Below are 144179 nucleotides of genomic sequence, written 5' to 3'. Positions count from 1 at the left end.
GAACAGAATTCAGCAATACATTAAAAAGATCATACACCACAATCAAGTGGGATTCATTCCTGGTATGCAAGGTTGTTTCAATATCTGCAAATCAATTAATGTGATACACCACATTAACAAAATGAAAAATAAAAATCACATGATCATATAAATAGATGCAGAAAAAGCATTTGATAAAATCCAACAGCCATTTATGATAAAAACCCTTAAGAAAGTGGGAATAGAGGGATCATATCTCAACATAATAAAGGCCATATATGACAAACCCACAGATAACATCATACTCAATGGGGAAAATCATTCCCCCTAAGATCAGGAACAAGGCAAGGTTGCCCACTTTCTCCACTTCTATTCAACATAGTGCTGGAAGTTCTAGCCACAGCAATCAGACAAGCAAAAGAAATAAAAGGCATCCAAATCGGTAAGCAGGAAATAAAATTGTCATTATATGCAGATGACATGATACTATATATAGAGAACCCTAAAGACCCCACCAAGAAGCTATTAGAGCTGATAGATGAATTTAGTAAAGTAGCAGGATACAAAATTAATATCCAGAAATCAGTTGCATTTTTATACACCAATAATAAAACATCAGAAGGAGAAATTAAAAAAACAATCCCATTTACAATTGCTCCAAAGACTATAAAATACCTGGGAATAAATTTAACCAAAGAAGTAAAAGATCTGTATTCAGAAAATTATAAGACACTGAAGAAAGGAATGAAAGAAGATATAAATAGATGGAAACACATATCATGTTCATGGATAGGAAGAATTAATATAGTTAAAATGTCCATACTGCCTAAGGCAATATACATATTCAACGCAATTCCTATCTAACTACCAACGACGTTTTTCACAGAAATAGAGCATATAATCCTAAAATTTATATGGGACCATAAAAGACCCCGAATAGCCAAGGCAATCTTGAGAAATAAGAACAAAGTGGGAGGTATAACAATACCTGACTTCAAATTATACTACAAGGCTACAGTAATCAACACAGCATGGTACTGGCATAAAAACAGACACATAGATCAATGGAACAGAATAGAGAGTCCAGAAATAAATCCATGCCTATATGGCCATTTAATCTACGACAATGGAAGCAAGAATGTACGATGGGGTAAAGAAAGTCTATTCAATAAATGGTGCTGGGAAACCTGGACAGACACACGCAAAAAAAATGAAGCTGGACCACCTCCTTACACCATATACAAAAATAAATTCAAAATGGCTTAAAGACTTAAATGTAAGATCTGAAACCATAAAATACCTAGAAGAAAATATAGGAAGAAACTTCACAGACATTACCTGGAGTAAGATTTTTACTGATATATCCCCTCGTGCGAGGGAAGTAAGAGAAAAAACAAACATGTGGGATTATATCAAACTAAAAAGTTTTTTCACAGCAAAGGAAACCATCAATAAAACAAAAAGGGATCCTACTGAATGTAAAAAGATATTTGCCAATGATATATCTGATAAGGGATTACTATCACAAATCTATAAAAAACTCACTCAACTCCAAAAAAACAAACGACCCAATTAAAAAATGGGCAGAGGACTTGAAGAGACATTTTTCTAAAAAGGACATATAGATGGCAGACATATGAAGAAATGCTCAACCTCACTAACCATCAGAGAAATGCAAATAAAAACCACAATGAGATACCACCTCACCCCAGTCAAAATGGCTATCATCAATAAATCAACAAACAACAAGTGCTGGCACGGATGTGGAGAAAAGGGAACGCTTGTGCCCTGTTGGTGGGATTGCAGATTGGTGCAGCCACTGTGGAAAACAGTATGGAGGTATCTCAAAAATCTGAAAATGGAACTACCCTATGATCCAGTAATTCCACTCCTAGGTATCTATCCGGAGAAATCCAAAACTCCAATTCAAAAATCTTTATGCACTCCTATGTTTATAGCAGCACTATACACAATAGCTAAGACATGGAAACAACTGAAATACCCATCGGTAGACGACTGGATTAAGAAACTGTGGTACATTTATACAATGGAGTATTACGCAGCCATAAAGAAGAAAGAAATCTTACCATTTGCAACAACATGGATGGACCTAGAGAACATTATGTTAAGTGAAATAAGTCAGACAGAGAAAGATAAGTACCATATGATCTCACTTATATGCGGAAGCTAAAGAAAAGAGTAAGTGAATGAACTAATCAGAAACAGTTTTGGAGACAAAGAGGAAAAACTGAGGGTTGCTGGATGAGCGGGGGGGGTTGGGGGTAAGGGGGAAGGTGAGGGGGTTAGAAAACAATCAGTAACCACAAGATGGCCACGGGGTTTTGAAAATTAATCTGGGGAACGTAATTTAGTGGTTACCAGAGGGTAAGGGGGGTGGGGGGTGGGAGATGAGGGTAAGGGGGATCAAATATATGGTGATGGAAGGAGAACTGACTCTGGATGGTAAACACACAGTGTAATTTATAGATGATGTAATACAGAATTGTACATCTGAAACCTATGTAATATTACTAACAATTGTCACCCCAATAAATTTAAAAAAAAATCTATTTGAAGAAATAATGACTTAAAACTTCCTTAACCTGGCAAAGGGAATAGACATACAAGCCCAGGAAGTGCAGAGTGTCCCAAACTAGATGAACCAAAGAGGAATATACCAAAACACATCATAATTAAAATGCCAAAGTTTAAAGACAAAGAGAGAACCTTAAAAGTAATAAGTGAAAAGCAGTTAGTTACCTACAAAGGAGTTCCCATAAGACTGTCAGCTGATTTCTCAACAGAAACTTTTCAGGCAAGAAGGGAGTGGCAGGAAATATTCAAAGTGATGAAAAGCAAGGACCTACAACCAAGATTACTCTACCCAGCAAAGATACCACTTAGAATCAAAGGACAGGTAAAGTGCTGCCTGGACAAGAAAAAGCTAAAGGAGTTCATCACCAACAAACCAGTATTACAAGGAATGTTAAATCTTCCTTAAGATAAGAAAAAAAAATGTTTTTAATGAATAATAAAATGGCAATATCTACATATCTATCACAATTACTTTAAAGCTAAATGGATTAAGTGCTCCAATTAAAGACATAGGATGGCTGAATGGATAAGAAAACAAGACCCTTACATATACTGCCTAGAAGAGACTCACTTCAGATCGAAAGGCACACATAGACTGAAACTAAAGGGATTGGAAAAATATATTTCATGAAAATGGAAATAACAAAAAAATGCTGGGGTAGTAATACTTATGAGACATACCAGACAAAATAGACTTTAATACAGAGGCTATAACAAGAGACAAAGAAGGACCCAGTAATCCCACTTCTGGGTATTTATCTGAAGAAATCCAAAACTCTACTTCAAGGGGACAAATGCATCCACATGTTCATTGCAGCATTGTTTACAGTGGCCAAGATGTGGAGGCAGCCTGGGTGTCTGCTGATGGATGAATGGATAAAGAGGAGGTGGTACATACATATATACAATGGAATATTGCTCAGCCTTGGAAGGGAATGGGTTCTTGCCATCTGCAGCAGCATGGATGGACCTGGAGGGTATCAGGCTGAGTGAAGTACGTCAGACAGAGAAAAATAGATGCAACGTGATTTCGCTCATACATATGTGGAATCTAAAGAACAAAATAAGCAAACAAAACAGAAACAAACTCATAGATACAGAGAACATTCTGATGGTTGCCAGATGGGAGGGGGGGATGAGGGTTGGGTGAAAAAGTGGAAGTGATTAAAAAGTACAAATTAGTAGTTACAAAATAGTCATGGGGATGTAAAATTAAGCATAGGAAATATAGTCAATAATATGGTAATAGCTATGTGTAGTGCCAGGTGGGTATTAGACTAGCTAGGAGGATCACTGCATAAATTATACAAATGCCTAACCACTATGCTATACACCTGAAGTTAACATAATATTGATGTCAACTGTAATTGAAAAATTTTAAAAATGGGGGAAGGTGAAAGGGAATAAGAGGTTCAAATTTCCAAGTATAAAACAAATAAGTCATGGGGAAATAATGTACAGCATAGGGAATATAGTCAATAATATTGTGATAGCACAGTACAGTGTCAGATAGTTGCTGGGCTTATCATGGTGATCACTTCTTTAGGTACATAAACATTGAATAACTATAGTGTACACCTGAAACTAATATAATATTATATGTTAGCTATATTTTAACAAAAAATCTTAAAACTAAAAAAAATTACATAATTTTTCCAGCTGTCAATAGCATACATTTATTAAAACACACTTCCTTCTTTAGTATCATAATCAACATTTAAGTCTAAGCCTGTTTTGCATTCAACATCTAAAGAGACCTGGGGGTCATTCTTGGCCATCAGCAGCTATACAAAGCATCCACAGTGGCATACTGCTATCCACAACCAGGACCTGTGACCTTGACCTCTATGATAACTTTAAAATCGACAGTGTAAGTTCAAGATCCCTGGAAGATCCTAGGAGTGCATGCATTTTGTAGGTAACCTGGAAGTTTCTTCTTTCCTTCATGGGATTCCACATTGTGGAAATTAGATGACTCCTCATGAAAGTCAAACCAGAAGTTTTGATGAATGGTCAATTACTCTAACTTTTTTGCATTTTGAAAATGCTGAGATCTATTTCAAGAGGTTTGGCCATTGCCACTGCCTTCAATTCCATTGCATGGCATGTGCAAACCATCTTCTGAATTTTCATTTCAATGCAATGTCATTGTGTAATCTTCCTGAAGATATTAAGTAATAATTAAGAATTTAACTTTAAGTTAAAATTCAGTCACATTAAGTGTCATCTAAGCAAATAAGTCAGTGAAATGTACATCTGATAAGCAGGTGTATCGGGCCAAGTTCTCATATATATAGCGGCCAAGACACTCTTGACAAAGCTTGTCCACAGCCTAGCTGGCAAGTTTCTTTGACTGGATTAAAAGACACAGCCCAGGGGTTGGCAAACTAGGGCTGAATGCCTGCTTCTGTACTGCCTAGGAGTCAAGAATGGTTTTTATACTCATAAATGGTTGGGGGAAAGTTAGCAGAATAATACCTGAAGAACCAAGTCTTTGGGTGGCAAGATGGCTCAGCTGGTTAGAGTGCGAGCTCTTAACAATAGGGTTGCTGGTTCGATTCCCACATGGGCCAGTGAGCCGTGCCATCCACAATTAGATTGAAGACAACAAACTGCCACTGAGCTTCCGGAGGGGCGGCCATATGGCTCAGTTGGTTAGAGCGCAAGCCAAGAACAAAGTTGCTGGTTCAATTCCCACATGGAATGGTGAGCTGTGCCGCCTGCAACTAAAGATTGAAAATGGTGATTCCGGTTCAATTCCCACATGGAATGGTGAGCTGTGCCGCCTGCAACTAAAGATTGAAAATGGTGATTGGAGCCGAGCTGCGCCCTCCACACTAGAATGAAGGACAATGACTTGGAGCTGATGGACCCTGGAGAAACACACTCTTCCCTAATATTCCCCAATAAAATTAAAAAAGAAAAAAGAACGAAGTCTTAATCTCGGGTGAGTCTGACTCCCAAGTCCATGTTCCTAACTGGTAGGCTGCCTAACCTCCTAAGTCATGGGTATTTTAACATAGGGTCAGACAGCCCAAGGCCCATAGTCAGTGTGGTAGTCAGGAGCCACGCTATTCCTCATCAAAGATCTGTTTATACACCACATCACTTCCCTATAAAAACCTACACTGCCAGTTCTGAGATTTTTAGATAGAGTGTTACTTTTTCCTGTGATGTTTCCCTTCGGAAAGTCAGATGATATTGAATATCCTTTCACAATCAAAATTGCATGATTCTAAGGAAATGTATAGGAACTCAGAATTTTAACACCAAAGGGTATCCCCTTCATAATAAAAGAAGAACAGACCAAGTGAGACTCCACAATTTGCTCAGCGTTGGTGAATGTATTTAAAAAGGTCCCCAATAGGCCAAACAAGCAAAAAAGGAAAAGCCAGGAACTCTGGGAGGTACCCAAGTGTATCCATGAAAGTGTCATGGGCTCCTGCTGTGGCCAATAAACTCCTGGAGTGTGACCCCAGAAGAAGGCAGCAGCAGGGTAGCCATGCCCTGGTTTAACCCCAAAGGATGATGCTTTGCTTCCCATCCCCTCCAACTGGTTGATGCTGGGTGGCAGCTTGTCACATGGAAGAGGCTTAGCTGCCCAGGGTTATCACTTCCTTCTCCCCACACAAGTGGTGTGTCTACAAATGGTTCCACCTACAACTTGCAAGGAACCCTGGACTACACATTCTGGAATGAGTCGCCAAACCTGGAGTGAGCATTTCTTTCTCAGCACTCTGGTAGATGACGGAATAATGGCAACAACATGAAATGCACTAAGTCAGGATGGAAGAGATGACACAATTCAACAGTGACAGATTTCGTCATAATTGCAACTCAAAAATAAAACAAGACTCTGCTCCCAGAGTGTCTCAGGCTCCAGATTACTGAGGTGACTGCTTTGCAAAGAGAAGTTGATTCAAGCCACAGAAAGAGCACACACCACCCCAGCAAGGCTTTGCAGCTGGGGGCGGCGATGCCACGTCACACTTGGTTATGGTATGAGGATCAACATCTGAAGTATTTTGATCTGACCCTTTTTCTCTCCAGGCAGAGACTTTTGAGGGATCACAGAAGAGGAAGAAAGAACAGAAGGATGAATGAGTTCTAGCCCAAACTCTTTCCCGTTTCTTTCCACCTCCTTCGACTGCTGAGTAGATCAGTCTATTTTCTCCAGCAACAAGTCTACAATTGCGTTTGGGTAAATAAATATGGACGAAGCCACTGCAGAAAAGATACCTTGAGCTTCTAGAAAAAGAATACGCTGTTTGAACTTGTTTCCAGCAGTAAACCTGCAGGAGAGAAACATGCCACATGCAACCTTCCCACGCCTTAATGACCACGTGCTGCAATGCTGCTTGGCCAGCTTAAGGCCCAAAGCAGACCCACTAAACCCTGGCTACATGTTAGCTTAACCAGGGGAGCTCTTAATAAATTCTGATGTCTGAGCTCACCAGACAATTAAATCAGAATCTCAGGGGTAAGGCCTGAGCTTCGGTTATTTTTACAGAACCTTCCCCTCCCTGACCGACCCCGCCCCCACAATCACCACCTTGGATGTGCACACAGGTTTGAGAGCCATTGGCATAAAGGCTAGGAAGGAGAGGCCATAGCAAACTGGAGTGCCCACAGCAGCTACTATAACGTTCAGACACAAAATACATATTAGCATCCCCAAGCCACAGACCCCAACCTATGAAATCATGTTCCTGGGGGACAGCTGATTCCCTGTTGCTTTCCTCTGGACTCACCCCTTGAGGCTGCTCCAATAGTAGCTGTGCAGTGTTACACTAGGCATCTGTTGCTTTTGGAAACAAACCTTTCCCTGTTTCTTTGGGGGTGGTCCTACTAGGACCTTCCATCAAGGTCCCACCTCCTAACTAAGGGAGAGGCAGATGACACAAACTAAACTAATCTAGCCCTCTCTCCCAGAAATCTGATGCGGGTGGAGTAACACAGGAGCAGAAAATGGTTGGCGCAGAGTTATGCTGGTATCAGCCCATGAATAACTAAAAGTACTAGAGTTGCCCTGCCCCCTAAGACCTGGATATTCCTGCAAATCTGTGAGCTACCCCAGGATCCAACAAGTCCTTTGCCTAAATTAGTCAGAATTACTTTCTAACGCTTGCAATCAAAGAACTATAACTGATGTTTTCATTGATTAGAGTAGGTCAGGTTATACCATCACAGTCCATTGGAGTTCTGCTCTGTGTTATCCCCTCACGAGGCAGGCCCTAGACTGATGAAACAACCATCCCTGGAATGTTGCCAGGTATTTTGACTGAGGGAAAAGAGCATCTTGAAGGGTCTCACACTGTCCACTAAATGTTCTGGCACTGGGTGGCACATGCCAATGCTCACAGCTCATTGACCAGAACTAACCAGAATTCCCATGGCTCCACCCAACTGTTAAGTGCAACCCTGCAGTGCAATCAGGTTTGACCTACGTATCCGCGGATTTCGTATCTGTGGATTTCATATCTGCAGATTCAACCAACTGAGGATCAAAAATATTTGGGGGGATAAAAGTCCCAGATAGTTCCAAAATGGAAAACTTGAATTTGACACATGCCAAGCACTATGACGAATCCACGTGAATAAAGAGATATATAAATATACTCTGCTGTAGCCTATATGGAAACGTAGGTTTTATGCAAATATTACACCATTTTATATAAGAGACTTGAGTATCCTCAGAGATTGGTATCCATGGGGGTCCTGGAACCAATCCCCAGCATATACTGAGGGCTGACTGTACTTGACAAACATTACTAATGGTCTTCAGCTACATCTCCAACATTCAAATATACTGAAGACAATCACTCTGTTATACAAGTAGTTTCAGTAAGTTTTTGTGGGCCAGCTTGAAAACCTGACCACTATTCACAACAGTGACTCTATAACAAAATATGAGCCAAGTTCCAAGTAGCCAAATTACAAAGTAAGGTGGAATGCAATCTGTTCGTAAGTTGGGCTTATTAAAAATTTTAATAATTTTGGAAACATGGCCTCAGAATTTTACAGGCTGGATTGAATTAGTCAACCATAGCCATGATAACCATGGCTGGCTACATAATTCCAGGGGCCTGATCATGGGTCCCCTTGTTCAGAAAGCAAGAAAAAAGTGCTGTTAAAGGGGACTAAAATATAAAGCTTTTTCCTTTCTTCCATGGGCGTTTTTATTTGCTATTTAATATTGTTCTCAGTAAAGAAAAAGTAAACTTTAACGTATTAGCATAAATTTTATGTTTATATTGTGTAATGCCATTTTTAAATACAAATATAAGAGCATTTTATAAAATTCCTATTTCAAAGTTGATACAGCATACATAGTTCATTCTTAATAGAACTGTGGATATGCTGCACAAAACTAACTCACCTAATTTTATTTCACTTCTTAATACAAAGGGGAATACCAGCCTTCTACCTTCAGCTTACTGACAAGTGGGGGAGGACTGAAAGGAAAGGAACGATGGGTTGCTCTATCTTCCTCTTTCCTTCAACACCATTATTTTCAGTGCACATGGTCAGCTAACACAGAAAAGTAACAGGAGTAAGAAAGGATATGATAGAGTTCCTTGCTTCGTTTGTGTTTCTTGACTTTTTTTGTGTGTTTAAAGCAAGTTCTGATTCAAACAAAAAGTATGGCCTCACAGGTTGTTAGGGCTTCTGGGTCTTCAAGCATAACATGCTTACTTTGTATCTGCATTGAGTCTCACTGAGCTTCCATGCACTGTGGCACCACCAGAATTCTGGGCTCCTGGGGCATAGCAAACATTACATGTAAATGGAGTGGTGACTAATGTCCCTGGACACTCACATTGCATGGATCTCTCTCACATACATTCCCCATTGTTCCACTGGATTTCACTTACAAAGCAGAAGCTCAAAGAAAAAATTATTAAGAATTTTGAGATAATGACAGCAGAGCATTAAAGCAAGCACAGGACCCTGCTGAGCACACCCATGAAGCTGGTCTTGATGACAATCATATCCCCCTGCCCTTAACTCTGCCACTGTAGTCTCATATTTAGTAGCAACTCTGAGTGACACTGACTATATAAAGAGGTATGAAATAGGCTTGAGTGATAGCGCCTGCCATTATTCATTCATTCCACAAATATTTATTGAGTACCTACTATGTGCCAGGCACTGTGTCAGGTGCAGGAGATAAAACAATAAAACAAAAAGCCCGAGCCTCAAGAAGCTTACTTTATAGCAGGAGAGAGATAATAATCAAAATGTGTAAAGAAGATAAATAGTGTGTTAGATAGTAGTAAGTACTAAGGAAGAAAAAATAAACCAGAGAAGGGCTGGATTGGTGGTGCAGTTTTGGTGTTAATATTTAACATTTTATAGACATTTACTGCAATAGTTAAAAGTAGAGACAATATCGAAGGAGAAAGCTAATGAGGCAATGGCAAGTGCTGGTAGTTGGAGAACGGAAAGCTTTCCCCTAGAGCGGACCCTAGTTGTGATCATGCTGAATGCCTCCACCCCCGCCCACTCCCATGCAGAGTGCCTGCACAGAGAGCTTCCTGCCCCTTCCAGACACAGGGTCCATTCTGTGTAATATGACATGAGATTCATTAAAAGAGTTTCCCATGAATGTAAGGACTGAACAGATTATGAGTTCTTGTCGTCCCAGAAGAGTTCAGTAGCATACACTTAAATCTGCTTTTCAGTCAAATCTTTCACATTCATGGTTAAATGAGCCAGTTGATTAGGCACCATAACTTAAGCCAAAGTGTGTGTGTGTGGTGGGGGAGTTCCCCAGTCCTAAAAATCAGATGTCCAATTTGCCTAAGTGAGAGAGGGTGAGGTGTCTTCCACCAATTCTGCCAGTTGAATGCAGACCAATAGCGGTTTCTCAAGAGCACTGTATTTGCCAGTCTATCTTTTCAACTCTCCAGAAACCATTCAATTTATCTTCCAAGAGAATTGTTTCTAATAGCTGATCACTTTAAAAAATGAGGTTATAGAACATTTCTTGACAAATATAATACTTGGCAATGGACATTAAGATGGAAAAGTTTAGAAAAAATAAAAATTTCCTCTTTATCCCTTGTGTGTAGGCTTTTCTCCCTTTTTAGTAAATCAATAGACAAAGATTATCAAGAGGCTCTCTAGGACTTTGCTCTTGAGTCATTTTCACATCCCATGTTCAAATTCCACTTCTATTAATTTTTAAGATGTCTGGTTGTTTGTGAAGAAGAAATTCTATTACAAGTTCTGTAAAAGTGTGGTAACCTTACAAAGAAGAAAGCATCGAATATGCTAACTATCCAGACACAAGGCCACATATTGTACCATTGTTACCTTGTCCCCTCTTTAATTAACGCAGAGCTTCATTTGAAAGTTAATGCTTAGCCAAATCTTCCTGCTCAGTTTCCCAAGCTTGTCCTTTCCCCGTCAGGTTGGCTAGAGGAGTGGCACTGGGGCAGCCCCTTTGAGGAAACAATAACTGGAGATTGGGGCGCTGCCAAACCTGGGTTTAGTCTGAGCTCATAAAGAATGAGGACAGCTGGGGGACACCACTACTCATTCACTGCTCCCACCCGGAGCTCAGTCTGAATGGCTTCTGGTGTTATTTTTTGGTAGATTCTGTCCATGTCCTTTCACTGTAAACACTGGCATTTTTGAATCTCTTTTTCTCCCACCCCATTGTCGGGTCAGGCTGTATTTCTACATTTCCAGGCCCTTAAAGAACTTCATGAAGTAGAAGAGACAAGAAAAGGGACCATTAGGCAGGATACACTGGCTCTACTATGCTTACTAGTCCACCCAATTCCAAGAAGCTCCTGCATCTTGAATAGATAATGAAAGTTTAATGCACAGCTGGGCCCCATTGACCTGCTGCTACCTTATCTTAAAAAGCTGGATAAAGGCAGTCCTTAGGAAGGCTCTGGGAACACAGGGACCACCACTCTAAGGAATTTACGTTTGCAAGTATCATTGTTAAAAAAAAATAAAAAGCCAATGTATGTTCATTGATGGTAACAAAGTACCACTCTGAGGCCAGATATTGATGGTGGGGGAGGTTTGCGAGGTGGGGAGAAGGAGGCATATGTGAACTTTCTACTTTCCACAGTATTTCTGTGAATGTAAAACACTTTAAAAACTAAAGACTAGGGGCGGCCAATTAGCTCAGTTGGTTAGAGCACGGTGCTCTTAACAACAAGCTTGCAGGTTGGATCCCCACGTGGACCACTATGAGCTGTGCCCTCCACAACTAGATTGAAACAGCTACTTGACTTGGAGCTGAGGGGTCCTGGAAAAACACACTTAAATAAAAATTTTTAAAAAAATAATAAAAATAAAAAATAAAGATTATTAAAGACTAAAAAAATAAAAAACTATGAGGAGAGCTCCCTATTAAAAACAGTTTTCACAACTCAAACATTGCTGTATTCACATAACTGTGGGGATGAAATGAAATGAAAACTAACAATAAAAATATTCTTGAGCCCTGCTCCTAACGCTGAGGTTGCGGATTCGATTCTCACATGGGCCAGTGAGCTGCGCCCTCTACAACTAAGATTGTGAACAACAGCTGTCCCTGGAGCTGGACTGCTGTGAGCAGCCGGAGGTTGGTGTGAGCCGCGTTGCGCTACTGTGTGCTGCCACGAGCAGCCTGTGGCCAGTGTGAGTGGCCGGCAGCCAGCATGAGCAGCCGTGGGCTGCTGACTGCTGCTGTGGACTGCTGGAAGCGGCCGACCCACTACTGGCGAAGCACAAGGCTCATAATACCAGCATGGGCTAGGGAGCTGTGTCCTACACAACTAAACTGAGAAACAACGGTTTGAACCAGAGTTGGGGGGAGGGGAAGGCAGAAGAAAGGGAAAAATATTCTTTATCCTTAGGCAGCTATTTGCATGTATAATTTAAAATATAAGCATATTTTTAAAATGAAAATCTTAGTAGTTACCATTACTTAAACATTTGCTGTACCCTGAGCTAAGCACTTTAATTATCTCATGGATTTCTTAAATCCATGAGAACAGGAAAATGCTATTATTATTTCTATTTCACAGAAGAAGAAACTAGCTTAAGCAGGTTAAGAATATTGTGTCTAGTCACACAGCCAATAAATGACGGGCTGGGAAATTAGCATTAACTGAAGAGAGGATAAATTAAAAGAGAGGAAGTCATCCAATATTTTTTTGCCTAAAAAGAAACAAAATAAACATACACAAATTTTTTTTAAAAAAGAATGTTTACCTGTAATGGGTAAACAAGCTGTGGTTGACAAGCTTGGAGGAGGGGAGACATAAGAGAGTAACTGGAGGGACATAGAAAGCGGATATCATTTTCTAAGCAAGACACAGCTAGTGGGGGGAGGGCTAAAAGAATTATTCATGGTTGGGGAGAGAATGGAGAAATAAAGTAAATGAGGGCAAGGGAGGACATAAGAGAAGAGAGAAAGAAGTGTGTTAATGGGTGGTACAATTTTATTTGTGACTTTCATATTAGAATTAATTGGTTTCAATAAAATGATAGTTTACAGTGGCATCAAATGCAAATATGATTTTAAATTACTTAAATTCAATTACATAATTAAATTAGAAACCTTTAAAGAGTTTTTAGTTTTTGTTTAGTTTAGCTGCTCCTGCCTGCCCTCCCTCTGAGCTTAAGCTACTATCCCTACCCTACCGTCAATCCCACGGGCTCTCATGGCATAAGCATCTCACTGCTCAGTGCTTAAAAATATGTGTTTGGGGTACATCATGGCCTACATGCAAGCCAGTGTCTTCATTTGATGCTTAAATGAAGAAACAGTCACCTGTCCCAATGCTGGAGGAAACACAAGCTGTGTTCATCTTAATGAGAGACTATATGCGGGTCTCTTCCTAAAGGATTTTCAGAAGGAGCCTTAACTCGGCTGGATTTTCTCCCCATGTGCTATTCTAGAAGGTAACCCCTATGTGTCAATGGATTCAACTGGCAGCTGTCTTTCTATTCCCCACCCAGCTGTGCCCAAACACTAGAACCATCCACAACTGTGAGATGAGCCAGTAGCAGAATCTATACCCAGTATCAACGAGTCCTCCTGTTCCCTGTTCTCTTCACTGAAACATTCATTTTAAAGGACACATCTTCATTTTAGCATTGTTTATCAAAATTACACCAGTGCCTCAATTATCCCAATTAGCAAATGCCACCAAGTAACCTGAGAAGGAGGAAATTTGGGTCCTCAGCAGGCCTCTGTCTCACTGCCCCTGCAAGACCTCAGGCAAGACACATGCCTGGGTCTCAGATTCCTCATCTGAGGACAGGTAGAGTGGGTCAGATGACCTACAGCCCATCCAGCTACAAACTTCTTTCGCCTCACAGTAAGCGAAAGTTAGAGTTAAAACCAACTCTAAATCTCAAATTCTGACCAGTGTATGAACCTTGGATATTCTACCCAAGACTGACCACTCATACTCACACATAAGGACATATCCAATTACACACATACACACATGTACTCAGCCTCTACCCCATATGTCATATGCAGGCTAAGGAAGTTGTATCACACATAGACTAAGAAAAATAGTCTCCATTACTGGACTAGATTCCTTGAGAACATCTTAGGACAAACTCATGAGAAGGTCAGCAAAATAATCTGTCCATTACCTGTATTATGACTCAACTTCCCAATATGTATACACTCCTGTTGTAATTATTACAAAAGAACAAAAGTAATAAAAAAGTGATGAGCTAATATTTAATTGTTGAGCCATCACAGAGAAACGCAGAATGAATTTAGAATGTTTACACAACCAAAGGGTCAAAAACACTGAAAATGTCACATCCAATAATGACTGGGTGAATTCATCAATCCTTGTAGCAATTCAGAGCCCCAAGTCCTACCTTGGGCCCTACTCAGGGTTTTATTTCAGTTACCTTTTATTTCTCTAGTCTCTCCTCATGTTTCTGAATTACTTATCCCTGAGATTCTTAATTAAAGAAGTCGAGGGATGAATAACTTTATAAATCAAGAATAACCGTTTCTCATCTAAGGATTGTCAGATGATGAGGTCACTTGCAGCATTAATGAATGTGTATGTATTTGGTTTCTAGATTAAATCACAAGACATTTATTACAGTTGATAATCATTTATAAAAAGGAAGGATAACAGTTACTACATCTCTTTGTTCATATCATGTCCTAAAAAAGCAAAATGTACAAAAAGAAGATCTATTGTTTAGTCTCTGTTAGTATTTAGATGTTCCTGTTGGGAGGTGGGGATCAATGCAGCAAGGTGAGAATCTCAATGTTCTAAAGTCTCTCTCTCATCTCATCTCATTCAGCCCACTCTCCTCACTGGCATCACATAAGTGATTGTGGCATATCCCTGCTTGTAAACACTTGAGCAGGTGCCTCAAGGCCCCACACAGTCAGGCCCCACCTGACACTCAGTCACTCTTCCACAAACACTATGTCCCAGCCACCCTGAACTACTTAGTCATTGGTCTGTGGTGTCATGAAACTCATAGCTTCTGACTATGCCCCTCCCTCTGTGGAAAAAGTGCAAGGAAGACTGCCTCCTTCCAGAAAGACTTGAGCCCTTCCCCTCCAATCTACTTGGGGACTTCTAGATTCGTTCTTTGGAACCCTTGCACCAAACAATCTCTCCAAGCACCATATTCCTATTATTTCTGGCCAATGACCAAAATTCAAGCCTGTCTGGTCAGCTCTTTCCATATATTCTAACCCCCAAAGAACTCTGAGCTTCCTTGCCATTGACCAAACTCCTACTGCTCCCTTCTCTCCATAGCCTTTACCTGAGCCCTCTAGAACTTCATTCCATGGTAAAATACCTCATCCACAATCATGTCACTAATGGGTCCTTTCCTCTATCTCCTCAGGTAAATGAATCCTGGCCCTTCCCTGCAAGGACACTGCTTCGCCCCTGTAATCTCCACTAAGGAGATGCCTCTCACTCAACCTCATCCCACTTACTGTACCCAGGAGTTGAGAGGAAACCCTAATGTCAGTTCCAGATAACAATTCCTCTACCCATTCAGGCAGATGCTAAACTAACCTTTATACTTCACTTTGTCAATGTCAAATGCCAACCTCTAGTCATTCCTCCTCCTCATTCAGGGAGCTGTTGGCACTTTGGTCAATCTGCCTTTCCACCCCAAGCCCTGCAGTTATCCTGGGTAGCTTCAAGATCTTTGTTCTTTGATCTCAAAAAAGTTTCCCCTCAATGTCACTTAAGCCACCCTTCCATTGGCCACCTCCTGGACCTTGCCATCACCCAGAATTGCTCCACCTATAAAAAATTAAATCCAACAGCCTAGTCTGATTCCAAGGTACGTTTCAATCCAATTACTATCACCCCATCTGTATTTTATTTCCACAAGACCTTCAGTATCTTGACTCCTCTGCTTTCTTCTTCTCTGTCAACCCCTTCCTGTTTTGATTTCCTTCCTTATCAAACTCAGATTCATGACACATCACGTTAATCACTGCCTTACAAATATCCTCACCTCCACTGTCAAGTTCATTGTCTTTCCATTGCAATCAGCTGGCAAAATTCCCCAAATCTGGATAGCTCCTGCCCTACTCCCTTATTCCCCTAACCCCGCGTCTAAACCCAGGCTTCAAAGGGAACCTTCAGAAATGCCCCTTCACTCCATGGTTAGGCCACTAAAAGTTCATGGTCTTCAACTGCAATGGTCTCCTCCAGGGCGGTCCAGCAATCTTTCTAGGTTCTCAGTCTCTATGACAGCCAATTCAAATTTTTTTCATTCCTCAAAGCTCCTACGACACCACTTGTCCCCACCCTCTGCCCCTTTCAAAGAATAGCTTACCTCTGACTTCATAAGAAAAATCATCAGACGGAAGCTGGTCAAACCACCTACAAACTTATGTGCATCTACACCCTGGCTTGCCTCCTCCCTCCAGGCACAATGGAAGTCACAATGGAAGTGTTTCTGCCTTCTAGGCTCAAATATCCATCAGTTACCCTTTACCTCAACCCCTCCCTCTTCTGGCTTCTTCCTGCCAGCATTTAAACAGGTTCAATTGGCTCCCATGCTATAAAAAAACAGAACTCTCACCTCCAAGCCGCTCTCTGGCAAGTACCTTTCTTTCCTAGCCAAACAGATGCAAGGATTATTCACATTTGCATTTCCTATGCCCTCTCCCTCCCTCCACACCACAATCGAACTTTGGACCCAAGCACTCCATGAAAGAGCTCTGAGCCAATTGATCCATGACCCCCTTATTGACTCCAACAGACACTTCTGGTGTTGCCACTTTTTTAAAAACTAAATTTTATTGGGGAATATTGGGGGACAGTGTGTTTCTCCAGGGCCCATCAGCTCCAAGTCATTGTCCTTCAATCTAGTTGTGGGTGGTGCAGCTCAGCTCCAAGTCCAGTCGCCATTTTCAATCTTTAGTTGCAGGGCGTGCAGCCCATCATCCCATGGAGGGAATTGAACTGGCAACCTTGTTGTTGAGAGCTCGTGCTCTAAACAACTGAGCCATACGGCCGCCCCTCCGGAAGTTCAGCAGTAGCTCATTGTCTTCAATCTAGTTGTGGAGGGGGCAGCTCACTGGGCCATGTGGGAATCGAACCAGCAATCCTGTTGCTCAGAGCTCGCATTCTAACCAACTGAGCCATCTGGCCTCCCCTGGTGTTGCCCCTTTTGACTGCTCACTCTCTCATCCATAAAATATTCTCCTCTCTTGGCTTCAGGAACACTCTAATTTCCCTCCCCAATCTCCTTTCGAGGACATCTTTTGCCTTTCCCTTAAATGTCAGTATTCTTGAGTGCCTCTGTTGGAATCTTCCCACTCTGCCTTGATAATCTCATGGACTCTGCTTGGATATTTCTGGCACTTAATTTATTTTTCTACATAAAATGCCAAATCATTTGCTTTGCAATTTCTTTTCACAAGGCAATTATGTAATCTCTGTATTTAATTTTTGAACTAGAGAATTATTTTGACACAGATATAGGTATAAAATATTGCCAAAAGAACAAAATGAAACTTGCTCCTGATTAAATGTTTATAGCATTTTTACAATGAGATAGCTCCAAATCATGGTAGCCACAATGCTTTGAACAGTTATATAGTGTGTCAAAGCATGGGTGAGAACTTTGTGGATTTTCACTGAACCTACCCAACAATTCTGCAAAATAAGGATTATGGACCCCAACTAAAGAAACTGGGACTGAGAGAGATTGTATATAACCCATATAACCCACAGTGCCATGATGCTAATCAGTGCTGGAATATAATCCTGGTTCTGAAGGAAACTAAAGCCCATCTCTTTCCCACTTACATACTGGCATTTCTATTCCCATCCAGTCCAACGACAGGCTTCTTAACAATGTTAACAGAGAATATTTGTTATTTATGACATGTAAATAATATACAACATTATAATCAACAGCTAAAACACCAGATATTTTTCCTAGAATCAACTTTATGGATGACATTCCCTCAAAGAGATGATACCATACCTGTGCCATATATTTTTTTATTATTATAAAATTTCCTTTATTGAAATGCACTATATTCAGATTTTGTTTATAAAGCTTTCTCGTAAGAAAATCCTATTAAAAAGTCAGTTCTCAACGTTCTTTTTTGCTGTTGGAAACAATAACAATACCAAGCTTTAAAGCTCCTATTTTTTAAACTCTGATCACCATAATCTTCTATGAAAAACTTCTAAGATCTTGAATTTTTCTTCAGCCATTGAGCCTACAATGGAATACTGACAAAAACTTTAGTAGTTGCTGGGAAAAAATTGTATTTCTCTCTTCCATATCGCTATAATGTGCATATTTTTTGACGTTGCCAGTTGATCACAGTCCTGGCCTCTGCTGACTTAAAAACCAGCCACAAGCTTCAAAAGAGGCAACTTTGGGTTTTTTTACTTCATAGGAAGCATAGTAGTGAGTCCTCTAAATTTAGATAAACAGATTCAAATTGTTCCCAGAGAAAAGTTAGTAGAAGAGCTTTTCCTCCTGAGAGGAATATACCAATTAGAAGTCTGCTGAAAGCTTAGTATTCTTAAACTGGTTTGAGAAAGGATTTGAGTAACTAAGTAAGAGAGTAAGAAAAAGGTTGGATGAGTTGAGAAAACATTCTTCACATTTGCTAGAGCAGATTCTGTCATTTCCAAAGCTCACTTTGAAAAGGAAAAACCTGCTGAACCTTCTTTTGCATATATGTGAAAATCAAGAAAAGGCCCTTCTTTTGCATATATGTGAAAATCAAGAAAAGGCCCTTGCTCAGCAAAGGCAGAGCACAGAATGGTGAAGTGGCACAGATGCCTTTTCAAAGGGAAATCCCTGCCGTGGGCTTCCCCTTCTGGCACTTGGCAGTGCAAACCACCATCCCGTTAAACAGGAACAGGTGGCCTGGCATTCCTTGGCACACTTGCACTAGATGAATTAAATCATCGACAAACAGCAGCACTTCATTTAAGCTTTCAAGAGTTGCTTAAAGAGAATAATGTATGTATGCAGACTCAGAAGGCATTTATCTTTCTCCTCAGGGAGCATGCTCAAGTGGGCACTTTTATCACATTCAATTCAACAAGCAATTATTGAGTGCCTACCATATGTCAGGCATTGTGCCAGGTGCTGAGGATAAAAGGATGAACAAGGCAGTCCCTAGCCCCATATGGGTCCCAAACTAGCCTAAGAAACAGGCACCGATAAAGAAACTGTGAGACAACAGGAGCAGGTAGGACTAGTGGATGAATTACAGTTCTGTGGGAGGTGGGTTGTGGAGAAAGCAAGGGGTGAAGAGTACTGGGAAAGATGCTCAGAAGTGGTCACATTTGAACTGGGTTTTCTCCAAACTTCCAGAGTGAGGAAGCAAATCCCAATCTTTCAAAGTTCATTGTTCTAAGAGAACTCACAAAGACTTGGAAAGAGCTACATTCTTTAAATACATAAAGTCCTAATTAGTGGCTGTCTTCCAAAGCCAAACAGGGTGGCTGGGCAACAGAGTTCAAAGCCTTTCATCTGATGACAGACTAGGACACAGAATGACTTCAAATGAGAATAAACTCTGGCTGCGCTACATTTTGCTAGCACCCCAATTATCACCATTGGGGGCATGACTAATTCATTCCCTCCTAAGTCTTTTTCTCTTTGTCATCACAAAGCAAGATAAATCTTTCTTGAGTAGTCCTGTCATGCAGGGTGTCATGCAGGGTCTCAGCTCCCACTCCCCACATAAGAACGCAGGATATGGTGAGGCCAAAAAGGAACACCCACCGAGCCATAGATAGGGGAGTCATACCACTATCTTCTCGCTGGCGGCCAGGCGAGACACACGAAGTAGAATCCACACGATCCGCAATCTGCCGTCCGCTTTTCTGCCTGCCAATCAACTAACCAACCAATGCAGTCACGGCAGTTACATCAGCAGCCAATTGGCCAACCGGCTACAGTCAACGGCAAACAACCACCCAAGCCAGCACCCTCCCACGTGAGGCCGAGAGCCTGGAAGCTGTTCTCTGGGACTCTGTGCCCACAAGTTCTCAAAGGGAAATATTAACAAATTCATTAATTAAAAGATGCAAACACAGATGAAAAAAGGGCTACATACTAAACCTGACAAGCTCAGGGGAGGCCAGCATGGTGGGCCCTACAAACTCAGAGACTGAAATTAACCTCATAGGATGGTCTGAACATAAAAATTCTTAACTAAAAGTGGGTCATGAAGAGTAGTCACATCCTTGGCCTGTAGTTTCCTTGACAAAGGTCTGTCTTTACCTTAAGTGAGCCTGTTTATCGCCTTTTTGCTTCTAAGATAACATACCTTTGAAATGTCAAAGTAATCTCCTTCTCCAGACACCTCAGGGCACAACTTCCCATCAGAGCAGGAGACCACAGAACCCCTCATTGTTATCTTGTTCCATGAATGCCATCTGTGGGGACAGAGTCCCTGAGAGCAGTTTCCAGGCTCTCGGCCTCACATGGAAAGGTGCTGGCTCGGGTAGTAGACGGCCATTAGCTGTAACTAGTTGGCCATCAGCTGTGGCCAGTTAGCCACTGGCCACTAATATAACTGCTGTGGCTACGCTAGGGGGTGGGTTGGTTGGCAGAGAAGCAGAAGGCAGATTGTGGCTACCAAGTGAGGTTAGCAAGTGTGGATGGCGGATTGTAGATCGTGTGGATCCTACTTCGTGTGTCTCGCCCGGCTGCCAGCGAGACTGGGATGCAGGAAGAACCCCTGTTGAGGTATTGGCGGATGTTTGCTTTTGTGTCTCGACCAGCTGCCATCGAGAATATAGTGGTATAACTCCCCTATCTATTGCTCTGTTGTTGTTCCTTTTTGGCCTCACCATATCCTACGTTCTTATGTGGGTAGCGGGACCAGAATCCCCGCATGACACCATTTCTATGTGCTGTAATTAGCTGTTAGCTATCCTGTACCCACCAATGTAAAAGAAGTATGTCTCTCCATTTTATTTTTTATCCAATCCCAGAGATTTCTCCTCTTTGCGTTCTCCCGCCCCCTTAGTATATCACCCATGGATTTCATGTAACCTTCTTTGTCTCCTCCTTTGATTCTAATGTATAAAATAAGCTGCAAAACTGTCATTCTCTGGAGCATTTTCTCAATCCAATGAGATTTTGCTTCCCAGCAATTGTCATCAGTTTGGCTCAAATAAACTCATTAAAATTCTCTATAGGTTTAGATGTTTCTTACACTGACAAATGTAAACTTGAGTTTGAAAACATATCATTCTGTTTGAATTAAGTAAGTGAGCCAGTTCCTGAATCCAAGTCAAATACAGAGGGTGCCAAAAAAATGTATACACATTTTAAGAAAGGAAAAAACTATTAATATATACCAACAACAAAAGATGAATACAAGTCACATTTGACTTCTTCAATTACAAGAGGTGCTCAAAGTGGTTACCATCAGCGTCCAGACACTTCTGATTACGGCAAACTACTGCTTGAGCAATGTTGATCAAAGTTTTAACATCTCTTAAAATGTGTATAGTTTCATTTTTTTGGCACACCTGGTATTTCCTAGTAGGGCCTAGCTTCATCTAGGACTAGAGGATAATTTTATTTTTAAGTAGTTACTTAGACAAATGTTCAAATTTCAGAATGGAATTATAATCTAATAGTTGATTCTAGTGTAATACAATAGGCTAAATTTCTATCTTGAGCTTAATTTTCATTCATTCCAGCATTTATGAAGCATCCACTATGTACACAGTAGGGATGGAAACTGAGCTTTCCTCACCACTTTCAGTCCTCCCTCCACTCTCACACCTTACTTCATTTTCATCACAGCACTTACATACACCTGGTATTGTATTACAATATACTAGAACATGAACTCCATGAGGGCAGGCACTTCAGACAGCTGTGATCACTGCTATAGTAATCCCAGAGTGTCTGGTGGAAAGTACTTGCTCAGTGAGATACTTGTTCATTCACTCAGGTGAACGAAGCAGCAAGGCATAGGACCGAGTAGTTGGCAAAGTTACAGAACAGCTACATCATTTCCCTATGAAAAAAGTTTATGGGTGGAAGGTGCAATGCAGGGTCCCAGCTCCCGCTCCCCACACAAGAATGCAGGATAAGGTGAGGCCAAAAAGGAATACCAACGGAGCCATGGATAGGGGCTTCATACCACTATATTCTCGCTGGCTACTGGATTGGAGATAAAGGAAGCAGTAGCCACACATCCGTAATCTGCTGTCCACTTCTCTGCCAACCAACCAATCTACCAGCATAGCCATGGCAGTTATATTAGTGGCTAATGGCTAACTGGTTACAGCTGATGGCCATCTGATTACAGCTGATGGCCATCTACTAACCGAGCCAGCACCTTTCCACATGAGGCCGAGAGCCTAGAAACTGCTCTCCTGGCTCTGTCCCCACAAAGGCAAGGGTTGGAAGGAAGGGATGTGCCTTCAAGCTAGTTTGCATAGCAAGCACATTGTTTCTGCTTAGATTATGTGCTGATTTGGAGTGATTTGGTGAGAACATTACCGAACTAAGGTCCAGCTGCTTATTGCTTGTAAGCCAAAAATCAAGAGACAAGGTTGGTGGAAAGAAAAGTAGGTTTATTCAAAATGCCAGCATTCTGAGAGGACAGTGGACTCCTATCACAAAGGCAAACCTCTCCATTCTTACAATGGTCCGGTTTTCTAGGTAGGTACACAAGAAGAAACAGAACAAAGGAAAGGGGGAGTTAGTGTAGGGATGGAGTCCCAGAGAGCAGTTTCCAGGCTCTCGGCCTCACGTGGAAAGGTGCTGGCTCAGTTATTAGATGGCCATCAGCTATCTGATGGTATCAATGGTAACTAGTTGGCCATTGGCTACTATTGTTTTGTATATAACTGCCGTGGCTAAGCTAGCAAGTGCAGTAGCAAGCATGGATTGCAGATGGTGCAGATCATGTGGATCCTACTTCCTGTGTCTCGCCCGCCCCCAGCAAGATTGTGGTGCAGGAAGACCCCTTGTTGGGATATTGGCAGATGTTTGCTTCTTGTGTCTCACCGGACCCCATCAAGAATATAGTGGTATGAACCCCCTACCTGTGGCTCCATTAGTGTTCCTTTTCGGCCTCACCATATCCTGCATTCACCTGTCGGGAGAGGGAGCTGAAACGCTGCATGACACTTGGCACAGTGAGCAGGCTATCGTGCCAGCCAAAGCTCTCCAAAGGGTGGTGGAGCAATTTCTGTGCATGAACATGCAGTCTCGGAAGCTCATGAGGAGCTGCACCGGGAGCAGGAAATGTGATCTGCCTGGGAGAAACATGACCTCTCGAGCCTCCCGATGGCACACCACCCTATTGGCCATAGCAGTCTGTAATGCAGGGTCTCAACTCCCGCTCCCAGCAGGTGAATGCAGGCTATGGTGAGGCCGAAAAGAACACCAATGGAGCCACAGGTAAGGGGTTCATACCACTACATTCTCAATGGCGGCCCATCGAGACACAAAAAGCAAACATCTGCCAATACCCCAACAAGGGGTCTTCCAGCACCACAGTCTCGCTCACAGCCAGGCAAGACAGAGGAAGTAGGATCCACATGATCTGCACAATCCACAATACCTGTTTGCTAGCATACCCACAGCAGTTATATAAAAAACAATAGTAGCAAATGGCCAACTAGTTACAGCAGTAGGGCAACTGGTTACAGCTGATAGCCATCTAATAACTGAGCCAGCACCTTTCCACGTGAGGCCAAGAGCCTGGAAACTGCTCTCTGGGACTCGTCCCTAAACTCCACCCCTCCAGGGTCTCCCCTCACAATCTAGCGACAAGCATCTTCTGTGAGGGGCCCTCTGCCAGGAACCTAAAAGTGGATACAATATCCACAAGTCATAATAGTAACAATTGCTGCACCAAACCACCACCATCCACACTCAGTACCTCAAGCAGGGGTGGGTTTGATTCACCCAGCCCACAAGAAAAAGTTTCAGTGCAGTCCAAGTAATGTGCCAGGGGGTGTCCCTTGATGCCCACCTGTACAGCTATTGCCACCTGGAGTGGCAACCCAAGAGCTAAACTAATGAGCTAAACTAATGGGCTAAACTAATGGGCTAAACCCAAGAGCTAAACTAGTTCAATGCCAGTCTGACAAGATGACTGATTCACCACATAAGTAAAAGTGTGGGCCCAATCCACTATCGTATTAATCCATAGGCACCTAGGGGCAGAAAGAAATAAGAAAATTTCCCTGTGTGTTTCCCTGAAAATAAGACCTAGCCAGACAATCAGCTCTAGTGCGTCTTTTGGAGCAAAAATAATATAAGACACGGTTTTATTTTATATTATGTTAGATAAGACCCAGTCTTACAGTAAAATGAGACCGGGTCATTTATTAATTTTTGTCCAAAAGATGCATTAGAGCTGATGGTCCAGATAGGTCTTATTTTCGGGGGAACATGGTAGTAGTCATAGGAACCAACAATGGCAAAGCCCTTCCACCTGGGAGGATACATTCTAGCTTTATGTCCTGGGAAAGGAGGGTCGCTGCCACCAGCACCTTTCCCTGTTTGTGGTACCAGACCTTTATGGCAGTGCTTGGGGGCCTTTGCATGGTTTCAACATGTAACAGAACAGGGGACCCCATAATAGGCCATAGCGAGAGAACAAATGTTACCCGCAAAATTGTCCTGGCATCGGGACCTCCATATACCACAGTCATTTGCAGTGGCCACTCGGCCACTACCCTTGGCATCACTTGCAAATCATGTATCAAACTAGCCCCCCATGGGGACATCAGACCCAACCACCTACAGTGGGGGCTTTTGACCTGCCAGGGCCAAGTCCATTGCTGCCGTTCCTCTGCTTTCAAGCATGTGGGTGTTGGCAGCAAAACATTTCCATTTCTGCCGTAGCCTGGCTTTAACAGAGTCTCACTGGTGGTAAATTGTAATTGAATGGGAGCAGCCTTTCAATGCAGCAGAGCTTCTACTGGTGCAGGCCCTCCCTTCCGTGATCTCTCATTCAGGATTCTCAGGACGTCCCACAGACATGAGGCCCAGTCGCGCATCGTGGGAGGGTGTTTTGACACCAGAGGACTTACTTCAAAAGGCCGTTGTAGTGTTCAATCATGCCAGCTGCATGTGGATTGTACGGGGTATGAAACAACCATTGTACATCCATCCTGGCAGCCCAGGGCTGCTCTTCTTGCCCCGTAAAATGAGTACCCCTGTCACTTTCAATGACTTGGGGGCGCCCACAGAGGGCGCACAGCTGTGTAAGAACGACTTCTGTATGTCGCTAATCCGCAAAAAGACACGACCAAGCAAACATCAACCCCATAGCAGTGTCCACTGCTGTAAATGCTACACAGCATTGTGGGCCTTAGGCAGGTTTCCAGAGTAATCCACTTGCCAGCAAGTGAGGGGCACCCTCCCTCGCGTAATCTGCTGTGTCTCCCAGAAGAGCTTCCGCTGTTAGGGGATGTCCTTTGCACAGACAGCACAGTTATAGCAGGCATCTGCTATCTCCTGCCATTTCAAAGGCAGACCCCAGCGTCTGCTGCATGGTTCGGCTTCCAGCGTGCTGCAATTTCCTCTGCAGCCAATGGGCCACATCAGTGGCAGGAGCCCGTTCTAACCATCGGACCCATGCTAGGGCATCTGCTTCATCATTACCTGGGGACACTAAGGGGGAGTGACCTGTGACATGCATTAGGGTCACCTCCTTTCCCTGCCCTAGGTCCCAGAGGTCCTGCCACATGGCCTGCCCCCACAGTGGACAGTGTCCTACCAACCAGTTTTGGTGTTTATACTTGGGGAGCCACAATGCTAGGCCCCAAAACACCGCCCAGCTGTCAGGACAAATAATCAGCAGCCTAGGCTCGTGACTGATTATCATCCACACAGCCCATAGCTCAGCCCACTGGCTACTCTGGCCTGTCCCAGTATCAAACCAAATGTCTGTTTTGAGCTGCACACCAATAGCCGTCCAAACAGCTGCAGCTCCCCAGCTAGAGCCATCAGTATACCAGGCATCTTCAGGTACTGGGGGTTGTCCTTTGTAGGGTGAGGGCTCCAAGTCCTCCCCACTAGGTGGATCATTTGGCATGGCCTGGGCTACAAGCTCCACAGGCCCCAGGACCTGTTGTAGCTCTGTGCTCAAAGGGCTTGAACTGAGGATGTGATGTTGCTCCAAGTAGGCACTCCACTTGGCGAGGGTGGTGGTCTGTGCCACCCCCATTTTGGGTCCCTGGGATCACGTACACACCCATCACTGGACGGGATAGGTTGTGTGAACCAACAACCGTGCAGTTCCTGTGATGGCTTCTGTGGCCACTAGGGCTGCGTACACAGCAGCAGGTTGTTTTTCTATTAGAGAGTAGTGGACATCTGCTCTTTTCCCCAATTAGGACCAAAATCCCACTGGCGACCGGAGACACTCCTGCCATTGCCAGAGGCCCCATCCGTACCCCTCTTGGGTTACATGAACAACAAGTTCAAACGGGCGACCAGGGTCTACTACTTATAGAGCGTGTGCTTGCTACGTTGCCCGCTTTGTGGCAACAAAACCTTGCTCTATAGCCTCTGTCCAATCCCATGAGGCCCCCATTTTTACCATGGAACACAAGAGCCTTGCTATCTGTGCTAAATGGGGTACAAACACCCACCAATACCCCAGCCAACCCAAATACGTCTGCAGTTGGGAGACCTAGGTCGGCCAGGGAAATGCTTGTATCTCATCAATAACAGATTTAGGTATGACCTTTGTCTTACCTGACCACCCAACACCCAAAAACTTGACAGATAAGCCAGGGCCTTGGACCTTTCCCTCGTTCACTGCCCAGCCTCGTGACTTCAGGTGGCAGAGAAGAGAGGGAGCTGCTTGCTCTAAATCTGAAAAAGAATCACATGTTAGTAAAACATCATCAACATAGTGAAACAAGGCCACAGAGGACAGGTGATCCCACGGTGCCAGGTCCTGGGCTACGAGCCCATGGCAGATAGTGGGGCTGTGCAAGTATCCTTGTGGAAGGATTTGAAAAGTTCATTGCCGCCCATCCCAAGTAAAAGCAAACTGCTCTTGACACTCAGGTGCAGTGTCAATGGAGAAAAAGCCATTTGCCAAGTCCACTATATAGTGATACGTTCCCAGGAGGACAGTCAGACGATCCATCAAATCATGAATTGAAGGCACTGTAGCGTGCAAAGGTGGCGTCACCTTATTTAACTCCCTATAGTCCACAGTCATTCATTAGGTCCCATCTGGCTTCTTGAAAGACCATACTGGGGAATTAAAGGGACTATGCATCGGCCTCACAATATGTGCCTTCTCCAATTCCAAAATTGTATGACCAATCTCTTCCTGCCCTCCTGGCAGGAGGTACTGTCGCACTGTAATCACGCGCTGGGGCACGGCAACCCTTGAGGAGGGTGGTGAGCATGCCCGTGTATCACCACTTTCACCACCTGGTTCCGAAGGCAGAACTCTCCGACCGTCGACTGTTGTCTGTAAACTGAGGCCATGCAGCACATCCACCCCTAGAATATATACCAGGATGGGGGGGACATACACCATGTAGGTACAGGGGGAAGCCTTCCTATACCCAGTGGTAAGGAAACAGCTTTTACCATCACAGTCTTTCCCCTGTAGCCATCAATGCAGATTGCTGGTCCAGGGAAGAGTTCTGGGTTCCCATAAATAAGATTGCAGTCTGCGCCAGTGTCAACTAGGGCCAAAACCCTCTGCACATTAGAAGGGGACCAATGTATGGACAGTTCCACGTGGGGCCTCCAGTCCCTTGTGATCCCCTCCAACTGGGTACCTTGCCCCCGCCCTCTCCCCAATCTAACTGGAAGGAGCCGGCCTCAGGCGGTCCCATGAAGTTCTAGAGGGACACGAGTCGCACTTTCCGGACTTCCCCTTGGGGCTTTGCTGGAATTGCTATTTCAGATGCAACTGTTTCCAAAGCTCCAACAAGATTGCATTGGGTTGTTGGTCTATTTTTTCCTGATCAAGCCCTGCTGCCGCGAGATCATACCACGTATGCATGCGCGTTACTTTCTGAGGCCTGTGACCTTGCCCCCTTGCCTATGATTTGGGCTTCCTGGTCTTGGCTTCTTGGATCTCACATCTTAATTTCCCCCGCCAGCTTTCAACATCCCCCAGGGTGGCCATGGCGGTGGTAACTTCATGGATCCGCCGTCCCACGTATGGCACAAGAATGGCAACCAAGAATCCAAAAGCACTTGCAGGGGCAGTATCCAAAAATCAGATCTCTCATGCTGGTTGTAAAACGCTCGTCATCCGGCCCCTGCATATTAGGGTTGAACATAGCATGTCTCATACCCATTTCACGGATGATTTGAGCAAGTTCAGCATAAGATTGCCATTTACTCACAGTTTCTGGCAGCTCACCAGCCACTCCCCACACCGTGCACACTGCAGCGTTGAACCACTCCATTAGAATGTGGTTGCCCTGGCCAATCTATGGCAGTTCTGCAACAGCTGTCGCAGGGACAGATGCCCCGTCATGGAGGCTATCTTTTCCATTTCACTTGGGGAGAAGAGAATGCTGTCTGCCCCCACATCCCATAAACGCAGCAGCCAAGCTAGGAGTGCCTCTCCAGGGCACTGTTGGCACTGCCTCCCCAGCTCCCGCAACTCAGTGGGAGTGTAAGGGGTATAGGTTGTCAACTCAGTCACTGCCGGGTTGATGGTAGCAATGCCCTCGTGGCACAAAGGTTGCTCATGCTTTACCTTTTGCTGCACAATGGGCTGGGCGTAGGGGTGGGGAGCTACATCGCTTCCACTCGCGTCATCTGCCTCTGCCTCAGAGTCTCCACCGTGGAGTTCCTTCTCTAACTGGCAGACGGAGCTTCCAGCACCTCCCCCTGGGACTGCAGGTCCTGTACGTGGGCTGTTTCAGTAAGCGCTTCCTCCGAGTTATGATGCAACACGGTGAGGAACATCCAGCCCACATGGCGGCTGCGCTTCTCACCTTCTCTGGCAACTGCTCAGTTAAAACTTGCAGGGCCCTTTCTATGCTGGCTGAAGAGCAGTCCAAATCTTCCCACCCCTCCACGGGGATCTAACTACTGAGAACAGTGGCTACCAAGCACCACACACTGTGTGGGGGCCACATGTCCTCCTGCCCAGAGTCAGACATCGTTCTTACCTGTCCAGAACCCTGCTCACTGTGCCAGGTGTCCAAGTGGGTGGAGGCCCCGGTGTAGGGTGTCCATGACTCTGGGAGCCTACGGCAGCAGTGGACTACCAAAAAGCAGGCGACGCCTGCTATGGCCAATAGGGTGGTGTGCCATTCGGAGACTCAAGAGGATCACAAATTCACTGAGGGGTCATGTTTCTCCCAGGCAGATCACATTTCCTGCTCCTGGCACAGCTCCTCGCAAGCTTCCTGAGACTGAGTGTCCATGTGCAAAAACTGCTCCACCGCCCTTTGGGGGCTTTGGCCAGCACCATACCCTGCTCACTGCACCAAATGTCATGCAGGGTCTCAGGTCCCACTCCTGACAGGTGAACGCAGGATATGGTGAGGCCCAAAATGAATACCAACAGAGCCACAGGTAGGGGGTTCATACCACTATATTCTCGATGGCGGCCGGTCGAGACACAAGAAGCAAATATCCGCCAATACCCCAACAAGGGATCTTCCTGCACCACAATCACGCTGGTGGCTGGGCGAGACACAGGAAATAGGATCCACATGATCTGCAATCCACGCTTGCTAACCGCAATTTGCACTTGCTAGCGTAGCCACGGCAGTTATATACAAAACAATAGTGGCTAATGGCCAACTGGTTACAGTTGACGGCCTTCTAATAACTGAGCCAGCACCTTTCCACGTGAGGCGGAGAGCCTGGAAACTGCTCTCTGGGACTCCGTCCCTACACAGAGCTTTTACCTTCAGAAGTCACATTTGATAGGGTGAACAGACATGACAAACCTGGTGGATGCAAACATACATAAAGTGTTAGCGAAGCCGAAGAAAATCAACAACAAAATGAGGAAGACAGATGAGGACATACGAGCTGAGGCTTACTCTAAGAGTGGGAATTTGCCAGTGTTCCCCATTTGCAAAAATCTTCAGTAGTTCCCTCAAACACACATAAGACTTCCCCAACTTTATATAGCCTCTTTACGGTGGATGTAAGAGCAGGAATTCTGAACCAGACTGCCTGAGTTCACATCCGGGCCTGCCACTTACTGCATGTGTGACCTACCTTGTTATCCCTACAAGTTACGCATAATATTTATACCTCCCTCACAGGTTTAACATGAGAATTGACTTAATAAATGTACTTAGGTCAGGGCCTATCATGCAGAGTAACATCAAAACAAATGTTGTAATTATTTTTATTATTGTTACTAACGGAATAACTATCACTGTTGTTATTGTTATGAACAGAATAGCATGCCTAAGGTTGAAATAAATTACCAATTATGATTTAAAGGCAATTCTAGTTTCCACCCTAGGCAGTAAGGTCAACTGGGCACATACCAGATGAGGGACCATACCAGACAGAAGGCCAATTTTAGCAGTTCAGCTAAATCTTGCCCCTAACACACACAGCACAGCTTTTAATATAAAGGGAAATCTAATTGAATTATTCACACATATACACCATGAGTTCAGATAATAGACATTACATAGAAGGGAGGCTCCCAATGGAAGTAAGGAATTATATGAATTTATAACATTCAGCCTAGACTCTACAACTTGCTTTGGTTGGAATTTAGATAAGTTGGTGTCTTAGTAACTGACCAAGTGAAAGCTACTTTTAACATTTTGTCATTGATTCTGTCTGCTTTTAAGTCCTTAAAAGCTACTACTAAATAGCCTAAATCACAGAAGCTATTTCTAAACCATTAGATGTAAAAATGTCAAATTATCACTGTAAGCTTAATGACGTTACCATTAAAGTTTCACTATTATGAAAAAGAAATTACAGGAAACTACTAAAAATGTTATAAGTCATTTGCTTATGTTTACACATCAAGCATGTTTTTTAGTTTTATTCATGCAAAGCAACGAGAAAAATTTTCAGTTTTATTAGCACAGGTTTCAGCTTCTATGCCCAGAGATTTAGATAAAAATATCCCCAAGAAATGCTTTTAAAATATAAAAGGTTATAACATTAGGAGTCATTACACCCCAAAATCTGCTTTACTGTACCAATTTAAAAGTAAACTGGTTTTCAAAAGAAACAGGTATTCAAAAAATATAATCTCTTTTAAACCCATTGTCTTTACTCTAGCAGTTTGCTCTACTTTTTCTGTTTCTTGATGACACATTACTGTGTGATTATTTAATTAGCAATAGTTCCTTTGTACGTGTGAATATCAAAGTTTCTGTTTACATATCTTATTTTTCTGAAATATAATTTGCCATATTGGCTCAAACAAATGTAGATAATAGTGGTCACTTATTTTTCATATACAGAAATAAATTTTAAAATTTCTGGAGAAGTGTGTACTTCAAACCCATTACTTTTGACTTCTTTTACTAAAACTCTCTTAAAATCCAATAAATTCCGTTCATGAATTCCTCATTCATATTGAGGTTCTATGTCTTCTTCCTCAAGTTTACTCTATGTTAGGGTCACACCGCTGTTAAAACAAGTTGATTTATGATTTATTTATAAGTTAAGCTAAGTCTAAAAATAACTTTACACTTTTGTTTTTCAATCATCATTAAATAAGAACTGGAAACCATTTGGGTTATCTTGGGCCACTTAGAACTTGGGTGCTATGGCCAATGTTAACTGACTTGATTGAGAGCAGTGGTTTTCAAACCCCTGGGGTCTTAGCAAGGTGGAGTGAGGACAAGCAAGAGTCTGGCCTGGTTCTTGGCTCTCCAACCCTCCCTTCAGCCAGAGCAGCTCAGAGCTCTAGCTTTCTCTCTTATTTGTACATGACACCAGGTGAGTTTGTTTTAAAAAAAACATTCCCCTGCTTGCTTGCTTGCTTGCTTGCTTGCTGTCTCTGCCTCCATCCCAATTTCGTTTTCTATAAATTAGTATCATGTGCATAACCCTTCCCTTCTTCATCTAAACAACTCAGTCCTAAAACGATTAAGTGGGCTAGAGAACGATAGGAGTCTGTGCAGAAGAGTGGCCTGGTGTGGAGTTTCAGAGCCAGAGGTCGGGGGTGGGGGGAGACATTGTGGGGGAAGCTAGCCAGCCTGGTGCAGTGAGTCAGGGCCCAAAGAGGGCAATGTGTCCAAATGGGGCAGCGGCCTGGCATGGGTAGTCGGAGCCCGAGCAGAGTGAGGAGAGGACATCCTCCCATGTGGGCAGCTCAGAGTACAGTTCTAAATCCCAAGCACAGTGAGGAGGGCTCCCACACATGGGTAAAGCTTGGGGCCTGGTGTCAAAGCTCAAGCAGGATAAGGAGGTTGCTCAGGTACAGGAGTAACCCTGTGAGGAGAGTCAGAAACCAAGCAGTCAAGTGTCTTTGTGTGTGGGTGGTCCAGTGTGGGATGTCAGAGGTGGGCAAGATGAGGAAAGCATCCTCACAGAGGAGGTCCACTGCTGAATGCTGGATCCCAAATGAGGCATGGAGGGTAGGGTATCCATGTACGAGGGCAGCCCAGAATGAGGTGCTGGAGACCAAACAGGATGAGAACAATATACCCACAGGGAAGGCACAGCATGGAGTGTTGATGCCTAAGTGGGGTAAGGAGGGTACCATGATAGGAGCAGCCTGGTATGAAGTGTCAAAGCCTGAGTGGGGTGAGGGGGTATCCACGTGGGAGAGAGGCAGCAGTGGTGATAAGAGGTAGGTTGCATACAGGAAACTGATCAAATAATTTAAACATTAAAGCTAATGAGACCTAATCTTTCACTGTCAGAGAAGAAAGGAAGCCTATAGTGTTGTTAGAATTGAAGGTATGAGTATGAAGTCATGGATTTCAATAGAAATAGGTGTAGAAGTTTGGATACAAATGTGTGTATGCATTTATGTACATACATATGTTCCCTAGATGTGTCTCGTGAAAGGGCCCAGGAGTAGTACTTTCCCCAAAGCAACAAGCACACCTAGTGCCCATATCTTTGCTTCTAAGTACCACCCTCCACTAAAAGAAACCAGGGTTCTTTGGAGAAATAGCCAATTCCTGCGTTGGGGAAGGGAGAGTTCAAAGTAAGTCTAGAACACCCTTTGTAGCAAAGAAGTCAAGGAGGACTCAAACAATGAAAATCTGTCAGTAGGCCGGAAGCCAGCTTACCACTGGCCAAACTAGGGAAAATTTAAGCATCAAAATAACTATGAAAATAACAAGTGATAAAGTACGGTCTCCCTGGGATAGCAGCAACAGCATCACCTGGAAACTTGTTAGAAATATGAATTCTCAGGTCCCACCCCAAAACTACAGGATCAGGAACTCTGGAGATGAGGCCCAGCAGTCCAAGTTTTAACAAGTCTTCCAAGAGATTCTCATGCACACTTAAGTTTGAGAACCACTGCGCTAGGAAACCAAAATTCCATAAAAGAGACAAGTAAAATAAAAGTTTGATAGAAATAAGATGTCTACATAGTCTCCAAAATACCACCTCACAAAATATTGTAAAGAGAAAAAAGAGTAACTTTACAGTGAGAAAGTCTGGGATACACCACCTTAATCAACTGATCAACGTGAACATAAATAACGGTACAAACTGAAATTGAGCATCACCTGACAAGATGTGATAAGAAAACATCCTAACTTCTCTGATACTCCTGTTACATTGATGTATACCCTGAATTTAATAATGCGGTAACATCAGACAAATCCCTACTGAGAGTCATTTGACAAAATCCCATTCTGTAACATTTTATCTTTAAAAATATCAAGGTCATGAAAATCAAGGAATGAATGAGTTGCTGTTCCAATTCATTCTTTCCAACAGTAGCAAACACATTAGAAGCACTCAATAAATATTTATGGAATAAAAAGTTTGCCTTAAGTAGCTCTGGAATTTTTTCTTCAAGTTATTATTAGAATGTTCCTATAAGAAAGCGTGATATACATAAAAAATCTAAACTTACAATTTTACCCTATTACTTTTACAACAGTTGATCTTAAGTCAGAATAGTTTATCTTGAGTCATTCTGACAGTAATTGAAATATAAAACCAAGTTATATTAAAGCAGCTTCCAATAACAGTAAACCATGTCTTTAGCATATGGAAGAATGTTTGTTTTCTGAACATGCCTGCAGTGCAACCAAAAGTATAGTTTTACCCTACTGATTTGAAAGAAATGGCTGATGCGAACACATTGATGTTTTACTTGACTGGAAATCTTGCTAATGAGTTATCTAATTTATTAGAAAATAGTTTCCAACTCAATTCTGGAGGTAATTATTAATGATATGTTCTGCATATCAATAATCAATAGTCCTCATTAGACTCAGAAAACATAAGAGTAAATCTTTGTGAGTTAGGCAATGGTTTTTCTTAGATATGACGTCAAAAGCACAAGCAACAAAAGAAAAATTGATAAACCAGACTTCCTCGAAATTACCCTTTTGTGCTTCAAACAATACCATCAAGAAAGTGAAAAGATAATTCACAGAATGGAAGAAAATACTTGTAAATAATGTATGTGATAAAGGTCTTGTATCCAGGTTATATAAAGAATTCTTACAACTCAATGAAAAAAAGAAAACCTAATTTTAAAGGGGGCATAGGATCCTAATAGACATTTCTCCAATTAGATATAAACAATAAGCTGACAGAAGCATGCAGACATAAAATCTGATTGAAGTGGTACCTACTATACTTTTTTTCATAAACTTAGATAATATCATCAAAGCTTTACAGTAATCATTTTAACTAGTGTGAATAATTAAATACAGTAACGGCTTGGATGGTAAAGACAAGATAGTGTTAGCAATATTATCAACCAACTTTCTCTACCTTTCTATTCTTGATAAATTGATAAGAATTATCAAGCCAAGCAATTCTACTGTTGCCAGTTTCTGTGTTTGCCAACTACTGAAGTTAGAGTGGACACAGAGAAATACTGTTGGTTATATGGTTTAAAGTTCTGCTTTCTACAGCTGAAATTTGGTATATGAGGTATATAGTTGTAAAAAAATTTTCCAGTACAAAGTAATTTTTAAGAAATTGTGATATATAAGGGAATGCCATTGATTTTTAAGAAATTAATTGTGATATGTAAGGGAATGCCATTGATAATAACTGCAGTAGAAACGTACCTTTAAAAAGTTTAAAACACCCACACCAACACTAAAGCCTGACATAAGATACTCAATAAATGTTGAATGAATCTAAAATGATTTAGCTTTTTTTTTTTTTAAAGATTTTATTGGGGAACAGTGTGTACTTCCAGAACTTTTTTCCAAGTCAAGTTGTTTTCCTTTCAATCTTAGTTGTGGAGGGTGCCATTCAGCTTCAAGTTGTTGTCCTTTCAGTCTTAGTTGTGGAGGGTGCAGCTCAGCTCCAGGTCCAGTTGCCATTGCTGGTTGCAGGGGGCACAGCCCACCATCCCTTGTGGGAGTCGAACCGGCAACCTTGTGGTTGAGAGGATGCGCTCCAACCAACTGAGCCATCCGGGAGGCAGCTCAGCTTAAGGTGCCGGTTCAATCTTAGTTGCAGGGGGCGGAGCCCACCATCCCTTGCAGGACTCAAGGAATTGAACTGGCAACCTTGTGGTTGAGAGCCCACTGGCCCATGTGGGAATTGAACCAGCAGCCTTCGGAGTTCGGAGCATGGAGCTCTAACTGCCTGAGCCACCGGGCCGGCCCTAAAATGATTTAGCTTTTAAAGAAACTTTAAAATACTATCAATAAACTAAACAAATTTCATGTATTTTCATTCTAGACTTCACTATTAAATTTTATTTATCTTGTAAAATGTATAGCAATCTAACACATGTGAACATGTAGATAACTGCTAACATATTGTTTAAAGCTACACCATGTATTTGAGAACAAAATTACCATATCCGAGAGAAAGGAAACTGCAGCTAGCTCAAGTACTGGGACCTTTCAAGAATTATAAGGTATATAATTTAATAATACCGAAGAATTTCAGCATAAAAATGATAAAGATATATAAACAAATTACATTAATTATGGCCATTGTATGCACTTGACCCAAAGGCATGAATTCCTTCCTGTATAAGATGTATTCACCTTCATACTTTCCTTGGCATCTACAGAATCTTTATGCCAATAGTTACCAATTTGGTTAATGCACTAGGAATCCAGTACAGTCCATGTAAATTTCATTCAAGAGAAATGACATGAAACATCAGCACCAAAGTCATTTCAGCTTTACATATAATTAAGATTTACAAAAGCTTTAAAATTACAAGAAAAATTATGGAAGAAACCACATCTTGGATTCTATTTGCATATAAACTCCGTGAAAAGGGAATTTTTGTTCGCTGCTCTACCCTGAGGGCCTAGAACAATGCCTGGCACACAGACGGTACTCAAAGCTGTTGAATGAGGGGAAAACTGCATAACCTCTCCATTACCTTAGCAAGAGGGAAAAAAATCTTCAAGTTACAACACGCACAAAACAGAAAGTAAGTAGTAAAGTATTTTTATTGTTAAAAAAGTCAATACAGGTTGACAATGCAAATGTTATCACAGAACATTTCCCCTTGGTTCCTAAATTTGCTAAGTTTCTATGTACCAGCAAGTCTCTATTAGCACTTCTCAGGTTTCATGGTCCTTTTTAGATGTGTTCATTATATGACATATTGCTTGGACACAAAAGTCCTGATAGTAAAACAAACAAACAAAAAAAACCTGTTGTGCTTTTCTCTCACATCTCCTACATGTCTCAGATGCTTTCACAATTTAACAGTAAAGCTAGTGCCTTAACCAACCAAAGAATCTTCCAACACAAGTTACTGAATCAAACTTCTCATAACATATACAATATATCCAGATTTAAAGGTTTAAAAACAAAAGAATTTAGAATTTAAAACAATCTTTATAGACTGATTTTTTGTATTTGAAAGACTCGTTATTTGCAGCATACAAATGGAGAAAGTAGTGCAAATGCATCAAGTTTATATGATAAATAATATCAACCTAGTGGCTGCCTCAAAAACAGAGTGAAAAATTACCACTTCTCAAAAGCAATCTAGACTGACTCAGTAAAGTTCACAATTTAGAAAGATCAATTGCTACTCTATTTCCATACATTGCAAAATGAATTAGATAAACAATTGTTTTACAAAAATAGAAATATTGTTTGGGACCTTACAAAACTTTATAAAATATAACACTATATTTGTAAATCCAAGATAGTTTCACACCGAAATAGACAATATTCCCACAGATATGAAGTCTAGTCAAACTTAATTGGTCTGTCTTGACTATTCTTACATATGATTTCTTCCAAATCTCAGCTTAAGTAGATTTGTGCTCTAACACAGGGTTTTTATAACAGATTAATTTCAACAATTTTATAAAATTTTTACATTCTGGAAATAATATTACAGCAGATGAATTTATACCTACAAATGTCTTACTAAAAATAGAAACTAATGCAATGCAATTCTATATTTGATAAATTTCAAACCAAACTCTTAGAATAACCTATTAATTTGAAATTTATATTTGACAATTATAATTTGGTAACTATAAAATGTAAAAATATAATCACAAGTATTTTATGGAAAAATATTTATTCATATAGAATGAAGAACCTCTAAATTTAGTTATTTGTAGTTATCAGATGACTAGTATTTTCTAACTCTACCCCAATCATAAACACTCATTTTACCACCTCAAAGAGCCACCAGTGTATTTTTAAAACATACTATAAAGTGAGAAGGTAGGGACTTATTTCATGTAACCAGCGCTACAATAAGGCACCACTTGGTGTATGAAAAAGCCAAAAAGTACTTCCAATCATGTATTTATATTATTGGTGTCTTAATCATCAGATAGAATGGTTAGAAAAAAAGCTAATAATATTAACTAACCACATTATACTCCTTTTTCCATCATTCTTTGCTTTTAGTTTTTCCATATAACAAAACATATAATAAACAACAAGATGATACATGATCTGTTAAATAAACATCTTTTCCCAACCTTCCAAGAAAATGATGTAGAATTAAACAAGAATAAGAAACCAAAAATTTATCTGTTATACTTGTAATAGGCTATCCCCGTAGAAGAGTGGAGAGTTCGGGGGGAGAGAGGGAGTGGTGGCAGCAGTGGGGTTGGGAGGGATGATAATAGGACCTATTTTCTATAGAATATATTGAGGCACGAAAGTTAAAAGTTTCTCAGGCAAATTCATGGCTAGAGTAAAACTGAAAGAGAACTCAGAATTAATTCTACATTCCTCCCAAAACTGATTTCTCAGATAGTCACAAAATTTTTTAAAATTTTGAAATATTTTAAATATTTCAAAATATGTCCTTAGTCACTGCTATCATCATCGTCATCATCATCAGATACATCATTTAAAGGAGACTTCAATGATTGACTGTAAGAGTCCGATCTAGTAGGCTGGCATGTGGCCATGTCCCCAGTAGAAAGAAGGTCATAGCAGAAGTCACAAATCCGCACAGGCTTAGAGGACTGACTGGGAAGAAGAAATCTCTTTTCAGAGCAGGGCCCACAGACAACAAAACCACATTTGCGGCAATGGTGACGACGATTAACAGGTGTGAATTTTGCTTTCTGACAACGCATACATACAGTTGCCTCAGAATCAGGAACCCAGACAGCAGCATGGTCATTACTGGGTGTCTTCCCACTTTTGGAGAGCAAATCAGTAACACATTTATTAATGTGATTCATCCATTCTGATTTCTCAGTGGCAGTGGCAGCATAAACGGCAAACGATTTAGTTGGTGTCTTGATAAGCCATCCATTCCTTAAGTCTCCCTCATCTTTGATGGAATCAATAGTGACATTTTCCAGTGGAATAATATGTTGTTTGTTATATTTTTTCTTCTGGATGACAATATTTCCATATACAAGAATATCATTAAATAAGAAAACTGCCTTGCTTTGGGCTTTTTTCTGCACAACTTAGTCAATACTCCTTCTCCAATAAGAACCCGTCCAGGTATAGTTAAGGGTTGACCAGCTGCTCCAAAACAGTTTTTCTACTATATTTATACGTCTGGTATTTGCTTCACTATTTGCCAAGCGATCCACCATGTTTTGCTAATAGCCTTTTAAAAAAAAAAAGAAAAAGAAAATTAGAACACAAGTTGTAAATTAATATAAGAAATTAATGTAACCTAAATTTTATCTAACAAATCATTACTTTTACCCAAAAGGCAAAATTCTCCAAATTGTTTCCCTCTAAGATAACCACTAAGCATACCAAAAGGGCTAAGATTTCCCAATTTTTATAATCATCAGAAACATTTATTAACCATCTCCACATAGCACCACACCAGTTAGGTAGGTATTTATAAAAGTATAAAATTCTTACAGACATAAAGGAACAAACAATTGAACAATGACTATAAGTCATTTCTGCAAAATAATAAACCCAGTTCCATAAAATTTAATCTCAGAGGGGTTCTGAACAAGAGGGTCAAATATTATATAGACTAAGAGAAATTACTATAATTTTTCTAATAAGCTATTATATTGAGCTAAGGCCTTAATTCTCTCACATGGATTATCAGAACTGTTTCCAACAAGTCTCCTTGCCTTTGGTCTTGCCCCTCAATCAGTCTTCAGGCAATGATCTCTTAAATGCAAACTTGACAATGGCATTATTCAATATGACTCCCGTTAACCTATAAAATACAGAATCTTTAGCATGGCATTTAAGGCCTTTCATTATCTGCTTCTTGTTTATCTCCCCAGACTCATCATAGTCACTCTTCACCTCAGACTTTATGTTCTAAGAATATCCACCTACTTGTACTCCATTCATCCATGCATGTCTTCTTCCATGCTGTTGTATCCTTTACTACTTACTAGCCCCCAGCTAACTCTTACTCATCTTTCAATATTCAGGTTAGCTTACCGTATCTACTCCAGGAGCCCTTCCTTAAACCCTATAGACTAACACCTTTCTCTGTGTCCTTCATATTCTATGTACCTTCTAGCTTCAGTCCTACCAAGAACTGAAATCCGTTTCTTCCACAGGCTACAGTGGAACCTAAAAAGGCAGAAACCATCCAATATCTATCTTTGAAACTCCGGCATAGCAAAGGTGCTCAAAAATTTGACAAGAACATTTTGGCAATGTGCAAAAAACAACAACCCATATTAATCTAATCTTAAACAATCGTAGATTTAATCTCTAGACCCAATACTGACATCACTCAAGTCCAGAGTTGTCCCCTATTTCAGACCTACTAACCTAGTACTACTGTACTACAACAAGTCGTATTAAAGAGAAGAGGAGCATTTAAAGTTTAAAGACTAACAGCATAGTCCTAAATTCCAGTATTCGGCTCACAAACTGATGATACCGTAAACCCTTCTTGGTCTCCATTATTAAGGAAACAATTCTAATTATTTCTGAATTCTGTCTCACCCAATCTTGTAAGTCCTCGTGCCCTCCACAACAGTGGGTTTTGCTCTGAAAGTTGTTCCTAAGAATTAATATGATAATGCATGGCTCCAAACTGCGATGCCTTCTCTTTCTATTTAAGACAAATATGCCAGCCAATTAAAAGTCTACTATCCTATGCACAAGTGCATCATAGAAGAGGAAATAAAACAGCTAATAAACACGAAAAGAGGTGCAATGTCATTCATAATTAAAGAAATTATATTAAGACATTAGGATATTTTTTCATTTATCAGATTAACAAAAAAATTTAAATTTCCAAAGATACCATACTGAAGGTATAGGGAAACAGGCAACCCTCATACTATAGAAATATGTGTACCACTGATTTAAGTATTTAACCAAAAGAAATTTCACTCAAGTACATAAAAATATGTGCATGGATATTCAAACACAGCACTGTTATAACAGGAAAAAAAAATCGGAAAGGTCCAAAAGTCCATCAACAGGAATTGGTTGAACAATTATGATACATCCTGAATAAGATACTGGATATCTGTTAAGAATGAGTTCTAAATATAGCAATATGGGGAGATACTCAAGACATTTAGGTGTGGAAAGAACTGAACATCATTATATCATTTTTGTTTTAAATATATACAATATTTCATCAAATCTAAGATACTTTACATTTTAAGACACATCCTCATTTTATGTGCCACCAAAAAAGAAAAATGCTGCCAGTTAAATCATGGCATACCCTTTATTATATAAATCACAATTTCAGACATAAAATATAGTAAAACAATGTTCATCTTTAGACTCAATGAAATATGGTATAAATGTATAATCATAGACACTTGTAAATATGTAAGCACACGTATAGAAAATAAAATTAGAAAACTATATACCATAATACCAAAACGGGTTATTTATCTCTGGGAAGTACAATTATGGGTAATTTTTCGTACTTTATATTCAAACATTCAACAAGTGTTAATTCTGTTAGGCACTAATCTAAGTGCAGGAAAAAAATGAATGACACAGGCAAGGTCCCAGCTCTTCAAGGCTTCCATCCTAGTTGGGGGAGGGGCAAACAGAAAATAAAATCAAGAACCGAGTAGTAATTAATGTTATGATTTTTTAAAGTGATTTTTTAAAAAATCAACTGAAAGCTACTCAGATTGGATAGTTAGGGAAGGCCTTTCTTAAATGGTACTATTTTAGCTGATAAGAAAGAACTAGACATGCAGACATGAGGGGTGGGGAGAGTGAGAATACTCCAGGCAAAAAAAATAACTGCAAAGGTCCAAAGGCAGAAAAGAGGTTGGTTGGTACTTTTATAGAACTGAAAGTATCTATTCCCATCTGAATCAACTGCTGATTCTACTCATTTGGACAATTATTAATCAGCTCATATGCAATGCAAATAGGTTTCCTTATTATTGCTACTACTGGAATTAATACCACCACAAATTTGTGCAGTGCTTTTCACATGTATTATATCCTGATTTTAACTGTCTCAAATTCCTGTGAAGTAACTAAAGAAGTTTTTATTATCTCCCCAAGATGTATCTAATATTAATTGAAATGTGAGCTGAAGGAGGAACTACGGCAAAACAGCCTGGAATTAACTTTATTAACTGGGATCCCAAGCTAGGAGCTGAGCTCTTTGCAAGCATTACCATATTTCCTAATCAGGGTAGCCTTTTAATTATACACTATTAGCTCCATTTTATAGATATGTAAACAGAGACAAAGGACTTGCCCAAAGTAACTTGCCCAAAAAGAAATGGGGCTAAAATCTGATTCCTTTATGCTGATACTACTTTATTACAGTATGCTAATTATTCCCTAAGGCTTCATTGACTCCACAAGAACTAAGAAACCTATTGCTAACCTCTAAACCTTCACTGCAAACCCTAAAAATACTTAAGAAAGATAAGAGGATACAATCTTAAGTAAACAACCTGAAAGGACAGGTTTTCATGATTTAGCCAGTCTTCCGATAATGTTTCATAGTTCAAATTTTGCAATATATTAAGCCTGAATCTCTGTTCATAAATCTTTCCCCCATTTAAGAATGATTCAACGTAAGAGAAATCTGGGGCATTATTAACTGGTATTTGGCTAGAATAGCTTTCAAACTCTGACAGTGACCCACATAAGAAATATATCTCATACTGGCAAGAATGTAAGGTTGGGGGTGGGGGTACAGTGAGGGAAGGAGTGAATGGGTGGAGGTTTTCAAAAGGGAAATTAATGCACCACTTTTAGTTGGATTATTGCTTGATAACCCCAGGCAATAAACTGGTAAACTGGATTAGGGCTCTACCCTTTAAGCAGGGTCTCTGGGCCTTCTCCCAAAGCCCAAATCAAAATTTACCACCAGCACACTGAGATGCCCCAAGCAGTTAAGAATGTCAAAGACTTTTGTGAGAGTGCTAGAATACAAGATTACCAGACCTAGACAAAGATTTGCATATCTTACTCACTGAGCCACAATAAAAAGGAAGCAGAAGACAACCATAAAAGTAGTCCAATAGGAGCTGTCTGCTTTTCTGAGGAAGGAATACTAGCGAATATAGGAAGAGCTAGGAAGAAAGTTTCCCACCCTCTGGTAGCGATAACTTCTTTAGGACAGATTCCAAGAAGTAAAATTACTGGGTCAAAAGGCATGAATGTTTAAGGCTTTTGCTACCTTTTACAAAATTTCCATTCTGAAAGGTAACACCAATTTACCAAGCAGCACAATCACTGTACCTATCCCATCGTCTCAGCGAGTATTTTTCTTTAAAAATTTAGACAAACGGGATTTTTAAAATGGTATCTAATTTTATTCATATCATTCACTTCTCTTTTATTCATTGTTTATTTATTCAACAATTATATATTGAACACTTTCTACATGCCAGATATTAATCTTTTCCTCTCAGAGCTTACAGTCTAGTGGAGGAGAAAGACAGTAAGAAAGTAAACAAATAGATGATTCTGAAATGTTAAGTGCAAAGAAGGAAATCAGCAGGGTGCCAAGATGCAGGGAAAAAGTTATTTATTGAGTACACTCTGTGACTTTAAGTGAAACCAATTTTATCATAAACAAGAGTTTAGTTCCTAGGACATTAATCTCATCAACATTATAACAAAATGCACCTGCTATAGTTCAAAAAGGCCTCACGGAGGTGGTTCTACTGTTTTCCCCGACAATACGACCTAGCCGGACAATCATCCCTAATGCGTTTTTTGGAACAAGAATTAATACAAGACCCGGTCTTATTTTACTATAAGACCTATAAGACCAGTTCTTATATAAGACCCGTCCCTATATTAATTTTTGCTCCAAAAGACGCATTAGAGCTAATGGACCGGTCAGGTCTTATTTTCAAGGAAACACGGTCTATACTGGGTCTTAAAGTATGAGGAGTCAGCCAGTCATACAAAGGTAACTAACACTATGGACAAAGGTCCTAAGACAGTAAAGAATAGTACTTTCAATTTAATTGAATTTTTTATTTCATAGCTACTAGTAAGGTCAACCACTTTCTAATGTGTTTAATAGCCACTTATATTTCTAAGATCATTATTTAAGGGTTATTAATCTATATGACTGCTTTACATATAAAGGCTATTAACCATTTATTTCTTTGCTTTTCCTCCTATATTAATCTATAATTTTGTTTATGGTGTTTGACAGAGGCAGTTTTATTTCTTAACCTTATAGATATTTTCCTCTGTGATTTTCTTCCATTACTCCTAAGCTTCCCTTATCCAGATCTCAGATAAACCTATTTATTATCTGTGTCTCATGATATAAATTTCACATTTAATTCTTCTATCCATCTGAAACTTACTCTGGCATAGGTAAAAATTCCTTTTTTCTTTTCAAATATTTGCATTACAAAAGAACTAATTAACTGGCCCAGATTCATTAAGCACTATATATGACCTCAAGTTTTCTCACTTGTAAGTGGAAATAATAATAGCAATTATGCCAGGGAAAGGATTAATGAGATAATGCACATAAAGGATTAAATGAGATAATGCATATAAAATGTTCAGCAAGTAGTGAACAAGAGTAGCTCTTATTAAAAGTATTAATAGTCGAACCTAATTATTTAGCATAATAAATTGTATACATTCTAATATCTGCTTCTGGGCTGTCTAGTCTAATACATTAATCTGTTTTGTAATTCTTGTGTCAGTACCATGCACCTGGTAGAACTAGTCTAGACTATCCCCCATTACTTAACCTTTCAAAACTGTTTTACCTAAACTCTTTTTTCTCAGGAAGAAGTCTACTAAGAGCAATGGTTCTCAACCTTAGCTGAACAAGGGGAACACAGGGAAGCGTTCATCTTCATTATACCAGAAAAAATAGTCATCCCAATTTACTATCTGGGTCCAAAATACCCTTTTTATCTATTTTTATTTTAAGCCATTTTATGACTAATTTACAGAAATAATAAAGGGATAGCAAAAACAATATATCTTTAAGAGCAATCTAAATATAAAACTTTAAACATATAATTTCATATTTCTCTTGTATTGAAGTTACATATATCCAAAATAGCAGCACCCTTTGAATGCAACTAACTGCTCATAAGCTATCATGCATGAACCTGTAATACAATTAACCTTGAACAACGCAGAGGTTGGAGCACCAATCCCCTGCACAGTCAAAAATCAGCATATAACTTTTGACTCCCCAAAAGCTTAAGTTGTTGCTCAGTATCCAAGGGGGACTGGTTTCAGGACCCCCGCAGATCCCAAAATCCATGGATGCTCAAGTCCCTTACATAAAATGTCATAGATCAATGCATTTGAGGACTCCCAACCTCAGACTGAAAACAGTACAGGTTATTTATTGAAAAAAAAAAAAAATCTGTGTATAAGTGGACACAAGCAGTTTAAACCCATGTTGTTCAAGGGTCAACTGTATTTCCATTTCTGTCTTTAGGAATATTGTTTACTTATTAATTCTGAGTTTGAGAAAACTCACCTATAAAATCATCATCTGAAGACTCAGTCTATGAGATTTCACTTATAATGATTCACCACCATTAGGTTAAGTGCTGCTGTTTCTTTGCACTCATCTTCTGACGTGTCTAACAGTTTTAAAATGTCTACCTTTGCCAATTTTTTCTTTCCCATTAAAGATGGAAAATTGAAAATGAAAAAATCTAAATTCTCAAATATGTTAAATGAAAGCTTGACTAAGACTAAGAAGAATATCTCCAAATTGCTTTTTTAACTTCTTGAAGATGATGAAATGCTTTGGACAATGCAATAATATAACTGAAAAATGATGCAAGAGCGATGATTTATTTCATTATTGCATCACCATCCAGGCAATTACATCACTCTTGCATTTTCTTTTTGGTTAAATAATTCCTAAGAATGAAATAGCAAAATGCTTCAAGATATAGGAAAAGCAAGATCACTAAGATCCCACAATATATCTTAGATTTGCACATGTCCAATTAACCCATGGTAATTGCAAGTTAGAATGAGTTTTATTCTATTTTTTAAAAAATAACAAATTTCCTTTTTGTTTTGAAGATCTCTAAGAAATAATAAAAGTTATAACACATCAATTACTACAAATAATTAAAACTGCTTAAAACAGAAATTCAAAAACCAGTATTGAAACCAATGGACTCTGATAATAAATATAAAGGTTTAAGCTGATACCTAGAGTCCTCCACCAGATATTCTGATTTTATTGGTCTGGGATATGTGGTATATGGTCTGGGCACTGGAATATTTTAAAACTCCCCAGGCAATTCTAATGTGCAGCTAAGGTTTAGAACCATTTTTCAATTACAATGAATAAAGGAAAGAATAAACAAAATCCACTGAACTTTTGATGGAACTTACATTACACCTATAAATCAATTTGAAATAAATTAACACCTTTATAGTTTTGAGTGTTCCTAGTCAGGTTGACAGTGTCTCTTCTCAAGGTTTCAAATCTTTTATGGCCCAGTTAAATTTGTAGGTTTCTTCTCACAAGAGTGTTACATTTTGTAAGTAGGTTCCCAGATATTTTATACTTTTTGTTGCTATTTTGAATCTAATCTCTTTCCACATTATATTTTTAAATTAATTTGTTACTATTAATAAGAAAACTATTGACATTTCTGGTTTTTGTTTTTTTCTTCTTCACAGGACTCTATAAATTCTAACAGTTTTCCAATTTGACTTCCTTTGTTTTCTTTTCCAGCAAATAGTGTCTGGAAGTCTTAATTCATAGTTAAATATGTAACAAACACAGCAAAAGTACACCCTGCTCCCTCCCCCAAATCTCTTAACTTTCATGAAGCCAGCTTTATCTATATCAATTTTAAAAAATTAAACAATCTAAAGTGTCAAGTTATTTCCTTCACAACTGTAGACAAGAACTGCATTTGAATTGTCCATGTTCCACCCTAGTCTTTTAGTAACATCTTGTTTCTAAAGTAGTATGTTCTTCAGTGGAGTGTCTACCACCTGTTAAAAATGTAATACTAGAAGAGGGGAAAATTCTTTTTAAAAAGAGAAAGAATACTTTTTACAATTGAGAAGAGAGCCCAACTGTCACAAAATACAACGGCCCAGTTCTTCTTACTGAAAATCAATACTCCTTATCTCATCCTTGAAGGTGAGTTTAAAACAAAAAATCATCAATTAATTTCTTACATGTACCCATGACATCTGGTATCAGTGAGCTTTAGTATTCAACTGTGCATTATACTGGAAAAACTAATGAACTATGAACCACAAGAGCTGGATTCTAATCTCAACTCAGGCACTGAATAGATTTCACACAAATGACAGGAGGAGGGGAAAAAATGGAGAAGAGGAGGGGGAGGAGGAGGAGAAGCAGCAGCAGCAAGCCTTACTTGCCTACAATTAATTTTTAATCAAACTTTTTACTGTCTTAATAGGAATCAGGATTTTAAAATCTCTGTTACTGATGAATTGAGACTTCTCAGAAAATGTAAAAGGAAAGGGAGCAACAAAGTGGAGAAAGAAGAGGTAAAAACAAACAGTAACAATCAGAAGTATACCCTTCCTGGGTACCTTAAAAGTGGGGAAAGTAGAGGTAAAACCAAACATTAACAAACTATCAGAGGTACACCCTTCCTGGGTACCGTGTTTCCCCGAAAATAAGACCTAGCCTGACCATCAGCTCTAATGCGTCTTTTAGAGCAAAAATTAATATAAGACCGGTATTATATTATATTATATTATATTATATTATATTATATTATATCCAGTCTTACATTATATTAAAATAAGACCAGGTCTTATATTAATTTTTGCTCCAAAAGACACATTAGAGCTGATGGTTCGGCTAGGTCTTATTTTCGGGGAAACACAATAATTATGTATGTATTAGGGCAAATGACACCCTCTCCTAACGCATCTAAGTCAAATGAACAATCATTCTGAGTGCCTACCATATATATGCACAGGACAAGACAGCTCTTAATTTCAAAAATTCTATAGTTTAGTAAGATAATCAGGGAATTCTAGGCAAGACTTCAATAACATAGTAGGATAATGAAAAAATACTTGAAAGTTCAGCAAATTAAATTTGGAATTTTAGTAAATTTTACTTATTCCATTGATAAGAAGAGACAAAATTATTTCCTCCCCCTTTCACTAGGATTTTGGCCACTGTAGCAAATCAACCATACAACATGCGTTGTGTAGAAATTAACAGTGATAAAGGATTGCTGTTAACAAGTTCATTTCTTGGGGGGGGGGAAAGTTTTTATATTTTAAGTTCATGTAAAGCTGGACTGAGAAGAACTGAAACTTCAAATTTTGAATCACATTTAGAGAACCCATAGTAATTTTTTTAAAATCTCTCCAAAAAACCAAATGTGCCTATTACTGAAAAGTAGATTCACATGCATTATTCTAGTCTTAGACAAGAAAGGAAAAACTAACATTTACTCAACACCTACACATGTGCTAATAATAAGCACATCCATATTTTACTATTTTGTTAAATAATTTCAAATTTGTTAAGTGATCCATTTTACAAAAAAATAAATTGAGTCATGGGCTAGTTCAGCAATTTTCCCATGGTCTCACAGCTAGTTTTTGTAAAAATGCATGCATGCTCTTTCCATTATATTTTGCTACCTCAGAAATAAATATTCTAGAACCAGTTCACTCGTGGATTTTGTTATGTATTTTGGGAAAACCATTGATGAAATAAGGAAAAAAATTTAAAACATATGGTAATAATAATAAGTATAAAATATGCTCAAAATGATTCTTCAAATACTGAAGGAAATGAGAGTAAAGCTGTGATTAATTTAGGGTGTCAGTACAGGCAGTTTCAAATAGTTAGGCTTGATAGAGAAACTCACCAAGGTATTTAAGAACAACTAAGCCATAGTTGAGGATTTAAGAAAATTAATTTGGAAAACCAGAAGAGCCACATTGGGAGTTACAAAAGTCTTTCTTTAGAGAAGGGAAGAATATGGACCTCAAGTTTCAAACAAGTCCTCTCTAGTACCACACAATGCAAGATTAGTATTCTTTTTTCTTCCTCCATTCTTCTACCTCTTCCCCGCCACCCCACTCCGGTTCAAGCCGTTGTTTCTCAGTCTAGTTGTGTAGGAAACAGCTCCCTGGCCCATGCTGGTATTGTGAGCCTTGCGCTCTCCCGGCTGAGGCAGTCGGTGGGCCGCTCACGGCAGCCCACGGCAGCCCACCGCAGCCCACCGCAGCCCACCGCAGCCCACCGCAGCCCACGGCAAGCTGTTGTTCACAATCTTAGCAATAGAGGGCGCAGCTCACTGGCCCATGTGGGAATCGAACCAGTGTCCTCAGAGTTAGGAGCTTGGCGCTTGAACCACTTGGGCCACCGGGCCGGCCCAAGACTAATATTCTTTAACTACAACTATGATCAGGTAAACTCTCTATTCGAAAACCAAAGGTTTCCTGGCCAAATTAAATCCCAAATTCTTAACCTGGTATTCAATGCCCTACACAGTCCAGCCCTAGCCTGACCCAGTCTCTTTCTAGTTTTACCTCTTTCTATACTTTCTCTTTGTTATAGTCAAACCAGACTACTAGCTATTCCCCAGAATATGCTCTAGGCTTCCCACCTTGCCTCGCTGAGCTCAGAATGTCCTCCCTCCTTTGCTATTTTGAAATCCTACCAGTCCTCCAAAATGCAGTCAGTTCAATAGCCTCACAGCCAGATATTGTTTTATCTTTAAATCCTCATACAACTTCATGGCATTTACATTCTATTATGCTTTATAAAGATTTGTGTACCTGCTTATTGCCAACAGATCTGAAGGTTCCTGAAACCAGTATTATTTCCTACAACTTTGTATTCCACCTACAAAACAGCACCTACAAAAATGCTTGCATATACACGCCATCAATGTGCACTGAGCTGAAAGACCAGCAGTTAAAAGTGGCAGCTGCTTCTCCACTGCTGGAGTTTGACAAAAATCAAACACTTTATTTTTGATGTCTATACTAATTTTCACAGAAAAACAGGAACCACACCCCCCACACACACATCAACTGCTTCATTAGACACACAGATTTTAAATTTGCAAAGGTCTGGCCCATTTAACTATGGTATCTAATTATAAATCTTAAGTTTTATTAGCATGGCAGATCTTGTTTTTAAGAAAGCCTCAATCTCATGATAATATAAAAATGATTTCTTCTTCTCTAGCCAAAAAGCAAGGCTGTAAGTTATCAAATAAAAAACGATGATGTGTGCATATTTTCATTATCAACAAAATTCAGATCAAAACCATCATTTCAAAAAGTATTTGTACTGGGGTTGTACAGTGCTGACAGCTATAAGAAACCATTGTGTAACACCTGAAAAATAAAGCTGGCAAAGCTTAAATGAAATACTACTGTAGAACTGGTTATCCCATCACATCCCTAACAAATTTTCTTTAGTATTTTTCAAAGCAGTTACAATCTTCTCACTACATTCAAGGCTTTATGTTTTGTGTAAGAGAGAAAAATGAATGAACCAGACACTGGGAATTAAGACACGTATCACAAGATTTTAATACAACGCACAATGAGATAAGTACTATTATGAAAGTATTAACAAAGTGGTAAGGAAGCTAAAAAAGGAAAAGGTGAAGGGACAGCTAGGAGAATGTAGTATTTGAACACTCGAAAAAGGTTGTTAACAATAAGTGAAACTTCAAAGGCAAAAAATGGTTAAGTAAAGGCACAAAGCTCTGCAAGTAAAAATGTGTTAAGAAAAATGTCACATGTGTAGCTGCAGTTGAGGCTGTAGGGAATTATTTAGTAGAAAACCAGGGGAGAAAAAGTAAGACGAGATCTTGTTGGTTCCTAAGAGTTCTTTCTGAAGCTTTGGAAGGAGTGGCCTGATTTGATCTGAATTTTTCTAAGATAACTATAGAAACAATGAAAGATAAACTGAGAAGGGAGAGATTGAAAACAGAATACAGTTGAAAAATTATTGAAAAGATGGGGGGAAGTTGATTAGAGTCTTTATTTTGCAACAGGAAAAGAAAGAATAGGGCAGATTCAGAATTTCCATAACTAGATGTGGAAGAGTAAAACTGAAATTAAATCCCCAGGTTTCAGTTTAAGCAATATGGAAGTTAGTAAAACCAGTAATAATTTTCAATGACTTTAAAGTAGTAAACATTTATTGGCCATTTACTCTTTTACAAAGTAGGATTAAAAGATAGAAGCACTCAAAACTAACCATCTTTGTGAAGGAGAAATATTCCCAAGTTTATACAGACAAGTACATACAGAGGGTACCAAAAAAAATGTATACACATTTTAAGAAAGGAAAAAAACTGTTATTAAAATGGTAATAATCAACACATACTGATAACAAAAGATGAATACAAGTCACGTGTATCCTTTTTTTTGGCACCTCCTCCCCCCGTATAATTCATGTATTATACATTAAAGTGTGTTTCTGTCGGAAAGAGTATTACAGAAGTGACTGATAAGAAAAAAACAAAACAAGAAAAGGGTTTGGTACCCATATAGTGTTGTGGACCGAGGAATATGATAACTCAAATGTGTGGACTCAAAGTTTAAGAGAGCAGAGGAAAAACAAACCAAAAATGTATATATTTTTAATTTAAAAAAGTAAAAAAGTGACGCAGCCTAGGGCCAAAAGGTTTAGTTGGGAGGTAATTTTGACCAGGGGGAACTAGATCTAGGAACAACTGTTAAATGACTAGAAGTTCAAGCTGGGCCTTATAGCAAAAGCAGTAGGTCAGACTGTTTGGGGGAGAGGAAGAGGGAGAGTGGATGATGATATATAAACACATTCCCCAGAGAAGAAAGAGTTGAACCCAAATTGGAAGAGGCAGGAAGGACCAGGAATAAGTATAGCAGTAGAACAGAAATTTGGTAAGATGGGGAAAGGCCAAACAGCAAAGGAAAGTAAGCATCAGACTGAAGAGTTTAGATTTTATTATATAGGCAACGGGAAGACAAAGATTTTTAAATAGGAAAATATCAATTAGTACAAAGAAGCACTACACTGGAGAGACTACAGAAGAAGTAAAATTGAAGGAAAAAATAATAATCAGAAAGGTATCACAACAGTATCTATGTGAAAGGTAACGAAAGCCTAAGCCACAATAAATGACAAGAGAAATAAAAAAGGAAGATAGAAGTTAAGAGGTCACTGAGGTACAACAGATAGGATTTAGGAACCAACTGAATATGTGGATAAAAGTGAGTGTAAGATGACTTCAAAGGTTTAAGTATAAGCCATCGGTCAGATGCTAGTTTTGTTTCAGGAGGCAGAAGAAATTAGTTTGGAACATATTTCTCTTGAAGTACCTTCAGGGCATCTACAAGGCAGGCATTTGTCAGACAAACAGAAATGCCAGGATGAACAGGGAGCTCCAGGACAGAAAAAGATTTAGTGGTCATCCAAGTGGAGATGCCTATTAATGCTGTGAAAAGAGAGAGGGCAGAGGACTCAAGTTTGGGGAACACCTAGTTTAGAAAGTAGGAGGAGAAGCAAGAGAAGAAAAAGGGGAGATAAAAGAGCACAAAGCACTTTTTCAACATTGTTTCACAAGTCTCAGAGACTAAATAATCTTACTATGCCAAAAGATCACAATAAACAGTGAAATACATGGAAAAAAACTGAAAAATAATGGTAATATATAATAAAATACTTCAGAAAGCACTGTCCTTTGACCATGCAATTTTTAACCACAGAAATTTCTCCTGAGAAATAAACTATTGGGGGGAGAGCTGTATATAAAAAGTTTTCCCTCTGGCATTAATTCTAAGAGTGGAAAACAGAAGCTAAATTTCTAGCCATGGAGAGGAAAGGTTAAATATAACATGAAAAAATCAAATATCATAAGAGAAAACATTTTACCACATAGAAATTTTAAACTTCAACATCAAGGGGGAAGGAAAGCATTAAAGAAAAATATTTGCAACATACGACAAAATGTCGATATTTTAATATATAAAGGGCTCCTGCAAATCAATTAAAAAGGGGGGAATATCCCAAAAGAAAAATGGGTAAGATACAAATGGCAATTCCAAAAGAACAAATAAAAATGACTAATAAATAGAAAAATGTTGGCTCTCCATGCTAATCAAAGAAATAAAAAGTAAAACGATGTATTATTCACTTAAGATGTAGGGAAAATGGGCATTCATATTCTTTTTTTTGTTATTATTAGTTTCAGGTGTACAAAACAATGTAATAGTTAAGACATTTACACCTCTCACAAAGTGATAAAGCCCCGACTACCCATCTGACATCGTATATAGCTGTTACAATTCCATTGACTCTATTCCCTATGCTAGACTCCACATCCTAACCATATATATATATATATATATATATATATATATATATTAAATTATAGTTGACATTTAGTATTATTCAGCTTTAGGTGTAGGCACTCATATTCTTAAGAGTATACACTGGAATGTTTCTAAATGCCATTTTTGGTTATATAATAAGCACTTTAGACCATTTACATTACAATTCTATTTCCAAGAATGCATGCAAAAAGTAATTAGACCACTGTAAAAGTTGTTCACATAAAGAAGTTCACTGTAGCTTCATCTATAATGCTAAAAATCCAAAAATAACCTAAATGTTCACCAATAGAAGATTGGTTAAGTATGGCATGTCCATATAATGGATTTTTAAACAGCTTTTGAGAGAACACAGATTAATATTTAATGTGGAAAACTGTTAAATGAGGCAATATATTAAATAAAGGTTTCTAAACAGTATATATAAACACTTTTTTAGTCTGCAAAGATACACACCAGAAATTTAGTACTGGTTATATCTATGTACTAGGGTGAAGTATTTTGATACTGCTTAATTTTCTAATGATCACATAGTCTCTCATAGACTTATTTAAAAAGTTTTTTAAATAAGTAACAAAATGCAAAGAAAAATGTGTAGAAAAATATAAGTGTAATAAGCAGATACAAAGTTATAGGTACAATTAATCAAAATATGAACAAAGAATACAAAAATCATTTTGATTTTTCCCCAACTATTGTTTAAATGAAACAAATATAAAGAATTAAGCATAGTTCCCCTTATGAAAATGGAAAGAAAAAGTTGATGCAAAGAAGAAAACAGAAAATTCACATCATGAAATTATTTTAGAAGGAAGTAAGATCATCTACTGAAAGTCAAGCATTTCAAGATTGGGGTTAGCAACCTGAATTAGAGTGGAAAAGCTATTTCTATTGCTTTTCCAATAGAAAAAAGGAGTTAACTTTGGGAGAAAAGGATTAGAAAGCAACTAAGTACACAGACACAGGTAACTGAAAAACAAGTACTTAACAGTCACCAGTTGTGATTTTCAGAGGTGCTAGGCAGGAACAGAAGTAGAAAAGTAAATGGTGATATTTACAAGTTGAGAACTGACCAGTTATAAACAGCAAAGATCAAGACCACTCTATTGACTCATTAATGTAACTTACTGCGTATCATACACCAGGCACTTCAATCAACACCTTAGTAAATCCTCACAACACTGTGAGGCAAATATTTGTGTCCATTTCACAAATGAGTCCAGTGAAGCTTAGAGAAGTGAAGGGACTTGTTCAATAGTCACAAGCTAAAAAGGAGCAGAGCCAGGATTCAGGTTTGTTTTTTGGTTCAAGTCCACCCTACACGCAACTTGCTTTCTCCAGCACTCACAGCAACTACGTGAATGTCTTCTATTCTCTTCCCAGAACCTCCCAAATTGAGCACACCAGTTTGGGGTTATGGATTCACTGAAGAGAAAGACACCAGGGGTGGGGGCATAGAATTAACCCCAAATTCTATAGTATTAGGTTGGTGCAAAAGTAATTTTGCAATTATTTTTAACCTTTCCCCTTTGGCGCAGCTCAAAGTGGCCCATGCAGGGATCGAACCAGCAACTTTGGTGTTAGTAGCAAGGAGCTCTAACCAACCGAGCTAACCAGCAGCCCTATTTTTAACCTTTTAAACCACAATTACTTTGCACCAACCTAGTAATTTCATTAAAGAATTACAGAAACACCTTCACTATAGAAGTCTTGCAACTTATAAAACAGCACTCTGAAAGTGTATCTATGAAGTACATTTTATTCGGTTAAGACAACATGCACACTGCTTTTAAGCATGCAGCTGGTGTAGAAAGCTGGTTCTCAAAGATAAATTTATCCATAGAAAACAAATTTTTATATGCTTTCTATTCAGCAAGGCATTCTAAAACAAAGTTTTAAGACAATTCTGACAAAACAACTGAGATTTGCTCTATCAAAGAGCTTAAATGTATAAACTTGCCTCAGAATGTTTAGGCATTAACCCTATTTCCATCCAGCACAAAAAAATTCTATCATACTTTAAGATTATGATTATTAGATTATGATTATCTTTTTGTTGAACCATGGCTGCTTCTTTGTTGATTATACTTCAGTCCATCCTCTACTTAGAAATTTCATAAACATTCAAGTTCTGTATTCCCAGGCCAAATTTGAGTTATCAAGGTAAATTCTCAAAAACAAAAATAAAAAGAATATTTAAGTACTATGCTCACGGAAATTGCAATTTAATAAGAAATTCATAAAATATATTTACTAGGAACATGTGGACTCATCCAGTAATACATGTCCTGGACATCTGCTTTGCTCTCACCACACTGGGGATAAAGAATCAAATCAGACCCACAAAGCATGCTGTAAATGAGGTGCCATGACAGGTCAATGTAATATTTATGAGGATGCCATGGGATAAGTGAATTATTCTTTGGGATAATAGGTGTGTGGGGTTAAGGAGAAAACGGCAGAAAAGGCTTCAAAGAGTATATAAGCTTAAGTGAATATCATTTTTAAGAGGAAAAATTTCAGTACAAGAACCCTTGTTAATCAGCTCTCTAGGAAGTAAGTATTTATACCGAGCAACTAAATTAAAATAAGAAAGAGCAGTGAAGACACAGGAAACATGGTAGTCAGGAATGCGTTATGCACCCTACAAAGTTATGCTATAGGAAAAATGAGAAGGCTTCAGAGTCATAAGACCTAAGTTAAATATCAGTTTGGCTGCTAGATTTGTGAAGTTAGTTAAGTCACCTCATTTATAGATAATTCTTCATCCAGAAAAACAAATACATATAATGGCATTTACTTGACAGTGAAGCAAAACAAAAGGGAATTTTAAAAATTAGCAATCAAATTTTTTACCTATAGATTAAGAAATTCTTCAAGATACGTTTTAGGGTTTATCTTATTTGTGGTTGAGTCCTGTCAGTTAATTTAAAAGAATTCTAACGCTAAGATACCTTCATTTTTTTAAAAAAATTGCAATTCACATTCATTTATTGGGGTAAGTCAAGCTGAATCTTTTTTAATGCCTTGGTCAGTACAAGTTTTATTTTTTGAGGCGATTACATGTGCTTTCCAAATAAGTAACTTAATACCATTCACCACCTCCAGTGCTATCAGGACCAGAAGAGATTAAAAATAGAAGCCTTCGTTAATACTGAATTAATCTGAGGACCCCATAAACTACCAGAATACAGAATAAAGTGAACGCTCAAAACATGGTAGGCATGCATCTTTAAGGAACCAAATGGTGGGGGCGGGTCAAGATCACTTCACCTTGTTCTTAACAGAACAACACATGCCTTCAAGTCTCTCAGTCTACGTTCCTCTCTAAATCTTTCTTTAATGAGCCTCTTCAGTCACGTACAAGAAGGCACTTATCAATTTACATACTTTGTGAGTCCATGAATTACAGAAAAGGGCTTAGTTATCCACAACCTTAATACTATTACTTTCAGAGTACACACAAGTTGCTATCATGTACCAAGAGCACACATGTTATTCAAGCAACACGAGCAGCAAGCTGTCGGCCTTCAATAAAATTTTTAAAAGGAAAAACATATTTGGCAAAAGACCACAAAACTTTAAAAGACTCCAAATAAATAATGTGTAAGAGCCATCGCTTCTATCAGAGCAAATTCTGCGATGCCATTTTTTGCCCCAGGTCACATAAAAATATGCTGTTTAAGTTACAGCGTCCCTTAATGCCCAAGACTCCGAAAACTTTTTGAGAGAAAGATGTTGGGGCCCTAAAAAGTCCTGGCCACTACTGGGACCAGGGTCAAGCCCCGCACATTCTAACCCGACCTCGGGCTCCCTTGGCGTGTCCGCCCGGCCACCGCCCCGCGAACCAGCCACAAATTAGCGCTGACCCTTCCGGCGGCCCTCGAGAATTGGCGGCGGCGGCATCCTGCCGGGAGCGCGACCGACTCCGACAGACCGCGGGCTGGCCCCAGCACGAGGGGAGAGGCCTGGGAGCGCCCCGTTTCTCACAGACCCCAACATGGCGTCCGCCGCCGCCGCCCGCGACGACGACACCTCCCAGCGCTGCGGACGGCCTGGAGACCGCGCGGAGAAGCGCCGAAAAGTTTCGCTTCTCTTCTCCCCGCCCGCCAGGGGCCGGCGGACAACTAACTCGGGTTTCTCTTACCCGGCCGGGCGCGGGCGGCGGCGAAAATCCGACTTCTCCTCGTCCCGGGGCCCGAGCGCGGACTCTGCCCACTCCCCTGCCCCGGCCTCCCAGGGTATGTGCGACCAGCAGCCCCGGGCAGCTGGCGCGATCCGGACGTGGCGGGCGGGCAGCCGGCGCTGCCGCTCGCAGGTGACACCCCCGCCCTTCCAGTCGAACCCCACCACCGCAGCCTGGACCGGCCTTTCCCCTGCGCGCGCAGAGGCGCGCCGCCGCCCACACTCCAGGCGCGAGCGCCCGGGCACGAGCACACCCACACTGGTTGCTCCCCGCCCTTTCCTGTCAGTTCCCTCGCCCCGCCCTTGAGGCCCCGCTTGACGCGCTCTTGGGGGCGGGGCTGAGCGGAGGCCACACCCACCTAGGCAACCCGGCCTCGAATTGGTTCCTCCTCCGACTGTGGGGAGCGCAGCCCAGGATGGGTTTGGGTGAACCTGGAACGTCTTACCTCGCCTTCTGGGCTCGCGCAAGCCTTTGAAAAGGTTTGTTCTCACTACGAAGTTCTTAGGGAGACTGGAACAATGGAAGGAAGGCTGGGCCCCCCTCTCCCACCATCAAACAGCCCTCCGCAGAGAACCCAAGAACTTTCTGCAGCAGGGAAAGAAAGGCTTTGGATTTAAGTGCCCAGAGGTCCCCGGGGGCACATTTTTTTGCTGCTCCCCTTGTAGCAAGGAGATCCTGCTCGCCTACGTCTTCCATTTGCTTTCCCTAAAACTCCTAGGTTTGAAACCAAGAGAGCGGCTGCTACAACGCGTATAACCCCCACGTACTCTTCACAGCCCTTTAAGTGCGTGGCTTTATTACCTGCCTTAGAACTTTGCCCTTTGTAAAACTTCTCTGACAACGCAAAACCTCATCTAGGTACTTCACATACCTGGAAACTGCAATGATAGTATGTAAGGTTAAACCTGCCATTTTTTCTTTTTTTCATTTATACCATAGCAGTTGTTTGCTAAGCCCGTTGGTGGGTACCTGGAGAGATGCCGAAGATTTCTAAGATAGACAAGGAATTGGTGGTGGTGGTGGCAGGGGGCTTACTCACTGAAAATACAAACTGTGTAGGTGGAAATTAGATTTGGGTAAATTTATCTTCCTCATTGATGTTATTTCAGAGATATTTTACCTTTGATTACTTTTGAATTAGAGTAACCAAGCCCCACGAGAGAACAGGAGCAGATTCCAACCCGCCTTCTTGCCACCTGATCTTAGGTCTGAGATTCTAGACCCTCCAGATCTTCGGACCCCATTCTCCCTTACATCAATGTCTCAGAAATAAGCAAATCTTTTTTTTTTTTAATTAGTAATTAGAACAAAACTGGCAAGGATGAGCTTTTTTTTTAAATGAGGAAACTTAAAGAATTATGATTACACAATTCTTTACTCATGTTAGCTATAGTTGTCTCTGTAGACAAGTTACAGATGTTCCCAGGACTCTTGACTCAACCATCACCCTATCCCACCTTCTTTCATCCTCATACCTCTCTACAGGTAGAGCAACATCTATCAGTGGAAAAAAGAATGGACTTGATCATCTCAAAAATCCCTTTAAATTTTGAGATTAGGAATTGGTATTTCTCATTGGTTAAGGTCTATAGAGCATTAGACACCAAACATTTTTGGTCACTCACCCATCAGTAAAAATGTTTGCCCTCTTCCGGCTTGCTATATACTTATCTAGCTTACCCTAAAGTGGATGGACTTAGAAGTTAAAATGTACTCAAATCTTGGCTTTGCCACCAACTTTCTGTGTGCTTAGCCATATCCAGGTATTGCCTTGGTTTTTTTCATTCATAAAATGAGGTTAATAGAAGTATCTACCCAACAATGTCATTATGAACATTAAATGAGTTAATATTTATAAAGCAAAGTGTCTGGCACATGGTAAGTGCTATATAAGTGTTAAATAAAAATTATTTAAATATATAATTAATTAAATATATATAATTTATATATACACTATAATTTATATGTATAGTAGGTATATACTGGGGTGCCAAAAAATGTATACAAGTGGGACACTTTGGTCAACGTTGCTCAAGCAGTAGTTCGCCGTAATGAGAAGTGTCTGGACACTGATGGTAACCACTTTGAGCATCTCTTAATTGCAGAAGTTAAACGTGACTTGTATTCATCTCGTTATTGGTATATATTAAGTATTACAATTTTAATAGTTTTTCCTTTCTTAAAATGTGTATACTTTTTTTAGCACCCTCTGTGTATATACACATCTCTTACACTGAATATGTTAGGTACATTACAAAACACACAAAATCAGAAATAATTATTTAAAACTTGTGTGTGCGTGTGTGTGTGTTTGTGTGTGTGTGCACGCATGTGTTTTTTTTCTGCTCTCTGTATATTCTGTACCATCCCTGGGCTGTGTGGACCCCTATTTGGGGACCATTGATTTAGAGCTGTGCTGACAAATACAGTATCCACTAGCCACATGTAGTTATCTAAATTAAAAATTCAGTTCCTCAGTCACACTGACAACATTTCAAATGCCTAATAGCCAAATGACTACTAGATAGTGCAGATACAAAATATTTCCATCATTGCAGAAAGTTCTATTGGACGGCACTGACAAAGCCAAAAAAAAAAACAAAAAGGGGGGAGAGGGACGCAGGCAGTAGGAGCAACTCCTGATGCAGACCTGCGGGTACTGTGGTAACTTGTTCAAATCAAGTGATAAGATCTCTCTCTGAGCCTCATATCTCCTCTGTAAAATGAAGGTAAAAATAGGAACTACCTCATGGACGGCTGAGCAGAGGAAATGAGATAAGGTGTGTAAAGTCTCTAGCGGGGTGCAGAAAATGTAGAGGAACTTGAAAATGTTAATAAAATTTGAGTTTAAATTAACCCAATTCTAAAAGCCTGAAAGGCAAAAATCTTGTTATTGTCCTTTACTGGATAAGTTTATCAAGAATACCGATTTTGGAAAAGACAAGAATTTGGTTAACTTTTAGTTGAAAACAGAGCATGCAAGGGAAAATAGCAAATACCTGGATTTTAATTATTCCTTGATTTCTCTGTCCCCTGCACTCCCTAACCCATAGACCCTGGTCTTTTCCCAGTCATGTCTATCTCAGTGAATTGCTGTCTTGTCCTCTTTCCCATCTCCTTCATCCAATCCCTTTGTCTACAAAATCTTGTAGGATTTACCTCCGAAACACTCCTCCTCTCCTTTCTCACCTCTGTTTACACAGGATCATGTCATTCCTCTGCAGAAACGGTTTCGCAGCTCCCCACTGAGGCTGCCATATACAGTTGAACAGGTTGTAGTAAAACAACCCTATGCAAGAGTGCCTTTCACATTGGAGCATTGTAAAATTTATGTTTATTAAAATATGCTCTGGTAGATTCTTAGTGAAGTGATTTGTTCTAATAAAAGTATTTTACAATTTTCCAACAAAATGGAAATGTCTTGAAGAGTGGATGCCTTTTTCTAATTTGCCCAAAGGTGCCATATAGGGTAGGAATGTTTCTATTTCACTTGGAAACAAAATGCCAGCTCATCACCAGGACCTATAAAGACCAGCACAATCCAATCTCCGCCATCCTCTCCACCTTAAAATGATGCCAAGCTCCACCAAATTCTAGTCGTGTGGACCTTTGGTCAGTTTTAAAATATATCAAGCTCTTTTTTGCTATGTGTCCCACTGCACTGGCCACTTCTCTACCAAGACAGTCACAAGCCCACTGCTCCCTGCCCTTCAAAGAGCTGTGGCTCCTTGTCATCTTTCAGGCCTCTGTGTCCTGAGAGAGTGCCACTGTTATTCTAGATCACAGCCCTATGTATTTCCATAGTTTCCAGATCTCCCTGAAAACTGTAAGCTCCATGAGGGCAGGGAGCTTACTGTCTTGTTCTCCTTTCTATACTGAGATCCTCACAGGAGTGTGTGCCAGCTTGTCAGCATTATTGCCACCCTTTTCTATATTCTCCTCTTCACTGTGGGGAGAAAGTTTAGAACTCTATTTTCCAGAAGACTTTTCCCTGAATGGTTTCAGGTTAAATTCTGCCAGTGGAGACACATATGTGAGATTCCAAAGACAGATGAAAAGAAATTATACTCTCCAGAATAGCTTCAAACAGGCAGCTCAGATCACAAGGGACTGTTTTCTCTACACTTCTGGGAAAGTATCAGACAAACCTGAAAAAAATGAATATTCTATTTTTAAAAGGGGGATGAGGGTTATATCTTAAGAAGGGCAGTGGAAATGTTCCAGATTAAAAGAGGTGAAAGAGACATTACAGCTAAATGCAATCCCAAACCCGAGACTGGATCCTATAATGGAAGGTGAGAATGCTACAAAGGACATTATTGGGTGAATTGTCAAAGCTAGAATATAAACAGAAAATTAGGTAAAAGTGTTGTACCAAAGTTAAATTTACTGTTCTGGTTATGTAAAAGAATATCCCTATTCTTAGAATATACACACTAAAGTAATTGAGGTAAAGGACCATGATGTATATAATTCACCCTCAAATGATTCAGAAAAAAATTTCACATATAACATATAATTTAAATATAATATATAAAAGAGAGAAACCATCTACATAAATGATAAAGCAAATGGTGTAAAATGTTAGTAGTTGAATCTGGGTAAAGAGTATAACTGTAATCTTGAAATTATCCCCCCTCCCATGAAAGTTAAATATCCAGTCACAAAATAGTTCTAGACTGACAGCTACATGATTAAAAACAATACATTTTATACTTTTTTCTAAATAAAAAGTGATTTTACTCTTCTTGCAGAAGAACAAGATGCTCCCTGACTACGAGAAAACAACCTATCATACAGAGGGTGTCTTCCTAAACATTTAAATGCAGACATTTGTGGCTTTGCTGGCCACTGTGTCCTACAAACCAGTTTGGCACAATCACTTTTGCTGCAGATGTTGGTCTGCAGGAAGTCAGAACAGATACTGTATACTCTATAAAAATTCATTATCTAAAGAGAATAAACCAAGTTATAACCACATTCCTAAATTGCAGTATTGCACACTTTTTGCTTTGAAACAGGAAGGCCTCATGGAAATACAGTTCAGTGATGTTTTATCAAAGAGCCTTATAAATCCATATTCAAGTACTCACTTCTTAGAAGATCACTTAGAAAAGTTCCCAAATTAAATGACATAGAAGATTCCCTTAAAAATATTGCAAAACAGTAAAATGATCAGTAGTTGCCAGGTGTTGGAGGGCAGGGGGGATGAACAAGAAGAACACAGTAGGTATTTAGGGCAATTAAATTATTCTGTATGATACTATGTAATGGTGGATACATGTCATTTTACATTTGCTAAAACTCAGAATGTACAGCAACACAAGTGAACCCTAATGTAAGCTATGGACTTTAGGTAATATTGACATGTCAATGTAGGTTCATTGGTTGTAACAAATGTACCATTCCAGTGCAGGGTGTTCATAGTGAGGGAGGCTGTGCATGTGTGGCGGCAGGGGTATACGGGAACTCCGTACTTTCCACTCAATTTTGCCGTGAACCTAAAACTGCTCTGAAAAATAAAGTTGATTCAAAAAGGAAAGGGAAAAAATTATTGCATGTGTCTCTTGGAGAGGTTGGAATTTAAGGTTGGGGAGTTATTTGAAAAGCTTTTTGGCAGGCATTTTAATTCATTTCTTGAAAGATTATTGTAAATCGTATTTCTCATGCCACTGCTCTTTTAACCATCTGTCAAGCTATCTTACCTTAGAATCAAAAAATGACATTTAAATTTGAACAGAGAAGCTTATCCATATTTTACAAAATGAAATTTTCTTGGCAGAAATTTTATCTTAATCTTGGGAGTTTTACATATAAACCTAGTATACATCAAGAATCCTGTGAATTTGCCCAACAATGGACATATATTGATCACAATTTACCTCACTACAAACTAAGTTTATATATTTCTAACAGGAATATAATTTATTTGTCATATTGGAAACCAATGAACTAGTTTCATGCTCATCTCTGTCTTTTCAGAAACAAGGCTTAACACCCTACGCTAAAATAAATTCCAGGTAGATTTGTGAATTACATGTAAAATATGTAAACTTTTATATTAAAAAGATATATGAAACACACAACTATATTAATATTTTATCTTTGATTGGATTATCCATGACCCTTTTTCTTTTTCTTCTCTGTATTTTACCCATCTTCTATAGTAAGTATGTATTATTTTGTTTTTTTTAAAAGGCACAATCATGGGTAAGTTTTTCAATGAAGTAGAAATATTCAAGTACTCATACACAAAAGACACAATGGCTGCTTTATTCTGTAGAAAATTCCTAAATTATTTGCACAGAACCTTCCCTGCAAGCAGAGGGAAATACAACAAATGCCTTATTCCTCAACATTAACTCCTGTAAATGACAAATAAAATATTAACTTCAACAAGCAGTTATCTTAAAAGCCTACCTTGGCTCTTTTTTGTGGCGCGGAGGAGGTCAGCTGCTTCAGGATGAAGCTGACCGTCTCTTTCCCAGCCACTGGTTGCCAGAAACTCATTGAGGTGGACAATGAATGCAAACTTCATACATTTTGTGAGACACGTATGGCCACAGGAGTTGCTGCTGCTGCTCTGGGTGAAGAATGGAAGGGTTATGTGGTTCGAATCAGTGGTGGGAATGACAAGTTTTCTTCATGGTATCTTGACCATGGCCATGTCTGCCTGCTCCTGAGTAAGGGGCATTCCTGTTATAGACCAAGGAGGACTGCGTAAAGAAAGCACAAATTTGTTCGGGGTTGCATTGTGGATGCCAATCTGAGTATTCTCAACTTGGTCACTGTAAAAAAAGGGTAGAAAGATATTTCTGATCTCACTGATACTACTGTGCCTCATCGCCTAGGGCCCAAAAGAGCTAGCAGAATCCGCAAACTTTTCAGTGTCTCTAAAGAAGATGATGTCTGATAATATGTTTTGAGAAAGCCTGTAAACAAAGAAGGTAAGAATCCTAGGACCAAAGCACCCAAGATTCAGCGTCTTGTTACTCACACGCCGCGTCCTGCAGCACAAATGTTGGCATATTGCTCTGAAGAAACAGAGTACTAAGAAAAAAAGGAAGAGGCCAGAGACTATGCTCAAATTTTGGCCAAGAAAATGAAGGAGGCCAAAGAAAAATGCCAAGGAACAGATTGCTAAGAGACACAGGCTGTCTTCTCTGAGAGCTTCTACCTCTGAGCCCAGTCAAAATGAGGTTTTCTAAGAGTAACATATAAGATCTGACATTAAAAAAAAAAAGAGCTGGCCTTCTATAAAACTAGTTCAAATAAGTTTACAACCTGCAAAATGAGAACACTGGATAAAGTTTTTAAAAGTTGGTGCCAGATTAAAATTCAACAGAAATTTTAAATCCAAATATTATCAAGAGAATCTATTTTTAAAAGCAATATATTTTTCTAAAATATGGTATACAGAGGTCATTTGTAGTTTGATGTAAAGAAAAGAAATTTAAGCATGATTTAATTTAAAAATTAAAATAAAAATAAAAACATTTATAGTTTAGAGCCAGATAGACTTGAATTCATATTCTGATTCTGCAATTTGTATAGTCTTGTGTAAATGGCTTAACTGTTCTGTGCTTCAATTTTGTTACTAGTGAAATTTTTAAAATGGGAAAAATAACTCCTACTCCTAGAATTATGAAGATTAGGGATAATATAAGTAAAGCACATAGCAAATAGTAGGTGCTCAATAAACAGTGAATGTGGTGGTAATAGTTGTAGTAGTAAATGTTGTTATTGAAATTATTAATAAAATATAAATTTTTACCACTTATGTGAAAAAGCAGGAAATAGTAAATTGAAACTGGATATGCCTGATTCCAGTTCCCTGGCCAATTCTTGCAAAGATTCTTCCTCCATATTTGTGCTTTTCTAATGACTCTTTCCACACTTTAAGTTGAGAACAAATAAGAAATGTTCACAAGCAAGATAAACCCTATATAAACAAGCTGTCATTCAGCGCTACCACCCAACAGCACTCCTCACCTGATCTTCCTCTGACTCTGTATGGAGCCTTCCCTGACACCCATCCCCAGCCCAGATTACCCAAACCCACCCACATAAGTGCAGCCACTAAGACTGGTGGGCACCAGGACAGGTAGGCATGGCCAGATAGAACAAAGCACCTGGTTCTAGAAGAGGGGCAAGGTGGATGGAGCAAGAGCATCCTGGAGAAAAGGTCCAAACTTGCAAAGCAGTTGCCCTGCTCCATCTCAACTGGGCCTCAGCACATATAATCACTATTTATTGCATTATGACTCACACATTAGGAAACCTAAATTTGGAAATGAAACTGAGTGGCAAAGCAGCCAAAGCAGCCAAGAAACGGGGAACAGAGGCAAGAGACATGGACTTGCAGAGACCATAGGACTTGGTGCAGGGAACTGTTTCTAAAGCTTGGGTTAAACTCCTAAGGGTTGGAAAGGACAAGTAGATCTGAAAAACATTTAATAGCTTTTTGGTGTGACTTGAAGTTATAAAATGGCCTCTTCCCTGCCATGTACACCTTCTTAAACAAACCTTTTCTTCCCCTTCTTCTCTCCCGCTTTCTCAAAGTACTAAACTGTTTTCCTGTCATTTTTTTCCCATATCATCTCTAGCATATCTTCACCTTATTTTCTCCTAGCCTCTCCTTTCCTGCAGGAAACTCCTGATACACATTCTACTTTCCCAGAAATTGAGTATGATGCATATGTATAGAAATAAAAATATGTACATTGTGGATTTGAAGACTTGAAATCTTCCACTTTGGGATAAGTTTAGGGTGGAAAGAAAAGATAGTGTGAATTAGTCTTATTTATTTATATATCAATTCACTCATTTATTCAAAAATATCTATCGACTGCTATGAGCTAGGTATTGTTTTTAGAGTTGGGGATGGCAGAGTTGTAGGAAGACAGACAAGAACCATGTCTTCATGGAGCCTACATTCTAGCAAGAGGAGAAAACACAGATAATAAACAAAATAATTGCAGACAGTGATGAGTGCAATAAAGGAAATAAACATGGTAAATACCATGACATCACTTAGGGCTGTTTAGGGTGAGAGGTACTTTAGCCCCATAATATTTATCAATCCCACCACCACTACTAGTCTTTGAGAAGGACAATTGGCAGTCTCTCCATCTCATGTAAATTGCTATACAAATACATCTTCAAGACAAATATCCTAGCCACTAGCCCCTTCCGCTATCACATACTCTCAACCAGATAATTGACCCTAAACTACTCTCCTATAAAAGTTCTGGAGCCATCACAGGGTATTGAATGGACAGTAACTATCTATTTTAGATAGGATGGTTCATACAGCCTCTCTAAGGAGATGACAATTCAGTGGAAAACTGAGAGAGGGGACTCTTGGAAGAGCTAGGGAAAATTGTTCTAGGCCAAGGAAGCAACATGTGAAGGCCCTGAGGCAGAAATAGTCTATAGTGAACTTGGACTATAAAGATCAGTGTGGCTGAGGGAGGAGCAGTTATAACAATTTGAGTGAGGTAGGCAGAGACCAGAAGAGTTCTGGCCTGAACCAGAAGGGCTTGAATTGAAGGGTTTAAGCAGAAGCATGATTCTATTTGATCCACAGTTTCAACAAATTTAACTCAGAATGGAAAGCAAAAGTAGAAGCAGGAAGATCTCTCAGTAGGTCACTGTAGTAGCTCAGGGGAAGATGATGATAGCTGGGACCAGGGTGGCAGCTTTGGGAAGAAAGAGAAATGGGCAAGAGAGGTATATATAGAAGACAAAACAAGTAGGACTTGCTAACTGACTTCAAGAAGGCGAGAGAATGGAAGTAGTGAAGAATTCCTAGATTTAGGCTTGATCAGTAGGGATGATTGTTGCCCCATTTACTGGGATAAAGATGTCTGGGAAAAGAGCTGCTTTGAGAAAATGGGAGGAGAATCAAGAATCACTTAACATATTTAGTTGGAAATACATGTTAGTGATACCAAGTAGTGATGTCTAGAGTAAGGGGAGAGATCAGGACTGAAAATCTGAATTTGGGCATTGTCCACAGAGAGATGGGGAATGAGAGTACAGTAAGGGATGCTCTCAAGAAATTTATTAGAATAAAACCTTCCAAAACCAAGGATCTAAAGATAAATGAATATAATCTAATAAAGAAATAGTGCTTTATGAACAAAGATATTTATTACAGTATAATTTAGAATATAAATAAATGGAGAAACACTAAATGTCTATTCGGGATCAGTTGAGTATTTTGTCACAATGAAATATTATTCAATAATTAAAAATCTTGGGGATGTAAAGTCCAGTATAGGAAATATAGTCAATAATATTGCAAAAACTATGTGTAGTCCCAGGTGGGTACTAGACTTATCGGGTGGATCACTTCATAAATTATATAAATGTTTAACCACTACACTGTACACCTGCAACTAATATAAAATAATATTGAATGTTAACTATAATTGAAAAATAAATAAAAAGAAACCAAGAAAAAAAGTCTTTACTAAAACTTCTTGATAAGAAAAAGATATGTTTATATTATAATTCTAAGTGGGAAAAAACACTACAAACTTGTGTACATAGCATGATAACTATATAAAAAATATACAAAAGACAAAAAGGGAACATATGAAAGGTTAATCATAGTCATTCTTATTCTCAGTCTTTTCCATATTTTCTGCAATTCCCATTCTATTAATCAGCTTCGGCGAGGCTTATGCTAAAGTAACAAGTAGCCTCAGAATTTCAATAGCTTAACACATAAAATTTGTTTCTTGTTCACCCACAGTCTGCTATAGGTCAGGTATAGTAGATAATAAAAATGGCCACTATCAATACTTTCTCTCCCTATACTATATGCTACTCTCTGCATCAAGAATAGGAGTCTAATTCCCCTCCCTTGGAAACTGGACTGGTCTTGGTGACGTGCCTTGACCAATAAAATATGGCAGCATGATGGTTCAAGACATCCATGTCATAAGAAGCCTTTCAAGGAGCAGCCAGTCAGCTCAGTTGGTTAGAACGCATGCTCTTGACAACAAGGTTGTCAATTCAATTCCCATACAGTATGGTGGGCTGTGCCCCCTGCAACTAGATTGAAAACTGTGACTGGACTTGGAGCTGAGCTGTGCCCTCCACTACTAGACTGAAGGACAACAACTTGACTTGGAGCTGATGGGTACTGGAAAAAAACACACTGTTACCCAATAAAACTAAAAAAGAAGAAGAAGAAGCCTTTCAATTCCTCCTGGGTCTCTTGGAACACACACTCTTAGGATGCTTCCTCTTAGAGCCCAGGACCCATGCAATGAGAAGCCTAAGCCACATAGGTGCTCTGGTTAACAGCTCTAGAGCACCCAGTCAATAACAGCATCAGTTCTAGCCAGACGAGTGGAGTGAAACATTTGGACACCTAGCTCAGGTGAGTTGTTAGATGACTGCAGCTCCAGCCCACAACCAAACTGCAATAGTATGAGACACTCCAAGTGAGAACTGCACCACTGAGCCCAGTGAGCTCACACAGAACCATAGAAATAATAGTAAATTGTTATTTCAAGCCAGTAAGTTTTGAAGTGATTTGACACACAGAAATCAGTAACCAGAACTCTGACGACTCTCCAAGATAGCCGACATCTGTGCACTGACTGAGGGATCCAGGCTGCTTTACGCTTTGTGGCTCCACTGTCTCAGTACCTGGCCCCCACTATCATACTGAAGGGGAAGGTAGAGCTGAAAGTTCACGCAGGACTTTTCACTGCCTCAGCTCAGAAGAGACACATGTCATTTTTGCTCACAGCCTATTGGTCAGCACCAGGTGAGCTAGGAAGTATAGTCTCTTGTGCATCCAGGAAGGAGAAAAAAATGATGTACTGGTGAACACTGATAATGTCTACCATGGCTTTATGTTACTTTCACTTTTTAATTGTGAAATATTGAAACCACATAACCCCAGGACAGTTGGCAAGCCACCTCAGGACCATGAAGGAAGTCTGCCCTCGGATGCAGCTCATACAATAGAAGCCAGAAAAGAGAGAGGAAGAGAAACGAGACCTTAACGCCATCAAGACTTACCTATAGCCTGAACAATCTCTGGCCTTTTCAGGTGTGATGATGAATTCCCTTCATTGTTTAAGTCGATGTAAGTTGGGTTTTCTGTTGATTTCAACCAAAGACTCCTAATGCATAATACCAACACTCTGATCCAGCCACCTTGAATCACTTCCAATTCTCTAAAATACATGTGTTTTCATTTCAAAATATGCTTAAACCCAGCCCAAATATGGAGAATGATCACCATAAAAGGCATGATCTGGGACCCTGTTGTCACGACTGAAGAACAAAAATCACCATCGGCAGCATCTAGGAAAATTTTTAAAATTGAGAACATTGCAGCTGTTGAGAAATGTCAATCCTTAAGTGTTAACTTGTAGATATCTGTAATTTTAGGGCATCTAAGTTGATAATGTCCATGGGCAGCCCTCTGAGGTCCAAGCTTCTCTCAAAACTATCTGCTGAGGCTGGGCAACCTTCCAAGGTTGGGCACCCCTTGGAAGTGTAAAAACACTCATCAGCAGCCTGAGAGAGCCTGCATGGAAAGCATGTGGATAGAAAAACTCCTGTTGAGCCAAAGTTATGCTTCTAACTTCCTGATGTGGTCATATGAATGGGGAAGTGTGTGTCCCTCTGAGTATGCTCAACACAGCTCCAACCAGTGTGGCTGAGTTAACTGGAAAGGGTTTCAAAGTAACAGAGAAACATTTTCAATCAGGGGAGCCAGACTCTCCCTTTGTATTATAATTCTCTTATCTTCTCAACATGTTCAAACAGCTAGAGAAGCCTCCAAGACAAGTAATATAACAACATTTAAAAATTACCAACGGAGATCTTCCAGAAATAGTGTAGTAAATGAAACACTTGGTGTTCTCAGTCATAACAATCCATTTTTCTTGGGTCACTATTTTATTTTTCCCCTCTCTCCTTCAGCCCTCTTGGTGTTGACAAAAACTGAGGTGTTCAACATGAACTTTTTAGACTTCAGTAGCAATGATGGATGAAGTAGATCGATTAAACATAAAAAAATTTTGGAGTTGGCAATTTGGCAAAATTGGCACACCATTTGATACACTTCAAATGCAAGCCTATCTTGATATGTACTTTGCTTATTGCAAATCTCAGAGAGCATTTATATTAGCTAATTTGTAATTCAAATCTAATTTGAAACACTAGTGTCAAAGTTAGTTTTATAAATCTCCATGAACTATTAATGAAAACCACATCTGCCTTTGTTGTTGATGGTGCTATTTTATCTCAGAAAAAAAAAAAAGAATGTAACTGTTACCTGTATACACTGAATGAAAGAATGCAATTATAGAACAGTGGTAGAAAATATATACAGAAAGTAGGCAAATGACTCATAAGCACAAGCCCTGAAATAGCTCAGCATTGTATATGTGTGACAGATCTGCCAACAACTAATGTAACAGAATAATGATTCACTTGGGACTAGATTTATTTAAAGTTCCTACAAAGTACACCTACATATGTAGTACCAGAAATGCCACTGAATTTCAGCGAACATGACTATCAACGTACAGGGGGAAAAGCAAGGAAGTCAGCCACTGGTAAATTCCACAGCACCAGCTGCCCCTTCTTTAATGAGTTCCCCGCCCCCTTGCTTTATCCATCCCCTGCCTTTCTGGAGAGCACAAGTGTTCAGTGGTTACGGCCCTGGGGCCACGTCTCTGGCTGAGGCTGAGGCAGATCTCCCTGGTTCCCCTTTCTTCTCTTCTGCAGGGCTCAGGCTGCTGAGGGCCCTTCCATCTTACAAGCCAGCACCACTCATTTTCTCTCTGGCTTCACTTCTCCCCTCAGGGCTGGAGATACAGGTTTGTTTGCTTTATCTAGTCTCTGTTCCTCCCTCACATAAGCACATGTGTCCTTTCCATGCCAAGGCTTTATTGTGGATCAGCTCATGGAAGTGGGCAGGGAAAGAGCAACAAGTACGGGGGGGAGCCTCAGGGCTCAAGAAATCTTACCAGGCTCTCACTTTCCGCGTCCTGGCCGAAATCCCTGACTCTCGGAAGTCCCAGGGCCTCTGCATACTCTTGAGTTCTCTGTGCTGGATTGTATCATGAGCATGGAGCTCACCTCTCCCCTGCATTTGTTTTACCACCTATGTGACCTTGGACACGTTACTGAACCCCTTTAAGCCTCAATTTCCTCACCCATCAGGTTGTGGTGAGGTTTAAGAGACATAGTCCACTTAGCAAAGTTCTCAGTACATAGTAAGAATTAACATCAGGACTCTTGCCAACATCTGGTAGCTACAATCCAGCGCCTAAAGGGGTGATGCCTGGCACAGCAGGGGCCTCCTGGACTTTATTCCATCAGCACAGCCAGCATCGATTTCAATTGCTAAGTGCCTGTGCTATCCTGGTTGCTAAACATTTTTAATCTTAATGTTGGTTGTACTATGCGTACTGAAAGCAAAGTCATACAGAGAAGTGTGTGTATTGGGTCTTTAAAGCACAGCGGGGTGAGACAGGAATCATAAGAATAAGCATGGAGGGTTGGGAGGGTACAGAATGGCAAGTGGTGTCTTTTGTCTGTAACATGATAGGAAAACAGGATCCTAATGTCTTATGATATAACAGACAAATGAAGGGAAGATTGTTGTGTTAGTTTTCTGTGGCTGCATAACAATGCCACACACTGGGCTTAAAAACAAAAGAAATTTATTCTCTCACAATTTGGGAGGCCAGACATCTGAACTCCCTCTGAAGGTGTTGGCAGGGCCATGCTCCACTGAAAACTCTAGAAGAGAATGCTTCCTTGTCTCTTCTAATGTCTACTGGCTCCAGGCATTCATTGGCTTGTGGCAGCATAACTCCAGTCTCTGCCTCCGTCTTCACATGGTCTTGCCCCTTTGAGTCTCTGTGCCTCAAATCTCCCTCTGCTTTTCTCTTGTAAAGACATCTGTCATTGGAGTTAGGGCCCACCCTAAGTCCAAGATGATCTCATGTTGAGATCTGTAATGTAATTACATCTGAAAAGAACTTTTTTCCAAATAAGATCAAATTCACAGGTTCTAGAGGTTAAGACTTCAAGATATCTTTCGGGGGACCACTATTCTGTATCAACCCAATACAATTATACATAAAAGCAGAGGCCTTTGCACACAGAGGGCATTTAATGAATACTGTGGCTGTTACATGTCTTCATTATGCTTGATGATCTTCAGAAGACTAACTCTGCATTGAAAAGAATAATGTGGGAGGCTTGGTGTTTACCCAGAAATGTTCCTCAGCACCATTCTACTGCTCTGGCTCCAGGGTGGAACCTGTCTTTTTCAGCTTCTAGAGGCTGCCACATTCTTTAGCTCATGCCTGTCCCCTTCCCCCACCACCTCACTCCCACCTCTGCTTAAGTCATCACATCTTCCTTTCCTTTTATAAGGACCCTTATGATTACATTGACCCCACCAGATAATCATATGTGTACCTGAGGAAATGCTGCTTTAGCTGGCACAGTTTTACACCTTACCAAAGTATCACCCAGTAGAGAAAGATACCAGAATACCAATTCAGAATAAGGAAATGCCAAATGGCAATAGGAAGAATGTCATAAAAGTATCAGAAATTTAAGAATATGGACTATGCTGATTCCTGGAAAGGCTCTATTCACAACACAAAGTAGAAAGAGTATACAGAATTGTTCATACTGATTACATGTTATTTAAGGGATAATAAATTAATGAAGAGTTGGATAGAGTTCTAAGTTTTCTACAAAGTCTGTGAAGTTTATTCAAACATGCTTGTGCTTCTGGCAACAGCTTCCAGTCTCCAATCTTGAACAGAGTTGCTCAGAACTACCCAGAATGTCCTCCACTCACTACTTTTGGCTTGCCTCTTTCTGCTCCTGTCTTCACTGGGTTTCTGATCCCATTCCTCTCAGCTTCAGCTCTCTTTAACCTACCCCATTGCTACCTTGTTCAGTTGACCTGTTAAAATAAAATTCCAGAGTTCACTGGCAGTCCAAGCCAAGCTGGGAGTCTTGGCTCCCCCTTCACAGCTGTGGGTGAAAAGCTCAGACTTGCTGCCCCGGTTGCTCAGGGTCAGACAGTCAGGCAGCCCACTAGGGTCAGACAAGCCAGGCCAGCCCACCAGGGTCAGACAAGCCAGGCCAGCCCACCAGGCTTCACCTCCAAGTAGGGTATCAGAGAAAGAGATGATAATTTCTTTCCATAAACACGTTGCCTGAAAAAAGTTACAAGTTATTTACCAATCAGCATAAGAAAAACTGCTTCGGTCAGAAATTTTTCACAGCAACGGAAATCTTACAGCTGACACTAAATGTTGTGATTCGGAAAGGATATTATCCAATGGACACCTTGATGGAGAAAAACAAACAAACAAACAACCATGTCCTTCAGGAGCCTGGAAGACAACACGGTTCTGATGTATAATTATCCATTATATCAAACTATACAGTGTGGGGTCAGGGGAGGGCAGAATAGCATAACGATTTTAAAACACAGGTTCTGGATCCAGATTTTCTGGGCTCAAACCCCATCTCTGCCATTTATGGCCTGCTGCTTTTGGATAAGTCACTTAACTGCTCTTTATCTTTGTTTCTACATCTGCTCTGTCGGGATAATAATAGTACCTACCTTATTAGGTTGTTTTGAATAGTAAATGAATAAACATATAAAAAGCACTTAGAACAGTGCTGGGGATGCTGCAAGCTTTCAGTGTGCGTTAACTACTATCATTTTTACTGGAATGTGTCCAACTCTGTACATCATTGCTATTGGAAACTGCTTATATAGCCCATTTGGCTTCTTAAGCAAGTGGCACCCATGAATCGACCCTCACAGAGCAATGAAATTGTGTCTGTCGATACAGAGCTCTGCAAAAGTATCTTGGTGTTTGCTGGGTAGGAGGCTGAAACACATTCTGTCTGGTACATGGTTTGTTGGTGAGGCAAGGTGCAAACGAGACCACAGCTATAGAGTTAAATACATTCATTCATTTTATTCTATGACCCCAAACTGAAGTTTTTGCTTCTCAACCATCTCTGAGATATATCACTGGCCCTAAGGATGTCTGGTCACCATTATTAGCTATTTTTGCACTAAGGGCACTATTATTAAAGTAATTGCCACAGCTTCGTGGGCAACATATAATGGGTCATTAGGATCCCCTTCCTGAATTAATAAGAATGCATTTTACCATCATCCACACGATTGAATAAATGTACTTCAAAGAAGACAGAGAGGAAAAGAATCTCTATAAGGGCATACTGACGCACAACTTCAAATTGTTTTGAAGTGTAGCAAAATATTCCATAAAAAGAGGCAGAGATAGGCCCACCTGCATAAACTTGGATAAGTTACTTTCACTACATCAATCGAGGTTTCAATTTCCTTATCAGCAAAGTAGGGAGGGAGACAGTGAGCTAGATCAGCCTTATGGGAAGAGCAAATCCTTTCTTACATGGAATATCCAGAATCTCACATGACACATTAGAACACTATCCTAGAGGATCTGTAATGAGGAATGTCTCTTTTACTATGGCCCCAGGGCATCAGCAGCTATTCACCAGGCTCAGACAAAGGTTCCTTTCCAAGTCTCACAGAACACTACGTCCCCTCAGCCCTTCTTTATGCCCTTGGGTCTAGGTATTATGTCCGTTTAGGCTATTCCAATTTACAGACTCTAATACATTATGAATATGAATATTTATGCATAAGCTTGGAGGCAGAGAGAGGAGAGCCCCTAAGTATTCCATATTGGTTTGGAACTCATCTTAAGCCTCCATTCAATTCTTCTGGGTCCTTTATCTTGATACAACCTGGGTGATGGTCTCTGGGACATTTAATGCCCTTTCTGGATTAATCTCACTGCATTCCCTCTCAGGCATTCTGCATCCCCACCCTACCTCCAGCACCATCACTGCTCAGGAGAATTGCCTCAGTGCTACTGGATTTCCTTCTCTACAGAAAACAGTATAGTGGTTCCTCCACAGTGGCTGCACCATTTTACATTCGAAGCAGCAATGCACAAGAGTTCCACTTTCTTCACACTCACACCAACATTTGTTGTTTTCTTATTTCTTTTAATAGCCATCGTAATGAATGTGAAATGCCAGCAAATAATTTGGGTGGGAGGGCTTGCCAACACAACCTAACTAGACACCTGCTTCCCAGACTGTTTAATGCTACAGTCAGAGAGTGTCCCTCAAACCCACCTCAGGCATCTACCATCTATCTACTTCTGTTACTATCCAAGCTCTTATGTCACAGATCCAAATGACTCCACAGCATTCGCTTATTACCCTCCCAAGCTCCTCTTGCTCCTGAAAAGTAGGCTCTATCTGTCCCACACATTATGTCCTTAATGACTTCCCTGATACCTTGAAAAAAATACAATAATCTGTATTTACACTTTAAAAAAATATTTTTATATAATAGCTTTATTTAGGTATAATTCACACTATAACAATTCACCCTTTAAAGTAAAATATTTTTGAAGGCAACTTTCTGGTTCCTAGGGGGATTAAGATGGTTGCCCTAAATTTATGGTCACTTTTTGGAAGAGAAGTATTTTGTGATAGAGCAATAGAATACCATTCCCTCAGCTGGACATCTACTTACAAGCATGGCCAGCTGTTTTGGTCAGGCTCTTTTGATTGATTAAAACAAAGATTCAGGTCCTTAAAAAAGTGGCATTTATGATTAAAAAAAATCTTTGTGAACAGAAAATTGGAAGCCATTGAGAATCAAATCTACCTTTTCTCTCTTTTTCTTGGGCTATACTATCTTTGTCTCTCTGTTTCTCACAACATCATTGCTTTTCTGTGTGCATCTGTTCTACTCAAAATTTGAATTGTTCTTACTGTTCATGGCTGCAATTTGAACTCTTCTTCCTTCTTTGTAGGCATGCTTTCCTTTCCTCTCCCACTGCTAACAACTGCATTCTCTCAGAGGGAAATTCTGACTGACCCAGCTTATCTTTTCCAGCTGGGCCACATAATAAGTGCTGACCAATCAATGTAATGTTGTCCAAGGATCAGGTGCCCAGCCTGGCCCATTTTACTGTGCCATGAGTGGACTGAGGTCACATAATAAAGAAACACAGCTGTCAGGGTGATGAGAAGAGGGCCTGATGGCAACCGCACACACAGTGGGGTGAGTTACAGGATGAAAAGCCTAAGCTTAGGAAGCACAAATCATTTATAATGGGCAGTAATAATTCCCTTTAGATCCAGGGCAGACATTATCTTTATTGTACTGGACTGTAAGCATACCTACCCTTTGCTCAGCAGGGAGACACTATCTCTATCTTCCAAGGCTGTACACTATATAAACATCCTTAAATGAGGCTAAGGAAGATAATCCAGAATAAAGGGAAGTCACAATTTTTGCTTGCAAGCCATGGAAAAACACAAAAGATCCATAGAAAATTATCTCCCAACAGTAGTTACTAGCAAATTCCCTTTCTCACCTTTTTGTATAAATATCATGAGGATCATAGCATTTTATTGTGATCTGATGTTCATGAATGTGACTATCCATTCTAAATTACTTTGGGCCTGGTAGTTATAATGGACCATTGCAGCAATGCTTAAATGCAAAAGTAAGATGCCTATTGTCATTTTATTCTTATAGGGTCATAGAAAAACACCAGCCGTTGCCTGGGCCTTTCTAGGCTATACTTGGTAAGTATTGACCAGCCTCACATAAAAGTATACAGATAGGTGTCCACCTGGTTGAACCAAACTACCTAGAATGGCAGGGAAGTCTAGACCCCCAATCACAGGGGGTCTAGCACTGGGGGTTACAAATTTAAATGCCTACATTGGCCAGGCAGGTAGGTAAATGAGTGAGATAGCCAATTGTAATAATTGGAAGTAGTGAGGACCACAGCAAATAGGAGAGACCCTGCTCTATCTGAAGTTGGCAGCCACACTCAGCTCCAACTAATCATTTCCATGTGAGAATGAGGGTCACAAATTGCTTGATTTTTTTCCCCAAAAGAACTTGGAAATGGGATTTTTATGTGATATCACTCACTCCTTAAATGTTGGCAAATAATTCAAACTTAAAATAGTAAAAGTACCCAGGAAATAACCCAAATGAGCTGTGGCTGGAACTGAGAGAGCCTCATGAAAGCAAGAGCCAGCTCTAACAGACACCTGATTTCCTCCTTCAAGGGGGTAGCTAATATTTTGGTTGACCATAGTCTTAATGAGTAAACCCAATGGGTTGAGAACAAAAAGCTAGGAAATGTGAATGGGGCTCTGCTAGAATCACATTTGTGTCCTCTTGCCTAACCCTCACTTATTCTTTCCCAGGAAAGGAATTTGGGAGGAAGTTTAGAAAAAGGAATTGTGCATGTCTGGATCAGCTCACTCCTTTCCTTCTCTTTGAGATTTGTCTACCTACAAAGAACACAAGATTTGCTCTACTCCTCAATGTCTATGCCATAAGTTTTACAGCAGCTTAATCACAGGTGGGGTGGGAGAACAGAGTCCACTGGCTGTTTAGCACTACCAGAGACTATGTCAGCCCCCAAATGTTATTCAATATCAACCTTCCTCAGTAATAAAGCTGACATGTTATTCTCCATCCTACAGATTCTTGAAGTTATTTCTCAATTGTTTTCAAATTTGGCCAGGAATAAAGGTGTGGCATTTATGTATCCCTTCCAACTCAAATAGGTAATATTATTTTCATTTTACAGGTGAGAAAAGGGAGGCAATCAAGTGAGATCTCTCTGGTCCCAAACTCTCTGCTCCTAACAACACCAGTGTTATTTTTATCTTCTTATCGACCATTCCTCCTTCTTTTGGCATCAACAGCTTAATTTCACTAGGAATTTTCACTTTATATTTGATAGGGGTGAGGTTGACTCATTCCTGCTTTCAGGGATAGGATACTTCAGGGCTTTATAATCAGCACAACAGAGCCACCTGGATACCATGATTAGTTCAGAAATAAACACGTGATACAAGCTTGACAAACTAGGGTCAATTAAACTTAATCTGGTTACAATATTGGGGAGAGAAGTACTCTCTTCCCAGTGAAGTCACCAAAGGAAGGGATAAAAGCCTGGAGCTGCTGAAAGCCATCTTGCCACCATAAGGAGAGTGTGTATAGAGCCTAGAGAGAGGAATGAAATATAAAGGTGGTGTGTCAGTTATTAATTAAGTATCTCTTAGCTCCAAACTTACCCTTTATTGTCTGTTCTGCAAAAATTCAGTGGATCCTTAAATATTTTTCTTTACTAACTGTCATGATGTCACATTTTGTCAGTAGAAGGCACTGGAGAAACAGCACAAGAAAAGGGTTTTTGCTTCCTGGTTCCACTGTGTTCGTTGGGAATGCTGGCCACTTCTCCAAAGTCTAGCTCTTGCAACATCAATGGCTTCTCTAGCATCTGACTCCTTTGGTGCCAGAAGCACCTAGTGGCCAGCAGCTTACCCTGGCACTTCCCTTGGGTACACTTTCTCATGAACAGCTTTCCCCAGCATCCTAGGGGATGAATTCCCAGCAAGTTCCACTGAAATGGCCTGACAGTGCCTTGTCTGTCAATCAGTGAGACACAGCTGTTCCATCTCCAACAAAGTCTGGATCTCAACTTGGGGTGGCTGGATGGGAATGCCTGGCTCTTTCTTGGGTGCTCTATCTTGGCCCCAAGGGGAGTATTGCTCCTTATATCTGCTATTCTTGGATTCTTTAAAACTCACTTTACATCTTGCTAGCCAATCCTTCATTACTCCTATCCCTTGTTATAGTTAATAATTCTTTAGATTAACTTGCCCTGTTCAAATGATCATGTGGCTTCTTTCTTCTTGATAGGACTGTGAGTGACACAGATGGCAAGTGAGACCAGGCCCTGATATCATTGGCTGGGCCAGAAGCCACTTCTTCCTCTGGACTTTTCAGTTACATAAGCCAATACTATTTTTTTCTTTAGTTGAGCCATTTTGATTTGGGTTTCTGCTTCTGGCAGAATCTCAATTACATAAACTACAAAAGGAGAAGGAACAAGAAATGTTTACCCATAAAAAAAGTAATCTTCTTAGAAGGCAGTATGCAAACTACTTACATTTTCATGTATGAAAGAAGAATTGGAGTGTTATAGTCAATTTGAATTGTATCACCATAATATAATTTGTCATCTGATGATCAAAATAGGACCAACGGGTAAAAGTTATAGAGAGGCAAAAATTTCAGTTCATCATGACAGCATAAGGAAGAACTTTCCAGAAATTCAGTGTTTACAGGTAGAATGAACTGCGTCTTCCATTGTGAGGGTCCTGTCCCTGGTGGTGTTGGGGACAACGGGTGACGGTCACTGGTATGCTATGGAAGAGATTATTGCATTTGGTGGGAAATACAACTAAATGACCTATTAAGTTCCTCCCAAATCTAAGATTCTACTATTAGGTTTATGGACATTCCTTAGCCCAAATCCTATTAGACAGTCCCAGCTAAAAGAAAGCCAGACAAAGGAGACATTGTGCATCATGTGAGTCACTCAGGATTAGAATTTGGGGTACTGCCAAATGTTATCATCAGATGCAAAGAAAATGGACTAAGTCATCAGATAGAGGTGTTGAAATAGACTTCTTTGCCCTGCTAAGATCACGATGTATATCACGGAAAACAGGAAAGCAGTTATTGTAAATAAAATCATTCTGAAAAAAAGCATATTAAACACTTGGTTTTAATTTGACTCAGGCATATTTACCTGACTCAGAATTAGATTGCTTAAATGAGTAGGTAAACGAAAAGTGCTCCAAGATCCGGCTTTACCCAAAGTATGGAACATTAAGCTGGGAGGCAGCCAACATTGATTCTATTCCTGCTTTTTATAGTGACCTTGAGCAAGGTGGGGTGGGAAAAAGAACAAGAACTTGATTTTGCTGAGCTTCGGCTTGTCCCAGTACAAGACTCACCAAAATAATCACACCTACATCACAGAGTTTGTGAAAGTTAAACAGGAAATGCCTACAACAATAGAAAACAATGTATTTGTCTATGGACATAATAGATATTTTGAGTCAAAATCTTTTAATGCAAAGGTTTCTAGGCATAAATTATACTAAAATCTGCATTATTTAGCCAATTATTTCCCAACACCCTCTAAATTAATATAACTTCTAAAGATATCCAATCGAAAACTAGTGGGATTTTGATAGATCAAAATGGCGGCGTGAGGTGAGCCTCTGTAAACCTCCCCTGGAATTTACAACTAATCGAACAAAAACTCCACAAAAGACTTCCTGCACAGCAGACAGGCAAGACGAAGAGACCCACTACTGAATTCACTGAAAGGTGGGTGAATCTCGCGAGCGGGGGAGGAGGGAAGGGAGAAGTGCGGGGACGGAACCATGCAGGCTCAGGACGCTGACCAAGCTCAGTGCTCCGAGCTCGCTGCATCCCGGAACTACCGCAGCTGCGGGAGAGGGAAGAACTCGGACTTCTAGGGCTCCGCTTATGGCCCACAGGGCTGAGGGGGCAGCATATAACACGGCTGAACCCAACGCTCACAGCAGAGACCTCAGAGCAAAGACTGAGGGAAGAAGGCTGAAAACGGTGGTTTAAGCCCTCACTGCTGAGCAGAGAACGGAAGCCTTAGGCACTGAGACTAGCCGCTCCCTCCCTACCCTCCCAGAGCTCGCCCCACCCCCACCTGCCCGGTAATAGAAGCGGAACAGTAGCAGTGTCAGATCAAAAGAACAGAATATTTGCTATTCTGAGAACTGTGGACTGCAGACACAGATTCGCAGCCCAATTAGTTCCAGCAAACGGGACGGAGCTTGGAAGCAGGACCAGCTATGATGGTGGTCGCCGCCATTGCTCTGGGCCACCTCTCACAACGCACCCCGCCCCTGGCCCCACCTATCTGGGCGGATCCCTGCAAGAGTAAACAGAACTGCTGAAACATACAGGCTCTGAATCTGGTGCAGGAAGAGCTTTGGAACTTCAAAAGCTCTCCGCATACCCACACGGACACTGCGCCCTGTGACCCAAGCGAACTACTAACAGAGGAGAAGCCCATCTCCCAGGGAATTCCCCCTATTGTGTGAAAAGCTGGAATAGTGCAGAGAAAACATAGCACTACCGGGTGAGAGAAATAAAAGGCTGCAGTCAGAGAGAAAATAAAACATTCTACCAACAAGTACTGGAAAACAAAAGAAAGACCTCTTCCTATCAACCTGTTGCAGAGGCCACTCCTATACAAGTCTAGGAAGAGAAATAATAATAAATAAGTAATTGTCATGAATAACCAAGGCAAGAAGACAGCTCAGAAAGAAAGTGAAAAGTCTCCAGAAAAGGAACTTAAAGATATGGAAATATGTGACTTAAATAACAGAGAATTCAAGATTGCAGTTCTGAAAAAACTCAACGAGATGCAAGAAAACACAGAAAGGCAGTTTAATGAACTCAGAAACGCAATCAAAGAACAACATGAGCATTTTATGAAAGAGATTGAAATTTTTAAAAAGAACCAAATAGAATTTCTAGGGATGAAGAAACCAATAGAAGAAATTAAGAATGAAATAACGAGCTTAGGTGATAGAGTTGACCAGATGGAGGAAAGAATCTGTGACATCGAAAACAGAAACCTGGAAATTACACAGATGGAAGAAAAAAGAGACTTGAGACTTAAAAGAAATGAAAGAACTCTACAAGAACTTTCTGACTCCATCAGAAAGAGCAATATAAGAATAATTGGCATACCAGAAGAAGAAGAAAGAGAGAAGGGAACAGAGAATATATTCAAACAAATTGTTAATGAGAACTTCCCAAACTTGTGGACAGAACTGGATCCTCGAATACAAGAAGCAAATAGAACACCTAATTACCTCAATCCCAACAGGCCTTCTCCAAGGCATAGTATATTGAAGCTGTCTAGAATCAATGACAAAGAAAGAATCCTCAAGGCAGTCAGGGAAAAGAAGATGGTAACCTACAAAGGAAAGCCCATTAGATCATCATCAGATTTTTCAGCAAAAACTCTACAAGCCAGAAGGGAGTGGAACCAAATATTCAAACTATTGAAAGAAAGAAATTATGAGCCAAGAATAATGTATCCAGCAAAGATATCCTTCAGATATGAAGGAGGAATAAACACCTTTCCAGACATACAGAAGCTGAGGGAATTTTCTAATACACGACCTGCACTACAAGAAATACTAAAGGAGGCTATTCGACCACCATCAACAGGGACAATTTGTGGCAACCAAAACATAAAAAGGGGGAGAGTAAAGGCCTGAACCGGAATATGACATTGGAGAAAGTAAGCGTGCTAAAGAAAATCGAATACTCTAAATATCAAGCTTTCTTTTACTTAAACTTAAGGGTAAACCACTCAAGAAAAATCCAGAAATGAAACACATACTGTAATTAAAGAAGAATCAGAGGGAAACATCATAGAATACCACCATACAGAAATAATAGACAACAACAAAAAGGCAAAGAAGCAATGGAAATACAGCCTTACCAGAAAACTAAAGATAGAATGACAAGAAATCCTCACATATCAATAATCACCCTAAATGTAAATGGACTGAACTCACCAATAAAAAAGCACAGAGTAACAGATTGGATCAAAAAACTGAACCCAACCATATGTTGTCTCCCAGAGACACATCTCAGCTACAAGGACAAGCATAGACTCAAAGTGAAAGGGTGGAAATTGACACTCCAAGCAAATGGTACCCAGAGAAAATCAGGTGTAGCCATAATATCAGATGAAATAGACTTCAGGGTGAAAAAGATAACAAAGAGACAAAGATGGACATTTCATAATGGTAAAGGGGACTACACAACAAGAAGACATACACTCATCAATATTTATGCCCCCAATCAGGGAGCACCGAAATATACCAAGCAACTACTAACAGAACTAAGGAAGAAATTGACCAAAACACAATTATACTAGGGGATTTAAATACATCACTGACAGCTATGGATAGATCATCCAAACAGAACATAAATAACGAAATAGCAGCCCTAAATGACACATTAGATGAAATGGACACAATTGACAGATAGAGAGCACTTCATCCTAAAACATCAGACTATGCATTCTGTTCTAGTGTACATGGAACATTCTCAAGGATAGACCATATATTGGGACATAAAATCAGCCTCAGCAAATTTAAGAAGATTGAAATCATACCAAGCATATTCTCTGATCACAATGTTTTGAAATTGGATATCAACTGCAAAAAGAAAGCAGGAGAAAACACAAATACATGGAGATTAAACAACATACTTTTAAAGAACGACTGGGTTAAAGAAGAAATTAGAGGACAGATCAAAAGATACATAGAAACAAATGACAATGAAAATACATCCTACCAAAATTTTGGGGGTGCAGCAAAAGCAGTTTTAAGAGGGAAATTTATATCATTACAGGCCTATCTCAAGAAACAAGAAAAATCCCAAATAAATAACCTCATGTTACACCTTAAAGAACTAGAAAAAGAAGAACAAGTGAATCCCAAGGTCAGCAGAAGAAAGGAAATAACAAAAATCAGAGCAGAACTAAATGAAATAGAGAACAAAAGGACAACAGAAAAAAATTAATGTGACAAAGAGCTGGTTCTTTGAAAAGATTAACAAAATTGACAAACCCTTGGCTAGACTCACTAAGATAAAAAGAGAGAAGACACTGATTAACAAAATCAGAAATGAAAAAGGAGAAGTTATCACGGACACCACAGAAAAACAAAGGATCATCCAAGAGTACTATGAAGGACTATATGCCACCAAATTCAATAATCTAGAAGAAATGGACAAGTTCTTAGAGACATATAGCCTTCCAAGGCTGAACCATAAAGACCTGGAAAATCTAAACAGACCGATCACCAGTAATGAAATTGAATCAGTCATCCAAAACCTTCCCAAAAGCAAAAGTCCGGGACCAGATGGCTTCACCAGTGAATTCTACCAAACCTTCAAAGAGGATCTAATACCAATCCTGCTCAAACTCTTCCAAAAAATTGAAGAAGAGACAGTACTCCCTAACTCATTTTACGAGGCCAACATTACCCTGATACCAAAACCTGGTAAGGACAACACAAGAAAAGAAAACTACAGACCAATTTCTCTGATGAATACAGATGCAAAAATCCTAAACAAAATTCTAGCAAATCGAATACAACAATGCATTAAAAAGATCATTCATCACGACCAAGTGGGGTTCATCCCCGGGGCACAAGGATGGTTCAACATCCACAAATCCATTAATGTGATACATCACATAAACAAAATGAAGGACAAAAATCATACGATTATATCAATTGATGCAGAAAAAGCATTTAACAAGATACAACATCCATTTATGATTAAAACACTTAATAAAATAGGTATAGAAGGAAAATACCTTAACATAATAAAGGCCATATATGACAAGCCCCAAGCTAATCTCATAATTAATGGTGAAAAACTGAAGTCCTTTGCTCTACGTTCAGGAACACGACAGGGCTGTCCCCTATCACCTCTGCTTTTCAACATAGTGTTGGAAGTCCTCGCCAGAGCAATCAGGCAAGAGAAAGAAATAAAAGGCATCCACATTGTGAATGAAGAAGTTAAATTATCACTCTTTGCAGATGACATGATTCTATATATAGAAAACCCTGAAGATTCCACCAAAAAGCTATTAGAAACAATCAACGAATACAGTAAAGTTGCTGGCTACAAAATCAATGTACAAAAGTCCATTGCATTCCTATATACTAACAGTGAAATCTCAGGAAAAGAAATACAAAAAACAATTCCTTTTGCAATTGCAGGAAAAAGAATAAAATACCTAGGAATAAAGTAAACCAAGGATGTGAAGGACCTATATGCTGAAACCTATAAGACATTTTTGAAAGAAATTGAAGAAGACACAAAGAAATGGAAAGACATTCCATGCTCATCGATTGGAAGAATCAACATAGTTAAAATGGCCATATTACCCAAAGCAATATACACATTTAATGCAATCCCCATCAAAATCCCAATGGCATTTTTTAAAGAAATAGAACAAAAAATCATCAGATTTGTTTGGAACCACAAAAGACCCCAAATAGCCAAAGCAATCTTAAGAAAAAAGAACAATGCTGGAGGTATCACGCTCCCTGACTTTAGCTTGTACTACAGAGCTACAATAATCAAAACAGCATGGTATTGGCAGAAAAACAGGCACATAGACCAATGGAATAGAATTGAGAACCCAGAAATAAAACCACATAATTATGGACAGATAATTTTTGACAAAGAAGTAAAAAACATACAATGGAGGAAATACAGCCTCTTCAATAAATGGTGCTAGGGAGAATTGGATAGCCACATGCAAAAGAATGAAAATGGACTGCTATCTGTCACCATGTACCAAAATTAATACAAAATGGATCAAAACTTAAGCATAAGGCCTGACACAATAAACTTCATAGAAGAAAACATAGGTACTAAACTTATGGACCTTGGGTTCCAAGAGCGTTTTATGAATTTGACTGCAAAGGCAAGGGAAGTAAAAGCTAAAATAAACGAATGGGACTATATGAAATTTAAAAGCTTCTGCACAGCAAAAGAAACCATCGACAAAATAAAGAGGCAACCAACTGAATGGGAGAATATTTTTACAAACATTGCCTCCGATAAGGGGCTAATATCCAAAATATACAAGGAACTCATGAAACTCAACAGCAGAAAAACAAACAACCCAACTGAAAAATGGGCAGAGGACCTGAAGAGACATTTCTCCAAAGAGGACATACAAATGGCAAAAAGACATATGAAAAAATGCTCAACATCACTAATCATCAGAGAAATGCAAATAAAAACCACAATGAGATATCATCTCACCCCAGTCAGAATGGCTATCATCAACAATAGTAACAAATAGTAACAAATAGTAACAAGTGTTGGAGAGGCTGTTGAGAAAAAGGAACCCTCATACACTGTTGGTGGGAATGCAGACTGGTGCAGCCGTTATGGAAGGCAGTGTGGAGGTTCCTCAAAAAATTACAAATAGAATTACCGTATGACCCAGCAATCCCTCTCCTGGTTATCTACCCAAAAAATCTGAAAACATCTACACATAAAGACATGTGTGCTCCAATGTTCATTGCAGCTTTGTTTACGGTGACCAAGACATGGAAACAACCAAAATGTCCTTCGATAGATGAATGGATAAAGAAGTTGTGGTATATATACACAATGGAATACTATTCGGCAGTAAGAAAAGATGATATAGGAACATTTGTGACAACATGGATGGATCTTGAGAGTATAATGCTAAGCGAAATAAGTCAGACAGAAAAAGGAGAGAACCATATGATTTCACTGATATGTGGTATATAAACCAAAAACAACCAAAGAACAAGACAAACAAATGAGAAACAAGAACTCATAGACACAGACAATAGTTTAGTGGTTACCAGAGGGTAAGGGGTGTGGGGGGTGGGAGATGAGGGTAAGGGGGATCAAATCTATGGTGATGGAAGGAGAACTGACTCTGGGTGGTGAACACACAATGGGATTTATAGATGATGTAATACAGAATTGTACACCTGAAATCTATGTAATTTTACTAACAATTATCACCCCAATAAATTTAAAAAAAAATTTTTAAAAAAGGAAACTAACTAGTTCTAGCATACAGAATAAGTTGGTTTAACATATACCAAAAAAACATAGCAAGTGAAACTAAAACCTATAGAAAATCAGTAACAGTTTATTCAAAAGCATATTATATTCAGGAACTCAGAGGCAACATTACATCTGACTTTATATGTGGTAGTCCTCTAGACCAAACATTTGAGCAAATTAGATAATTTCTTTTTCACTACCAATATTTTTTTTCTTTTCTGTAAGAGGAAAAATATCCAAACGCAGCACCATCACAGTTTTTGTGGAGCAAAACTTGCTTTCAAGTGTCATCACTTGCTTTATCTTTCTACTTGCTATTGTTCTATTTGTTTTTTTTTTTTTTTTTTGTATGCAGATTGCCTTCTGAGGAGGAAATCATTTTTAAACCTAATTCTTTCGGATATCCTCATCTGAGGGACGTTTTGTGACTGCTTGTTTATTCCTTACACAGAGTGAGGGCAGGCAGGATTTGATGAGGTGCCAAGAAGGGTAAGGACTACCCTGGAATTGAGCCTTTAGAGTTTGACTTCCCTGGTGGGCTAAAATCAGTTTCTAGATTGGATAGACCCATCCATATTCAAATTCCAAAGCCTCATGTATGACTTAGGGACCATTATCTGCAGCCCAGACCAACACAGAAGAGCCTCGACACTTTCCAGCTCAAGGAAAAGGGTTTGGGAAAACACATTTGCAGATGTTCTCCTGAAGCCTGGAACAGTGAAAGGAGCATCAGAAAAAGCATTAGAGGCCACACTTCTACTCATATTTTATAGGCACTTGGATATGCTCTTTTATAGAAAATGCTTTGGAGACGAGACAGTAGAGATGGGGTTGTTAGGAATGAGTAGAACTGAACTGCAGGAGTGAGTGTGTGCCTCCAGCAAGCCCCAGTGAGAAGGTTTGGGCTCTGTAACAAGGAGTGAAGAAATGGAAAAGGTGGAACATTCAAGAGGCTGGTGTTCAGACACCATTGTTAGAAGAGCTCTCCTCTCTGTTTAGGATGGGGAAAGTACTAGGAAGTTGTCACAGTCAACCCTTTTCATGTACCATAGAAGTTTTGACCAGGCAGGGGAAGTGAGGGAGTAGAGAGGATGTGGAGGCTGGCACAATAAGCGCAGCCATTTTTGTCGGCTAGCCAGAAACCCAGGAAAACTGGTGGTGGCTGGCGATGGCTCATAAGAACAGATCTCAAGAGGAAAGCCAGTTTTCAAGTAAAACTAATCTCTGGATTTTGGTGGTGCCCCCACAACATTGGCAATGTTGTGGTATTAACAGATGAAGGGGTTTTTAGAGTTTAGGGATTCTATCCCACCTTCGCCACAGCTGTAAGCTTGGCTCTTTCCCTCTGGAGAGGCATTCCAATTTCAGGTCCCAGGTACCAAGCATCCTGGTGCCTGCCACACAGAGATCCCGATACCTCACAGAACGGCATGTTAACATCTTAACATTTGAGCCAGGGGTTTTGGCAGTGGGGCAGGGCCAAAACAGGCCTCTGCTTTGTTGCCAGAGCCTCTGAAGAAAGACTTTCCTGTTTTCCTGTTCTCAGGCTACAAGCAAAAAGTTTTCATCTCGGTACGTGTTTTAGTGTAAAAGCAACCACCACCCAGGTATTTAAGTTTATTTTGTTTTGTTTTGTTTTGTTCAATTTTTTAGTTGCAGGGGGTGCAGCCCACCATCCCATGCGGGAATACAACCGGCAACCTTGTTGTTGAGAGCTCGCGCTCTAAGGGCTCAGCTCACTGGCCCATTTGGGAATCGAAATGGCAACCCTGTTGTTCAGAGTTTGCACTCTAACCAACTGAGCCATCCACTGTCCCCTATCACCCAGGTATTTCTGCATTTAGTCTAAATATGGTCCAAACAAGAAATGGTGGAGGTAAGGACAAAAATCTTATAACTCTTCTAGGAAATAGTGTTATTCATGCCTATAAATTACTTTATGTTTTATACTCCACTATTTTACTATTTAAACAATCATACTAGAAAATTTATACAATGATGGCACACATATTTATCATGTTAAGATGGTCTCAGAAAATTGATTAAGTAATAGATTAGTTAAGTATTTTCCTTTTGTTTCTATTCTAACAAGAGTAGGTTCTCTACCAAAATAAAAAAATAAGAAGCTCTGTGACAGAATTTATCTTTTTTGTCAAACATGTTTCAACAGCTGTTAATTTCATGGAGTCACTACACTCTACAGAATTTTTCTTACTCACAAAACTTTGTGTGTAAGTATACATATGGACAATTTTAAAAGAAAAAGATATTAAAAAAGGAACATCCATGTAGCACATTATAATGCAAAATTATGCTGGCAAGACATTTAACGAAATGAGGGATACAATATTAATTTTAACAAGCAGGGCACAAAACTTTATTTATGGTATAATTTCAGTTTTAAATAAAAATGATATTGTCATGTAGGGTCTCAGCTCCCACTCCCCGCACGAGAACGCAGGATATGGTAAGGCCAAAAAGGAACACTAATGGAGCCATAGATAGGGGAGTCATACCACTATATTCTTGCTGGAGGCTGGGTTGGAGACACAGGGAGCAAATATCTGCCAGTACCCCAACAAGGGTCCTCCTGTACCCCAGTTTCGCTGGTGGCTGGGCAAGACATAGGAAGTAGGATCCACACAATGCACAACCCGATGTCCGCTTCTCTGCCTGCCAACCAACCAAACCACCAACGTAACCATGGCAGTTATATCAATGGCCAGTTGGCTAACTGGTTACAGCTGATGGCCAACCAGTCACAGCTGATGGCCATCTGATTACCTGAGCCAGCACCTTTCCAGTGAGGCCGAGAGCCTGGGAACTGCTCTCTGGGACTCTGTCCCCACACTGTGTTCAATTAAAATCACAGACAGTAAGTAGAATGGTGGTTGCCAGGGGCTGGGGTGATGGGGAGAATGTGGAGTTAGTGTTTACTGGGTACAGAGTTCCAGTTTTGAAAGATGGAAAGAGTTCCAGAGTTGGATGCTCATGATGTCTGTACAACAGTGTGAATGTACTTAATTTCACTGAACTGCACAGTTAAAAATGGTTAAAATGATCAATTTTATGTATTTTTACTACAATTTTAATTTTACTATAATTTTATATATTCAATATTAAAAGATTAGAAGAAAATACAACAAAATCCCAGGATGTTACTTCAAAGTGGTGGGATTACAGATAGTTTATTTTCTTTATACTATTTTGTATATTCCAAACTTTCTACAATAAATATTTTAATAAAAAAATAATTTTAAGCATCTAAGTTTTCTTAGATTTCTCAAATAATTAGTCTACTTTTCAACTTCCTCAAGATTTCCCAAGCACAGTGTTGGGACAGAGTCCCAGAGAGCAGTTTCCAGGCTCTCCGCCTCACGTGGAAAGGTGCTGGCTCGGGTAGTAGATGGCCATCAGCTATGGCTAGTTGACCATCAGCTGTAACAAGTTAACCAATTAGCCCCTGATGTAACTGCCGCGGCTGCATTGGTTGGTCAGTTGGTTGGTTGGCAGGCAGAGAAGTGGACAGCAGGTTGCAGGTCATGTGACTCCAGCCTCCAGTGAGACTATAGTGCCACCAGTGAGACTTTAGTGGTATGACTCCCCTACCTATGGCTCTGTGGGTGTTCCTTTTTGGCCTAGCCATATCCTGCGTTCTTGTGGGGAGCGGGACTAGAGGCCCCGCACGCCGCCCTGCACAACAAATGGCGGAGCGAGCAGGGTCTCCCGCACGACACACAGCTGGTAAGCTTTCTTCTCTCTGGGACGCAATCTAATTTTCCATTAGGATTTCATGGAATGAGGAAACCATATATCCCAAATAATCCAAGAGAGTCCAGTTTCACTCTCATACTTGTAACATCAACATTTAATTCTAAAAGTTTTGTCACTGTACCTATAAGGTTTTTCAACTTCCCCATAGGCTATTGCCCAGCTAATTTTCTCTGCATTTTCTGCCATCTCGGCTCTTAGTGAGGTAAGACGTGGTAGCAGAGAGTAATAGATGAGGTTTCCAACCTTCCACTATGTTGTAGTCTATTTCATTGTTGCAATGTCTAGTGCTCTATATATCTCTCCCCACTGTCCAGTGCTCTAGATGTCTCCCCAATTCTGAGCACTCAAGATGTAGCAATAGGCATTCATTTTTTAAAAATCTGATAAGAAAATTTTTGCGATGCAGAAGAGACTGCAAAACAGAACATCACCATTAAGGATGAACTGCATTCACCTGACACCCTTGACAAACAAGGAGCTTCCTCTTATCTTTTTAATGTTACATAACAACCACAGACAAAGGGATTCAGAACCAACTGTAGAAATCTCCCTCAAACACCTGCATATCAGTTTTTACTCCAATCCAGCACTTGACTTCAGAAAACAAAGTACTCCTTGGTAATGGATATATAGTTGGCCCAGAGATCCCTAACTAGCAACAGATGAGTCACCACTTAGGAGGAATTTCCAGAGTATTTTAGTGTTACCAGATCCTAAGTTCCCCAGTCTGTGCTTTACAACTTTAGAAGTTAGTTCTTTCAGGGGCACACCAACTTCTAAAAGCTTAATTTTCAACTCAGGAGTCAACAATATAGGCAGAAGATGGATTCTACATTATTTTAATGACTGCATAGTAGTCCTCTATTGTTGAATATTTAGGTTGCTTCCAATTTTTTTCTTTTACCAATTAATCCATTACCAATATGGAAAGTACTTTAAATTTTTCAAATTGAGATGTCTTATTTTAATTTTTTGTTATTCATTCTTAGGTTTGTTTCATTTGTAGTCACGAAATGTGGCCTAGTCTCTATTTGGAAATTTGAGGCCTAGTCCATCATATATTTTGGTAATTCCCCATGGATGCTTGAAAAGAAGAGACATTCTCTTTAAGTTCATAAAGTGCTTTTAGAAAGGACAACACAGCCAGCTAAAGATAAAAATGGACAAATGGGTTTGTTCATGGACCCAGGGGCGCTGGGACTTGCCGAGCTTACATGTCCTTCCCTCCCTGTTAGGCCTCATTTGGTAGGATTCCATCAGCTTTGCCATTGATGAACTAGTACCAGGATCCCAGCTGAGCACTGGAGGCCTCCTCCATCTCCACGTGTGCACATCTCTGCTTCTACTTCCACAACTGCAGTAACAATAGCGATAGCAGAACCAGCTCCTTCCTGTAGTTTCCCTCATAAGAAATTCTCAAAATTAGACTTGCCTGTTTTTGCTCTGTGGAGACTCCAATAATGAGCCTGATTTGGCAGTTTGGAAAAAAGTCATTGTGGACTAGGGACAGAGAAGATGATAAAGGTAAAAAGCCACAAGATGATAAGGTAAAAAGTCACCATATGATCCAATTCGGATTAGATAGTTGCAACACTTTTGCAAGATGTTTATGTGGGGACAGCGTCCCAGAGAGCAGTTTCCAGGCTCTCGGCCTCACGTGAAAAGGTGCTGGCTCGGTTATTAGATGGCCATCAGCTGTAATCAGATGGGTATCCACTGAGGGTGGGTGGCCATCAGCTGTTACCGGTTAGCCATTAGCCACTAATATAACTGCCATGGCTACTCTAGCAAGGGGGGGTTGGTTGGTTGGTTGGCAGAGAAGCAGATGGCAGATGGAGGATCAGGTATGGCTCCTGCTTCCTGTGTCTCCAACACAGCCACCAGTGAGAATATAGTAGTATGAACCCCCTATTTATGGCTCCGTTGGTGTTTCTTTTTAGCCTCACTACACCCTGCGTTCTTGTGCGGGGAGTCGGAACTGAGAGCCTGCATGAAAGTTTATAAGTAGTTTTTAACAAAACATATATAAATATTTACGATACAGAATGAATCCAGTCCCCACTACTTAGTAGCTACATGGTTTGAGGTGCAGTTTCCACACCCATAAAATGAGAAGATTAATGTTGACCTCGCAGCATTAGGAGGCCTAATAACAAAGAATGCTCAATAATGTTAATTCTCTTTCATCAGCTATTGTTTCTTGGTCTGGTAACTAAGGACTACTTTTCATCTCTTCATTTTGGTCACTTGGATTGTTTATAAACTCCCAGGTGATTCAGATCTGCGCATGTGGTGACTGGCCCCAGGCATTGAGCTATGATGTTTCTGGTGGCTGAAAAACAGAGCTGTTTTCCTGACCTCCTGTGAGGTCCAGTAATTCCAAGTCCTGGCTGCAGCACCCTTCCCTCTCTCATCCCAAGTTTCTGTGCCCACTGCTCCCAAATTTTCATACTCTTTGTGGGGACAGAGTCCCATAGAACAGTTTCCAGGCTCTCAACCTCACGTGGAAAGGTGCTGGTTCAGGTATTAGATGGCCATCAGCTGTGACTAGCTGGCCATCAGCTGTAACCAGTTAGCCATTAGCCACTAATATAACTACCAGGGCTATGTTAGGGAGTTGGTTGGTTGGCAGAGAAACGGACGGTGGATTGCGTGGTGGATTGCGCATTGTGTGGAGCCTGCTTGCTGTATCTCCAACCCAGCCACCAGTGAGAATATAGTGGTATGAACCCCCTATCCCTGGCTCCATTGGTGTTCCTTTTTGGCCTCACCATATCCTGTGTTCTTATGCAGGGAGTGGGAGCTGAGTCTCTGCATTACACTCTTCTAAATAAGGAACACTTGCATCCTGATTTGACTGATTATTAGAATTAAAATATTTGAAAATTGGGCCAACTATCAAAGACCCCTTAAAAGTGATTGCAAAAATCTGCTACACTTATAATGATTTGTAAGCTAAACTTAAAAACTTGAGGAGCTAGGTTTTAGGAGTTGTTATACTATATATTATATAGTATAATATAATATAATATACTATATCATATTATACTATAATACACAGAATATCCATTTTAAATTTAAAAGACTAAATAGGTTTTTTGCAGACACACAAGAAATCCTTACATTGACTATAAAGTTGGGGGGGAGAGGGGGACACAAATCACACAGAATTTGGAAGGAAAATAGGAGGGATTGAGAAGCAGTCAGCCCCAGGGGATTTACCAGCCTGGGGCTAGAGGCTGGGACAGTCTTGGTGGACTGAACTTCCATGGCCCCTGCCTGCCCTGACTCTCCACTCCCAGCTCAAAGGTTACTCACCTAGATTGTCATTAGATTGTCATTAGATAGTCTCACCTTAGATTGTCATTTAGTTAAGAGAATGAGACCACTGGGCACAGGAAGTGGTCTGGAGGGTGGAGGAGGGACTGACCCTGGTCCCTTTCCCCATTAGGATGGCCATGTCCCACCCAACCCTGACGTCTTTCCTTCCCTGGTGCCAATCTTCTGGTCCACTCCACCCTAAGTTTCTGTGTTTGTCAAAGCACCTGACTTCCTCCTCATTCATCCCAAGGCATATTATGCAAATTAAACATAGACACTTGTTTGCAAGAGGGAGGGAATCCTCTACAATAGTGAGTCAACCTCAGACATTTAGAGTCCACATAGTTTACTTTTTTCTTCTCCCCAGACTTTGTCTAATTGGATGGTGGTTGCCACCTGTCAGGTGAAAACAACTTTAGGAGAGAATTTATAGAAAGATGTGGGAAAGAAGAGGCAGGGTGACCAGAAGGAACTGAGGAGGAAGAGGAAAAGAGGTATTTCTGTAAGATCTAAAGAAGGACTTGAGAAATGAAAAACGAAGAAAATAACTTAGGCTAATTAAGTGAGGGAAGAACAATACGTAGACTCTTTGAAGGGAAGATGTGTGGCAATAATAACACTGACATTTAATGAACACTTACTATGTATTAAGAATTGTTTTAAAGACAGTGTATGTATTTTCTCATTCAAACCTCCCAACAAACCCCAAAGGATAGACATTTTATCATCCTGATTTTACTGATGAGGAAACGGAAGCATAAATGAAGTTGATTGTTCAAGGTCCTGCAGCTAGTAGCAGGCCAGATGCTAGCCCACCAAGGCCAACTAGAACCTAAGCAACACCTATCTCTGCCCCCACCTCACACTTCCCAGTTGGCTGTAGCAGGGATAAGGAGAGCTACCCAGTGAGAAGTATATAATGGGCACCATGGTTAAGAATTTAGTTAGAACAAACTCAGTAAACTCAACATATGTTTTCTATAACTCAGGTGCTTAGCAGTGTTCTCATAAAGTTGCAGACCAGCAGAGAAAATGGTTTTATTTGGATACTATTTCTGTATGTAAGGTTGAATATAGGAGACTTTATTATTTATTTTAAAAGGCTTCATGAGGTATTAAATAACCAGAGCAAAAATGATCACCATTTTGGAGTCTGGCCTGGAGGTGATCAGTGTGGAGTCAAATTATGTCAGAGGAGAACTTGGGGTTAACCACATGCTAGATAATTCCATATAAAGACACACAGGTTTGATTCAAAAGTCTTGAGTGCAATGTGAAGGTGGTAACACCAGTCCAGATATAAATGAGAACGGTATAAATGTGAAAGGTGAACATCAATGGCTACAGTTAACATATAGTTAGGCAAATTGCCCAAGAGCATGACATAATAGTAAGAAGATAGAGTTGGGCTTACTTTAAGGGCATATAACAAGGGAAGAGAAACAAATGAATTATTTCCATTTGTCTAAATGAATGCAGGGAAGAGTTTTGGGGATAGGGAGGAAGTGCATAAGAGAATAGGAGGTTTTCTGGAAAAGCTTCCAGAAGAAAATAAAGAAGATAAATTTCAGATGAGGTGAAATGTTTGGAGAATGGAACAGATGACTTTCATAATATTGAGCAATGAACAACAGCAGCAGCAAAAAATAGTAAGTGGGAGAAGAAAGCTCTTGAAGGGAAATGAGAAGACCGTTACTTAACTTTGTCTCACAACTACAAAGGAGAAAAAGGGGGGGGGAGACCACCTAGAGGAAGTAATAAGGGAAAAATGAGGTAGGATAAGAGTAAATGGTTCACTGTAGGACTTTCAAGTCTCCAAGAAAAGAGATGTTAGAGTATAGAGCTGGAGACATGAGTAGAACATGAGATAAAAGCAGAAGGGGATAAGTTAAATACAGAAGAGAAATCCAGAGCATGAACTACAGATAAAGTAAACACATTCACACAGATATTAACACTATAACACTTAAGTAGCAGGTGGGGCCATGCTACTTAAGTGGCCTAGGAATGGGAAATTCTAGAGACAGAGCTTCAGGAGGAGAGGACTCCAATATGATACACAGAGGGCCACTTCCTGTGCACAGAGAGCTAAAGTGTTCTTCCCACAGTGAATTATTTGGGAAAAGGGGGCACATTGGATAAAACCAGGTGTAACCTGAAATATTTAACAAGTAGTACCTCCCACACCAATTAGAAGAGACACCTACTAAAGTACAAGGTCCTGGAGCCCTCATGATGTGCAAGGACACAAGAGGTGGGGGAAGGCAGTCCAGGGGAAGGACTTGGAAGGGTCTGAGGTAAGGAGGACACTCAGGGTGGCAGATATTTACCCAACCAGTAGGAAAGTACAGTAAAGACCCACAATAATGTGATGAATGGATCCAATATTTAAACACAAAACATGGGCCCCACTGTTATGAAGTTAATTAAGAATAATGTTTCAATTTGTCTGGGCTTTCACCAAAACACATGAAATACAGAAGCTTATTCTGAGGCCAACTAACTACACACTGAATTGAGCAAGTGCAAATGATCCCTAGGCAATGAGCCACTCACCTAGCCCCACCCCCACTATAGGAACTCTGGCCTGCGTGGGAGAGAGGCACCCATTGCCATTGTTGCATATCTCAGGTCACTTTATGTAGGGTTTCACGGGGTTTGAGGGTGTGAGCGGCTGGTACAGCCAGACAGTAACTTCCTGGAGAATTACTACTTCTATCCACTATAAATATGCTAAAGCTCTGATGTTTAAGAAAATGGTTGAAGATATAAACTGTGGAGGGAAAAATACTATTATGAAATATGAAAAGTAAGAATATTGACAATTCCCCCTGTCTTTTTCTAAATACAGTTTATACTGAATATACACTTCTGTAAAAAGTGATACTGAAAGGAATCTTGAAAAAAGTGATTCAGCTGAAAATAACCTATAGCTGACTTATGAAGCCAAAGAAGGTCTGTTGTCCCTGAGAAGGAGTATACCTGCCACAAAGGACTCCTTGAGGTTAACAGGCTCCAAATTCATAATCTGTCTAGCAGCCATTGTTTACAGAGTCCTCTCATGCTGCATGCCAGGGAAAAGCCAAAGACTAAGCTGCCGAGCCTCTTGCACTGTGTTCCTGCTGTCTGAGCCACCTTTTATAAAGGGTTCCTGGAATCATCTTTTAACCAATGGGTGGAGACCTACCCTGTCCAATAGGAACTGCACAGTAATTTGCGTCTTTACCAACCAATCAGAACGGCTTCATAACAACCAATTAGGACATGTGATCCTGACAAATTAAGACAGTGAATTTGGACTAATCATACTGTGCAAATTTGGATTCCTCATTTGCATAGAAATGGACCAATCAGGGACTAGGATGGGCACATTCTCTATAAAGGGGCCTCCCCTTTGTCTCACTGGAGAGCACTTTAGATTTCTACGGAGGTTGTGTTTTCCCAGTTTGCAAACTGTTCATCTGAATAAAGTTTCTCCTTTTGCCACACTCCAGATAGAGGACTCCTGTTAGCATTGGACTGGTGGCAGTAAATTTTAGGTGACAGGTCATTATGTGAGAATACAGTCAAAATCTCCAATGGACACATCAAAAAAGGAAGTTACATAGGAGCCACCCCTGCAGATCCATCGTGGTAGGTTTTCAAAATATGGGAAACTGCCCATGGAGTAGGTGAGTGTTGGGAGTGGGAATAAGCAAAGTCGGGATAGAAGGGAGCAGAATCCAGCCAGGCAATGGACAATGGAAGAATATCGACTCTTGCCCAACATGGGGCCAATAAAGACTGATTCTTCCAATTCCAGTTTCCAGAAGGAATCTGGAAGGAACCTAGAGTGGGCAAGGAGCAGCCTCACATTAGGACTCCATCTAGTGGACATGCATGGCCCTCTCTAATCCTGCCAGGGGTCCAAGTTGGGCGAGTCTGCAGCAGAAGTGGGAGAAGTAGTAGCAGCTGTAGGAATCTACTGTCCTTGTAGCAACAAGGACTACAGATGGTGCTGCAGACCTTAGGGCCTGAAGTGCAGGCACCTAAGTGGAGCCCCTCTGGTGATGGTGAGCAGCTGGCCCGAGGTGCCAGGCCCCACATGGCACCTGCAAGATTAGTTACTAGGCACTGCCAAAGAGAGTTTATGAGAGTCCACCTTCCTCTCCCAATGCCCTGGGTGGAGGCTGAGGTTTCCACAGTTTGCTATGGAGAGGAAGAGCTTGAGAAACAGTGGGTTTTATTGTAATCATGTGTGTGCCACTTCCTGGCCATGAGTCAAATGTGCAAGAAAGACTGGAAGTTGTGAAATGCAACTTGGAAGACTTGTGGGCATTGCAATTCTGTGGTAACAGTGGAAGGTCTGAAAAGACAGGTGATGGGTCAACTTCATCCAGCACTTAGCAACTGTGTGTTAGAAGGAAATTAAAAGTAAAATAAAATAAAAGGACAGGGAAGGGAATTTGGATCTCTTTTTAAGGAGGCACAGAATGGTGAGAAATGTTTTTAAAATAAAAGGAGAAATGTTTTTAAGAAAAAGGGAAAGTCAAAGAAAGGTTTTAAAGAGCAAATAGATTTCTTGGCTGCACAAAGTTTAAATGGAAGGCATAATTCAAGGGAACAAAAGTAGAGAAATGAAACAGCAGCTAGAAAAATGCAAAGAATAATTTTCATAGCCAAATGATGGGATGAGAAAAAGGTCCTGATACAATTAAATGATTGAATAAATAAGAAAATGGGAGAGAATAGACAAATCTCTGATGCAGAAGGATTTCAAATGAAGATGTAGAACATAACTCTACATGAAGAGGTGGAATGTAACTCCTACTACTGAAATGTGAGTTGCTCATGGTGACATCCTTCCAAGAGCACAGAATGAAAAGAGGGGTGAGGGGAGTAACCTTACAGTGGAGACACCTGACAAAGAAGCTTCAGCCCGGTGATCAGGCTCCACATCAACAGTGGTAAGTCATATTGATATACCCTTAATATGAAATGGTGGGAATAGTACTTTACTCCTGTGATCTTCCTCCTGAAAACCCATAACCCTAATCTAATCATGAGAAAAATATCAGATAAATCTCAATGGAGGCACATTCTACAAAATACAGCACTCTTCAAAACTGTGAAAAATCACCAAAAACAAGAAAAGTCTGAGAAACTGTCATAGCCAAGAGGAGTCTAAGGAGATGTGATGACTAAATGTAATGTATCCTAGATGGGATTCTGGAAAAATAAAAAGACGTTAGGTGAAAAATCAGGAAATATCAATCAATTATGGACTTTAGTTAATAACAATGTACCATATTTTGCCTTGTATAATGCACTCCCGTGTATAATGTGCACCCATGTTTTTGGCCCAAACTTTCAGGGAAAAATATCTTTCATTTTAATTTTTTAATTCAAATTTTTATTTGTTTACATTTAAGTACTTGTTTTGTGTGTTATAAAGGAATTTTAGCATTTGTCGACTGGCCAAAATAACTCTCCAGAAAATCCACCAAAAGAGCAGTTTATTCGGGAGAAGAAAAAGAAACGAGGTCACCCAAGTAGTGTGTGAATGCACACTTCCGACCAATGCTCCAACTGGCCACACACGTGCAAAAAAGCTCCGATTCCGAGATGGCTTCTCTATTAGCATCTCTCCCCGGGAAGTGACCACAAAGTTTAACAGGAAGTCAGGACTAAAGAATTAACAAGGGGCCCAACTCTACCCATGGTCCTCCCAGCTCTATGGTTAATCATCTTAAGATGCCAGTTCACTTTTATCACATTTATTTTTAACAATTATGATACAAGAAATTTTATGTAACAAATAATTGTAAAACACAAGAACAGACACAAGGTACAAGAAATTTTATGTACCGGTAACAAATTCACAGTATTTATGCATCATAGAAGGCCAAGAACTCTTTGTTGTTGCAAGTCAGTTCAACAAAACCAACTATCGTATTCCAGGGTATTATTTTGCATATGGATATCGTTATTGATTTCTAGAGTTACACTTTTAACTCATAAGCATAAGTAAAATAATTAAAAACATTTATATATATGGAATTAGTACTACCCATGTATAATGTGCATCCTTATTTTTCCCTCACAAATTTGGGCAAAAAAGTGTGCATTATACATGGCAAAATATGGTAATTAAAAGTTATTTTTTTAAAGGTGGTTTCTGTCCCCTCCTTTCCAAAAAGAAAAAAAAAGGCTAAAACCCCTGCTTTACTTCATTTCCACAGGGACATTTGAAGACAGTTTTTTCCTGATTAATTTCAACTTAGAACATTTTCATCTAGGGTTTATATGATTAAACTGTCAAAGCTTTACATCATCATTAGTTAAAAATTAAGAGCCGCATTTGCCACAAATGGATCCCTTCGCCTCCATTTGTCACTTAATTACTTTAATCTTAATGCCTTCCATTCTTTTGAGAAAGGGCCCACAGTGGGGTTTTGGACCTGGGGTGTTGCTTGGGCGTGTGTGTGTGTGCCTAAGTGCTGGTTAAGTAGTATTCATCTGACTTTCCCCTCAGGTCACATGTTAGATGTGCGACTTTGAGCAAATTAACTAACTTTCCCTTATATGCACAATTGGAATCTAGTTCTTCACTCTGTGAATATGTACTGAAAATCTACTGTGTACTAGGCATTCTGCTAAGTCCTGGGCATACAAAGAAGCGCAAAGTGGGCTCTGTTCCCACGAAGCTTATGGTCTGTGTCATGTGGAGTCTCAGCTCCCATTCCCCACACCAGAATGCAGGATACGGTGAAGCCAAAAAGGAACACCAACAAAGCCACAGATAGAAGAATCATACCACTATAATCTCGCTGGCAGCTGGGATGGAGACATAGGAAGCAGGAGCCACACGATCCGCAGTCTGCCATCTGCTTCTCTGCCAACCAACGAACCCTTTGCTAACTGCAATCCAGCTTGCTAACTCAGCCCCAGCAGTTATCAGTTGCCAATGGCTAACTGGCCACAGGTGATGGCCAACTAGTTACAGCTGATGGCATCTACTACCTGAGCCAAGAGTCTGGAAACTGCTCTCTGGGACTCTGTCCCTACAGTCTGCAATAGTTAATATTAATTAATTAATCAAATTGTTTCATAAACAAAAGCAAAATAATTGGGACACACACTACCAAGGAACAAGGGAGTGTGTGTGCTGCCCTGAGGTCTGGGAAGTTGCCCAGGGGAAAGTGGTGCTCTGCAGTGATCAAAGGATGGGAAGAAAAGGCCTGCCAGGTGGAGGGAAGACACATGAGGCCCTGTGCCCAGGGAAACATGGTGAGCAAGGTGGCCTGGTGAAATGCAGGGTCTCTGCTCCCGCTCCCCACATAAGAATGCAGGATATGGTGAGGCCAAAAAGGAACACCAACGGAGACATAGATAGGGGCGTCATACCACTATATTCCTGCTGGCTGGGTTGGAGACACAGGAAACAGGAACCACACAATCCGCAATCTGCTGCCCGCTTCTGTGCCAACCGACCTCCTTGCCAGCGTAGCCACGGCAGTTATATTAGTGGCTAATGGCTAACCGGTTACAGCTGATGGCCAATTAGTCACAGCAGATGGCCATCTGATTACAGGTGATGGCCATCTAATAACCAAGCCAGCACCTTTCCACGTGAGGCCGAGAGCCTGGAAACTGCTACACCTGGCCTCTGCCTCTCCTCCAGTTCTCCTGTCATCTAGTTAGGTCCTCTGATGTGCTGAGTTTGAGAAAAGAGACAAGAGTCTCAAGTTTAATTAGCCACACTAGGAATCCTCTCTTTCCATCCAAACAGCTTGGCAGCAGCAGAGCCAACTGCATGGAAAGTGTCCCAATAGGAACCCTCAGAGAGCTGTCCACTGCAGCAGCCCCACAGTGCTTATGGTTGCCGCCTCTGCCTCTGATTCTCTCCACTGGCTCCTTCTGCCCAGCTGAATGCTTATTCTGACCTTTTCTGTACCTCACTACTTTGGTTTATGAGTGGCCTCTGTGATCTCAGGGCTGCTATTCACTGCCACCTTTCAGGGGCTCTCAGCTTCTTCCTATCCTACTGGCTCCACCCACTAACAGAGATGTGCTTGTCTCAAATGATCCCTCTCCATAAGCTCAAGGCCCCAAATCAGGCATGCACCTGAAACTGGCTTACAGGACATGGCCTGGCTGTAGTGGCTGCATTTAGCTCAGGTGGAATCATGAAAGTGAGATGCACAGCAAGACCACTTGAGTTTGAGGCCTGCCTCTGAGCATCTTTGCACACTTGGAGGGACAGGCACTTCTCAAGAGCTTTACAACCCAAAATAACTTTCCCTTGGGAAAGTTCTGAAGGCTGGAAGTCTGAAATCAAGGTGTTGGCAGGGTTGGTTTCCTGTGAGGCCTCTCTCTTGGTCTCGTTGATGGTTGTCTTCCTCAGGTGTCTTCGCATAGTCTTCTCTCTGTAAAGTGTCTCTGTCCTAATCTCTTCTTTTAAGGACTCAAGTAATATTGGATTATGGATCACCCATAGGAGGTCTGACAATTAAGTTCATGGCCTTGTTGCAATGATGTTGCTAATCTTTTTTGATATCAGAAGGATTATTCATTATGAATTTGTATCAACTGGACAAACAGTTAACCAAGTTTACTATTTAGAAGTGCTGAAACGGCTGCATGAAAAAAATTAGACAACCTGAAATTTTCGCCGAAAATTCATGGCTTTCGCATCACGACAATGCACCAGCTCACACGGCACTGTCTGTGAGGGAGTTTTTAGCCAGTAAACAAATAACTGTATTGGAACACCCTTCCTACTCACCTGATCTGGCCCCCAATGACTTCCTTCTTTACCTGAAGATAAAGGAAATACTGAAAGGGAGACATTTTGATGATATTCAGGACATAAAAGGTAATACGACGACAGCTCTGATAGCCATTCCAGAAAAAGAGTTCCAAAATTTCTTTGAAGGGTGGACTGGACACTGGCATTAATGCATAGCTCCCCAAGGAGAGTACTTTGAAGGTGATCATAGTGATATTCAGCAAATGAGGTATGTAGCACTTTTTCTAGGATGAGTTCACTGACTTAATTGTCAGATCTTGTATGACTTCATTTTACCTAAATTACTTCTTTAAAAGTCTCTTTCTCCAAATACACATTTTGAGTTACTGGGGATTAGAACTTTAACATGTGAATTTGTGGGGGGATGTGATTCAGCCCAAAATATCCCTCAAGGACAAAACCATATGCTAGGAGTCATTTTATATTCAGAACTCACGACTGCAACTGGTGCACAGTGGGCACTCAATTTTTTTGAAAAAAGGAAAAGGGAGAAAGATGAAGGGAAAGAACACGTACGGAGGGGGTGGTTCAGAATCAGCAGCTTAAACCAACTTGTGGAAGAGGAGTGAGCATGACCAGTGTGAAGGAATACAGAGAATGCCATGAACAGGGCAAAATCTTTATTTTGTTGAGTTGTGGGAAATGAAGTTCAAGGTCAGGTCCAATTCTTGAAGCCCCCAGTATCCAGCTGAGCACTTGGAATTTACTCTGAAAGCAACACAGCTTCCCTGAGAGGTCAAGAGCAGAGGAAGAACTTGAGGGAAATGACATTTGAATGTAGTGAAAAATCTGGCATTACACAGCTTCTGCCTAGAGATAGGCATTTTTCATTAAGAATTCCAGGATCAAAATGGTGGTGTGAGGTGAGCCTCTGTAAAGCTCCCCTGGAATTTACAACTAATCGAACAACAATAACTCCACAAAGGACTCCCTGCACAGAAGACAGGCAAGACGAAGAGGCCCACTACTGAATTCACTGAAAGGTGGGCAAATCGCGCGAGTGGGGAAGGAGGGAAGGGAAAAGTATGGAGCCGGAGCCACGCGTGCGCAGGACACTGACCTACCTCAGTGCTCCGAGCTCGCTGCATCCCGGAATTACCGCAGCTATGGGAGAGGGAAGAACTCGGACTGCGAGGGCTCTGCTTATGGCCCACAGGACTGAGGGGGCAGCATATAACACAGCTGAACCTAACGCTCACAGCAGAGACCTCGGAGCAAAGACTGAGGGAAGAAGGATGAAAACGGTGGTTTAAGCCCTCACTGCCGAGCAGAGAATGGAAGCCTTAGGCACTGAGACTAGCTGCCCCCTCCCTATCCTCCCAGAGCTCGCCCCACCCCCACCTGTCTGGTGCTAGAAGCAGAACAGTAGCAGTGTCAGATCAAAAGAACAGAATATTTCCTGTTCTGAGAACTGTGGACTGCAGACACAGATTCGCAGCCCAACTAGTTCTGGCAAAAAGGAGGGAGCTTGGAAGCAGGACCAGCTATGATGGTGGTTGCCGCCATTGCTCTGGGCCACCTCTCACAACGCACCCCGCCCCTGGCCCCACCTATCTGGGCGGATCCCTGCAGGAGTAAACAGAACTGCTGAAACACATGGGCTCTGAATCTGCTGCAGGAAGAGCTTTGGAACTTCAACAGTGCTCCTCATACCCACACGGACACTACACCCTGTGACCCAGGAGGACTATTAAAAGAGGAGAAGCCCATCTCCCAGGGAATCCCCCCATTGTGTGAGAAGCTGCAATAGTGCAGAGAAAACATAGCACTACCGTGTGAGAGAGAAAAAAAGGCTGCAGTCGAAGAGAAAATAAAACATTCTACCAACAAGTACTGGAAAACAAAAGAAAGACCTCTTCCTATCTACCTGTTGCAGAAGCCACTCCTGTAGATGTCTAGGAAGAGAAATAATAAATCAGTAATTACCGTGAATAACCAAGGTAACAAGACAGCTCAGAAAGAAAGTGAAAAGTCTCCAGAAAAGGAACTTAAAGATATGGAAATATGTGACTTAAATGACAGAGAATTCAAGATTGCAGTTCTGAAAATACTCAATGAGATGCAAGAAAACACAGAAAGGCAGTCTAATGAACTCAGAAACACAATCAAAGAACAACATGAGCATTTTACGAAAGAGATTAAAATGTTAAAAAAGAACCAAATAGAATTTCTGGAGATTAGGAACTCAATAGAAGAAATTAAGAATGAAATAACCAGCTTAGGTAGTAGAGTTGACCAGATGGAGGAAAGAATCAGTGACATCGAAGACAGAAACCTGGAAATTACACAGATGGAAGAAGAAACAGACCTGAGACTTATAAGAAATGAAAGAACTCTACAAGAACTTTCTGACTCCATCAGAAAGAGCAATATAAGAATAATTGGCGTACCAGAAGGAGAAGAAAGAGAGAAGGGAACAGAGAATACATTCAAACAAATTGTTGATGAGAACTTCCCAAACTTGTGGACACAACTGGATCCTCGAATCCAAGAAGCAAATAGAACACCTAATTACCTCAATCCCAACAGGCCTTCTCCAAGGCACATTGTATTGAAGCTGTCTAAAATCAATGACAAAGAAAGAATCCTCAAGACAGCCAGGGAAAAGAAGACGGTAACCTACAAAGGAAAGCCCATTAGATTATCATCAGATTTTTCAGCAGAAACTCTACAAGCCAGGAGGGAATGGAACCAAATATTCAAACTATTGAAAGAGAGAAATTATGAGCCAAGAATAATATATCCAGCAAAGATATCCTTTAGCTATGAAGGCAGAATAAAGACCTTTCCAGACATACAGAAGCTGAGGGAATTTTCTAATACACGACCTGCACTACAAGAAATACTAAAGGAGGATATTCGACCACCATCAACAGGGACAATTTGTGGCAACCGAAACATAAAAAGGGGAAGAGTAAAGGCCTGAACCAGAATATGGGAATGCAGAGAGTAAGCATGCTGAAGAAAATGGAATACTCTAAATATCAAATTTTCTTTTACATAAACTTAAGGGTAACCACTCAAAAAAAAATCCAGAACTGAAATATATACAGTAATAAAAGAAGAAACAGAGGGAAACATCATAGAATACCACCATATGGAAATAATAGACAACAACAAAAAGGCAAAGAAACAATGGAGACACAGCCTTACCAGAAAACTAAAGATAGAATGACAGGAATGTTAGGTCAGCTATAGACATGGTCAAAGCGGACAGGAGCCAAAAATACCCCTCTGTCAAGTCAGACCCGTCCCCAGAAGTCAAGTCATGCCCCTCTGCCAAGTCAGACCCCACCCCGCATGACAGAGACTGAGGCCCCTGGCGTTTCCCAGAAAAGACAGCAGACCGCTGGTGCGATAAGCAACTCTGGACACAGCCGCTGGAGCCCGATCTGCGCTAGGGGGGCCTGCTCATCTGCCACCTCACTCAGCCAACCCCCACCCCAAAAACTGCATATATGCCTCCCTCCCTCTACCCTGGGCGCGACTTCGCCGGCCCCCATCTGTGGGACCGGTGAACCTCGCCCGGGAGCGCAGAATAAAGCACTCACTTTCCTCAACCTGCCTGACTAGCCTTATTATCTCGCCGCAAGCCTTACAAGGAAATCCTCACATGTCAATAATCACCCTAAATGTAAATGGCCTGAACTCACCAATAAAAAGGCACAGAGTACCAGATTGGATCAAAAAACGAAACCCAACCATATGCTGTCTCCAAGAGACACATCTCAGCTACAAGGACAAGCATAGACTCAAAGTGAAAGGGCGGAAATTAACACTCCAAGCAAATGGTACCCAGAGAAAATCAGGTGTAGCCATAATGATATCAGATGAAACAGACTTCAGGGTAAAAAAGATAACCAGAGACAAAGATGGACATTTCATAATGGTAAAGGGGCCTATACAACAAGAAGACATAACACTCGTCAATATTTATGCCCCCAATCAGGGAGCACCGAAATATACCAAGCAACTACTAACAGAACTAAAGGGAGAAATTGACCAAAACACAGTTATACTAGGGGACTTAAATACATCATTGACAGCTATGGATAGATCATCCAAACAGAAAATAAATAACGAAATAGCAGCCCTAAATGACACATTAGATGAAATGGACATAATTGACATATAGAGAGCACTTCATCCTAAAACATCAGACTATACATTCTGTTCTAGTGTACATGGAACATTCTCAAGGATAGACCATATATTGGGACATAAAATCAGCCTCAGCAAATTTAAGAAGATTGAAATCATACCAAGCATATTCTCTGATCACAATGTTTTGAAATTGGATATCAACTGCAAAAAAGAAAGCAGGAAAAAACACAAATACATGGAGATTACACAACATACTTTTAAAGAATGACTGGGTCAAAGAAGAAATTAGAGGACAGATCAAAAGATACATAGAAACAAATGACAATGAAAATACATCCTACCAAAATTTTCGTGAAGCAGCGAAAGCAGTTTTAAGAGGGAAATTTATATCATTACAGGCCTATCTCAAGAAACAAGAAAAATCCCAAATAAATAACCTCATGTTACACCTTAAAGAACTAGAAAAAGAAGAACAAATGAAACCCAAGGTCAGCAGAAGAAAGGAAATAACAAAAATCGGAGCAGAACTAAATGAAATAGAGAACAAAAAGACAATAGAAAAAAATTAATGTGACAAAGAGCTGGTTCTTTGAAAAGATTAACAAAATTGACAAACCCTTGGCTAGACTCACTAAGATAAAAAGAGAGAAGACACTAATTAACAAAATCAGAAATGAAAAAGGGGAAGTTATCACGGACACCACAGAAATACAAAGGATCATCCAAGAATACTATGAAGGACTATATGCCACCAAATTCCATAACCTAGAAGAAATGGACAAGTTCTTAGAGACATATAGCCTTCCAAGGCTGAACCATAAAGAACTGGAGAATCTAAACAGACCGATCACCAGTAATGAAATTGAATCAGTCATCCAAAACCTACCCAAAAGCAAAAGTCTGGGACCAGATGGCTTCACCAGTGAATTCTACCAAACCTTCAAAGAGGATCTAATAGCAATCCTGCTCAAACTCTTCAAAAAATTGAAGAAGAGACAGTACTCCCTAACTCATTTTACGAGGCCAACATTACCCTGATACCAAAACCTGGTAAGGACAACACAAAAAAAGAAAACTACAGGCCAATATCTCTGATGAATACAGATGCAAAAATCCTAAACAAAATTCTAGCAAATCGAATACAACAATGCATTAAAAAGATTATTCATCACGACCAAGTGGGGTTCATCCGCAGGGCACAAAGATGGTTCAACATCCGCAAATCCATCAATGTGATACATCACATAAACAAAATAAAGGACAAAAATCATATGATTATAGCAACTGATGCAGAAAAACCATTTGACAAGATACAACATCCATTTATGATTAAAACACTTAATAAAATAGGTATAGAAGGAAAATACCTAACATGATAAAGGCCATATATGACAAGCCCTCAGCTAATCTCATAATTAATGGTGAAAAACTGAAGCCCTTTGCTCTATGTTCAGGAACACGACAGGGCTGTCCCTTATCACCTCTGCTTTTCAACATAGTGTTGGAAGTCCTCGCCAGAGCAATCAGGCAAGAGAAAGAAATAAAAGGCATCCACATTGTGAATGAAGAAGTTAAATTGTCACTCTTTGCAGATGACATCATGCTATATATAGAAAACCCTAAAGACTCCACCAAAAAGCAATTAGAAACAATCAACGAATACAGTAAAGTTGCCGGCTACAAAATCAACGTACAAAAGTCCATTGCATTCCTATAAGCTAACAATGAAATCTCAGAAAAAGAAATAAAAAAGTGATTCCTTTTGCAGTTGTAGCAAGAAGAATAAAATACCTGGGAGTAAACTTAACCAAGGATGTGAAAGGTCTATATGCTGAAAACTATAAGACATTTTTAAAAGAAATTTAAGAAGACTCAAAGAAATGGAAAGACATTCTGTGCTCATGGATTGGAAGAATCAACATAGTTAGAATGGCCATGTTACCCAAAGCAATATACAGATTTAATGCAATCCCCATCAAAATCCCAATGGCATTTTTTAAAGAAAATGAACAAAAAATCATCAGATTTGTTTGGAACCACAAAAGACCCCAAATAGCCAAAGCAATCTTAAGAAAAAAGAACAATACTGGAGGTATCACACTCCCTGACTTTAGCTTGTACTACAGAGCTACAATAATCAAAACAGCATGGTATAGGCAGAAAAACAGACACATAGACCAATGGAATAGAATTGAGAACTCAGAAATAAAACCACATAAATACGGACAGATAATTTTTGACAAAGAAGCTAAAAACCTACAATGGAGGAAAGACAGCCTCTTCAATAAATGGTGCTGGGAGAATTCAATAGCCACGTGCAAAAGAATGAAACTGGACTGCTATCTGTCACCATGTACCAAAATTAATACAAAATGGATCAGAGACTTATGGACCTTGGGTTCAAAGAGCATTTTATGAATTTGACTCCAAAGGCAATGGAAGTAAAAGCTAAAATAAACGAATGGGACTATATGAAACTTAAAAGCTTCTGCACAGCAAAAGAAACCATTGACAAAATAAAGAGGCAACCAACTGAATGGGAGAAGATTTTTGCAAACATTTTCTCCGATAAGGGGCTAATATCCAAAATATACAAGGAACTCATGAACCTCAACAACAGAAAAACAAACCACCCAATTCAAAAATGGACAGAGGACCTGAAGAGACATTTCTCCAAAGAGGACATACAAATGGCAAATAGACATATGAAAAAATGCTCAACATCACTAATCATCAGAGAAATGCAAATAAAAACCACAATGCGATATCACCTCACCCCAGTCAGAATGGCTGTCATCAGCAAGACAAATAGTAACAAGTGTTGGAGAGGCTGTGGAGAAAAAGGAACCCTCATACACTGTTGGTGGGAATGCAGACTGGTGCAGCCGTTATGGAAGGCAGTGTGGAGGTTCCTCAAAAAATTACTAATAGAATTACCATATGCCCCAGCAATCCCTCTCCTGGGTATCTACCCAAAAAATCTGAAAACATTTATCCATAAAGACACGTGTGCTCCAGTGTTCATTGCAGCTTTGTTTACGGTGGCCAAGACATGGAAACAACCAAAATGTCCTTCGATAGATGAATGGATAAAGAAGTTGCGGTATATATACACAATGGAATATTATTCAGTGGTAAGAAAAGATGATATAGGAACATTTGTGACAACATGGATGGATCTTGAGAGTATAATGCTAAGCGAAATAAGTCAGACAGAAAAAGCAGAGAACCATATGATTTCACTGATATGTGGTATATAAACCAAAAACAACAAAAGAACAAGACAAACAAATGAGAAACAAAAACTCATAGACACAGACAATAGTTTAGTGGTTACCAGAGGGGAAGGGGTGTGGGGGGTGGGAGATGAGGGTAAGGGGGATCAAATCTATGGTGATGGAAGGAGAACTGACTGTGGGTGGTGAACACACAATGGGATTTATAGATGATGTAATACAGAATTGTACACCTGAAATCTATGTAATTTTACTAATTTATTGTCACCCCAATAAATTTAAAAAAAAAAGATCACCTTTAAAAAAAAAAAGAAAGAAAGAAAGAAAGAAGGAATATGGAGACAATGCCAAAACTTTGATTTTTTAAATTTGGACTTTTCCAAATGAAGAGAAATGGTTAAATGTTAAAAAAAAAAAAAAAAAAGAAAAGAAAAAGAAAAAGGAAAAGAAAAAAAGAAAAGAATTCCAGAAAATCATGAATTGTGCAAGGGGAAAAAAACTGCCTCTTTCTGGTCAAAGGTTGATTTTTCTAATGATGTAATGACATTAGGTAACAGGACCATTGAGACCTCATTTAAAATTTGATCTGTTTTATAACTATGTCAGTTTCTAGGAGGGGTGAGTCACCACTGTTGTTTAGAGTTTTTAACAAGGGTGGGGGTCATCCCACCAGCCCTCTGTGAGACCCCAGCAATAGGCTCTTTCTTATTGTTTTGATTTCCTGCAGTTACCTTGTCCTGCTCACATTATCACTGATCTGAGTTTGTCAAATTGCCTCTTATGGTAATTAACAAAACGCCCTAGAGCTAGCTAAGCAAAAAGCTTTCTAATCTCAAGTAACTGGACAGGTAGGGGTGCAGCTGGCCTCAGTCATTCCTGGAACCAGGGACTCCAGTCCTTCAAATCTCTCTTCTGTTGGCTTTATTCTTTCAGGCTGGCTGGCTGGCTGTGTAAGACTCACATCCTGAATGGTACATCTTTAATTCTTCCCAAAAAGGAAAGAGCTTCCTTACCAGAACTACCTAGAAAATAAATTCTAGGTAAACACTGATTGGGTCATTTATCCACCCCTACCCCAAGAGATGCTTATGGTTGACCTGAGGAGGAGAAAATCCCTCCTCAAAAACAAGGATGCTAATCTAGGCTGGTAAAATAATGAATGTCTGCCTGGGGGGACCTCAAAGAAATTGCTTTTATTTCCAACCATTTTCAGGCTGTGTGACCTGAGAGCCCAAATTTCCCTGGATGGTCCCAATTTCATTTAATGTAATTTTTCCATAAAAAAGATGATTTTTAAGTATATTTCTAAATATGATTTAGTTGTTCTGTTTACAACTTCATATGAATGAACAAATCTGAAAGTCATTTGTCAAATCTTGTGTCCTGGGTTTAGAAATCTTGATATATTGTTGCTCTACCGTAGAGCACACTGGAGAGCAGAACTCTCTGAATCTTCCTTCTTCTGTTGTTTGTGTTCTTTTGTTTGTCTAATGACCCACTTGAATGGCATCCTTGTTACCTTTGATTCTGTTTGTTGATCATCCAGATTTTGGATGTTGACCTACCGACAACTTGTAAAGGATGTAATTTGATTAACAATAGAGAAATGTTTTCCACAATCGCCCTTTATGCTGGCTGCCTGATAATCATCATCCCAACTTTCTTTGAATGAGACTCCTTTGAGATTGCAGGAAAGGAATTTGGGGTTGGCAAAGCCTAAATCATGATACCCCCATTTTTGGCATCAGATTAAACAGGAGGCTCTTGATCTAATGGTATTCTCTAATGGTAAGGAAATAAATGCACACAGGAGAGAATCCACACCTGGGATTAGACGATAGCTATGAGTGGAAAGGAAGAGATGAGTCTGAGAAACACTGTGAAAAAATAATCTGTAGAACCTGCTGACTAAATGGATGTACAGAAAGGAGGGGGAGTCAAAAAGATAGTTAAATAGCTTCTAGTTTGTTGTAGAGGCAGAAGAAATGCTCAGCCATTAACAGAAATGGAGAATTTGGAGTGAGAGCTTGGAGCTGAACACTTTTAGACATATTGAGATTAGAGGAGATAAAAAGCCACTTTCAGGTGGTGGAAACTAAGGACCACTTTTAGTTAATGTTCAGGAGGGGAATGCAGAGAGGTAGAAACTCCAGTCCCAAGTCAAAGATCAATCCAGCTAGGCGTCAGAAAGCACCAGAGGAGCCATACAAGTCCGTAGCCTAAAGGACTCCCTGGTTATCTTCATATACTTGCAGGCAGTCCTGACAATGTTGAGACTAATCAGCTGGAATATATTCTTTTTTCTTTCCTTTTATTTCTCTTTCTTTTAACTTCTTATAATGGAGAATTTTAAAAATAAAAAAAATGTAGAAAGTATATGATGAACCCCCATGTTCCCATCACCCAGCTTCAACAATGATCAAATACTGGCCAATCTTGTTTCATCCCACACCACGCCTGTTAAGATCCGGAATTGTCCCCCTCAGACAGACAGAGAACCCGCACAATAATGCAAGTCACACAGCGAGGTTTATTACCAGCCGGCTGGGGTCCCCGTCTCTGCCCGACGCAGCGGGTTTTTAACAAGGACCCCAAACACTTAAAGCCAAGGGGTTATGTAGCATTTTCAAGGCCTTCCATAGCTTCTGAGAGTACAAGATAAACTTACAGGACTTACATAGTTTCAAAGAGTATAAGATTTACTACAGGACAAGGAGACCAGGAGTATAAGATAAGCTACAGGACTTGCATAGCTTCAAAGAGTATAAGATTTACTGCAGGACAAGGAGACCAGGAGTATAAGATAAGCTACAGGACTTCTAGTCGCCATGCTGCAACTGCCCACATCCTGGAATTTTATAATTATGTTGTTTCAGGCTAGGGGCTGTTAACCCTGACCTGAAGATAGCAGTTCTCATGCTAACAGTCTCTTACATGCTAACAGTCTCTTACATTTCCCCCCTGTGTGTTGTTCATAATGAGGAATCTTGCTCATGTACGGGCCAGCCGTAGAGGTCCTCACGGGTGGGCACTGTCTCATACTGTTGTCTTAGGACCATGAGCTGGACAGTATTAACACGATCTTTTACAAAATTAATAAGCTTGTTTAATATGCAAGGGCCCAAGGTTAGAATAAGCACAAGCAAGATAATTGGGCCCACTAAGGTAGATACTAAGGTGGTGAGCCAAGGAGATCTGTTAAACCAAGCCTCAAACCAGTTCTCCTGAGCTTCCCTTTCCCGTTTTCTCTTAGCTAACCCTTCTCTCACCTTTGCCATGGATTCTTTTACCACACCAGTATGGTCAGCATAAAAACAACATTCCTCCCCCAGCGCGGCACACAGTCCCCCTTGTTGGAGGAACAACAAATCAAGTCCTCTTCTATTCTGGAGTACTACCTCGGATAGAGAGGTGAGCGACTTCTCTAAATGACTAATCGAGGTTTCCAACCTTTCTATGTCCTCATCTATGGCCGCCCTTAGGGAGGTCATTCCTGATTGTTGAGTAGCCAGGGAAGCTATGCCGGTCCCAGCTCCGGCTATTCCCAAACTGAACAGGGTGGCAATGGTTAGTGCGGTGATGGGCTCTCTTTTACTTCTCATACTTGTGTCACTATCCCAATGCGAATACATACTCTCCTCAGGGTGATAGAGGATGCGGGGCAGCACTGTTACTAGGACACAGAATTCATTGGCGGCATTAAAGACCGAGGTAGATAAGCACGGGGTGAGGCCAGTCTTTGAACATATCCACCATCCATCAGTTCTGGGGATTAACCACTTAGTGTCACTTTTCCAACTAGGGGAGCTGTCTATGGAGGCACATAAACTTTGTTTAGCCTGGGGCACCTTCCCTAGACAGGTCCCATTGCCGCTCACTAGTTGCATGGTTAAGCCAATTTTACGATTTCCCCATGAACACTGAGAAGGGTTCTTACCGTTAGAGGCGTTGTAAGTGGCATTAAGTCCTATTGCCTCATAGAACGGGGGCTTTATATCATAGCACAGCCAACAGGAGGTTGTGAGGTTAGGACTGGTGGCATTAAGGGTCTCGTATACAGTGCGCACCAGTTTCCGCAATGAGTCTTTGGTTGGCTGCGTAGCAGGCGTCAAAGGAGTTACAGAGGTCTTTGGCTGGGTTCCCGCAGTCCCTCCTGCGGTGTTTTTATCCCATGATATACCTGGGTTCTTGGTAGGGACGAGAGGGGCCAGCACCTTATTTGGACCCACCTGAGTGCTGATCATTTCCACCGATAGTCGAATAGTTAGGAGACCGCCGGGGTGGGGACCTATCCATGCCCAACGGCCTATATCTAATTGGAACCCCCAAGTTAATCCTGATAACCAACCACGCTCTCTTCGCGCCACGTCTTGGTTAAACTGGACACGTACCTGGGGCACCCGGTTGTGGGGGTCCCTAAAGGAGAATTTAACTAGATCCCTGTTCCCAACGTCCCACTGTCGGGGCCCGTCATAGGAGGTGACACAACTCCAACTACCACAATAGTAGCAGTCTGGGCCGCCACAGGTTTTCCAATTGTTTCTTAGGTTCCCTGGGCAGGCCCAAAACCCTTGTGCACTATGTCCTTGAGAGGTGTCAATTACAGCCCGCTTGGACCTGACTGAGTAGTCATACTGCCGTCCACGTTTAGTGCCGAAAATGTCACGCAGGTCGAAAAACAAGTCTGGCCACCACGTATTGATGGGGGCAGTATGTGTGGTGCTATTAAGGGTTGTTTGGGTCTGTCCATCTGTTAGGGTCCATGTTAGCTTATGGGGTTGGTGTGGGTTGATCCCCGCGTGGCTCTTCTCCCAGATGTTGAGCAGAGTTAGGGCTAGCAGCCATTCCATCGTTAGCTGAGGCAGGGGGCTTGACGCTTCCCCGAGGTCGGGAGAGCTGCAGCTTCAGAGGGTTATCAGGGTGTCGCCGTACGATCCACTCCTTAGCTTGCGTCTTCTCCAGCTGGCTGGCTCGGCGCACGTGAGAGTGATGGACCCAAGGCCCAATGCCGTCAACCTTTAAGGCAGTGGGGGTAACCAGAATAACCACATAAGGACCTTTCCATCTCTCCTCCAGTGTCCGGGACCTGTGTCTCCTTACCCATACCCAATCCCCTGGAACGATGCCATGTTCCGGGTTCGGGGCGTCCTTAATTTCATACAGGGAACTCACTAGGGGCCATATCTCATGTTGGACCCCTTGTAGGGCCTTTAAACTGGCCAGATAACTTGGGGCCACATTGGGGTCATGATCTGGTAGAGTACGAACAATAATGGGGGGTGGTGCCCCATACAGAATTTCGAAAGGTGTCAAACCATGTACATATGGTGAGTTCCGGACCCGGAAGATGGCATAGGGTAAGAGGGTCACCCAGTCCCCGCCAGTCTCGATGGCTAGTTTGGACAAGGTCTCCTTTAGAGTCCGATTCATTCTCTCTACCTGCCCTGAGCTCTGGGGATTATATTCACAATGTAACTTCCAATTGATCCCTATCGCTCGGGCTAGCCCTTGTAGGACGTTACTGATGAAAGCTGGGCCGTTATCGGAGCCTAAAACCTCAGGAACCCCATATCTGGGAATAATTTCTTCTAGTAATGCCTTAGCAACCACTTGGGCAGTCTCCCGTTTCGTGGGGAAGGCTTCCACCCAGCCCGAAAATGTGTCAACCATTACTAGCAAGTACTTATACCCATACCTCCCAGGCTTTACCTCAGTAAAATCCACTTCCCAACTCCGTCCCGGCGCTCTTCCCCGTACCCTCGTACCTGTATGTTGGGGTCCTTTCCTACTGGGTCTCATAGCCTGGCACCCAATGCACTGATCTACAATCTCTTGAATCTGAGCCGCTTGTCGGGGAAACCGGAGGCGGGCGGACTCGAGAATTGTCAGCAACTTCTTTTTTCCTAAGTGGGTGGCTTGATGCAGGTTGGAGAGAAGAAACAGTCCTAGCTGTGCCGGCAGTATCAATCTTCCTTCTGTATCCCGATGCCACCCCTGCTGATCAGATTCCGGGCAGTGGTGGTTCTGGATCCATCGCAGGTCTTCTGGAGTGTAGTCAGGTCGCGGGGGCAGGTGAGGGAGCTCAGGTGTGGGCAGGGTGAGTGCTAAAGCTGATGAAGCTACTGCCACTGCCTTGGCGGCTTCATCCGCTCGCCGGTTTCCTTCAGCTTCCGGGGTCTGGGCAGACTGGTGCCCAGGGATGTGGACAACTGCGACTGCCCGGGGCATTTGCACAGCCAACAGCAGTCTTCGTACCTCAGGAAGATTGCGCAGAGTCTTTCCTTCCGCTGTAACAAAGCCTCTTTCCCGGTAGATAGCGCCATGCACATGGACAGTGCCAAAGGCGTAGCGGCTATCGGTGTAGACAGTCACCCGTCTCCCTTCGGCCCGTTCCAGCGCCTCCGCCAGCGCGATCAGTTCGGCCTTCTGTGCTGATGTCCCCGGGGAAAGCGAGGCATTCCAAATGATGTTTCCCCCTTGGTCTACCACCGCTGCGCCTGCCCTCCGCACACCATCTATAACGAAGCTGCTTCCATCAGTGTACCATACCAACTCACTGTTGGGTAGTGCGGTGTCCTGGAGGTCGGGGCGCACCTGGGTGACTTCTGCCATGATCTCTTGGCAATCATGCAGGGGAGCTCTCAGATCCGGGGTCGGCAGCAGGGTGGCTGGATTCAGAGCGGTGGGTTCAGCGAAGATGATCCGGGGTGCATCTAGCAAGAGTCCTTGGTAATGTGTTAGTCGGGCATTAGTCATCCACCTACCAGGGGGATATTTCAGGACCCCCTCGATCGCATGGGGGGTTACTACCTTCAGATGTTGCCCAAAAGTGAGTTTATCAGCATCCTTCACCATTAGGGCTACTGCCGCAATGATCCTTAAGCACGGGGGCCATCCTGCTGCAACTGGATCTAGCTTCTTGGATAAATAGGCAACCGGGCGTTTCCAGGGCCCCAGACGCTGCATTAGCACCCCTTTCGCTATTCCCCTCCTCTCATCAACAAAGAGAGTGAAGGGCTTCAGGGGGTCTGGCAATGCCAGAGCCGGGGCTCTTAGGAGAGCGACCTTGAGTTCATCGTAGGCCTTCTGTTGGTCTGACCCCCAGGCCCAAGGGACCTTATCCTTGGTTGCCTCATACAGAGGTTTTGCTATTTCAGCATACCCCAAAATCCACAGCCGGCAGTAGCCTGTCGTCCCTAAAAACTCACGGACCTCTCGTGCTGAGGTCGGGACTGGAAGTCTAAGAATAGTCTCTTTCATGGCCTCTGTCAGCCATCTGGCTCCTTCTTTTAGTTTATACCCCAGGTAGGTGACTGTTTGCCTGCATATTTGAGCCTTCTTTGCACTGGCCCGATAGCCCAACTGCCCCAGCTCCTGGAGGAGGTCTCCAGTGGCCTGTCGGCATTCAGCTTCGGAGGGGGCTGCCAGAAGCAAGTCATCTACGTACTGCAGGAGCGTAACTGAATTATGGCTCTGGCGAAACGAGTCCAAATCCTGATTTAGGGCTTCATTAAACAGAGTTGGAGAGTTTTTGAAGCCTTGCGGTAGTCTAGTCCAGGTCAGCTGCCCGGGGGTTCCCGTATTGCCATCATTCCATTCGAAGGCAAAAATGTGTTGGCTGCTGGGTGCCAGGGCTATGCTAAAAAACGCATCCTTTAGGTCTAAGGTAGTATACCAGACATGTGAAGGGGGCAAGTGACTTAGTAAGGTATAAGGGTTGGGGACCGTGGGATGGATGTCTTCAACCCTCTTATTTACTTCCCTCAAGTCCTGGACTGGCCTATAATCTTTTCCCCCCGGTTTCTTAACGGGGAGAAGTGGGGTGTTCCAGGCAGAATGGCAAGGTTTCAGTATTCCAGCTTCCAGTAAACGGTTAATGTGCGGGGCAATCCCTTTCCGCGCCTCTGCAGACATGGGGTACTGGCGGATCCGGATAGGCTGGGCTGAGGCTTTAAGTTCCACCACTACTGGTGCTCGGCGGGCCGCCCGGCCCACACCCGCTATTTCCGCCCACGCCTGAGGGTATGTTTTAAGCCAATAATCCATATCACGGGGCCATTCTGTAGAGGGAGGGTTGTAGGGGTTGTCCTGCAGGGCGAACAGGCGATGTTCATCCACAAGAGACAGGGTCAAAATGTGGAGGGGCTGTCCTTGGCCATCCAATAGCTTAATGCCATCCGGCTCAAAATGGATCTGAGCCCTGATCTTAGTCAGGAGATCGCGCCCCAGTAAGGGGGCAGGGCATTCAAGGATAACTAGGAAGGAGTGGGTCACTTGGTGGCGGCCTAAGTCTACTTGGCGCCTACTAGTCCACCGATAAGCCTTGGACCCAGTTGCCCCTTGCACCAAACTGGTTTTCTGAGATAAGGGCTCTGTGGGCTTATTCAAAACTGAGTACTGGGCTCCTGTGTCTACCAGGAATCCTACTGGCTTCCCCTCCACATACGCAGTTACCCAAGACTCGGGGAGGGGATCCGAGTCCCGTCTCCCCTAGTCACTCTCCATCCCCGCCAGCAGGACCCGTGCGTCTTGCCCTGTTTGGCCCTGGCGCTTGGGGCACTCCCTCTTCCAATGTCCATACTCTTTGCAGTTTGCACACTGTCCCCTATCCAGTCGGGGCCGCGGTCTCCACGGTCGGGCTGGTCCGGCCGGACTCGGTCCCACCCTGACTGTGCTTTGCACGCCTGCCAACAAGATCTTGGCCATCTCCCTCTGCTGCCTCCTGTTCTCCCTACTCTGATGCTCTCTGTCTTCCTTCCTGATTCGTTCCTGTAATTCCTGATTTTCTTTTCTAATTCTATCCTCCCTTTCTTCGGGAGTCTCTCGAGTGTTGAAGACTCTCTCCGCTACTTTCATTAAATCCCGGATAGACATTTCTCCCAGTCCCTCCTGTTTGTACAATTTCTTCCTAATATCTGGGGCAGCCTGGTTTATAAAGGACATAATTACAGCCGACTGGTTTTCCTCTGCCAGGGGGTCCAACGGGGTGTACTGTCTGTAAGCATCATAGAGGCGTTCTAAAAACACGGCCGGGCTTTCATTATCCCCTTGCATTATAGCTTTTACCTTGGCCAAATTGGTGGGGCGGCGTGCCGCAGCTCGGAGACCTGCCATAAGAGTCTGGCGGTAGACTCGGAGACACTCCCTACCTTCTGCGTTCCCAAAGTCCCAATCCGGTCTATTCAGGGGAAAGCGCTCGTCTATCAGGTTCGGCAAGGTCGTCGGTCTTCCGTTGTCGCCGGGGACATTTTTTCTGGCCTCGGTGAGGATTCGCTCGCGCTCCTCGGTGGTGAATAAGGTCTTAAGAAGCTGCTGGCAATCATCCCAAGTGGGACTGTGTGTGTGCATGACAGACTCGAACAGGTCAGTTAGACCTTTCGGGTCCTCAGAAAAAGGAGGGTTTTGAGCCTTCCAGTTGTACAGATCACTGCTAGAAAAAGGCCAGTACTGGTATGCTCGCTCCCCATCTGGACCAGTTCCTCCTAGTGCTCGCACAGGGAGAATCGGCGCCCCAGCGGAGGTGGAGGAGGACGGTTCCTCCTCTGGGGTCTCTTCCCGGCGTCTGCGAGGCCTCAATCCCCTCGCCGGCCCTTGAGCTGGGGCAGGGGAACCCGGGGGAGGGGGAGCCATTGGGGAGGCGGTAGAGTGAGGCAGCTCGGAAGGAGCGGCAGCCTCAGGCGGGAGCGGCGCCATCGGGCTGGGCGCGCGCCGCGGCTGGAGCGGCGCCACCGGCGCGTAAGGAGGGGGGGTCTCTTCCAGATCTAGGTCTATCAGGGAGGGGTATATGTCTGACCCCTCCTGAAGGATGGGTCCCTGGGTCGGCTTCTCCGGGGGTTTCGGGCCGGCCGTGGGCACTGCCGACTGGCGGGAGGGTCCCGAAACGGTCAGGACTTTAAGGGGGAGGGGGGGATCTTCTGGCTTGTCGGGGATAAAGGGCTTAAGCCAGGAGGGAGGACTCTCTACTAAGGCTTGCCACATCAAAATATAGGGATATTGGTCCGGATGGCGCCGATTAATAATATCTCGGACCTTCTTAATAATGTCTAGGGAAAAAGTTCCCTGGGGGGGCCAGCCCACATTAAAAGTAGGCCATTCTGCAGAGCAGAATGTATCAAACTTACCTTTCTTCACTTCCACACCATGATTACGAGCCTTGGCGCGGATTTCAGGAAAGTGGTTCAGGAGCAGGGTCTTAGGTGTTACCTGAACCTGTCCCATAATTGTCACAAAGAGAAACCAAGAAAAGGCAAAAGAAAGGACAAAAGACACAGTGCCAGCAAATACACAACTTCGCACAGGACTCTTCAACACCCACCGGCCGGTCAACCACACCACATCCACAGGCGCCGTTTCAATCACACCAGTCTCACCACGCTCAAGATCCTTACCTAGGGCCCGTCCAAACGGCGTCCACTGTGGACGTCGCTGGGCCACCTTCTCGTCGGGGACGTCTCCCACGACTTCAAGTAACGAAGCCTCCAGGGTCGTAACCTGCACTTTCCTTCCCGTGAGAATTCTCAACTGGGACCGGGCAGAGACCTGTTTCAGTCTCTCCGGTGGAGGACCTGTTTCAGTCCTCCCCTGTTTGGGACCGGGCAGAGACCTGTTTCAGTCTCTCCGGTCGAGGACCTGTTTCAGTCCTCCCCTGTTTGGGACCGGGCAGAGACCTGTTTCAGTCTCTCCGGTCGAGGACCTGTTTCAGTCCTCCCCTATTGGAGGTGGCCAAACCTCCTTCCGCGGTTCCCTATGTAAACCTCGGTATCGGGAGTTGTCTGTTCCCCTGAGGGGGGGCGTCCCGGGCGAGCCCCCAAATGTTAAGATCCGGAATTGTCCCCCTCAGACAGACAGAGAACCCGCACAATAATGCAAGTCACACAGCGAGGTTTATTACCAGCCGGCTGGGGTCCCCGTCTCTGCCCGACGCAGCGGGTTTTTAACAAGGACCCCAAACACTTAAAGCCAAGGGGTTATATAGCATTTTCAAGGCCTTCCATAGCTTCTGAGAGTACAAGATAAACTTACAGGACTTACATAGTTTCAAAGAGTATAAGATTTACTACAGGACAAGGAGACCAGGAGTATAAGATAAGCTACAGGACTTCTAGTCGCCATGCTGCAACTGCCCACATCCTGGAATTTTATAATTATGTTGTTTCAGGCTAGGGGCTGTTAACCCTGACCTGAAGATAGCAGTTCTCATGCTAACAGTCTCTTACATGCTAACAGTCTCTTACAACGCCCACTTCTCCCTGCATTATTATCTTGAAGCAAATTCCGGACATCATCTTTCACAATAAATATTTCACTATGAATTTCAAAAGACAAGGACTATTTTTTAACAGAAGCACAATACTGTTATCACACCTTAAAAATTAACAGTGATATATTAATATCAAGTCAGATTTAAATTTCCATTTTTAAAAAAAGTTTCTTTGAATCAGGATTCAAATTAGACCACAGGTTGGAGTTTGGTTGACTGGCTTTTAAGGATCTTTTACTCTGTGGATTTTCTCTCTCCACTCCCCTTCCCCTCTCCCTTGTAATTTATTTTTGAAGCAATAGAGATGTTTGCCTATAGAGTTCCTCACACTCTGGGTTTTGCTAGTTGCACTCCCTCCGTATACTTTAACACATTCCTCTGTCCTTTATATGTCCTGTAAATTGGGAGTCCTGATCAAATTCAGACCCATTTTTATATTAAATGTTATACAAAAAGATGCCCAGTGAAGGTGTTAGAGGAGCTACTGCAGTGCATAGGATCAGCACGAAAGAGTATAAAGTGAGAGGGCTCTGAGAAGGGACCCCAGGGGAAGGGAGACATTTTAGGTGCAAGCAAAGAAAAAGCCACCTGAGTAGGAGAGGCGAGGAGCAGTTAGGGCGAGGCTGAGGCTGGCCTTATCTGGGAATCAAGCAAGCCTCTTTCATCCGTTCCCTCCCAGCTGCCCGCGCAGGGGGCGCGGCTTACCCCGCCTCACCAGCCACAGAAGGCAACTCGGAGCCCGTCTCTCTTCTCCAGAGGTTCTGGCAGTCTGGGGATAAAAAAAAATGCGCGGAAACACTGCGGGTGATGAGTGCGCGAGGGCACGAAACTCGAAGAGCTGACTGAGGAGTGAACACGCACAGTCGCTGCAATCCATTACGCATCCCTCGGCCCGACGCCCCCGACCCTAGTCCCGAGACTGAGGTACCTAGTGGCTGGATGCCCCCTGGTCTGGCGATGCTAGGCCATGTCCTCCTGGTCCTCAGCGTGTCCATCCCTTGCAACAGTTCCCAAAGCTACCTTTGCAATTACACCCTCGCCCACTCGCGTGCTTGGTTCGCCTCCCTGCAGAGGGCTCATGTGTCTCCCGCTGTTCCTGGCCTTTGCTTTCAGATGCTGGAAAGAGCCTAGTGATTGGCCTGCTTTCCCTCATTACTTGGGGCCCTGCTCTTCTTCAAAGTGTCCTCACTACCCACTGTCCTCACTGCCGTGTTCCACTTTCTTGCTGCCTGTGGAGGCTTTTGTAGTCACCCTTGTTCTGGGCCTTCAATACTATAACTTTTGGACTCTCACATCCTGCAGTACCAGCCTGAAAAAGCAGTGAGTTGCACCACCACAGAGACACACCTGGTCTCATGTCGGTGGATCAGGCCAGTTTGGCCACCTGTACCCCAGCATGCCCATTTGGCTTCTTTGTCCAGCCTCACTGCAGAGCCAGGAGCAACAAATCCTTCTCTGGGGGAGCGGAGGGATTCGTGTGTCCTGCCGAGGGAGGGATGCGGGATGAATTCCAGACGCTCTGCATGTTCAGGCCCCAGTGGGCTCGTTGAGTCTCCTGCCCTGGCACACATCCCGGGCAGTGTTTCTGCCCACTTTTTCTCCCCAGACTGCCAGAGCTCCTGGAGAGGAGAGGCAGGGCACCCTCTTGTCTTCTGCAGCAGGTGAGGCAGTGTAGTAAGCAGTGCCCCCTGCGCCTGCAGTTCTGGAAAGTACTGTAAAGAGGCAGGATCATCACAAAGGTCTCCCTTCAGAAAGAAATGCTGGTCAGGGCTTCTGAATCCTAATAGGAAACCTGTGAGCTGAGAAGCACCCTTCCCCAGACACCCAAAACTCAGCATCAATCACTGCTGTGCTTTGGCATCTAAAGGCCCCGGCAACAAGGTTAACTCAGTACCAATAGATACCCAATGCTATTCATTAACTACAAAATGTAGATTAGTATAAAGGGTACCGTAACTTCAACCATGAAAATTAAGACTTTTAGGGAATGGAACAAAGAATAGTTAGGTTCTGATGGGGGTGGAGAGTGCTCTAGCATGGGGAGCAGCCCTGGACAGGTCTAAATGTGATTGCAATGTAGGGCACCCCAAAATGAAGGTCCTGAGTCTTAGTAAATGGCTAGGATGGTGGAAGGAAAGGAAACTATCATTTTATTGATCATTGAGACAGGCCTTGTGCTGGTTCAGAGATACATGCAAAGATCAACTTTGGGGGTGGGAGGGCGGTTAAAAATTATTGAGATGTGAACCAGCATCTTCTGTTACTCCTTTCCTTCGAAGATAAAACTAGTCTGTGCAGAATGAAAGAAGACTTGGAAGAAGTGGACATACGCAGCAGGAAATCCCCCTCTGATTGGCACCAAACGCTCCTCCATGCAACTCATTTCCTCACCAAAGCCCCCTAATGGGATTTCAGCCTCCAATAAGGCACAGGGCATAGGGCTGGCACTGTTGATGCAGTGGGTTCTGAGGTCCCCTGGGGCATTGCTGGAGCTGAGCCCAGAGCCAGGAATGACTTCAGGCCACTGCATTTAAGATTCCCACAGGCTACTCAGTCAACATCTGAAAGTAGGAGAGACATGTGTCCATCACCATCCAAACTCATCACGAGAAATTCTGCCGGGAACTATTTAGTGCCAAACAGAGCCAGGCTGGCTATTTCCAGAACATGAGCCATTTTCCCCATGCCCATTGAACAGGATGAAGGTCCCTTGGAGCCCTCAAGAGAAGCTGCAAAGGTTACTAGGCCAACCCTGGTGAATGACCAACCTCTTAAAACCCCTGCAGGCCAGAAGCCTCTAGGACAGCCTTTGGTAGTGTGTGAGTCTGCAAGGCTGGCTTGCTGGTAGGGCACTGTGCTGGTGAAGCCTGCCTTCAAATAACTTTTACCCCAACTTACAGTAACAAGGCTCCTATACCCTGGTGTCAGCAGGGATCACATGAGGGAGTCTGAACTTTCATCCACTGCTCAGAGGTAATAAGGTCACTTTCCTGTGGTGTCAATAGGCCACATGGGCCACAAGGTGCTCCTACCTCTTCCAGCCAGGGTGGTATTAGTGGATGCCTAGTAGGATCCAGATTCCCACCCCTTCTCTCTCCAGTGTCAACAGAAGCCAACTGGATCTCTACTCCCACCTAGCAGTAATGAGGCAGCATTCCTCCCTTCCACTGCCAGGTTGGTATCAGAAGAGCCAGTTAAAATAGAAGGTTTAAGTAAGATCCAGAGTCATAATATCCAAAATGTCCAGGTTTCAACTGAAAATCACACATCACACTGAGAATCAGGAAAATCTCAACTTGAAGGAGAAAAGATCATCAATGCCAACACTAAAATGACAGAGATGTTAGAATTATCTCACAAATACTCTAACACAGCCATTTTTTTAAGATGTAATTTTTTTAATTTATTTTTTTACTTAAACATAGTTGTTATACAATCTTATATTGGTTATATTAGCTTCACGTGTACAATGTAGTGATTCAACATTTTTATACCTTACAATGTGACCAACCTACTAATTCTAGTAATCATCTGTCACCGTGTAAACTTATCAAAACTTATCAAAATATAATTGACTATATTCCCCTTCCTCTTTTCACCCATCCCCCACTCCTTCTCTTCTGGTAACCATTCCTTCCTTTGGTCTCGGTTTCTGTGAGTTTGTTTTTGTTTTATTTGTTTTATTTTTGGATTAAAGTAGCCATCTTAAAAACGTTTCAATAAGCAATTACAAACATATTTGAAACATAAAAAAAATTGATATTCTCAGCAAAGAAATAGAAAGTCTCAGCACAGAAATACAAGTTATAAAGAAGAACCAAATGGAAATTTAAGAAATGAAAAATGTAATAACTAATGTTTTAAACTCAGTGGATGGGTTCGACAGTCCAATGGAGGGGTGAGAGAGAAAAATCTGTGCACTGGAATATAGAGCAATACAAACTGCCCAATCAGAACAACAGAGAAAATAGACTGAAAAATAAAAATGAACAGAGTCTCATGGAGGTATAGGCCCATAACAAAAAAAAAAACCAAAAACCTAACATTCATGTCATCTGAATCCCAGTAGGAGAGGAGGAAAAGAGCAAGGCTGAACAAAATACTTGAAGAAATAATGGCTGAAAACTTTCCAAATTTGGCAAAAGACATAAATCTACAGATTGAAGAAGTAAATCACAAAAAGGACAAACCCAAAGAAATCCATACCAAGTCAAACTTCTAAAAACTAAAGACAGAACTTATTCTTATATTTCTTTAAATGTAATTTTATGACTGCTGATATTATAATAAAATTTGGAGCTCATAAAAATAAAAACTAAAGACAAAGAAAAAATCTTGAAATCAGAGAGAAACAACACCTTACATTTAGAAGAAAACAACTTGAATGATAGCAATTTCCCATCAGAAACCATGGAGGCCAGAAGAAAGAAGCACAACAATTTTCAAGTGCTGAAATAAAAGAACTGTTGACACAGAATTATACGTCCAGTGAGACTATCCTTCAAGAATGAAGGGGAAATAAAGACATTATTAGCTGAAGAAAAACTAAGAGAATTTGTTATTAGCAGACTTGAGAGAAAGAAAATGAAAAAGGAAGGAATCTTGGACTATCAGGAAGAACAACAGAAGGAGTAAAAATTATGAGTAAATACAATACAGCCATGCATCACTTAATGATACGGATATGTTCTGTGAAATGCATTGTTAGGTGATTTCGTTATTGTGTGAATATCATAGAGTGCACTTGTACAAACTCAGATGGTATAGTCTACTATACATGTAGGCTATATATGGTATAGCTTATTAACCTATGCAGCATGTTACTGTATTGCATACTGTAAGCAATTGTAACACAATGTTAAGTATTTGTATATCTAAACATAGAAAAGGTGAAGTAAAATGCAATATAAAAGATAAAAAATAGCATACCTATATAGAGCATTTACCATGAATGGAGCTTAAAGGAGATTACAGGTCTACCTAATACATAAAAACAAACACAGAGAGACAGCCAAAATGACAAGACAAAGAAATATGTCCCAAATAAAAGAACAGAAGAAAACTCCAGAAAAAGAACTAAGTAAAATGGAGACCAGCAACTGACCAGATACAGAGTTCAAACACTGCTAATAAGGATGCTCAAGAAACTTAGTGAGAACTTCAATAAAGAGATGGGAAGCATAAAAAAAGGACATAGAAACCATAAAAAAGAACCAGTCAGAATGAAGAATACAATAACTGAAGTGAAGAATACACTAGAAGGAATCAACAACAGATGAAGCAAAGGATCAAATCAGTGATTTAGAAGACAAGTTAGCAGAAAACACATAATCAGAACAGCAAAAAGTAAAAAGAATTAAAAAGTGAGGATAATTTAAGGGACCTCTGGGACTATATCAGGCACAAAAACATTTGCATTATAGGAGTACCAGAAGGAGAAGAGAGAAAGCAAGAGATTGAGAACACATTTGAAAAAAAAATAATGACTGAAAACATCCGTGACCTGGAGAAGTAAAGAGACATACAAGTCCAGAAAGCACAGAGAGTTTCAAACAAGATGAATTCAAAGAGGTCCACAAGACACATCAGAATTAAAATGACAAAAGTTCAAGACAAAGGAGAATCTTTTTTTTTAAGTTAGGTTTCCTTTTTTATTATTATTATTAGTTTCAGGTGTACAAAACAATGTATTAGTTAGACATTTATACCTCTCACAAAATGATAACCCACCTCCCCAATCGACTACACCTCTGACATCACACACAGCCATTACATTTCCACTGTCTCTATTCCTTATGCTGTACTCCACTTCCTGTGAATATATGTATATATATGACATTCATTATTATTCAGCTTCAGGTGTACACTGCAGTGGTCAGTCACCTACACCATCCATGAAGTGGTCTCTTTCATAAGACAAGTGTCCATTGGATACCCTACAAAACCAGTACATTATTGATTATATTCTCCAAACTGTCCTATCCCCACAGCAATCTTGTGGTTACCAATTGTGCTTTCTAATCCCCTCACCTTCTCCCTCATCCCCAATCCCCATCTAGCAACACTCAGTTTTTCCTCTATATCTCTGAGACTGTTTCTGATTAGTTTGTTCATTTATTCTATTCTTTAGATTCCACACGTAAGTGAGATCATATGGTATTTGTCTTTTTCTGTCTGACTTATTTCACTTAGCATAATGTTCTCTAGGTCCATCCATATCATTGCAAATGGTAAGATTTCATACTCCATTGTATAAATGTACCAGTTTCTTGATCCAGTCATCTACCAATGGGCATTTTGGTTGTTTTCATGTCTTGGTTATTATGAGTAGTGCTGCAATAAACATAAATTAGTGTTTTGGATTTCTCTGGATAGATACCCAGTAGAGGAAATGATGGGTCATAAGGTAATTCCATTTCCAGTTTTTTGAGATACCTCCATACTGATTTCCATACTGGCTGCACCAATCTGCAATCCCACCAGCAGTGCATGAGGGAATCCCTTTCTTCCACATCCTCGCCAGCACTTGCTGTTTGTTGATTTATTGATGATAGCCATCCTGACTGGAGTGAGGTGGCATCTCATTGTGGTTTTTATTTGCATTTCTCTAATGATTAGTGAAGTTGAGCATTTTTTCATATATCTGTTTGCCATCTGTATGTCCTTTTTAGAAAAATTTCTCTTCATGTCCTCTGCCCACTTTTTAATTGGGTTGTTTGGGGGTTTTTTTGGTGTGGAATTAAATGAGTTTTTTATCAATTTTGGATATTAACCCCTTATCAGATATATCATTGACAAATATCTTATCCCATTCAATAGGATGTCTTTTTTGTTTTATTGATGGTTTCCTTTGCTGTGAAAAAAATTTTTAGTTTGACGCAATCCCATATGTTTATTTTTTCTCTTACTTCCCTTGCCCGAGGGAATATATCAGTAAAAATATTACTAAGGGTAATGTCTGCAAACTTTCTTCCTATATTTTCTTCTAGGAGTTTATGGTTTCAGATCTTACATTTAAGTCTTTAATCCATTTTAAATTTATTCTTGTATATGGTGTAAGGAGGTGGTCCAGCTTCATTTTTTTTCATGTGTCTGTCCAGGTTTCCCAGACCATTTATTGAATAGCATGTCTTTACCTCAGTGTAAATTCTTGCTTCCATTGTCGTAGATTAAATGACCATATAGGCATGGATTTATTTCTGGGCTCTCTATTCTGTTCCATTGATCTATATGTCTGTTTTTATGCCAGTACCATGCTGTTTTGATTACTGTAGACTTGTAGTATAATTTGATGCCAGGTATTGTTATACCTCCCACTTAGTTCTTATTTCTCAAGATGCTGAGGCTATCCAGGGTCTTTTATGGTTCCATATAAATTTTAGGATTATATGTTCTATTTCTGTGAAAAATTTCCTTGGTAGTTTGATAGGAATTGTGTTGAATCTGTATATTGCCTTAGGCAGTATGAACATTTTAACTATATTAATTCTTCTTATCCATGAGCATGGTATGTGTTTCCATCTATTTGTGTCCTCTTTAATTTCTCTCTTCAGTGTCATATAATTTTCTGAGTACAGGTCTTTTACTTCTTTGGTTAAATTTATTCCTAAGTATTTTATAGTTTTTGAAACTATTGTAAATGGAACTGTTTTCTTAATTTCTCCTTCTGATAGTTTATTATTGGTATATACAAATGCAATTGATTTCTGAATATTAATTTTGTATCCTGCTACTTTACTAAATTCATTTATCAGTTCTAATAGTTTTTTGGTGGAGTCTTTGGTGTTCTCTCTATATAGTATCATGTCATCTGCATATAATGACAATTTTATTTCCTCCTTACTAATTTGAATGCCTTTTATTTCTTTTTCTTTTCTGGTTGCTGTGGCTAGAACTTCCAGAACTATGTTGAATAGAAGTGGAGAATGTGGGCAACCTAGCCTTGTTCCTGATCTGAAGGGGAATGGTGTTAGCTTTTCCCCATTGAGTATGATGTTAGCTGTGGTTTTATCATATATGGCCTTTATTATGTTGAGATATAGTCCCTCTATTCCCACTTTCTTAAGAGTTTTTTCATAAATGGCTGCTGGATTTTGTCAAATGCTTTTGCTGCATCTATTGATATGATCATGTGATTTTTATTTTTCATTTTGTTAATGTGGTGTATCACATTAATTGATTTGCAGATATTGAAACAACCTTGCATACCAGGAATGAATCCCACTTGATTGTGGTGTATGATCTTTTTAATGTATTGCTGAATTCTGTTTGCTAATATTTTGTTGAGGATTTTTGCATCGATGTTCATTAGGGATATTGGCTTGTAGTTTTCTTTTTTTTGTAATGTCTTTGTCTGATCTTGGGATCAGGGTGATAGTGGCCTTGTAAAAAGAGTTTGGAAGCCTTCCCTCCTGGGTTTTTTGGAATAATTTGAGGAGAATAGGTAATAATTCTTTTCTGAATGTTTTGTAAAATTCACCTGTAAAGCCATCTGGTCCACAGCTTTGGTTTATTGGAAGCTTGTTGATTACTGATTCAATTTCCCTGATGGTAATCAGTCTATTCAGGTTTTCCATTTCTTCTTGAGTTAGCCTTAGAAGGTTGTATGCTATCCATTTCTTCCAGATTGTCTAATTTGTTGGTGTATAGTTGCTCATAGTAATTTCTTAAATTTTTTTGTATTTCTGTGATGCCTATTGTCACTTCTCTTTCATTTCTGGTTTTATTAATTTGGGTCCTCTCTTTTTTTTTTTTTTTATGATTCTGTCTAAAGGTTTGTTGATTTTGTTTATCTTCTCAAAAAACCAGCTCTTGGTTTCATAGATCTTTTGTATTGCTTTTTTGGTCTGTATTTCATTTATTTCTGCTCTGATCTTTATTATCTCTTTCCTTGTATTCCCTTTGGGATTATTTTGCTGTTCTTTTTCCATATCCCCTAAGTGTAAGGATAATCTATTGATTTGAGGTTTTTCTTCTTTCTTTAGGTAGGCCTGCATTGCTATGAATTTCCCTCTTGTGACTGCTTTTGCTGCATCCCATAGATTTTGGGTCATTGTGTTTTCATTTTCATTTATTTTGAGATATCTTTTGATTTCTTCCTTGAGCTCATTGTTGACCCATTCATTATTTAGTAACATGTTATTCAGCCTCCATATATTTGTATGTCTTCCAGTTTCCTTTCTTGTAATTGATTTCTAATTTCATAGCACTCTGGTCAGAGAAGACACTCAATATGATTTCAATTTTCTTAAATTTATTGAGACTTGTTTTGTGGCCTAACATGTGATCTATCTTGGAAAATGTTCCATGTGTGCGTGAGAAGAATGTGTATTCTGCAGCTCTGTGGTGAAATGCTCTAAAAATAGCGATTAAATCCAACTGGTCCAGTGTGTCATTTAAGGCCGCTGTTTCCATATTGATTTTCCGTCTGGAGGAACTGTCACTTGTCAGTGGTGTGTTGAACTCCCCTACTATGATAGTGTTACTGTTGATCTCTTTCTTTATGTCAGTCAGTGTCTGTTTCATATATTAGGTGCTCCTATGTTGGGTGCATAGATGTTTACTAGGGTTATGTCCACTTGTTGGTTCGATCCCTTTATTATTATGTAGTGCCCATCTAAGTCTTTGAATATATTCTTCATTTTAAAGTCTGTTTTGTCAGATATAAGTATTGCTACTCCAGATTTTTCTCATTGCCATTTGCATGAAATATCTTACTCCATCCCTTCACTTTCAGCCTGCATGTGTCTTTTGATCTGAGGTGAGTCTCTTGTATACAGCATATGTAAGGGTCTTGTTTTCTTATCCACTCAGCCACCCTATGTCTTTTGATTGGAGCATTTAATCCATTTGCATTTAAAGTGATTATTGACAGGTACATAGTTATTGCCATTTTGTTATTTGTGTTTCTAGTCTTCATTAATTAGATTGTTTTCATCTTTCTTCTGTTTACAGAAGCCCTTTTAACATTTCTTGCATTGCTGGCTTGGTGGCAATAAATTCCTTTAGCTTATTCTTTTCTAAGAAGCTCTTTATCCCTCCTTCAATTTGTTTTATTTTTTTTATTAGTTTAAGGTGTACAAAACAATGTAATAGTTAGACATTTATCATTTATATCCCTCACACAGTGATAACCCCCTGCCTCCATCTACTACCCCTCTGACATCACATACAGCCATTATATTTCCACTCTCTCTATTCCTAATGCTGTACTCTACTTCTTGTATCTGTATATAATTATAGTTGACATTCATTAATTATTGTTCAGCTTCAGGTGTACAGTGCAGCGATCAGGAAACTCCTTCAATTTTAAATGATAGCCTTGCTGGATAAAGCAATCTAGGTTGTAGGCCTTTGTTTTTCATCACTTTGAATATTCCTGCCATTCCCTTCTGGCCTGCAAAGTTTCTGTAGAAAAGTCATTTGATAGTCTTATAGGAGTTCCCATGTATGTAACCCACTGTCTTTCTCTTGCTGCTTTTAGGATTCTCTCTTTGTCTTTACCTTTGCCATTTTAACTATAATGTGTCTTGGTGTGGGCCTGTTTGGATTCATCTTGGTTGGAACACTGCACTTCCTGGGCTTCTATGTTGATTTCCTTCACCAGGTTAGGGAAGTTTTCAGTCATTATTACTTCAAATATGTTCTCGATCTCTTGCTCCGTCTTTTCTCCTTCTGGTATTCCTATGATGTGCATGTTGTTGCTCTTGATGTTATCCCACAGGTCTCTTAAAATATTTTCATTGTTTTTATTCTTTTTTCATTTTGTTGTTCTGCTTGGGTGATCTCTGCTAACTTGTCTTCTAAATCACTGATTTGATCTTCTGCCTAATCTAACCTGCTGGTAATTCCTTCAAGTGTGTTCTTTATTTCAGTTATTGTATTCTTTAATTCTAAGTGGTTGTTCTTTATGATTTCTCTGTCCTTCTTTATGTCGTCACTAAGCTCCTTAAACATTCTTACCATCAGTGTTCTAAACTCTGTCTCTGATAGGTGGGTTACCTCTGTTTCATTTAGTTCCAATTCTGGAGGTTTCTTCTGTTCTTTTATTTGGGACATGTTTCTTTGTTTTCCCATTCTAGCTGACTCTGTGGTTGTTTTTTTTTATGTATTAGGTAGATCCCCTAGGGTTCTCAGTCTTTGCTGGGTGGTCTTATGTAGTATGTGTTCTTTATATTTGAATTGCACCACTTCCCTATTCTCCTGTGCATGTGCTCCAGAGGTGACCCTTGTTTTGTGTGTATTCTCCTGTTAAAGTTGAGCTTCAATTACTTTTGGCTTGTCAGCTAGGAGGGATTGACTCCTAGGCTGACTAGTTGTAAGAATTGGCTATTCCCACACTGGATGAGCTGCTTTGTGAGGGTTGGTCCCCTCAGATGAGGCTTATCCCCTATGGGCTCTTGTGCCTGTAGAGAATTCCCTCTGGGTGTGTCACTTGTAGGTTAAACACAGTAACACTCTGGTTTGGTCTGGAGTTGGCCTCTGGGTGTGTTGAATCTTGTGCCTCTTGGGCTGGGCCCTGGTGTAGGGCGCTTTCAGAACAAAACAAATCAACAAGCACAACAACAGCAACAACAACAAAGAAAAAAACAAATACACTCACATGTAAAAAAAAAAAAAAAAACGAATAGCAACACTCAACCCAGACAAAGATATCAAACCTACCAAAAAAAAAAAAAAAAACCCTAAAGAAACAAAACAAAAAATAGCAACACCGAAAAAAAATATCAATATAGAAAAATGGGAAGAGGGAGGAAAAGTAGGGCAAGGAAAAGAAAAAAGAACAGAAGAGAGAGAGAGAAAGGGGAAAGAAAAAGAAATATATATATATATATATATATATATATATATATATATACACACATGTATATATATGCTAAAAATGATAATACTGAAGTAAAACATTTTTTAAAATCTTAAAAAGCAGTGCCAGTCTTGGCTTAAGCCCACCAATCTATCTCCAGATTGTCCTCTGCTGTACAAAGACTCCTCTGCATCTTGTGGAGGCAGAGCCCTCCACCTGGTAATCCCGGCACTGCAGTTCTAGATGAGTGGGGCCATGGGTCTGGATGGTAGTTTTTATAAAGCCAGTGCAGTTTCTGCTCTTGCCTGCACATATGTGCACTGAAAGTAACACAACCAGCCCTGTGCCCAGTCTCCTGAGTCTTAGGGCACTTCTTCCGTGTGTGTGTGTGTGTGTGTGTGTGTGTGTGGAGGGTGGAGATTTCTGAGCTGCTGAAAGCCTAGAGCTGCTTCTGCTGCTTGCTGCTGACCCCTGGGTGTGCCACCACAGTTGTGAATTGCCCTGCTCTAGGCAGGCGAGAAAGGTGGGGGCTGGGGATGAAGGAGTCTTTTCTCTTCCAGCTCAGCAGTGTCACACTCTTCCCACACACCAGAAAAGGTGGGGGCTGGGAAGGCATGTGCCCTCTGTCTCCCGGCTGGCTTCTTCCCTAAGTCACAGCTGCAAACCGGCTGTAATGCCGGGTCCCAGCTCCTGCTTCCCACAGGACATGGTGAGGCCAAAAAGGAACAACAGAGCCACAGATAGGGGAGTCATACCACTATATTCTCGCTGGAAGCTGAGTTGGAGACACAGAAAGCAGGAGCCCCACGATCCACAATCTGCCATCCGCTTCTTTGTCAACCAACCAAGCCCCCTGCCAGTGTAGCTATGACAGTTATATTAGTGGCTAATGGCTAACTGGTTACAGCTGATGGCCATCTGATCACAGGTGATGGCCATCTACTACCTGAGCCAGCATCTTTCCACGTGAAGCCAAGAGCCTGGAAACTGCTCTCTGGGACTCTGTCCCCACACTGGCTTTTTCCAGATCCTGAGCACTACAGCAACTCTGTCATCTGACACTACTCCTCAGTTCAGGGACTAGCTTGAGACTCTGGAAGGGTGGGGAATGGATTGCTGTGGGAGAGTGGGGGGAGGGGTCCAGGTATGGAGTTTGCTTTTTGTCTTTTTGTCTGACCTAGGACCCAGCTGGAGATCTCAGCTGAGATTAATGCCTCAAATGTTGTACACGCTGCTTTCTCGGCAGGAGAGATCAGTTGTGGGATACAGGGGAAAAGCCCAGAGCCTGGCTGCTGCAATCTCTGGTCTGCATCCTGGGGCCCCACGTCCCCCGCAGCTATGGATGTGGGCCACTTCTCCACACTGCTTGCTTACCTCTTCCCCTGTTCGCCCAGTTTGCCCACCTCCAAGTAATCCACCTGTGAGTCTCTTAGCTGTTCTGTGTGATGAGCCGAGAATCCTTTGATGTGTTACAGATGTTCAATTTGTGGTAAGTTCCAGAGGAGAATTCAAGAAGCCCACCTCACTGCCACCATTCCTATGACACCACTCCCAAATGGAGAATCTTAAAAGCAGCAAGAGAAAATCACGTAGTCACTTACAAGGGAGCTCCAATGAAACTGTCAACTGATTTCTCAACAGAAAGCTTGCAGGCTAGAAGGGACTGGTACAAAATATTCTAAGTGATGAAAAAGAAAGTACTACAACCAAGATTACTCTACCAACCAAAGTTATAACTTAAAATTGATAGAGAGATAAAGAGTTTCTTAGACAAGAATAAGCTAAAGGAGTTCATCACCACCAAACCAGTATTATGAAAAATATTAAAGAAGAAGAAGAAGGAAAAAAGAACATAAATGTGAATAATAAAATGGCAATAATTATATAACTATCAATAATCACTTTAAATGTAAATGGATTAAATGCTCCAATCAAAAAACATAAGGTGGCTGAATGGATAAGAAAATAAGACCTATAAATATGCTGTCTATAAAAGACCCATTTCAGATTGAAACACACACAGAAACTAAAAGTAAAAGGATAGAAAAAAGTATTTCATGCAAGTAGAGACGAAAAAATGCTGGGGTAGCAATACTTATATCAGACAAAACAGACTTTAAAACAAAGGCTATAATAAGAGACAAAGAAAGACATTTCATAACGATAAATGGATCAATCCAACAAGAGGATATAACCTTTGTAAACATTTATGCACCCAACATAAAAAGGACCTAAACATATAAAATAAATATTGATGGACATAAAGGGAGAGATTGACAGTAATACAGTCATAGTAGGGAATTTTAACGCCCCATTGACACCAATGGACAGATTTCCCAAACTGAAAATCAAAAAGTAAACAATGGCCTTAAATGACATTAGATCAGATGAATTTAATTGACATTTTTAGAGCATTCCATCCCAAAGTAGCAGAATATACATTCTTTTTCCAAAATAGACCACATTATGCCACAAAACAAGTTTCAATAAATTTAAAGACATTGAAATTATATCAAGCGTCTTCTCTGACCACAGTGGTATGAAATTAGAAATCAATTACAAGGGAAAAAGGGGGGAAAACACACAAAAACATGGAGGCTAAATAACACACTACTAAACAATACATAGGTCAACAATGAGATCAAGGAAGAAACCAAAATATACCTTGAGAAAAATAAAAATAAAAACACAACAACCAAAAATCTATGAGACACTGTGAAAGCAGTTCTACGAGGGAAATTCCTAGCATACAAGCCTACCTCAAGAATCAAGAAAAATCTCAAATAAACAATCTAACCTTACACTTAAAAGAATTAGAAAAAGAACAGCAAACAAAGCCCCAAGTGAGTAGAAGGAAGGAATAATAAAGATCAGAGTACAAATAAATGAAATACTCTAAAAAACCAATACAAAAGATCAATGACACCAAGAGCTGGTTCTTTGAAAAAATAAACAAAATTGATAAACATTTAACCAGACTCATCAAGAAAAAAAGAGACAGGACCCAGATAAATAAAATCAGAAATGAAAGAGGACAAGTGACAACTGACACACAGAAATGCAAAGGATTAGAAGAAAATACTAAAAAAAAAAATTACATGCTAACAAATTGGACACTCTGGAAGAAATGGATCAATTTCTAGAACATACAATCTTCCAAGACTGAATGAAGGAGAAATAGAAAATCTGAACAGACTGATTACTACTAACAAAGGCGAACCAGTAATCAAAAAACTCCCAACAAACAAAGGTCCTGGACTGAATGACTTCACAGGTGAATTTTACCAAACATTCAAAGAATTAACAACTATCCTTCTCAAACTATTCAAAAAAGTTCAAGAGGAGGAAAAGCTCCCAAGCTCAATTTATGAGGTCACCATTACCCTGATTCCAAAACCAGATAAAGACATTAACAAAAAACAAAAATAGGCCAATATCCCTGATGAACATAGATGCAAAAATACTCAACAAAATATTAGCAAACCAAATTCAGCAATACATACCCCATGATCAAGTGAGATTTATCCCTGGGAAGCAAGGTTGGCTCAATATCCACAAAACAATTAACATGTACACCACATAAACAACATAAACATATGTCATGCAGAGTGTCATGTAGGGTCTCAGCTCCCGCTCCACGCATAAGAATGCAGGACATGGTGAGGCCAAAAAGGAACACCAACAGAGCCATAGATAGGGGAGTCATACCACTATATTCTCGCTGGCAGCTGGGTTGGAGATACAAAAGCAAACATCCGCCAGTATCCCAACAAAGAGGTTGTCCTGCACCCCAATCTCTCTGGCGGCCATGCAAGACACAGGAAGGAAGTAGGATCCACATGAGTTGCAACCATCATTCACTCTTCTACCTGCCAACCAACCAACCAACCAACGCAGCCACGGCAATTATACCAGTGGCTAATTGGCTAACTGGTTACAGCTGATGGCCAACCAGTCACAGCAGATGGCTATCTACTACCCAAGCCAGTACCTTTCCACATGAAGCTGAGAGCCTGGAAACTGCTCTCTGGGACCCTGTCCCCACACTCCACTCTTCCAGGGTCTTGCCTCACAATCCACGCAACAAGCGTCTTCTGCGAGGGGCCCTGTGTCAGGAACCCAGTCACAAGAAAAAGTTTTAGTCCAGTTCAAGTAATGTCCCAGGGGGTGTTCTTCGATGTCCACCTACTTTCTGGGCACAGCCAGAGCTCCCAGGGCACCCCAGGGTTCTCAGGGTACCACCAGTCTTTCTGGGCACAGCCAGACTTCCTGGGCACAGCCAGTGTTCCCATAAACAAGACTGCAGTCTGGCTAGTGTCAACTAGGGCCAAAACCCTCTGCACATTAGAAGGGGACCAATGTATGGACAGTTCCACGTGGGGCCTCCGGTTCTCACTTGTCTACTCTGACTGGGTACTTTGGCCCCACTACTAATCAAGCTGAAAGAAGTCGGCCTCAAGCGGCCACATGAAGTCCTGGAGGGACACGGGTCGCGCTTTCCCAGACTTCTCCTTTAGGCTTCGCCAGAATTGCTGTTGCGGACACAAGTGTTCCCAAAGTTCCAACAAGAGTGCATTGGGTTGTCGGTCTGTTTTTTCCCGATCAACTCCAGCTTCCACGAGATCATGCCACATCTGCATGTTACTCTCTGAGGCCCACAACCTCGCCCCTTTTACTTTTGATTTGGGCTTCCTGGTCTTAACTTCTCGGACCTCCTGTCTTAACTTCCTTTGCCACCAGTGTTCAACATCCCCTATGGTGGCCACGGCAATGGTAACTTCATGGATCTGCCGCCACACATAGGACATAAGAATGGCAACCAAGGATCCAAAAGCACTTGCAGGAGCAGTATCCAAAACCAGATTTCTCATGCTGGTTGTAAAATGCTCGTCATCCTGCCCCCCCACAATATAGGGTTGAACATAGCATGTCTCATACCCATTTCATGAATGATTTAAGTTCAGTACACAATTGCTATTTACTCACAGTGTCTGGCAGCTTGCCAGCCTCTCCCCATACTGTGCGTACCACAGCAGTGAGCCACTCACTGAGAACAGTGGCTACGGGGTACCACACACTGTGTGGGGGCCATGTGTCCTCCTGCCCAGAGTCAGACACCATTTCTACCTGGCAGGAATCCTGCTCACCATGCCAGGTGTCCGAGTGGGTGGTGGACTCAGTGTCAGATGCCCACAATTCTAGGAGCCCACAGCAGCAGTGGACCACCGAAAGGAAGGTGGTCCTGCCGTAGCCAATAGGGTGGTGTGCCATCAGGAAGCTCAAGACTCCCAGGCAGACCACACCTTTGCTCCCAGCACCACTCCTCACAGGCCTCCAGATGCTGAGGATTCACATGTATAAACTGCTCCACTGCCCCTCTGGGCATTCTGGCCGGCGCCATACCCTGCTCACTGCGCCATGTGTCATGCAGGGTGTCATGCGGGGTCTCAGCTCTCGCTCCCCGCATAAGAATGAAGGATATGGTGAGCCCAAAAAGGAACACCCACGGAGCCATGGATAGGGGAGTCATACCACTATATTCTCGCTGGTGGCTGGATTGGAGACGAACAGAGCAAACATCTGTCAGTACCCCAACAAGGGGTCTTCCTGTCCCCCAGTCTCACTGGCGGCTGGGCGAGATGCACACAGGAAGTAGGATGCACACAATGTGCAGTCCACCGTTCACTCTTCTGCCTGCCAACCAACGAACCAACCAATGCAGCCATGGCAGTTATACCAGTGGCTAATTGGCTAACTGGTTACAACTGATAGCCAACCATTCACAACTGATGGCCATCTACTATCCGAGCCAGCACCTTTCCATGTGAGGCTGAGGCTGGAAACTGCTCTCTGGGACTGTCCCAAAAGCATATATACACAAAATATACATTATTGAATATTTTTTAGGTATTTATTTTCAAATTTCATGCCATTTTTTTTTTTGTCTGCTGACTCGCCTTCTTTGCTAGTTCATTTACTTTTTTTTTTTTAATTTATTGGGGTGACAATTGTTAGTAAAATTACATAGATTTCAGGTGTGCAATTCTGTATCACATCATCTATAAATTACATTGTGTGTTCACCACCCAGAGTCAGTTCTCCTTCCATCACCATATATTTGATCCCCCTTACCCTCATCTCCCACCCCCCACCCCCCTTACCCTCTGGTAACCACCAAATTACGTTCCCCAGATTAATTTTCAAACCCCGTGGCCATCCTGTGGTCACCGACTGCCCTCCAATCCTCTCACCCTCCCCCCCAGCCCCCACCCCTCCCGCCCATCTAGCAACCCTCAGTTTTTCCTCTTTGTCTCCAAAACTGTTTCTGATTAGTTCATTCACTTATTCTTTTCTTTAGATTCCGCAAATAAGTGAGATCATATGGTACTTATCTTGCTCTGTCTGACTTATTTCACTTAACATAATGTTCTCTAGGTCCATCCATGTTGTTGCAAATGGTAAGATTTCTTTCTTCTTTATGGCTGTGTAATACTCCATTGTATATATGTACCACAGCTTCTTAATCCAGTCATCTACCGATGGGCATTTTGGTTGTTTCCATGTCTTACCTATTGTGTATATTGCTGCAATAAACATAGGAGTGCATAAAGATTTTTGAATTGGAGTTTTGGATTTCTCCGGATAGATACCTAGGAGTGGAATTACTGGATCATAGGGTAGTTCCATTTTCAGATTTTTGAGATACCTCCATACTGTTTTCCATAGTGGCTGCACCAATCTGCAATCCCACCAACAGGGCACAAGCGTTCCCTTTTCTCCACATCCGCGCCAGCACTTGTTGTTTGTTGATTTATTGATGATAGCCATTTTGACTGGGGTGAGGTGGTATCTCATTGTGGTTTTTATTTGCATTTCTCTGATGGTTAGTGAGGTTGAGCATTTCTTCATATGTCTGTTTGCCACCTGTATGTCCTTTTTAGAAAAATGTCTCTTCAAGTCCTCTGCCCATTTTTTAATTGGGTCGTTTGTTTTTTTGGAGTTGAGTTGAGTGAGTTTTTCATAGATTTGTGATATTAATCCCTTATCAGATATATCATTGGCAAATATCTTTTCCCATTCAGTAGGATCCCTTTTTGTTTTATTGATGGTTTCCTTTGCTGTGAAAAAACTTTTTAGTTTGATATAATCCCACATGTTTATTTTTTCTCTTACTTCCCTCGAGCGAGGGTATATATCAGTAAAAATCTTACTCCGGGTAATGTCTGAGAAGTTTCTTCCTATATTTTCTTCTAGGTATTTTATGGTTTCAGATCTTACATTTAAGTCTTTAAGCCATTTTAAATTTATTTTTGTATATGGTGTAAGGAGGTGGTCCAGCTTCATTTTTTTGCATGTGTCTGTCCAGGTTTCCCAGCACCATTTATTGAATAGACTGTCTTTACCCCATCGTACATTCTTGCTTCCATTGTCGTAGATTAAATGGCCATATAGGCTTGGATTTATTTCTGGACTCTCTATTCTGTTCCATTGATCTATGTGTCTGTTTTTATGCCAGTACCATGCTGTTTTGATTACTGTAGCCTTGTAGTATAATTTGAAGTCAGGTATTGTTATACCTCCCACTTTGTTCTTATTTCTCAAGATTGCCTTTGCTATTCGGGGTCTTTTATGGTCCCATATAAATTTTAGGATTATATGTTCTATTTCTGTGAAAAACGACGTTGGCAGTTTGATAGGAATTGCGTTGAATATGTATATTGCCTTAGGCAGTATGGACATTTTAACTATATTAATTCTTCCTATCCATGAACATGATATGTGTTTCCATCTATTTATATCTTCCTTCATTCCTTTCTTCAGTGACTTATAATTTTCTGAGTACAGATCTTTTACTTCTTTGGTTAAATTTATTCCCAGGTATTTTATAGTCTTTGGAGCGATTGTAAATGGGATTGTTTTTTTAATTTCTCCTTCTGATGTTTTATTATTGGTATATACAAATGCAACTGATTTCTGAATATTAATTTTGTATCCTGCTACTTTATTAAATTCATCTATCAGCTCTAATAGCTTCTTGGTGGAGTCTTTAGGGTTCTATATATATAGTATCGTATCATCTGCATACAATGATAATTTTACTTCCTCCTTACCAATTTGGATACCTTTTATTTCTTTTTCTTGTCTGATTGCTGTGGCTAGAACTTCCAGCACTATGTTGAATAGAAGCGGAGATAGTGGGCAACCTTGCCTTGTTCCTGATCTTAGGGGGAATGGTTTTAGCTTTTCCCCATTGAGTATGATGTTAGCTGTGGGTTTGTCATATATGGCCTTTATTATGTTGAGATATGATCCCTCTATTCCCACTTTCTTAAGGGTTTTTATCATAAATGGCTGTTGGATTTTATCAAATGCTTTTTCTGCATCTATTGATATGATCATGTGATTTTTATTTTTCATTTTGTTAATGTGGTGTATCACATTAATTGATTTGCGGATGTTGAACCACCCTTGCATACCAGGGATGAATCCCACTTGATCATGGTGAATGATCTTTTTAATGTATTGCTGAATTCTGGTCGCTAATATTTTGTTGAGGATTTTTGCATCTATGTTCATTAGACATATCGGCCTGTAGTTTTCTTTTTTTGTGGTGTCTTTGTCTGATTTTGGGATCAGGGTGATAGTGGCTTCGTAAAAAGTGTTTGGGAGTCTTCCTTCCTTCTGGATTTTTTGGAAGAGCTTGAGGAGAATAGGTGATAATTCTTTTTTGAACGTTTTGTAAAATTCACCTGTAAAGCCATCTGGTCCAGGGCTTTTCTTTGTTGGGAGACTGTTGATTACTGATTCAATTTCCGTGGTGGTAATCAGTCTATTCAGGTTTTCTGTTTCTTCTTGAGTTAGCCTTGGAAGGTTGTACGCCTCTAGAAAATTGTCCATTTCTTCCAAATTGTCAAATTTGTTGGCATATAGTTGCTCATAGTAACTTCTTAAAACTTTTTGTATTTCTGCAGTGTCCGTTGTCACTTCTCCTCTTTCATTTCTGATTTTATTAATTTGGGTCCTCTTTCTCTTTTTTTTAATGAGTCTGGCTAAAGGTTTGTCAATTTTGTTTATCTTCTCCAAGAACCAACTCTTGGATTCACTGATCTTTTGTATTGTTTTTCTGGTTTCTATTTCATTTATTTCTGCTCTGATCTTTATTATCTCCTTCCTTGTGCTCCCTTTGGGCTTATTTTGCTGTTCTTTTTCCAAATACCTTAAGTGTGAAGATAAACTGTTGATTAGTGATGTTTCTTGTTTCTTTAGGTAGGCCTGCAAAGCTATGAATTTCCCTCTTAGGACTGCTTTTGCGGCATCCCATAGATTTTGGGTCGTCGTGTTGTCATTTTCGTTTGTCTCGAGATATCTTTTGATTTCTTCCTTGATCTCCTGCTTGACCCATTCATTATTTAGTAATAAGTTATTCAGCCTCCATGAATTGGTGTGTCTTCCAGTTTTTTTCCTGTAGTTCATTTCTAATTTCATAGCATTGTGATCAGAGAAGACAATTGGTATGATTTCAATTTTCTTAAATTTATCAAGACTTGTTTTGTGGCCTAACATATGGTCTATCTTGGAAAATGTTCCATGTGCGCTTGAGAAAAACGTGTATTTTGCAGCATTGGGGTGAAATGTTCTGAAAATATCGATTAAATCCAAGTGGCCCAATGTATCATTTAAGGCTGTTGTTTCCCTATTGATTTTCTGTCTGGAAGACCTGTCCCTTGTTGTCAGAGGTGTTGTTGAAGTCCCCTACTATGATAGTGTTACTGTTGACCTCTGTCTTTATGTCAGTCAGTACCTATTTTATATATTTAGGTGCTCCTATGTTGGGTGCATAGATGTTTACTAGGGTTATGTCCTCTTGTCGGATCGATCCCTTTATTATTATATAGTGCCCATCGTTATCTTTTAGTATGTTATTCATTTTAAAGTCTATTTTGTCAGATATAAGGATTGCAACTCCAGCTTTTTTCTCGTTTCCATTTGCATGAAATATCTTACTCCAACCCTTCACTTTCAACCTGTGTGTGTCTTTTGTTCTGAGGTGAGTCTCTTGTATACAGCATATACAAGGGTCTTGCTTTCTTATCCAGTCAGCCACCCTATGTCTCTTGATTGGAGCATTTAATCCATTTACATTTAAAGTGATTATTGATAGGTACATAGTTATTGCCATTTTGAAATTTGTAGTTAGGTTGTTTTGATCTTTCTTCTATTTACAGAAGTCCTTTTAGTATTTCAGGCAATGGTAATAAATTCCTTGGTGGTAATAAATTCCTTTAGCTTATTTTTTTCTGGAAAGCTCTTTATCTCTCCATCAACTTTAAATGATAGCCTTGCTGGATAAAGCAATCTAGGTTGTAGGCCTTTGTTTTCCATCACTTTGAGTATCTCCTGCCACTCCCTCCTGGCCTTCAATGTTTCTGTAGAAAAATCATTTGATAGTCTCATGGGAGTTCCCTTGTATGTAACCCTCTGTCTTTCTCTTGCTGCTTTGCGGATTCTCTCTTTGTCTTTAAGCTTTGCCATTTTAACTATAATGTGTCTTGGTGTGGACCTGTTTGGGTTTATCCTGGTTGGAACTCTCTGCACTTCCTGGGCTTGTATGTTGGTTTCCTTCATCAGGTTGGGGAGGTTTTCAGACATTATTACTTCAAATATGTTCTAAATCCCTTGCTTACTCTCTTCACCTTCTGGTATTCCTATGATGCGCATATTGTTGCGCTTGATGTTATCCCAGAGG

The 144179-nt window shown here is 40.9% G+C and overlaps 2 protein-coding genes across 2 annotated transcripts; both read right to left on the bottom strand.

The window, feature by feature from the left end:
- Nucleotides 1-36412: 36412 nt before the first annotated feature.
- On the bottom strand, nucleotides 36413-39170 carry PLEKHF2 (pleckstrin homology and FYVE domain containing 2). Its single transcript, XM_033126730.1, is given in 3 exon segments — nucleotides 36413-39007; nucleotides 39010-39112; nucleotides 39114-39170. Coding segments are annotated over 3 exon segments (747 nt in total). The 3' UTR covers nucleotides 36413-38420.
- Nucleotides 39171-63806: 24636 nt separating this feature from the next.
- On the bottom strand, nucleotides 63807-120587 carry LOC117033713 (uncharacterized). Its single transcript, XM_033125989.1, is given in 4 exon segments — nucleotides 63807-63826; nucleotides 63932-64094; nucleotides 115350-119813; nucleotides 120291-120587. Coding segments are annotated over 4 exon segments (4944 nt in total).
- Nucleotides 120588-144179: the final 23592 nt, after the last annotated feature.

Source organism: Rhinolophus ferrumequinum, chromosome 14, assembly GCF_004115265.2.
Source record: "Rhinolophus ferrumequinum isolate MPI-CBG mRhiFer1 chromosome 14, mRhiFer1_v1.p, whole genome shotgun sequence".
Taxonomy (NCBI): Eukaryota; Metazoa; Chordata; class Mammalia; order Chiroptera; family Rhinolophidae; genus Rhinolophus; species Rhinolophus ferrumequinum.
Note: the sequence above shows the minus strand (reverse complement) of the source record. Positions and strands in the feature narration are given on the sequence as shown.